General features: G+C 49.0%; 1 protein-coding gene across 2 annotated transcripts; it reads right to left on the minus strand.

The window, feature by feature from the left end:
* Positions 1 to 23528: 23528 nt before the first annotated feature.
* Positions 23529 to 100929, minus strand: SPSB4 (splA/ryanodine receptor domain and SOCS box containing 4). Of its 2 annotated transcripts, XM_087430472.1 has the most exons (4): positions 100289 to 100929; positions 93834 to 93934; positions 84326 to 85172; positions 23529 to 24929 (listed from the first exon to the last, which is right to left on the minus strand). In XM_087430472.1, the coding sequence occupies exons 3-4, from the start codon at positions 85017 to 85019 to the stop codon at positions 24802 to 24804; spliced, it is 822 nt and encodes a 273-aa protein (XP_087286598.1). In that variant the 5' UTR covers positions 85020 to 85172; positions 93834 to 93934; positions 100289 to 100929; the 3' UTR covers positions 23529 to 24801. The 2 variants fall into 2 exon arrangements, with proteins under 2 accessions (XP_087286598.1, XP_004419361.1); XM_004419304.3 differs by lacking the exon at positions 93834 to 93934.
* Positions 100930 to 144179: the final 43250 nt, after the last annotated feature.

Below are 144179 nucleotides of genomic sequence, written 5' to 3' on the forward strand. Positions count from 1 at the left end.
AGCTTCCTCCTCAGATCTGACCGTGGTCTTGGGAACACGGTACCCTCAGGGCTGCCACCTGCCCACATAGTGGTTTTGTGTCTCTTCCTCAGGGCAGACACAGCGCTGTGCCAGAGTTCATGGATAAGCAAGCTGAGTGCTGACTGGATTTCAGTCCCACTCGCCCCTCAGGTGGGGGCCTTTGTGTAGTGCTCAACCTCTACAACCACACATGGTGATCCTGACACTTGAATTCCTGCCCTCCTTTCTGCTCAGACTTGGGGCACCTTGAGGGCAAAGACTGTCATACTCATTTCTGATACTCCAGGGTCCAGGAACAGGACCTGGCACTCAGTGGGATGAATGGATGGCCTCATACCCATGTCCTCCAGCCCAACTGCCAAAGGAAGGGAAAGGGAATCCCGGGGCTACTCTCATGGCCCGCCTGAAGGTGCCAGGGCTAAACTGTTTCAGTCTCTAGCTCTCCCCTGCTGCAGCTCAGAGTGCCTCGACTACCCTACTTCCGCCCTCCCGTGGGACCAGTCTAGGCAAAGTACCTGAGGCTGGAGGTGGGAGTGGGGCCTTCCAGTCCTTCTACCCAAGGGAAGATCTGCTCCCACAGCACAGGAGGGATAAGGGACAGGGATGTGGGGCAGGTATATCCTGGGTGGGGAGATATGAGATATATGACAAGAACAAATAATGAATAATTCAAACCTGCAGATCATCTCAGGCCCAGACCCTGCCATTCAGGCTCCCCGACTTCAACCATGAGCATATCCACCGAGCTCCCGCCTGGGGCTCCTGGGAGTCTGAGCCTGGACTGCCTTCTACAGACTCAAAGCCTCTTAGAAATTACCGGTTTCATCTTAAAAATTCATGAGGATTTTGCACTCTACTTCTGGGCTTATTTTAATGTAATATTTGTGTTAAACTACTTAAAATGGGAGATGCAGAAAGATGCCCGAGTTTCCCTGTGTCTTCACATTCTGCTGGCACAGTCTTAGTGAGAAGACAGCCGTTCTGTTGTTTTCCTGCACTGCCTCCATCGCTTTCTGGCTCCAGTGGCTCAACTTCCCTTTGGGAGAACATCCCCCGCCCCCTGTCCACGGTCAGAATCTGCCCTCTGTCCAGGGGTGGACGTAAGTAACTCAGGTCACATTCCTCTGAGCACAGTGATTGCTCCAGGAGTGAACTTGTGGCCCAAGCTGAACCAATGAGCATTAGTCCTGGAACTTTTGCTGCTTCGATTGGGACAGAGAAGGCCTTTTCCTGCCAGGATGGCTAAACTGCTGGGAGGGAGCCTAGAAACTTCAGGGCCACCTAGTAGAGAAAAACTGCCTGAGAATGAACCAACCCAAAGGAAAGCAAAGTTGAAACATGGAAAGAGGCGAAGTCCCAATGGGCCATGTAAGTCCCTGGATCTAGCTATACCTGAAGCCATGTAATTTTTTGGTTAAACTGATTTGCATTAGGTTTCTTTCACTTGTAGCCAAAAGAGTTCTGACTAATTTAACTGGTGGACACGTGCCCCACTTGGCTTATTGGAAAGCCTTTCAGAGCTTTGGAATGGGAGCCAGAAGGCTGGAGTTGGGTCCTAGCTTTCCCGCAAACTTGCTCTGTGGTTTTAAGGGTTGGATTAGGTCATCTCCAGGGTTTCTTCCAATTCTAAGATCCTCTGCCTAAAAATCTTGTAGAAATTTAATGAAAGGCAAATTTACTATAGAATTGGGGTGGGATTCCCGGGCTGCAAATGTGGAGATTCTGACTGCACCTGAGCGGGGCTTAGAAATCTGTATTTTTAATGCAATATCCAGGTGGTTCTTATATGTAACCAGGTTTGGAAACCATTCAGCTTCTTAAATTCTTCTTCCTAAGGCAGCCACTTAGAGATTCATCCAACAAGAAGTTATCGAGCACCTACTGTGTGTCCGTGCACCTTCCTCTGACAACGGCCTTCTGTTGGGTGGGGGAGGGTAACTGTCATCCTCCCGCCGAACTTTCTGTAAAGTCCCAAAGCTGGCTCTGAGAAAGAATGTACATTACTGGCAGCACACTTCCTCCAGTCATTCAATTGCTTCATAAATGGCATTTAAAACTTTTATTGATGAATAAGCTATTCACTGCCCAGTTGGTTCATTTATAAGCGGCAGGGAGGTGAACGCGTGCCTTTATGTCGCCTTTGCTGTTGACGTCTCGTTTAAAACCTTAACAAGACCGTGCCATGGCAACCGTAACTCCCACACGGCTAGAACTCAAATGGCTTATTATCAAGATAAACATTTATTATATTAAGGTATGCAATATTAGTGTCATATTTTATACATGGTTACTTGTAGCATAGTTCAGCCCGGGGCCAACACCATATTGAATTATTTAAAGCCGTTTCTCCCTGGGTTATTAAAAAGTTCAGTAAAATATATATTAGAGTATAAAATTTTAATGCATAGTCCACATTGCAGTATTTGCAAGCTCTTGGCCTTCAGAAGAGGAAAGCCAGGAAACCAAGCTCCAAACAGACTGTGTCTTTGAGAAGGTGTGTACCGCGCACCCAAACGCAGCCTGCCCTTGGTCCCAGCAGTGACTTCAGATCCTTCAGGGCTCTCTCACGTGAGTTATAGGTGAGGAGGCCAGAATAAGGGGACAGCCACCACTCGTGGCTCTGGGAGGCCTTCTAGTCCCCAACCTCAGGGACTTGTAGCCCTGTTGACTTGAATACAGGGAAAGTGTCCACCAATTCTCTCTGCTCTGTATGACCCCATAACCACTGGGCCACTCGGGTGGGCAATGAATCAGGTGTTTCCTGCACTGCTGTGTACCCATTTCGTGAGTGTACATTCTATCCTCCCTGAACCACACCTTCCCTAGAAGGGCCAGGTGGGGCTGGAGTGCATGGTTTTAAAAATCTCAGCCGAGGCAGAGAAGCCCTGTCTCAGTCCTGACAAATGGGGAGCCCGTTACTGCCGCAGTCCCCTCTTAGCTGCCCAGAGAGCCCACATCAGGACAGTAGACCCTGCTGGCCAATGTCTGGTCACACCAAGGTTGGACGGGGTGACCTTCAGCTTGAGCAAGTTGCTGCATGCTTCTGAGCCCCAATTTCCCCAAAATACCTGAGGCTGTGATTATAAGACACAGGACCCCGACTGTGTGCTCCCCAACTGTTCCCTCCCCCTCCACGAATGCTGACTTCTCCTGAGATCTGGGTCATCAGCACCTTCTCCTTTTGCTTCTTTGTCCCCCTGACGGCCTTGGGTCAGGCTGCGTGTGTTGGAGGAGCCGTGAGGAATTGTCCTGTGGCAGGAGAATGTGTCGCCTATGTCCATGGCTCGTACCCTCTTTGCAGCAGGAGACCCTCAGAAGGAGGAAAAGGTAACTCTTCTCTCTTCTCGCTCCTCTCTTAGCAGGCGAGGGCAGACTAGGTCTGGACTCCTTTGCCTCTGGAGATGTTGATAGCTTTTGGGTTTCAGAGCCGAGAACAACAGCTACCAGGAGTCTTAGGTCAGGGTCCCCAGAAGAAGACTCTGAGAAAAGGATTTGGGGACAATCTGGGAAGTGATCCCAGAAGTCACAGGTAGGAAGTGGAGAAGTGAGACCAGGCAGGAGAGGGAGCCAGTGCAGGGGTGTTAACAAGTAGTACCTGCTCGGGGCACCCAGGGTCCAATCCATGTGGACTTCTGTGAGATTGCGGGAAACGCAGCTCTGCATTGCCCCACCCCGGAGGCCTGGAGCTGGCGTATTTATCTACCAAATGCTTTTGTCATTGGTTGAAATTGCTCCCAAGGCGTTAGCTTCTGGGAACTTCTGGCCTGCACCCTGGGCCAAGCACACTCCTGCAGCTGGAGAGGCCTCAGGCCGGCCCAGGGGCCTGCAGGAAGACGCCATTGGCTTCCCCAGCAAGGTGAGTTCTGGGGCTAGATGATTGCCACACCTGGCACCCAGAAGACAGCCCCTCCACAGTGAGGGGGAGGAGTGGAGGCTAGAGGTTGAGGCTTCTGGTGACTTCTGGGGATGCAGGGGAAGAAGGTGGTGGTGGGTCCGCGCAAGGTGAGAAAGACACCTCACATTCACGTCAAGGCCTCTGAGGAATGGCACACAGATGTTGAGGACTGGGCCCTAAGGGGTGTGACATTGGGGAACAGCAGTGAACAAACGCTGTGCCCAAGCTAGGCAGAAGGTAACACCATCCGTTCTAAATGGACAACATGGACGATGAGAATCTCAGTGGCGGCTGTGATGGACTGAAGACCAGAGACGCTTCCCCAAGTTTTCAGGACTGTGCAAATCCCACTGGCTTCTTGGGTGACCCTGGGGAAGAGAGAGTATCCCCAACAATGAATTATGTTGGGTATCTCATTGCCCTGGTAAGTGGGAGCTGAGAGCCAGATTGAACTTGAATTAGGAAAAAAAGAAAGTAATGAGATTCTTCTTGCTCTTAAGTCTTGTGATGCAAATGCAAACCTATTTCAGTGGTTGGAGTGAATAAAGTTTTGCAATCAGATGGGAGGGGAGCCTGAAATGTGGGGTCACAACCCCAAGGGTGAGCAGTTGTAGTCAAATCCTGTGCATTCAGCAGAGGCACAGAAAGGGAAGGATGTCCTCTGCACAAGTGACAACAGCAGCATGAGGCTGGAACACACAGTAGAGTGATTTTTAAGTGACAAAAAAAGTGCCTGTTCACCCTTAAAGACTCACCAAGCGTGTGAAGCCCTGGAGAAGATGAAGAGTAGGACTTGGATCTGATGATGAAGTCGAGACACTCAGGGAGCTTTAAACACAGAGCAGGACATCCTGTTTCCCCAAAGGCACCCTGTCGCTTGGAGAGACAGCACAGGCTGGAAATGGGGACAGGTTCAAGAAAGGCTGGGAGGAATTCACAATTGACAAAGGCACTTGTGTTACTTGGGGAATTAAAAGTTTGGGCAACCGTGGCTGATTGAAGGACACTCGTGACCTCTGCAAAACCACCACAGCCAGCAAAGCCACGTGGAAAGGCAGCCAGCGGGTCTGGGGGCCAGTCTGCAGAGACGTCACTCTACACCTGTGACTAAGGTGTTAGTGGAATAGATTGAAAACGCGGTACTGGTACCTCAGATGCCCACGCTTGACAAAATGTACTGCGGTCCTGCTTCTGTTGAGGCACACAGTACTCTGGAGGGGAAATTAAAAATACCTGTAGAGGGCATCCACCTACTACACACGGAACAAGTATCATTAAACTATCAAAGGGACCCCATGCTTATTAGCCTGTCAGAGACACCCACGTGTCTCAGGCCAGCCGTGAGATGATAATTCTAACCCTTGGATGAAGGAATGTGTTTATGAGAGAGGGGTCTGAAAGGCATCCATGCTTCCCCCAGAAGCACAGGGGAGTAGAGGACACCTCCAGGAGCAGGGGGAGGGGGTGAGAGACAGCAGAGTTGGCAGGGGAGGGTGGTGGCACAAGCAGTTCTGTGTGGCTGGAAGTGCAAGTTGGAAGTTTCAGGACGTAAAATTGGAGACGTAAGCAAAGGTCAGGTCCCAGTGGGTCCTATAAATATGGTGGCCATATATTATTCTTTAAATTGGGACACTTATTTTTTTTTGGTGAGGAAGACTGTCCCTGAGCTAACCTCTGTGCCACTCTTCCTCTATTTTTACGTGGAATGCCTGCCACAGCATGGCTTGACGAGAGGTGTGTAGGTCCTCGCCGGGGATGAGAACCTGCAAACCCCAGGCTGCTGAAGTGGAGCGTGCAAACCTAGCCACTACACCACCGAGATGACCCCCTAGGACACTTTTCTGTAAATAAACTTTTTATTTTGAGATAATTATAGATTCACATGCAGTTGTAAGAAATAATACAGAGAGGTCCCTTTTTTTTTTTTTGTGAGGAAGATCAGCCCTGAGCTAACATTCATGTCAATCCTCCTCTTTTTGCTGAGGAAGACCAGCCCTGAGCTAACATCTATTGCCAATCCTCCTCCTTTTTTCCCCCGAAAGCCCCAGTAGATAGTTGTATGTCATAGCTGCACATCCTTCTAGTTGCTGTATGTGGGACGCTGCCTCAGCACGGCCGACAAGCGGTGCGTTGGTGTGCGCCTGGATCCGAATCCAGGCTGCGCACTTAACCGCTAAGCCACAGGGCTGGCCCCCAGAGAGGTGCTCTGTACCCTTTACCCAGTTTCCCCTGATGGTAATGTTTTGCCAAACAACATCACAGACATGACATTGACACTGATACAGTGAGGATATAGAATACGCCGATCACCACAAGGATTCCTACTGCTGCCCTTTTTAGGTGCAGCTAATTCCCTTCTACCTACTGTCTCTTTAACCTCTGGCAACCATTGATCTGTTCTTTATTTCTATAATTTTGTCATTTCAAGAATGTTATATAAATAGAGGCACACAGTATGTAACCCTCAGAATTGCTTTTTTCACTCCGCATTGTTCTCTGAGATTCATGCAGGTTGTCACATGTATCAGTAGTTTTTCCCTTTTCATTGCAGAGTAGTATTCCAGGATACAGATGTGTCACAGATTGTTGAACCATCCATCTGGTGAAGGACACCTGGATTGTTTCCAGTTTTTGGCTGACACGACTACAGCTGCTATAAAAATTCAGGTACAGGTTGTTGTGTGAACATGAGTCTTTATTTTTCTGGAATAAATGCCCAGGAGTGCAATTATCAGGTCTTATGGAAGTTGCACGTTTAGTGTTTTTTTTTTTTCTGGGAAAGATTCGCCCTGACCTAACATCTTTTGCCAATCTTCCTCTCTCTCTCTTTTTTTTTTCTCCTCTCCAAAGCCCCAGTACATGATTGTATATGTTGTAGGTCCTTCTAGTTCTTCTGTGTGAGCCACTGCCACAGCATGGCCACTGACAGATGAGTGGTGTGGTTCTGTGCCCAGGAACTGAACCCAGGCTGCCAATATGGAGTATGCCAAACTTTAACCACTAGGCCATCAGGGCTGGCTCACATATTTAGTTTTTTGAGAAACTGCCTGACTGTTTTCCAGAGTTCAAAGAACTCTGTACCATTTTACATTCCCCTAACCGTGTGAATGGTCTAGTTCCTCTGCCTCCTCACCAGCATTTGGTGTTGTCCCTAATTTTTCTTTTTTTTGGTGAGGAAGATTGGCCCTGTGCTAACAGCCATGCCCATCTTCCTCCACTTTATATGGGACGCCTGCCACAGCATGGCCTGACAAGCAATGTGTCAGTGCGTGCCTGGGATCCGAACCGGCGAACCCTGGGCCGCCGCAGCGGAGCGCGTGCACCACTCCGGCCACCCCTAATTTTTTTTAATTGAGATATAATTGACGAATAACATTGTATAAGTCTAAGGTGTACAACACATCAATTTGATACATTTACATTGTAATATGATTGCCATTGTAGTGTTAGCCAACACCTCTATCACATCACATAATTATCATTTCTTCTCGGGGGGGAACAATTGAGATCTAGTCTCTTAGAAAATTTAATGTTTATAGTACAATTTTATTGTCTATAATCACTGTACTATGTATTAGATCTCCAGGACTTATTTATCTGCTAGTTGCAAGTATGTACCCTTAAACAACATCTCTCCCATTCCCCCACCCCCAGCCCCTGGTAAACACCATGCTACTCTCTGTTCTTTTGAGTTTGTTTTTTTTTAGCTTCCATATATAAGTGAGATCATACAGTATATGTCTTTCTCTGTCTGACTTATCTCACTTAGCATAATGTCCTCAAGGTCCATCCATGTTGTTGCAAATGGCAGGATTTCCCTTTTTCTCGTGGCTGAGACGCATTCTGATGTATATAGACCCTATCTTCTTTATCTATTCATCTGTTAATGGACACAGGTTGTTTCCATATCTTGGCTATTGTGAATAATGCTGCAATAAATATGGAGGGGCAGATGTCTCTTCAATAACCTGTTTTCATTTCTTTTGGATAAATACCTGCAAGTAGGATAGCTGGATCATATGGTAGCTCTATTTTTAATTTTTTGAGGAACGCTTGTAGAGGAGGAAGACTTTCCTCTACCCACTCTGGGTCCCTTATGGCTGGGCTACAAATTAAATTGACATGAGACAGAATAACAGGAGAAAATCAAACAAAGCTTTATAATGTGTATACATGGGAGAGACCCAGGAAAAACTGGGTAACTCGACAAAATGGCAGATGTTCTCATCTTAATACCATCTTCAGCACACAAAGGAGGATGTTGGGGGTGGGAGGAGTCAGCTATAGGAGATTACCAGAAAGCACAGTACACAAGAGTAAGGTTAATATGCAGATTTAAGTCCTCGCCTTCCACGCTGATAAGAGTTTCTAGAGATAAGGTCATCCCCCCTTCTTCCTGGTACAGAGAGGGAGATACTTTTACAAATGGAGATTTCCCTTATAAATGTAAATGTCTCTTATGAAGGATAACTTCTACTTTTACTTGGTTTCCAGAGTTTTGAGAAGAATGGGCTTAGCAAGGACCCTCCCAGTCTACCTATACCCAGAGTTACCTATGGTGATGGCCTGTTCTGGGGACAGGCCTTCTATCTTAAATCCTTTTAGGCAGTTAGTGGGAGGGGATGCCAAATTTTCTTTCAGAGAAAATAATCGAGGTAAAGAGACATATTTTGAGGTGGCCAATTCTGATCCCCCACACTCTCATGCTGTTCTATGTAGTGGCTACACCAATTAGCAATTCCATTCACAGTGCACAAAGGTTTCCTTTTCTCCACATCCTCACCAATGATGCTGTCTCTAATTTTTATTCTTGCCATTCTTGTAGGCGTGTAGTGATATTTTATGGTGGTTTTAATTTATACTTCCCTAATGCTAATGGTGCTGTATATCTTTTAATGTTCATCTGTATATCTGACTCAGTAAAATGTCAGTTCATGTCTTTTGCCCATTTTCTAACTGAATTGTTGTTTTTTTTAACTATTGAGTTTTGAGGGTTCTTTACATATTCTAGATTCTAGTCCTTTGTTGGATATGTGGTTTGCAAATATTTTTCTCACTCTGTAGCTTGCCTTTTTATTCTCTTTACACAGTCTTTCATGTAACAAAAGTTTTAAATTTTGCTTAAATCCAATTTGTCATTTCTTTCTTTTTATGGATCATGCTTTTGGTGTCAAGTCTAAGCACTCTGTCTAGCCTTAGATCCAAACAAGACACTTTGAGAGCAAATAGGAATTATAAGAATAAGCCACAACTGTAAAGGGCAAATCAGGATGTACGGTTACACTGTGTACAAGTCACACTAAATAGCTTGTACTTAATCCTGTAGGTAATGGGAAGTAACAAGATGAGATTTAGGTAGAAAATGGATTGGCGGAGCTGAAACTAGAAGAGTGAGTCCTTAAGGTGGGGCTTCTAAAATTCAAAGAACCACAGACTGTCAGGGTGGGAAGACGCCTCAGAAATAAAGTCCAGCCTTCTCCATTTATGGATGAAAACAGAGGCACAGGGCACAGAGATGTGTACTCCCATTGGCGGATTCTTAATCACAAGTGATGGGAACGTTCTATGGATAGTTGAGAAATCACTTAGTGCTTCATAACTTTAAGGCAAATTCAGGTAGCTGGGGATCTTGATAAAATGCACCTTCTGATTCAGTAGGTCTGGGGTGGGGCCCGAGAGTCTGCGTTTCTGATAAGCTCCCAGGTGATGCCTGTGCTGCTGGCCCATGGACCACACTGAGAGAAGCCAAGTTTAGAGAACATTAAATAGCTCACAGAATTTCCAGGTGAGCCAGAAACCAGGCCAGGTGGCTTCACTGTCAGGAATGGTGCTCAGAAAACACTGAGAAGCAGGCGTGGGCACTGCACGGCCCTGGCACTGGGCCATGTGCACTGCTGCCCACGTCCCCCGTTGCTGCTGCACTTGCTGAGTGGATCCCCCAGGGGCCTGTTTCTTCGCATCATGAGCTTCAGAGTCACAGTCCAGCATGGGGTGTCTGACTGGCAAACCAGGGTTCAGGCTGATTCCTCGCTACAAAGGAAGCTGGGAAAGAGAGCTCCCCTTAGCTCCTCTAGTTGGGGGGCCCCAATCCACACAATGGGGGATCCCCCAAACTCAGTTCAAAGGAGCTAGATAGCCAGGAAGAATGACGATTATTCACTACATCCCCTCTTGTGGACAAAGCCTACAATCTCCTACCAATCAATAAGGGTTAAAATCCTGAAACTTCTGGGAGGAAGAACACATTAACTTAAGATGTGTGAGGGCCAATAATAATTTTTTATTCCTCCATCTACTAAAGAAATGTGTGGATATTTATTGAGTGTCTACTATGAGCAAAGCACTGAAAACTAAGTATCCTGTGCTCAGCTTTCCATCTCGTCAGGAACTAGTTTCCAAATATCTCTGCAATTTTCTTCAGGCTTATGACTTTTCTCTGACTCTGCAGACATCATGGGAATGGTCTTTTTTCAGAAAGGAGAAGTTTCCCTGGCATCTATGATCCCTTTGAACCGTTCAGATGTCAACTCATTTACACCAAATTGTTCAACTCCATTTATTCATTTTATCAGCAGGCTCCTGGCACATTCTCCTTCATACAGAGGGGAGAACAGGCTGTCTTTCTGGAACATTCCAAAGCATACTTGAATAAAATTATGATCTTATAACAATCAGAGAAGGATATACCACACCACAGATGGAAGGAGCCTCAAGATGTTCAATGCTTACAAAGTAACAAACAATGGAAAGGAAGGAAGACAGAAATGGGATTTGCTAACAGGTGGTCAGTATGAAAATCTGAAATCCTAATTTAGAGATGCAGATATGTATCTTTATGAAAGAAAAACTGTAAATGGTAACTAAAAGGGTAAATATATAACTTTTTTTCTTCTTATTTAAATCTCATTGAAAAGATAATTGACTGTCTAAACAAAAACAACAATGAAAAGCCCCAATGGTGTGTGGAGTTTATAATATATGTATAAGTAAAATATATGGCAACAGAAGCAGAGGACTAGGATGGGTGAAATGAAAGCATATGATTGTAAGGTTCTTATACAGTATGAGTAGTGATAAAATATCACTTGAAGGTATAGCATGCTGAGTTAAAGATGTATAAACCTTAAAGCAACCACTAACATAACAAAACAAAGAGCTATAGCTTATAAGCCCAACAAAGGAGATAAAATGAAACATAAACAATATTCAGTTCATCCAAAAGAAGGCAGAAAAAGAAGAAAAAGGGAACAAAGAACAGATGGGTCATGAACTCCTTTTTTTAAAAAACAAACATATTTCTTGTAGGCAGTATAAAGTTGGGTCTTGTTTTTTTATCTACAAAGAAAAATCCAGGCACAGATGACTTCATTGAAGAATTCTATTAAACATTTAAGGAAGAAATAATACCAATTCTACACAAACTTTTCTAGAAAATTGAAAAGGAGGGAATCCTTTCCAACTCATTCTATGAGGTCAGCAGTATCCTGACACCAAAACCAGACACAGGACATTACAAGAAAAGAAAACTACAAACCATATTCCTCACAAAGTTGATGCAAAAATTCAAAACAAAATGTTAGTAAATCAAATCCAAAATGTGTAAAAAAGGATAATACGTAACTGGTGAGTTTATCCCAGGAATCCAAGGTTGGTTTAACATGTGTCAATTGATCAATTCAATTCACCATATTAATAAACTGAAAAAGAAAAACCACATATTATCTTAATACATGCAGGAAAACATTTGACAAAATACAACATCCACTCCAGATAAAAACTCACAGCAAATAGCAGTTCTTCTAAAGGGAATTTCCTTAACTTGTTAAAGGACATTATGAAAAACTTATAGCTAACATCTTTGTTAAAGGTGAAAGGCTGAATATTTATACACTTAAGATCAGGAACAAAGCAAGAATGTCTGCTCTCACTGCTTCTATTCAGCATGTACTGGAGTGTCCAGCCAATGCAATAAGGCAAGGAAAAGAAATAAAAGGCATTCAGATTGGTAATGAAGATGTCGAGCTGTTCTTATTTGCAGATAGCATGATCTATTACGTAAAAAAATCCGATGAAATCTACAAAAAGACACTGGAACTAATAAATGAGTGTAGCAATGTTGTAGGATACAAGATCTACATTTAAAAATCTATTGTAATTCTTGGGGCCGGCCCGGTGGCTTAGTGGTTAAGTGCGCGCGCTCCGCTACTGGCGGCCCGGGTTCGGATCCCGGGTGCGCACGGATGCGCACGGAGAGGCCGCATGCCTCTCCGGCCATGCTGGGGCCGTGTCCCACATACAGCAACTAGAAGGATGTGCAGCTATGACATACAACTATCAACTGGGGCTCTGGGGGAAAAAAAGGAGGAAGATTGGCAATAGATGTTAGCTCAGAGCCAGTCTTCCTCAGCAAAAAAAGAGGAGGATTAGCACGGATGTTAGCTCAGGGCTGGTCTTCCTCACACACACACACAAAATCTATTGTAATTCTAAATACTAGCAACCAATGATCCAAAGTAGAAAATTTTTTTTAAAAATTTACAACAGCATCAACAAACATTAAATATTTAGAAGTGAATCTCACAAAAGATGTTCAAGACTTGTCCACTAAAACTACTAAACATTTTTGAGGGAAATTAAAGAAGACAAATAAATGGAGAGAGAGATGTTTTTCATGAGTTGAAAGACTCAATATTGTTAAGATATCAATTCTTCCCAAATTGAACTATAGATTCAGTGCAATCTCTATTGAAATACAAGAAAATTTTCTTTTTGGGAGAAATTGACAAGCTGATTCTAAAATTTGGATCAAAATACAAAGGACCTAGGGTAGCCAAAATGAATTGCATAGAGAACAAAGTTGGAGGACTAATACTAACTGATTTCAAGACTTATTATAAAGCTACAGTAGTTAAGACTGTGTAGTATTGGCATGAAGATAGACAAACAGATCAATGGAACAGAATAAAGAGTCCAGAAAAAGACCATACATATATGGACAACTGAGTGTTTACAAAGATGCAAAGGCAATTGGGTGGAGAAAGGATAGTCTTTTTAAGAGACGGTGCTGGAGGGCCAGCCTGGTGGCATAGTGGTTAAGTTCGCGTGCTCCGCTTTGGCGGCCCAGGGTGCATGGGTTTGGATCGTTAGCGCGGACCTACACACCACTTATCAAGCAATGCTGTGGTGGCATCTCATATAAAGTAGAGGAAGATGGGCACGGATGTTAACCCAGGGCCAGTCTTCCTCAGCTAAAAGAGGAGGATTGGCAACAGATGTTAGCTCAGGGCTAATCTTCCTCACAAAAAAAAAAGAAAGAAAGAAAGAAAGAAAGAAAGAAAGAAAGAAATGGTGCTGGAATATTTGGATATTTGTGCTCAGTAGCATGACATTGATCAAAGTCTTACACAATATACAAAAATTAACTCAAAGTGGATCAAAGACCTAAATGTAAAACCTAAAGCTATAGAAATTCTAGAAGAAAATCTTTGTGATCGTGAGTAAAGCAAAGGTTTATTTAATAAGACACCAAAAGTACAGTCTATAAAAGAACAAATTAATAATTTGGACTCCAATGAAGTTAAAAACTTCTGCTCTTCAGAGAGCCTGCTCAGAGAATGAAAAGACAAGCCACGCACTGGGAAAAATAAAGCATACATCTGATAAAGGATGTGCATCCAGAAAATGTAAAGAACTCTAAAAATTTTATTAAAAAAATAAGCCAGTTAAAAATGGGAAAAAGATTTGAACAGATATTTCAGCATAGAAGATATATGGATGGTAAATAAGCATATGAAAAGATGCTCAACATCATTCGTCATCAAGGATCCGCAAATTAAAACCTCAGTGAAATAGCACTTCACACCTAAACTTACAAAGGCTGATCATATCAAATGTTGGCTAGGATGTGAAGGAAGAGGAACTCTTACACACTGGGAATATAAAATGACCCAACAACTTTGGAAAACAATTCAGCAGTTTCTTAAAAAGTTAAACATACACCTACATACATACACCAGCACTCCACTCCTAGGTATTTACCCAAGAGAAAAGAAAGCGTATGAGTATTCATAGCACCTTTATTTGTAATAGCCCAATCCAGAAGCAACCCAAATGTCCATCAATGGTGAATGGATAAACCAATTGTGGTGCATCTGTCCAGTGGAATGCTACTCAGCAGTAAAAAGGAGCTATTGCTGCACATTAAAAAGATGGCTGTATCTTAAAATAATTATTCCGAATAAAAGAACCTAGATAAAAGAGAGCACACAAGAACCAAATATGTTCATTAGTGGTCAAAAATGAAAATAACAAGCTATTACACTCTAAGTTTAGACTCCAGTCAGTGAAGAACACATTGATGATAGAAAATTATTAGTGACCTGGAGATCAAATCATGGAATTTTATTTTCATTTTCAAAGGTTGATGAGAAATAGCAAGTTGATTTCAACAGTCAGAATCCCCCGATTAACTCATGTGATCAGATGTAAATGTTCATCCTTCCAAATCAATTCACCTGCAGAGAATCTGTTCTTTTTATTATTATTATGGACAATTTTAAACAATAAGAGTAGAATGAACAGTGTAATAGACTGTCATGTTCCCGTCTCATCCATTTTTCCCCCACCCACTCCCTGTGCCTCCAGCCCTGACATCATAACATTTTGTATGGAAATATTTGTTTCTATTTCTACAAGAAAAGGATTACTTTCAGTCTCTGTTTCAAGCTTCTAATAATTCAGAACCAGTCCTGGGAACTTCATCTGAAAATCTTGGAGGGGTTTGGGAGGAGTGTGGGACTGCCACACACTGATAATGGAGAAGGGATTTACCTTTCAAGAGATTTTTCTAAAGAAAAGGCTTATCTTCTCTGTTTGCAAAAAAAAAAAGTTGATTTTTCTGTAGCTAGTGGGCAGTGATGTCCTCTTAGGCTCTAGGTGAAAATCCCAGGGGCTGTTGTGTAGTATGACCATTATCCAGGAAAGGGAGGTACATATATATATATATATATATATATTTTTTTTTTTTGGTGAGGAAGACCAGCCCTGAGCCCTGGCGTCTGATGCCAATCCTCCTTTTTTTTTTGCTGAGGAAGATTGGCCCTGAGCTAACATCTGTGCCCATCTTCCTCTACTTTATATGGGACGCTGCCACAGCATGGCTCGACAAGCAGTGCGTTGGTGCGCGCCAGGGATCCGAACTGGTGAAACCCAGGCCGCTGCAGCGGAGCGCGGACACTTAACCACTTGCGCCACCGGGCCGGCCCCAGGAATGTACATTTTTAGATGGAAATGTGAAATTCTAGAAACTATCCCCTGTGTGCAATTGGGCTGGTAAGGACATCCACACTTGCTTGACAGGAGCCACTTGATAGGGGCGATCACTGAACAGGTGTCGTGCTCCTGGGAGTGCTTCCAGGACACCAGCTCTTTGGAGACGTTTTCACGAGACAATGGGATTCTTTGTTCTTCAGAACCTTCCAATCTCTCAGCCTCCTTTTCTTTCTTTTTTTTTTTTTTTCCTGCTGTGGAACCACCTCTCTTCTCAGATGCAGTAACTGTCCTAGTTGCTGTCAATGGACATACTACATTGAACCCAAAGCATTTCTAGCGAGAAAGAAGTAACCTCATGAAAACAGGAATTTGGGGATCCTGCCCCTTCCCTCCTTTTTTATTCTTGAATTTAGGTATTCTATACATAAACAAAGTACACGAATCCTAAGGATATAGTTTGCTGGATTTTTACACATGTATGTGTTTGTGTAACCATCACCTAGATAAAAACGTGGAACTTTTCATGGACCCCAGTAAGCTCCCTCATGCTCACTATCAAGATCAATAACACACCCCCGGCCCCTCCAAAGTAACACTATTCTGACTTCTACCACCAGAGATCACTGTTGCCTGTTCTTGAACTCACCCAGCTGGAGTTGAGTATTCTTTGATGTCGAGCTTCTTTCATTGAACACTGTCATGAGAGCCATCCATGTCGTGTGTAGAGGTAGTCTGCTTCTTTTTTTGTTTATTATTTTTTTTTATTGTTTTTGCTGAGGAAGATCAGCCCTGAGCTAACATCTGTGCCAGTCTTCCTCTATTTTGTATGTGGGTCGCCACCATGACGTGGCCTGATGAGCGGTGTAGGTCCGCACCCGGGATCTGAACCCATGCACCCGGGCCACCAAAGTAGAGTGCACCAAACTTAACCATTATGCCACCAAGCCGGCCCCTGTTTCTTTAAAAAAATATTATATAGGGGCCAGCCTGATGGCATAGTGGTTAAGTTTGCAGGCTCTGCTGGGGCAGCCTGGGGTTCGCAGGTTCAGATCCCAGGAGCAGACATGCGCACAGCTCATAAAGTAGAGGAAGATGGGCACGGATGTTAGCCCAGGGCCAATTTTCCTCAGCAAAAAGAGGAGGATTGGCAACAGATGTCAGCTCAGGGCTAATTTCCCTCACACACACAAAATATATATACATTATATAGTATACCATTGTATGCATATGTCACAATTTGTTTTTTTCTTCTCCTGTTGATGGACGTTTGGGTTGTTTCCAGTTTGGGCTTGTTAGGAACAGTCGTGCTATCCCTGGTCAGTTAGTGTGTTGCAACTATTTTCTTCAGACTGTGCCCTGCCCTTTCTCTCTCTCAATATGTCCTTTGATGAAGAAGAGTTGTTCATTTTAATGAAGTTCAAAATATTTATCTTCTTCTTTATGGCCACTGCATTTTGTGCTGTAAGAAAGCCTTGCTCAACCCAACCCAAGGTTTCTTCCTGTTTTCTCCAGGAGCTTTGCTCGTTGTACTTTTCATGTTTAGGTCTATAATCACTTTCAATTTAACTTTTGTCTCTGATGTGAGATGGGGGTGAAGATTCATGTTTTTCCCGTGTGGACATCCAACTGACACAGGACCACTTATTGAAAAGACCATCTTCCCCCACTGGATTTCAGTAACGCAATTCATTGACCAGGTAAGCGTGGGTCTGTTTCTGGACTCTATTCTATCCATTCATCTATTCGTTTATCCTTATACCAATATCAAACTATCTTAACTATTATATCTTTGAAGTAAGTCTCAGTATCTGGTAACGTGTCTTCCTACTTTGTTTTTCTTGATTGTTACAGTTATTTTAGGTCCTTCACATTTCCAAATGAATTTAGAATCAACTTGTCAATTTCCGTAACAAAACTCAGAAAATTTTTATTGTTATTGCATTGACTCTGTAGATCATTTTGCGGAGAACTGACATCTTAACAATATTGAATCTTGTGACTGACATGGTGTATCTCCCTATTTATTTAGATTTTCTTCAATGTCTCTTGACAATGTCTTGTAGTTTTCAGTGCAGAGGTACTGCATATCTTTCATTAGATTTTTTTATTTTTATTACTATAAATGGCATTGTTTTAAATTTCATTTTCTAATTGTTGCTGATATGTAGACATACAATTTTCAAAATGTTGACCTTGTGTCTGATGACTTTTCTAAATTCTGTCTTATTAATTCTTTTTTTTTTTTGAGGAAGATAAGCCCTGAGCTAACATCCATCTTAATCCTCCTCTTTTTGCTGAGGAAGACTGGCTCTGAGCTAACATCTATTGCCAATCCTCCTTTTTTTCCCCCAAAGCCCCAGTAGATGGTTGTATGTCATAGTTGCACATCCTTCTAGTTGCTGTATGTGGGACGCGGCCTCAGCATGACCGGAGAAGTGGCGCGTCGGTGCGCGCCCGGGATCTGAACCCAGGTCACCAGTAGTGGAGCACGCGCACTTAACCGCTAAGCCACAGGGCCGGCCCCTGTCTTAATTCTCATAGTTTTCTATAGATTCATTTCTATGTATACAATGATGTTACCTGCAAATGATGGTTTTATTTCTTTCCTTCTAATTTTTATACATTTTCATTTCTTGTTTTTGTTTAATTGAACCACCTAGGATTTCCAACATAATGTTGCATAGAAGTGAGAGTGGCAACTTTTCTTGTTTGTCATTTCAAGAGGAAAGCATTCAATAATTTATCATTAAACATGATATTAGCTGTAGGTGTTTATGAGATTAAGTTCCTCTCTTCCTAGTTTTCTGAAAGTTTTTTAAAAAGTCATAAACAGGGGCCGGCCTTGTGGCTTAGCGGTTAAGTGCATGCGCTCCACTACTGGCGGCCCGGGTTCGGATCCGGGTGTGCACCGACGCACCGATGCACCGCTTGTCCGGCCATGCTGAGGCCGCGTCCCACATACAGCAACTAGAAGGATGTGCAGCTATGACATACAACTATCTACTGGGACTTTGGGGAGAAAAAGGGGGGGAAAAAAAAAAGGAAGAGGATTGGCATAAAAAAAAAAGAATTAATTGGGACTGTCTTAAAAAAAAAAAGAATCATACTGGGGGAATCTGATTCCAGCTGCCCGGTGGTATCCAGGAGCTGGCTCATACTGCCTGCAATGGTGAATGGTTAACATTTCAGGAATTTTGCAAGCTGGTTATTGATTACAGATATTATTAAAAATTAAACCATATAAACTTGCAGTTAAATAAGTTATATTAAAAACAAAGATAATACATACTCAAAACTCATCACTTTTTAATTATTTTACTATCCTCTTCGCCCTTCAGGTAATTTACATTTATTGTATCTATATGGTGGAAATACTGTATAATGGACGGCTACAGATCATCTTTTCCCAACTCTGCATTTAGTGACATCATGTTGGAGCTTGAAATTGACCATGGTGGGAGTATTTACACTATGGAAAACAGCAAACACTACAAATCAGGGCTTTTTGTTTTCCCTGGAGAGCTGGTTGTTAAACATTTACAAGCGCACCATGGCAGGGACCCCGCCATCTGCTCCCTACGTCTCTTCTCTCTTGAGCGCCATCCAGCTTTCTCTATATTTACCAGTTTACCTGCTTATGTACCTTTCCTACAGGAACATAAGTTCCATGAGGGTGGAGATTTTTGTTTGTTTTCTTCATGTTGGTATCCTTAGCACCACCAGCAGTGCCTGGCACACAGCAGGCCCTCAACAAATTTTTGTTGAATGAATGAGTGAATGAATGAATGGGAGTGTCCTCACATCTTCCCTTGCCTAACTCCTGCACGCGCTGCATCATAAAGCCCCAAGGACTTGGCCCGTTTCACCAGCTCTGTCTTCCCCAGCTCCCAATCCCGAGCCTTCATCCAGGCCTTCCTTCTCTCCCTGACACCAACAGCCTTTCCCTTCATTTCTCCACCTCTGCTCTTGCCTGCTTGCTAAGCCCCCCTCCACAGACCCTCCACGACATCGGGACCTCATCATTCCTGCTTCAGACTCGCTGTGGCTCCTGCAACGGCGTTTCTAAAAGTCTCGGTCCAGACCCTGGACATGCTGCTTCTTGTTCCACAGTTGGGTTGTACTTTGGGAAGAATATAATTTTGATGGCAGCCTAAGGCTCCCTTGAGAGCTTCAGGTGTTGAGCATCCGATGTTCAGGTGGGAGAGGTACAGGAGTGGGGTGCAAAAGCGCCCCAGCACAGACATTGGAACAAATTAGCTTTTATCTATTTATACGCTAAAGTTTTGGATCTTTGCAATTTTGTTTGAAAAAAGAATTTTCAGATCTATGGGATAAAGTTTACTGAATATTCTCCTCTTGATACGCGTAGATCCACCCTCCTTCCTTCTCCGCCCTGCTCTGTAGGACCTCGATGGACAACACCAGTCAGGTTCCCCTGCCCGCTATGCTCCCAGGGGTTTCAGCCAATGGGAGGTACTGATGGGAGACGGGAGGAGGGACAAGAGATGGTCAGGTTCTTATGGCCCGGCTCCCTCCCTGCCAGGCTGTGGTTGGCACTGGCTGTGGTTCTCCATCTAAGGCCGTAGCTCCTGCTGGGTGGCCCCTCTTACAGCTCCAGTTCCCCCTTTTCCAGTCACTGCTCCCTTCTCTTAGCCCTCTGAACCTAGGGACGGTAACTATTTTGCCTTCCCACTGCTGCCGGCCCAGGGTCCTTCACCCTCAGTTGTTAGTTTCCTGAGCCCTGCCCACACCTCTGTACACAGCCCCTTCATTAAACTCTCCTCGGCCTCCCTTTTGAATGTGCTGGCTATTTCCTCCTGAACTCTGACCCATACCAAGCCCTATTCTTGAGTGTGGCTTACAAGGCCCTCATCCTTCATCATTGCACCCTTCCCACATATAGCTTGTCCTCTGTCACCTGGGACCCGTCACCATGCCCTATCATACTCCAAGCTGTTTCCCACCTCCATGTATTGCTTCTGCTGTGCCTTCTCTCCTCTGGGCCTTTGCTCATACTGGCAGCAGGGACTTAACTCTGGCGTGTGCCCGTCGGTCTCCCTGCTGGGGTGTGTGGGTGCTCTAGGGCAGCAGGAGCAAGATCCCCCTTGGATCTGACACAAAGCCTGGTATAGACCCTTTTGTTGACTCAAAGTCATGACTGAAAGGCAATTGTTTCCTTCAAATGCCATCCCTGTGCAGCGAATCATTAGCATATTATCTCCATTGGATGGAAAAATCCCCGGGCACCAGGACAGTGTTACTGAGGCCTCTGTGCTGGTCAGAAGAATGGGACATAACTTGAAGAATTTGAGATAGTGAGACCCGGCTATAAGAATGGCTTGGTTCCTAGCATTTCCAAACCTTGCTTCCTTAAGCAAGATGACACATTAGGCCAGACTTCTGGGTGGGCTGGGGAGGCTTTTTTCTGGTCTATGAGAGACTTGCTCACTAAGGTCAACTGCATCTCCACTGAGATGACTTACTTAAGCACCTCATCCAGTGGGGCTCAAGCCTGGCCGCAGGCTAGAATCGCCTGGAGAGCTTTAAAAACTACCGAGGCCCAGGCCCACCCCCGGAGGTCCTGAGTTAATTGGTCTGGGCAAGGGCCTGGGCACTGGGACTTTTGACAAAGTTCCTCAAGGGATCCTACCGTGCAGCCAGGCTTGTCTAATCATGTCATCCAGCTCAGTAAAGGAAGACCCACGAATTCTTCTCCTCGTCCTTTAGGAGTCCACCGTCTGACCAGGGACACACACGTCATCTGTGGAGTCTGGGCAGAGATCTCGGTGTCTGTGGGTTCCGTGGGCATCAGTGGCCGAGGCTGTGAGACACTTCCAAGTCAAGTCCAGAACTAGCAGACTCCCTGCCCGAAGCCTCCCTTGGGGGGTGTGTGTGTGTGTGTGTGTGTGTACACTACCCACTGATGTGTGTTGCAGCAATAGTGCAGAGAGGCAAACTCAGAAGCCTTGACCTGGACCCAGACAGTTAAGGCCCGCGAGGGAGGTGGGCAGTGAGAGGTCCCGATGTGCCGCAGGAGGGGCGGACCCGGCGTGGATCACAGAACAGGGGCCCTTCTCAAGAGGATGTCACTACTCAGCTGCAGCCAACACCACCATAAAGGAATGTGGGCCTGCTCTTAACACATCTCCCTACTTTGCAAGAGAAGTCAGAAATCTGGCTTTTCTGTTAAATTACTTGATTTTTTTCTGAGTTGGGCTCAATTTTATTAAACACACACACGCACTAAATGGGACGACAGCACATGTGCAGAGGGAACGGCAGACCAACTCCTTGTGTTTGGGACTAATGGTGGAGATTTCCACTCCTTGTCAGGGACCTGAGGAGTAACGCCGCATGGTCCCCGTCCCTTTGCTGCGGTGTGGCCGTCCTCCTGTTGAGGTTGCAGCTGGAGGAGGTCTGAGGCGAGGGCACAGCTGTCCTGGCACCAGCTGGTCGCCATGTGTTCTTGCTACCTGCAGCCACTGTGGCTGTAACATCGCGAGGTGATGAAATCTTTGATTCTTAGTGAAAGATGGCCCCCAAAGAAGCCAGCTGCTGGCACGAGTGAGGAGAAGAAGAGCAAGGGAAAGAGGGATGGCTTTTATCTGGAAAGTCGGAATGTTAGACGGGGTGAACTGGGGAGCTCGGCAGGGTCAGAGCCGTGGGGACCGTGCCTACAGTGTGCTCTGAAACAACGGGACTGTTTCAGCAAGTGCCTCGTAAGAAACGGGTCAAGGAAAGAAGCCAAACCTCAGAGAACGTGCCAAGGATGGGAGGGGGCTGGGTTACCAAGGGCACTGGCCCTGGGGAGCGGCCAGGAGGCTCCCAGGATGTCTCCAGGGAGAGGCTTTCCTCGGGTGTGTGTGTGTGTGTGCGTGAGGGGGGCGGCCTAATACACAAGGAGCCCTGGAGACATGTCACATATTCGCAGCCAAACTGAGCTGGAGCCCGGGGCAGAGTGGCAGTGCCGTGGCTCCCGACCTCAGCTCAGCTCACTGGGACACAGAAGCTCGGCATGGAGAAGGATGGGACGGCAGGAAGTCACCCCACCCAGAAAGGACCCACCACTCACTCCCTTTCACGTGTTTGGCTCTCTCTCATTTTTCCAGAACTCAGTGTCTCCCTAGAGGCCTTCCTTGCTCACTCTCAGAAATGGGGTCCTCTGCTCCCCGCTCTCTAGCCCCTACCCAGCTCATCTCTTCCCTCCATGTGTCATTGGTCTCCCCCTAAGAATGTGAGCTCCAACAGAGCAGGGCCACAGCCCTTCCTTCCTGTCCCCAGGCAGTGCTGGGCACACACAAATGCCCAACAATACCTGCATCCAAGCTGGACACTGGTGCTGAAACTGGGAGCCCATAGTTGAGAGAGGCAGAGTCCTCATCCCCCGGTCCAGCCCCCACAGTGTGTAGAGGAGGAAGCGACTTACCCAAGGTCACAGCATATAAGTGACAAAGCTGAGACTCAAACCCACGCCTCCTGACCCCAAAGCCTGAGGCTGCACCTCTGCAGGAAGCTGCCTCCCACAATCAAAATGACAGAAACCTGCTGGAGGCTGGGCCCAGCCTCCAGCCCCGAGGTGAGAGCAGGAAGAACACTGCCCCCTAGGGGCAGGGGCAGTGAGTCTGGTTCCTTTGGTCTGTCCTCCCCAAGGTTGTCTTCTCTTAAAAAGCAGGTGTGGAGAGTGCCTCTTCCTCTAGGAAGCCTTCCCTTCAGGCCCTGTCTCCCCCGCCCCCTTCATGAGCCCCCTCTCATTTTATTAGGCTGCATTGTAAATGTCTCCCCTGGGGCTGGGACACACCTGCCTGGGCTCTCCGCGGAGGCTGGCACAGTGAGTGCTGGTGGCCCGTGCTGCTGGGTGAGTGTCGTGCAGTCCTGACCCAGACCAGCCTGAACTGCTCCTGACCTGCTCCCAGCTCCCAGCCTGGCTAAGACGCACACTCGCCCTTCAGGAATTCGCACTGCTCCTTGGTGACAACATGCACTTCCAAAGTCACAGCCAGCCCCACTTTGGGTCCACTTTGTGACTGTTGTCCCATAGGGTTGACCCTGTGCCCCGTGCAGAGCCACCCTTTGGACATCACGGGGTTAGGAATTGGACCTGGTTTTCCACCATCACGGCTGGCTTTGCACAGACCCAGGACTCAGGCACACTCGCTCTTCTGGGGCATTCGCTCTTCTTTGTAAATGACTAGAGTTTGGGCTCAAGCGGGGACAAGACAGAAGACACGAGAAGCACCTGGAGAAGGATTCACATTCCTGTGTACTGAGGTCTGGGGAGGCACCAGCCAGGTCATGGAAGAAGCCCACCCAGCCCCTCCCCAAAGAGCATTTAATACACAGCTGACGGACTGAACGACAAACTTTATTAGAAACGCTCCTCATTCATCAGTCAAATTCACATTAAAGTGGGGGGAGGCAGTGCCGTCTGGGGCTCTGGTATCCCACTGCTGTGACAATTTCCAGTTAACAACGAGTCTGGGCAGAGAGCGTCGGGAACACATGAGAGATGCCCAACAGTGGCAGCGGCGGCAGCAGCAGCAGCGTCTTCCACGAGAGGACCCGGCTCCCAGCGGGCGGAGAGGGTGCCTCCCACATCCCCCGTCCAGTTACAAGGCTGCCCCCAAGGCCCCAAGCTGATAAATTAACAGCACAGCACATCTGAAACAGAAACAAACTCGTACAGTCTCCTAAAGTGAAAAAATAATTCGCTCAAATAAAGCTTTGTGGCAGCCAGGCTGCCTCCTGAATGGATGGTTGCCTGGAGCCCCTCAGCACCCCAGGAAGGCTCCCCAGCCTGACGACATCACCCACTTGGGTGTCACAATGCCCCCAATTCCCCTCATAGCACCTTTGGACCAAGTACTGCCCTCACCACACTCCTCTTTTAAAATGCAACGCTGCTTAAAATAATAATACTAAAGGATATACTCCGACCCTGGGTGAATTAGTCAGACTCAGCTTCCCTGAATAGAGGTGCCTGGAGCATCTGGAGAATGTGGGGGCAGGCAGGGCGGCCCTTGGAAGGGAGGTAAAGGACGTTCACAGAGGTGAGCTCCCAGGGTCTAACACCACTTTGTCCACTTGCCAGTTCTGCAGCTGGGCATCCCTGGGTAAAGTCTTCCAAAGGGGCACAAAGTCCTAACGTGTCACCACAATCCCGCTGCCCTGGCAAGGGGTGGGGCCCGGAGGGGCACGGCCATCAGGCTGCTCTCCTCAGTCATTATTCAGAGGCAATCTTCTCCCCAAGCTGGCCGATCTTCCCGCAGCCCTGTCTGCACCGGGGCGCACGGCAGAAAGTCTCCCGCCCCAACGCCTGTTCACTGTCTTGAGGAAGGAAGCAGGCTCTCTGATCAATATCAGCGGCCGCAGTGTCCTGGGCGGCGGCAGGATCTCGGCGGGCGCAGACTCCAGACTCCTCGTGGCTTCCAAGGAGGTGTCTGACGTGAGGGCTGCGGCCCAGGCAGCAAATACTGTTGGCAACAGACGTATCGCGTCCAAGCTTGGGAGCACGTCCTGGCCTTTCACAGAGCTGCACGTCCCGGGGGGCGGGGTGCGGAGGACCCCTTCCTGGCCGTACTGCGTGACCGTGAAGGACAGCGCGGCCCTCGGCCCGCTCACTGGTACTGCAGGTAGTTTTTGAGAGACTGAGGCAGCGGCAGGGAGCCGATGTCCTGGAGGCGCGGGCGGCCCAGCGCCGAGCGGATGCATCTCCGGCACAGGTCCATCAGCGGCAGGGGCTCGGCTGCAAGGACAGGGAAGCGGGTTAGCGTCTCGCCCGTGCCTTCCTCCCACCTCCCCTCCCCCGCCCACCCGCTGCACACCACAGGCCCACCTGCTCCTCGCAGCGGACCTTCAGGGCCCCGGGCTCCTCCTCTGAGGAGGCTTCTCTGGTTACATTAGCTGCAGAAGGCTTAGAGCAGTGTTTTTCAAACTCTGGGATGCAAACCAATTAGACTAAAGAATCGTGGGGTCAATTCATCGGGTGGTGACCAGCAATTAAAAGAACAAAAAGAAGAAAGAGAAATGGAGAGCAATGCCCATAGCAAGGGCAAATATTGTTCCATGAAAGTTTTGTCTCCGATGTGGGTTTTTAGTGGGTCTCAGTGTAAGAAATACTTCTCTCTGCAGGTCGTGATAACAATGAGAGCCGCTGACCCAGGGTGGATCTACAAGGGCTTCCTCTTAAAAACAGGGTAGGTCAGGGGAGGCTGTTTGAAATGCCTTTGAACCCTCAAACTTATCCTATAGCCTCTTTTGATGGTCAGCAGAGGGATGCATTTTCTCCCAATATCCAGTTCTGGAAAAATTCATGAATTAAAATCCATAAGCCATGGAACCTCTGGACGTAGGACCGAGTTTAACTAGGTTTATTGCAGACATACTTATTAAGCTCTTATTCTCTTCCAGGCCCTTTGATTGGCCCCGGAGATAGAGAGACAAGTAAGCCAAGGCCAGAGGGAGCCCTGGAAGTGGAGGAAGGCTCGTGGTCTGGGAGTTTAAACAGGTGAATACCTGTAATAGAGTGTGACCTACGCAATAATTCCTAAATGCATAGGGCCAGAAGCTGGGCAGTTCCTGCATGGAAGAGTTGTTTCAAAACTTCAAAGAGAGGATACTTGAAGGGGGTTTTGAAGGGTGAATAGGAGTTTTATGTGATGTGAGGTTGGGGAGGGTGTTCTAGGCAGAGAGAACAGGCAAAGGCACAGAGGCATAAAACAGGACAGGCTGGGAGGTCTGGAGGAGAGGAATGGTGCCACTCAGCTGGATCAGCAATGAAGATGATGGTGGTCACACATTGTCTCGTACGGCTTGTACAGGCCTAGTTTCCCAGGCCTAGAGGAACGTGCTAGAGGCCTGAAGCTGCATCTTAACACTTTTTTGGGACCTAAACAAGTGATATTTTAAAAGCATTCTATAATGTGTTAAGATATAATGAAACCATACATGGTAAATACTGACACAAGAGTTGTGATGGGAATACTATCACAAGGGAGGGGAGCTGGTCAAGAGTGTTTCGTAGGGATTTCCACTGACTAGAGCTGCAGCGTTAACAAAGAGAGCCATTAGGATGAAGCGGGACTCGGCTGGGGCGTTATGCACAAGAGTGTATCCAGCTCCCCCTCATATGAGGCGAGGCCGCATGGGGCAAATCTGCATGGAGTGTTGGTGGCTTTAAACACTGTCACCTGCGTACCCTCTTTTGATCCTCACACAGACCCTCTCGGTTGGCCAGGGAGGCCTGGGCATCCCCTTTTCCAGGCCCAGAAGGCAGATCACTCACTCCAGTCACATGGTCTCACAGTCACCATGCCTAGGCCCACACTTGACACCCCCCGAGGCGTCCCCATTTCTCCCCTAGCAACACCCCTGCACCCAGCTCTCCTGCTCCCTTTCCATACCTGGTTCTGCTCCCAGCTTTGCATGCCCCCCAAATCATGCTTCTGTGAACCCCTGCCCTCCCCCTGACCCAAATCCTCCCGTCCTCCACATCTTGCTGGAAGCTGACCTCCCCCTGCAAGGTTCAGGGTCTCCGTTTAGTTCCCATAGCCCAGTGCTGCCTGTGCCACTGGATGCTGGGGAGAAAGAAAACCAACAGACCTTGTTAAATGAGCAGCTGCTACCTACCTACCAGGTAGTGTGAGGAACGCAAGGGACTTGTAGCTGCTCTTTACGGAAGGCTTGTCAGGGGGCCAGGTGCTGTGCTCAGCTCTGTATTTGTATCAGCTCACAGGCATGTATGTGAGCTCAAACTCAGACCACAACAACCTCTTGGGGTCGGAACTATTATTATCATCCTCATTTTAAGGAGGAGGAAACAGAAACACAGAGAGGGTAAGTCACTTGCACAAGGACATACAGCTGGCAAGTGGTAAAGCCTGAAGTCGAACCCAGGCAGCTGGAAGCTGGAACCTGTCTTATATCTTAACCACATTTATTGAGCATCTCTTCTGTCCCCTTTGCTACGCTAGGTTTATCTCATTTAGATGTGACCGTGCCTACTTTAGAGAAAGGAAACTGAGGCTCAGAGAGATGTCCAGAATCACACAGCCCCAAAGCCTGTATTTAGAGCTGCGTGCTGCCTCCCTGAAACACCGTGCTTTAGAGTGAGAAGTGAAGGAGAGGGTCTCCTGTCTCCCAGGCGCACTGCAGAATATGACACAGTCCACAGGCTCTTACTCCGGCTCCGACCCCTTCCCAGCTCACCCTCGCCCACCTCTCCTGCGGTGAGGTCTGCACCCACCTCAGCCGCTGCCCTGCAACCAAGATGCCTCTTCTGCTCCCACACCCATCCATTCCAGTGTGGACCCCGCCAGCCACATTCCCGTTCTCATGCTCTTCGGGGCCATGTTGGACCCCACCTCCTCCGCACATGCCCTCCTGGGGATCTCCAGGAATCTGGAGTCTCTGATTTTGAGCTCTGCCAACTACAAGTTTGTGCCTTTGGGAAGCGTACTCTGAGCCCTTGTTTCTTCATCTGCAAAGTGGAGCAACAATTCCCAGGTTACAGAGAGGATGGAAGGAGAGGGCAGGTGCACAGGGCCTCACCCGGGGCACCATGTGAATGGGAGCTCTGGAAGCGCTGGTCCCCACTCACGGCCGTTGGCGGCACACGCCTGGGCACCGTGCACCACCCTGACCGGACGTGCTCTCTTCCTCTACTCAGACAAAGGTGGCAAGGATTTTCAGTTTCATTCATTTATCAATGAATGGTCACAAGGAGACTCTGAACTTCTTAAAGGACATGACCCTGACCCATCTCTCTTAGGATCCCCACCCCCCAGCCTGGGCCTGTCACAAAGGGATGGCCCACAAATGTCTGCTAAATGAAGGTCTGACTTGCTGCTTTGGGCATGTCTTCCAGAGCTGTTTTAAGCTATTGAAAGGAATTGCTCTTACCTGGCGGCATTTCTGCCTTAGCTCCCCGCTCTCCTGTGAGCCCCCTGAGAACAGGGCAGGTGCTAACTGACCAGAGGCTCGTGGTGAGGGTCAAATGAGTTAGGAAGTGGAAAGCACTTGACACGGTGACCAGCACACAGTAGGTGCTCCACAGGTGCCCTCCTAGCTCTCTCCTCCCATCTGGGCATTTGGTTGGTGGCCCTTTGTGAGGATACGCTTGGGGAGGGCCGTTAACAAGGTCGGCTCTGGCTGGGGGCCAGAAGCTCCTTCTCCGAGTGAGGGGAGATGGGCTTGCATTTTGCGTCAGGAAATTTTGAGCTGTTAACGTTTGATCATCATTGCCAGAGCTTCAGAGCTTTCTGAATCCCTTCAAAATTCTCAGCACATACCGGCTCCTCAACGCCTTGCGCCTGAGCCTTGTCAGCACCCAATCCCTGTGTGTCCCCTGCCTGGTTAGGAGCTGAAGGGGAGGGAAGAGCCCCGTTTATCCTCATTCCTCTGCAGTCACTGCAGTCAATCCGGAGCCCAAACGCGAAAGGAAGCGAGACAGAGATGGAGTTCAGAGCACGTCTCAGCTCTAAATGTGAACTATATCTCATCCTCCCTCACTTCTGGGGGAACTTCACACTGACGACTGCACGGCGAGCCCCAGTGCACAGAGAAAGCTGGTGGTGCGGCTGTGGGGCTTCCAGAGCCCCGAGGATGCCCGGTGTCGGATGCCGACCTCCGACTCCTCTTTCTCACTCCCGCTGGCTTTGGAGCCCTTTGCAGAACTGCCAAATGTCGAGGCTTAGAAATGATCACCCCGGTGGGGAGAGAAACAGAATCTTTCAGCATGGGAGCCATTCTCAGAAATATTTTCTGACTAAAGATAAAATTAAGAAGGAATCATTGTTTGCAAAAGCAAATATCCAAATGGCCAATAAATATACGAAAAAGTGCTCAACTTCATGAATCATCAGAGAAGAGCAAATTAACACCATCATGTGACTCTGCTGTATCCAACCAGAATGGCTAAAACGAAAACCAGACAGCAAGTGCTGGTGAGGATGTGGAGCAACTGGAACTCTCGTAATGCTGCGGGGGAGGGGGGGGGCATGTAAAATGGCGCAACCACCTTGGAGAACTGGGAGCATCTCCTACAGCTGAACCTACGGCCTGCGGGTTTACTCTGGCGGACACGCTCACCAAAGTGCACGTGCACAAGCGCTCATAGAAGCAGTATTTGTATCCGCACGGAACCGGAAACAACAGCTCTACTGTCCATCAACAGTGGAATGTATACATAGACTGTGCGTCTTCACCAGTGGAATACTCACCAGCCCTGAGAAAGAAGGAACCACAATCACAGCAAAAACATGCGAATCACTCAAACATAATTTTGAGTGACCGAAAAGTACATTTTGTGTGACTTCATCTGTATAGAGTTCAAAAACATGATGACCAAGTTAGGGCAGGGGTGACATTGGGGGAGCAGTGATGGGGGAGGCAGGAGGGAGCTCCTCGTGGGGGGTGTTGTTCTGCTCCTTTATCTGAGTCCTGCTACACCAGTGTGTTCAGTTGGTAAAAATCATCAAGCTTCATCATCTGAGATTGGTACACTTTTGGCATATATGTTCTACTTCAAAAACAAGTTCACATTAAAAACAGTAAGTCACTGACCGAGTTAGGAGTGCCTCGGCTCCGCAGTGGTGGGTGTGGACACAACGCAAACCAGGCATCGTCCCACCTGCAGCAATGGGGCCAAGTGGGGAAGGCGCTGCCTTGGAATCCCAGCTCCCGTTCCCACAGGTGGGCCAGAGAGCCGGCTCACCTTCTCAGAGCCACGTTTTCCTCATCTGTGAAACAGGGATAGCGACACCTCCATCCACGCGTTGTGAGGATGGTACGACACAACACGCCCCTTACCTTAAAGGTGTTCTCTCTACAGTATGTCTTATTTCAGGCCATCAGCCCAAGAGGTACCTTTAAAACTAGTGATAATTTACTTACTGTGGTTCTAAAAATGCCTCAGCATCATCCTAATTGACAACAATGCTCTGCTCTTGATGAAGATTTACTGGAGCCAGGGCTGGGTGTCTGGTTCTGTGCTAAAAATATCACAAGGCAATCATTTCCACAGTTCTCCACTGACCCGAATTTTCCATAATTCTCCACCACTCCCCGCTGCACGACCCCGAGTAAGCTACACAACTGCCCAGGGACTCTGCTTTGCTGTTGATACAGTGGGGGCGTCAGCTCATCTGGTCACAACAGTCCATGTCTGTGATGGAAATGGTGGGGAGCTTGGCACAGGGATTGGGTGTCTGAGCTGCTCCCCTGGGCCCTTTGAAGTCCCCTCCGACTGTAGTGGGGAGATAGCAAGACGTGAGTCACCACCTACCCGCATGCCTGCATTTGTATTTTGAAAAAACATCAGCGTTTTAAGGTTAAGAGGTGAAATTCTTTTGCAACAGTTTCAGACAACGGTCAGCAGATGGGGAAGGCTTGAGTGACAGTCCTGAAATCTGAACTTAAGGAGACCTGGGCACCGTTTGTTTGTTTCCCGGAAAAGAAATGAGAAGACACACACATAGGCAAGCACACACACACTGTGCGTGTCAGACACTGTGCTAATCACTTGTCCACTGACACCTGTCCACTGTCCAAAGGCTCAGAGAATTTCCTGCATGCCTCTGGGCCTCCCCTCATGCTGCTCCTTCAGCTAGAACACCTTTCCCTGCACTGCCTGCCAGAAGCCTGCCTCCTCTTTCAGGACCCAAATCAAGAGTCACCTCCTCCCCAATGACTTGGTTCCTCTGCCCTCTGGGTCTGCACCTGTCAGGTGTCAATCCACTTAGTTAATTACACAAATGGACAAAGGTGTCATTACCCACTTACGTCTAAAATATGGCATTTCTGGACCTCCTTGCTCTGTTGTGGTCGACAGACCTCAGCTCACATCTCGAAAGCATTTGGAATCTGGAGCTTTTCCTTAGCAGTTTTCACTGTTTCCCCAGCGGAAAGGGCTGTGACCGCAGCCGGGACACAAGCAGCATCTTCAGATGAACTCTGAGCCCACAGGCGTCCTCGGCACAGAGGTGCCCACAGCCCCGGTGGGGCCCTCATTTTCCCCCGGGATAGAGGGTGATCAGGTCACCTCGTGTGCACAGAGGAGTGTCGCACAGCAAGTGTCCCAAACAATGCACAGCCTTCCCAAGCCATACCGCAGAGCGAGGGCGTGGGAAACCTCCGAGGGGAGAACGCAGAACAGGGGGTTCTGGCTAGAAAACGCCGCCTGAACCATATGGGGCTGTGCTCAAGGGGGCAGCCTGGGCCCACACGCTTGGACTCCTCCGCCCAGCATCCCCCTGAAACGACAGAAGAGGGGTGTGTGTGTGAAGGACCTGACAACAGTGCTGGAAAGCAGCAAAGGCAGTCAGCAGCCCGGACAGGAGGGCAAGTTCCAGGAAGACAGAAAGCAGTGGACAGGAGGGTGGAGAAATCAGGCAGAGAACCAGCAGCCCCACGCCAGGGGGCACGTGGCTCTCACCAAAGGAGCCCGGAGAAGCCCCGAGCTCCAGCAACGAAGGGCAGACTGGGCATGGAGCAAACGTCGGGGTCATCCCTTAAAGAACTCTAAGCCCAGCCTCTGGGGCAGCTGTGTGCCCCTCTCTGCCCCAGCTGAACCTGCGCCTGTGCTCTGAACGAGGTGCGCAGCCTCACGGAGGCTCCTGGTCAGCGTCGAGGTCCAACAGAGGACCGAATGGAGCATGAGTGAGCCCTTGTCCACAGCAGAAGCGGCCACGGCGGATGGTGGAAATGAGAAGACACTTCCACCTGGATGAAGTGCCCAAGGGTCTAGCCGGCCCACAAGCTCCCTGACCCAGTACCCAACAGGAAAGTATGTCCAGCAAAATATTCTCACCCAAAGACTCCACGGTACTCCCAGGCAGAGGGGAGCCACACTGCTGCAGAGTAAACAGCCGCTACATTTTCAGATGTGTCCAGTGGCTCTAAAAGAAGAGCCTCTACCCACCCAGTCTGAAAGTTACTCAAGGAGGTGCTCCAGCAAGATTAAAAAGGATTCCGAGAAACAGGATGGCACGAGCTTCCAGGAAAAGAGTAAATGAAATACAGAAGCAAAGAAAGGTAGAATGAATGATACGAAGATCCATTAGCTCATGATGCTGGGAAGAGCCTCCTTCCAGTGGCCATTGTTTCTCTAAAGTGCATCCCCCATAATGCTCTGTGCCTCCTTCCCTCTGACACCAGCCCTCAGCTTCCCCACCCAAATCTCCCATTGCGCCCTCTGGAACTGCTGCTCCACACACAGAAAACTGCACCCCCACCTTCTGAGCGCTCCCTCCACCTCCCGCCTTAACTGCACCGAGTATGCTCTCCCAGGACACCACTGCCCTTCAGCCTTCTCTGGGGGCTACTTGTGCTCCCAGGGCCAGGGGGTGGGGCAAGGCTCCTTGCTCCCTCTTGCCACACGTGAAGCTCTGCCGCCTCCATCTGCTTGGGAGAAGTCCCAGCTCCTCCGTGGCTCATGCCACTCGGCTGCGTCCTCTCCCAATTGATCCTTGCTGCTGTCATCTACTGACCTCTGGCGCCTCGTTTGTCAGGGCTCTGCCCTGGCCTCCCAGGTCCCCTCTCCACCCACACCTGCCATCCCCTGATGACAGAATCCTCCACAGGCACAACCCTCTCGTCACTCGGGCTCCTGGTTCTGGACCGCCTCATCCTCAGGGACGCTCTCCTCTACCCAGCTACCCCTCGCTGGGCCACACCATGGACCTCAGCCTCACCCCTAAATGCCCCTTCCAGTACCCCGGTCTCTGACCACTGGATCAGCCACTCTCACTGTGACCATTATTTCCCCTCACGGAGACCTCTAGGCCACAGAGCCCCCACTTTTTGCTCAATCCATCGACATTCCTTCTCTTCACCTCCCTCCTCACCCAGCTCAACACTTCCCTACTCCTGGGGACAAAGGGTCTGGGGGCAGACAGGCAGGATGGGATGGCTGGTAAGTGGGGGCGCAGGGGGGGTGCTGGGGAATGAACTGGGAGCAAGAAGCACCTTGAGTTCAGCTCATCTCTGCTCAGTTCCATTTCAGGGCCTCCCTCCCGACCTGCCACACAGCTGAGCGGAAAGTGGCTGCACAGCTGGCAGTCCTGGGCTCTGGCCGGCCTCGGCCACCAGCTGCCAGAGTGGCCTCGCCTTCCTCCTCAGGGCCCCAGCCTCTACCAGTGCTGCAAGTCACTTGGCAAGAAGGCCCAGGGTCCTTTCCACCAGCTGACACACTTGGCACAATAGAAACCACATTTCACCCTGGCAGTGGAAGGACTCTGACTGGGCCCAATCAAATTAGGCTTAAACGCACATGAAAAAGTGAATGGCAAGGGCTCTGATGCTGGGAAATAAATGTTACATGAGCCTTGGAGACCCAGGGCCGTGGCTCCCAAGCTGCTGGCACAGGCCAGGTGGGCTTCCTGGGGGAGGCGGTGCTGAGCCAGGCCCAGGGGGGCTGATTGGCTATAACCTGCTGTTATTTCTTAGGCAGGGCTGGCTGCTTAGAGGCTGCACTCTGCTTTACCAAGTGAGGCTCTTTATAGCCACAGGTTCACATTAGCATTGTCAAAGGAATGTGGGATCTGGTGACCAGAATCCCTCATCCGAGGGCCTTCTGTCCACAGGCACTCTCCACCACGCTGGCTGAGATCTCAGCAGGGCTGGGGCTGCCTGTCTGCTCACTGTGCTGCATGCTCTGGGTGAGCCGAAGCCAGGTCGGGGTTAGCTAGTGCCCTCTCCCAGCTGTGAGGAAGAATGAATGGCTCCAGGCAGGCGTCAGGGACTCAGGCCCTCCTGGGGGCTTTGTGGCCTCGGCCCCTGTTGGGCCTTCTCAGCCTGTAAGCAGATGCAGCCTGGAGAAACCTTTGTGTGTTTGGGCTGGGAAGGAGTGGGGGATGGAAGAAGGTCCCGTCACTTGCCGGCTGGGGAGGCTGGCTGGGGTGGGGAGCTGTACTGGGGAGGAATCCCAGCTCAGCCCCCACCCCAGGACAAAGCCAGAGACCCTCTCCTTCAGCAGCTTGAAATTTCTCTGAATAACATACGATGTCTTCATTGGCCTGTTCTGCAGAAGGAGAAATCAAGGCATGAAGAACATCACTGTTTTAATTAAAGCCTTCTCAAGAAGAGTTTGGAAGGATGCCCGAGTTCTAATGTCATTTTGTGGACTTGGAGGATAAAGTCTTATCCCACTGGTGCTCATCACACATGCATGTATTCACCAAGCTTCTACTTACAAACTTGCTTTGTAGGACCTGTGCAGGGAGCAGGGCACAGAGAACTTCACAGGGCTAGAGACAGGACAGGGAGACCTAAATAAATAGTGGCAGCCAGAGGGGTCTGTGCTTAAGAGAAGGAATTGTAGGGGAAGCTGCGAGAGCCAGGAAGAGGGGCACCTAACCCAGCCTGGGGGTATCCAGGACGGCTTCCTGGAGGAGGCTGCAGCAAAGAAGTTTTAGAGGATGAATAAGAGTAGCTCTACTGCAGGGTGAGAAGGATGTTTATTGGCTCCAAAGGCATATCTCTGAGACATAGTCAAAGAAATCTCTTTTATGTAACACTGGGAAAACTATTCCCAGATGACGCTTTGAGGAAACATTAATCAATTGTTGGAGAAAATCTCTTCTGTTAAAAAAAAAGTCACTGTCCTCACCTCATGGGAACAGAGGCTGTGCCCCAGATATCTTAGTCAAGAGCCCGTGCAGGCACCCAGGAGTGTCGGGGGATGAATCTGCCAGGGGACGTCCTGGGCATCACCTGATGTGTGTGCATCACTTTTCCAATGAAAACATTTCTAAAGAGGCACATCTCCCCTTCCGTTCTCCTATCGCTCAATTCTGACCAGAATGATCAATACGGGTATTCCTGAAGCCTGAGACACTTTTATTTTGGAGAGGAAACTAAAATGACTCCATAGACCGCAATTTAATGTGTACTTAGTGCCTACTATCACCCGAGTTAGGGATGCCGCCACACCAGCCTCCACCCTGGCTCGAGTCTGGGATGCCAGTGAGCTCGTCAGAGTGTGGCCCGTGGACCAGCAGCCTCGGCTTGGCCTGGCAGCCTCCTGGAAATCGACTGCATCAGAACCAGCGTTTTAACGAGATCCCCAGTGATTCCCACACACCCGTCTACAGACCTACTCCGTGGGGTTGCCCCACAGACGCCGCAACACCCTGCAGTGAAAGCAAGTACCTCCCGTTCCTCCTCACCACTGTGCTTCTCCCATGGGATCCCTGTCCTGGGGGCCACGTCCCAGGCTCCCAAGCCTGGACCGTCAGACACACTCATCACGCCCCTCCTCTGCCCTCCAAGTCCACCCCACCCCCAAGCCCTTCCATGTCCACCTTCTAAACATCTCTGTTCCATCCTGGCTTCCCATCTTCATGACCAGCCCTCTGGTCACTTCCTGACTCCACCAGAAAGAGCAGCCTCCCATTTTCTCCTGCCTCTGCGCCTCCCCATCCAGCACAGCTCATGCCCTCTGCTGGGAGCGCCTCCCTCGCCCTCAGCATCCCCCTCCCCTGTCATCACTATGGTGACTGACTGAGGAGTTTATGGGACAACCCCAGTTGGAAACAGCCTGTCGTGGTTGTCAGACATCATTGTCTAATTTTCGGTTCAGGAAATGTGGTCTCCCAGCCCCCGCCTGCGATAAATCCCTGACCCCCTGCCGTGCTCCAGGATGGTTCCCTGCTGGTGGTGTTATCTTCACCCCGTAGACCGTGGGCTCCCACAGGAGGGACTGGCTTTTGTCCTTGCTGCCCAGCCCTTACAGCTCTGCTTCGGCCATCCTGGGCGCTTGGTCAGTGGGAAGGAGGAGGCTGCTGTCCGGGAGAGGGGAGGCAGCAGCAATGAGCCTTCGTCTCTACAAAGGAAACTCCAGCCCAGCTCTTCTGGTGCAGGGAATGAATAAAAACAGTCGTCCTTTCATACTGTCCTAAGTTGGCTAAAGAACCCTCCAGCAAGGTTCCCGTAGGCAGACAGAATTAGTAACACGCTGTGCCAGTTCTCGGTCTGGAGGATGCTCCTGACTCAGCTGAAAAAGTTCCCAGAAAATCTGACTGTTCTGAATTTGGAGCCTGCTCCAGGGAGCTGCACGATGGCTGGACACCCCGGCCTCGGAGGAGGACAGCCCCTGGTCACGTGGGGAGAGCCTCGGGGGCGAGGGGGCCTCTGGCTGGCTTGCACCCTGCACCACGGATCATCCCAACTCTGCCACTGTGGGGGCAGCCGTGGGAACAACCTGGCTGCCCCCACAGATACCGAAAGAAGCACATCCAACATGGGGAGACTGGAGAGGGAAGCAGAACAGTCCTTCAGAGACAGTTGGTGCTCATCCCATCCAGGCCAGGGTGGGGACACTCAGGTGGGACCCCCATTCCTTGTGGCGTGTCCACTTCTAAAGGAGAATGAGGAGTGTAGGGAGGCAGAACTTGCCTACCAGATAGGAAGACTCACTCAAAGCCATAGCAATGAACAGAGTGTGGTACTGACACAGGAATAGACGAGCTAGAAAGTTCGAGAACAACTAAAAGTAAACAAGGCATTGTTTAGTCACACATCTATATGCAAAAATCTATAAAGAACAATAAACAAAATTCAGAGGAGTAGTTGCCTTGAGGCAGAGGGATGGGGGTTGGCAAGGATGGACCAGGGAGGGGCACAAAGATACCCGACTGTGAATGATCTAGTCCTTGGGTCGGGTGATGGATTCACGGTGGCATTCAATTATAAAGAAGTAAATACATGAATAAGCAAATTAGAATGAAAGAGGGCTAGAGGGCTATGCATGGGACCAATGATGACAACGTATTACAACTAAGGATTATGTTTAATCCAATTCTGTGTTTCAAATGTTCAGTTAAAAACAAAAAAAGAGAAAGAGAGCAAAAGTGCAGGAGAAAAGTTTTGAGTTGGCCTCAAGCTGGCTCAAACGAGAGCTTGGCCAGAAGATGAATTACAGTGAAATTCTAGTTAATGAGTAATAACAGAGTCACTCTCGCCTGCCAGAACTTAGCACTGCTCGGGGGATGGCATCGCTGGGAAGGAGAGGCGGCCAGGCCCGGAGTGAGAAGACCTAGAGCACGCTCTGGTCTTACATGGTCTTACACGGCAGGCCATCTCCTCTGTAGAACGGGGACCGCACCGGCCCTGTGGGGAGAGTAGGGAGGATGAGACGAGGGGCAGAGGAAAGGTAGCCAGCTGAGGCCCTGGCCTATGTGGGCCATCATCAAATGACAGCTACGATTGTTTCAGAGCAGTTACTCCTTTAGGACAAAGTGAAAAAAGGAGGCAGCTGGTGTGGAGAGCTGAGGACTGGACTCCCCGCTGAGGACTGGACTCCCCACGGAGGATGACACCCCCAAACAATTCCAGCCGGAGGTCTGAGCAGGCCAGAGTAGCCCGTGCGTCAGGGAGCCGGGGTCCCAGTCCAGCTCTATGGGACCCCAGAGTCCAGCCTGTCCATCAGCCTCTTCTATTTTGGGGATGTTCCTTCCAATCTTTTCATCAGAAGCAGAAGCATGAGGAAACCCACGAGTGTTGACATATTTTCAAAGTCCATCTTCTTCTCGTTGGGCTCTTTGACTAGATTTTTGGCAATAACAACAGTAATAATGTGACCAGACATAGGATTGACACAGCACCTCCTGCGTCATGAGACGTTCTAATCACTTGTACATCTTGCTGTACTTCCTCCTCTATGAGCCAACGAGGTAGCTACTGTTATGAATACCCATTTACAGACTGAGGAAATTGAGGTACAGACAGATTAAGCAACTTGCTTAAACCCACAGTTAAGTGGTGAAAATAGGATTGGAACTCAGGCAGTATGGTTTGGGACGCACTCTGTTTCCAAACTCTCCCGGGGAGGTAGGGTGACAGCCACTGCAAAGGACACCCAGCCCTACTGACTGTGTCACTCACTCTCAGTACCCCCACGCCCCTGCCCCCAGCCCCGCTCCATGTGGTGGTGCTGGCTTGTTTTCTGTGCATTAGAGACCCTGAATGGACGGGAGGTGGGCCCCTGACCCAACAAGCCCAGGCATGCACTGGCAGGTAAGCTGTGCAGTGGCCCGGATGAAGGACTCTGCCTAGTGGGGGACAGTTACCGATGGGTTGTCCAGTCCACCTGGTTCTGTCCGGGATTTGGCCTGAAGACTTTGGAGGGAAGAAGGAAGCCAATGCAGACTGCGTTAGGGGGTCTTCTCCCCTCCAGACCCAACCACAAGAACGCCCCCATCCCTCCTGCAGCAGCCCTGGGCTGTGCTCCTCGCACCCACTGGGGCCGACCGGCACAGCTGACCGCTGTTTTCCAGCAAACAGCCAAGGTCCGGCAAACTCCCTTCCACTTGGGAAACGTCATCACTTTAGCCTCTTGCTCAACAGCACAAGCCCCAGGGGCTGAATACGCAGGCCTTCTAACGGATTATCATGTTTACTTGACCTTTCCAAGTGTGAGCTCAGAAACTGGCCCAGAGGAGGACGGTGGAAGCTTGTTTTTCTTAAATTAAGCAAAACCGATGAGTAAAACGAATTCTTGGAGGGAGTCTGCCTAGTTTTCTCACCCAAGCTCCCCACTCCTTTAGTTAAAGGATCCAATTAGGCTCAAGAGGAACCCCATATTCACCCTGGGACAGCTCTGGAAGAAGACTGTCCACTAAGAAGTGGTCGATGATGAGGTCTGCAAATAAATGTTTTCAGTTGTAAAGAGCATGATACAGAACAAGAGCTGGCGAATATGGAAACTGCTGTTCTATTTCTACTTCAGTTTTCAAGGCGAATGGTTTCTTGTTTTAGGTAACTTTTCAAAAAGTTAACGATCAGCGCATGAATGAAAAGTACTTCTAGGATCACAAGTATGTTTGGATTTTAGCCCAGAGGCTGCAAACTCTCATGCCTAGGGGCCAGGCAGGTAACCTAAGTGAGTAGTGAGGAGCAGACGCGAGCAGTGGGCCTGGGGAGAGTGGGGGGCCCATGGGCACTGAGACACACACAAGGGGGCTGTCATTCACCTCCAGCCTCAGCTCCAAGCAGGAATGTGGGCCTGGTGTTATCAGATTTCCTGTTCGTTCCAAAAAAAAAAAACGGGAATCCAGATTTTTATGTGACATTTCTGTGTTATTTGAATTTAGTATGGCCAAGCAAAATACTTCTATGCCCAGACACAGCGCTGGGCTGACAGTGTCACCTCTGCTGTGGAGTGAAGCTTCTCCACCACCTCTCTGGGAAGTCGGTCCCTGCCACCAGACCTGGGTGCAGCCCATCCCTCATAAACTGCCAGAAGTTCTGATCCAACCACAGAGGCACAAACTCGATCCGATCCAGGAGTTGCTCACCGTTCTTCCATGCTGCGGATGACAGTAGCTCTAATATCCATAACTACGTGTCAGAAAACAGAACGTCATGAAACCCCACTTTCTCTCTCTGCAGTCTCTCAGCAGGGATTCTGAGGGTCCAGCTTGGGAAGGTCTCACTCATCTGGTCACCAAACCCAAGCACTCCTTCTTCCCGCCCAGTTTTCCTTGTGTGGGCACCAGGTTGGTAAAACGTACGATCCCCTGGTAAACCGTGCAGGGGTTAGAAGGCCTGGGAGTCGGGGCGATATAGGACGGCCACAGAGCAATAGTCGTGTCACCACCACTCCTCCACCAATAATAATAACGGCTACTGCAGAGTGCGCCCCATGCCAGGGGCTGTGCCACGCTCTTGCCCTTTGGGAGCTCATTCAGTCCTCACAGCACCCGATGAGACAGGGCCCATGCTGACCCCCGTTTTAGCATACTCAGGCACAGAGAGGTCTCCCGATTTCCAAGGTCACCCAGAAGTGCGTGGCAGAGCCGCCAGCTCCAGAGTCTGTGTTCCTTACAAGCCACTCCTCAACGCCCAGCACGTTGATGTATTTGGTGTAAAATGCCTATAATATCTATTTTTCCATAAAATCAGATACCTTCTTATTTCTTATTTTACTCCAGACAAGGGGTAGCAGATGGTAGAGGTTTATGGACAAAAATGTATTAGTAGAAGAAAATGACAGACAAAATTAACATTTTTGTGTGTGTGAGTTGGGAAAACAGAAAAATAACTTAGTTCAGGTTGTGGCAAAACCAGTTTCCTAAAGGAACATAGATTGGGAATCCCCTTGACCTTGCATAACAACAATAATAACCCAATCATACTGTATTATACACTTGCAAGTCACTAAGAGAGTAGATCTTAAATGTCCCCACCACAAATGAGAAACGGTAATTACGTGACATGATGGTGACATGCGGTGGTAATCATTTTGCCATACAGAAGTGTATCAAATCAACACCTTGTAAAGTTTAAACTTCCACAAGGTTATATGTCAACTGTAGCTCAATAAAGCTGGGGAAAAAAGACTTATTTCCCAATTTAAATCATAATGATAATGATAATAATAATCTAAGGCAAGCAGCAGCTGCCCTCTGCTGAGCCCTGCCTTTGGGCCCGGCACGGCATGGCCACACGGGGTTTAGATGCATCATCTCGCTGGGCCAGCACAGCGAGTCTAGGCACAGCACCACGGTCTGGGTTATTTCGCAGTGAGGGAAACCGGCACGAGGCTAAGCTGCTGGCCCAATACTGCAGAGCCGGCGAGGGCAGAGGCCATGTGCACTCACGGTGTTTCTGTCAATCACCCCCAGGAGTCCCATGTTTCTTGAGGATCCCCTGTGTGCCAGGCCAGGTGCTTCGGAGTCAGAAATGAGTCAGATGCCCTCAATTTGGGAAGGGTACAGCCTCCTGGGGGAATTTGGGGGGAGTGAGGGTGCTCCCCCAGTGCCATGCTCAGGGTGACTGAGTCCACCCCTTGCATATTTTCTGCATGAACACAATTGCCCTGTTGACTGAGGTCTGGTGACAACTTCCTTGCACTGTATTTTATTTTTTGATTGAGGTGAAGTTTACATAACATAAAATTAACGGTTTTAAAGTATATAATTCAGTGGCATTTTGTACATTCACAGTGTTGTGCAACCATCACCTCTATCAAGTTCCAGACCATTTTCATCACCCCCAAAGGAAACCCTGTGCCCATTATGCAGTCACTCCCCATTCCTCCTTCCTGCAGCCCCTGGCAACCACTAATCTGCTTTCTACCTCTACGAATTGATCTATTCTGAGTATTGCATATAAATGGAATCATACAATATCTGACTTCTTCACTTGGCACATCTTCGAGGTTCATCTATGTTGTAGCATGTATCAGAACTTCACTCCTTTTTATGGCTGAATAATATTCCAATGTATTGATACGTCACATTTCATTTATCCATTCATCCACTGATGGACATTTTGGGGTGTTTCCACCTTTTGGCTATTGTGAAAAGTGCTCCTATGAATATCCATGTATAAGTGTTTGTTTGAATACCTGTTTTCATTTTTCTTGGGTATATACCTGGAAGTAGAATTGCTGGGTCATAAGCAGATTCTATGTTCAACTTTTTGAGGAACTGCCAAACCATCTTCCACAGTGGCTGCATCACAGTACACTCCCACCAGCAATTTCTCCATATCCTCACCAAACTTGTTATTTCCAAATACATGAATTTAGTTGGACAAGATTCGTGGAGTAAGAGACAGAAGACACAGGTGCCGGCTCTGCCACAAACTCACTGTGAGATATATACATATATAAATATTAATAACAGCCAGCATCTCTAGTGTGTTTACTGCACCAGGCACTGTTTTAAGAACTTTCATAAGTTAACTTACTTAATCGTCACAACAACCATCAATATCTTCCTCTACAGATGAGGAAAGTGAGTCACAGGAAGGTCGTAACCTGCTCAAGGTCACACAGTTAGTGGGTTGGGACTCCAACCCAGGCAGTCTTAACCCCGGTTCTAAGGGCCACACCCCCGCCCCTTTGGGCTGCAGTTCTTAGCTGGTGTCATGGGAGAGGGCAGGTCTCTGCTAAAGCAGCAGAACCCTTGAGCCAAATGAAATTTGATGTAGAATGCCAGTCTGTTTAGCAGACAGAAGGAAGCTGCTCGGAGGACGGGGTCTCAGTTTCCACCCTTAAGGTGGGGCTTGAGGACTTTGGAGGAACAGGGTTCTCCCCTCTTTGCAAATTCCACGATTCTGAGAAGCGAATGATAAGACAACACCTCAGACTGTTGCCGGAAGGCTGGAAAGGGCACAATCTTTTAAATTCAAATTTAATGTGTGAGAACAAAGCATGTTATCTTTTCCGAGGATCTTCACAAACATCCTATTTACTGTTCGAGTGAATCATCCCACAAACACACTCAGGGATTTACGAGGCCCTAAAGGACCTCTGTTTACCAGGACAGAACGCTCAGGACCAGGGGGATCCGCTGATCTCAGTGCTGATCTCAGTCACGTGCAAACGGGAGCGTTCCCATTTCTTTCTGGCTTTGGCTTCAGCTCTGTGGCATCTCTCAGGAGCCCGCACCTCTTTCCTGCCTTGTCAGTCCAATCCAGGGCCCAGAGGAAACACCGATTATGGAGCACTTACTACGTGCTGGGCCCTGGGCTCAGAATTTTTGACACATCACCTCTCTTAATCCTCACAACCCCAGGAGGGAGGCGCTACAGATCTGAGGTCACTTATTCAAAACCCCGGGGCCAGACTGTTCCAGAATTCAGAGAGTTCCAGAGTTCAGTAATTAGACTGCACACACCATGTATCGCATAACATCCCAGCGATCTGGGGCAGAGCCTGCAACCAAACGCATTAATATTTCTACAGTGAAACCTATGAATATTCACACGGAGTGAAATGGGGAATGACTATACATAGCCTCACACTGGTTCAGGTTGAGTCTGGCTGCCAAATGAGTTTGTCTCAAACTTAAGAATAAAGTTGTGGTTTTCAGGACACAGTCCTGCACTAGTACCGTCAGTTTACGGAGAAAGGGGGTTCCGAGAGGTTAGGTGACTTGCCTAGCGAGCGTAACATAGCTGGTGGAGACTGGAGATAGGACTGAAGCCAGAAGTCTGATCTGAGAGCCCATATCTATAACCACTTTATTACACGGGGAAAGAACACAGATTTCTGGGGGAAACAGCTGAGTGTTCAAATCCCTGCTCTGCCACTTAGAAGCTGTGGGATCTGGGCAAATCGCTTCACCCCTGGGACCCTCAGCTTCTGGGGAGGACGTTAGGACTCTTCTCAAATATTCCAGCTCTCACCCACCCGGCACGGGATCAGCTTACCATTCCCCACTCACTTGAAGGTAGGTGTGGCCATAAGACTTGCTCTGGCTAATGAAGTGTCAGAGGAAGTGCTGTGTGTCCCTTCCACCGGAGGCTTTCGGGGCCAGTCTGTGCACTGCCACCTTCTCTTTTCCAGTGGTGACCATTCGGGGCTGCTCTCATCCTGGGCCTGAAGTGAGGACACACACCTTGTGGAGTGGAGCCTCCAGCTGACCAGCGATGGGCACGCGGCAAGAGCAAAAACTAACCTTGGTTGTGGAAGTCAGTGCGACTTGCGGCTCGGCTGCTACTGCAGCAAGATCAGGCCTATCCTGACTGATACGGGCTCCTTCTCTATAAAATGAGTCGTGTGAAGACTGAATAAGGGGGAGCGTGCAAAGCCCCAGGACAGCGCCTGGCGACCGACATTAGTTATTCGCTCTCCCATGCGCAGCCTCAATTTCCCAGCTGTAGGAAATGGGGTAATAGTTAAGATGCTTTGTGTGAATGAGCGAAACAGATTTGTCAACCCACGAGGTATTCATGGAAGGATTCTGTGGATGTTTACTCATGTATTCAGTCATAGGTGTCCCTCATCCCTGTCTGGCTTTGATGGAGAGGCTGGGGAGAGGTGGTGGGAGGTTGGGGACAGAATCCCAACCCTGAGACAAACGGCCACCTGAGGACTCCAGGTCCTGATGGAAGTGTGGACCAGCTGTGGACCAAACATCCCCAAAAGCGGAACCACAAAAGGCCCACTGGTGTCAGGAGGAGGTCAGGAGGGCCAGGCAGCCTGCTGACAGCTGCGGAGTGCAGAGGAGGCACCATTTCCCCCGGGGAGGGAATGCCAGGCGGAGCCTGCTTGGACGACAGATGGAGGGAGGGAGGCTGTGGGGAGGAGATGCTCCGTGATGAAAATGTGCAGTTGCCACGGGACTTGCATTAAGACCCCATTTAGCAATACCGATTAAGGAGCTATAAATAGCACCTGGGCTCTCTCACAGGCCATAAAACACACTTGCCTGCACCACTCCCAGCCTGCAGGCTGCCTGCCTTAATTGGGGCTCAAAATAAAATACCTGGAAGGCCACTTTTTGACGGAAGGCCCTCGTTGTCATAGTGATCAGTTGCTGGGACAGGGATGGGGGGAGGCTTGACCCAGGGCTGCTGAGGCAAAGGTGGGGAGGAGAGAGCTAAGGAGGGGCAGCAGGAGGAGAGAGGAAGCGGGAAGGGAGGGAGCAGTGATAAAGGTTACTGTGGAAGTCTGGAATCACACATCAAGAGGCCAGTGGACACAGCAGCCTACCGCCTGTAATGGCTCCAAACTGGCAGCCTCACCATTACCTTTTCCAACTGGTGGTCTGACAAATGAGGACCACCAAGGCAAGGAAGTGGGCCTGGCTGGCCTAGGCAGATATGAGAGGTAAAACACTGGAGTTTGAGTCCTGGCTCAGTCACTGAACAGCCGGGAGACCTTGGGTGGCTCCCCACCTTCCTGAGCCTTCAGTTTCTTCCCCTGTAAAGGAGGGGCGGGATGAGAAGGGCTCCAAGCTGTTGACGCACAGCTGGGGCTAGACAACTAACTCCCACCACTGTCGGGAGGAATGCAGAAGCCTCCTGCTGAGTCACCTCTACGATGCAGGAAGTGAAGATAGCAAGGTGCACGTCAGGGCCTGAGGGGAATGTCTGTGTTTTTGCAGAAAATATCTTAGAAGAAAACACAAGAATCTGACAGCATCGGGTGCCTCTGGGGAGGACGGCTGGGAACAGGGGTGGGCAGGAGACTCATCACTGTCACGTTTTAATTAAACTTTATGAATGTATTTCATATAAATAAAATCTAGATTTAGAAAAAGTACTAGACTTCAAAAGGCCTGGGTTTTAATGAATGACTAAATGACCGACTAGACTAGTGGATCTCCCTCTGAACTGGTCTCTTCGCTGACTACTCTCTGCCGCATATGCTCCTTGAACTTCCTGCAGTCTCCTGAACTCGGCTATGCGTCTTAAAGTCTCTGTGCCTTTGCACACGCTGTACCCACCCCTGAGATGCCTTTCTCAGCCTTTTCCATCTTGGAACATCTTTACATCTCCACTCCAGTGTCCCTCCTTTGTGAGCAATTCCCGGATCCCACAGCTGCCCCCAAACACCTGTTATTCTCTCGCCTACACTCCTCCCACACCCCTTGGAGCGCTCTACTGACGCTTATCTCACCCAACTATCCTTATTGTGCGGCTGCCCCAGTAAACCAGGAGCTCTCGGAGCCAAGGCCCGGGTGTGACCCTAGGGTGTGTGCCAGGCCCTAGCACAGAGTGCTGCTCAGGACAACGCTCTGCATCTCTGAGGGATCAAACACACACAGAGCATCTGCTCCAGATGACCCCCTTGTGGTTTATCTGCCGAAAATCACATCTCTGCTCTCACGACGCTTCCTCCCTTGGCCTCATTTGAATGTGCTGGGAAAGTTAATTTTTAACATTAGCCTGAGCAAAACACAATTAGGAAGGGATGCCCTGCAGCAAGAAGTAATTGCAGAAGATGCACCCAGCAACGCACACAGTGAGGGGCCCGCCCCACTGCTCTGCCAGACTGTGCATAACTGATTTTGTGGACTATTCACAGCAAAGGTGTCATCTGGGCTTTCACCTCGGCTGCCTTCCTGCCTGCCCACTTGGGAATCCCATGGTAATGAGGCACCCATGGGGGTGGCTGCCAGGCAGAGGGTCTTGCCTCTGCAATTTAACTGGCTGGGTGACCTCGGCAAGGTCCCCTGACCCTCGCTGGTCCCTGTCCACAGCATGAGGCACTTGGACCAGGGTCCCTAAGGCCCTGCCCATGTGGACACTCTACGTGGAATTTTAAACATCAGCCCAAGCAGGGCAGAACAGTGAGAGAAGCCCACTCTAGATAAACAAATGAAATCTCCAAGTGAACGTCAGAGCCCAGAGGAGTGGATGTAAGGATGTCCCAGGAATGACAGGATGATATTCACATGCAAGACACACTCCCTAGGTAAACCCAGAAACCTAAGGAAATAGATCCCCTCTTCCAGGTCTCTGAATTGAAGTCACCACTGAAATGTGTCTTCACCCGGCTTGTCCCCGTGGATGGCAATGCGAGGAGGACGGGTACAGGTGCTGCTGAATGACACTTTCCAGAGTGAATGAAGTGATGCTATCAGGATACCCTGTATTATTACCCTGATTTATCCGAAAGATCAGTCATTTATAAACTTTCGTTCTACTAACCCTTATGTTAGTTACTAATGGATTTCTGATGGCTTTGCCTCCAGCATCCTTTGCCTTCTCTTTTAGTGAAACATCTCTGGATTCCCTTGGGGAGTGTGTTCGCTGGGAGACTTTGCCGCATCCCAGCTCCAGGAGTGGAGCCTGTGACCAGGGCTGGGCCAATCAGCACATTCCAATTCAGTGGGCACAGTGATTGATTGAGGGGTGGGCATGTGACCGAGCACGGCCAATCAAAATGCATTCCAGGACTTGTGCCAGGACAAGGCAGGTATAAGCATGCAGGCTCCTGCTGGGTAAGGAGGGAACGGGTGGTCCCAGGGGCTCCCTGCAGTCATTTGGGGACTTGAGAAGGAAGACCCCAACCAGGGGGCCTCCAGAATGTGTGTGTGGGAGGGGCTTTGGGGTGGTGCTCTGTGGGAGATGTAGGGATCAGAGGGGAATCACTATCTTTGCTTAGATTGTGACTTTTCACGTAGGTCGAGTATGGGGACCTAAAGCCCCATGAGACACCCCTGAGGCACCAGTAGACACGGAGGAAGAAGAGCTGAGAAATGGGAGAGAGAAACCAGATCCCGGCAATGGTTTGAACCCTGGATACAGGTGAAGCTGAAGCCATTCTGTCTCAGGACTGTCAGTGAGGAAAGCACACACATTCCCTTTATTAACTTCAGGCAGTTTGGGTCGGGTTTCCTGTTCCTTACGAGAGAATACAACTAATACCACCCCCACTGTGCTAGGCCTTCTCTAGACCTTGGACTTGAGTTCTTGAACTGTGATCAGAGGTGGCTCCTGATGGAGACACTGGTGTGTGCAAGAGGATCTCTGCTCCAGGGAAGAAAGGCAGGGGCTGAGAACCGGCCCTAAGAGGCTTGAGTCAGAGACCGTCCCAGAGAGGTGAGAACCCCCGGTGGGGAGGAGGTGCTGCCTCCATGGAGTGGCCTGAGGGCTCTGGAAAGCCCTCCTTGCCCAACACCACTTCTCCCACTGGTGCCTCAAAATCCACCTGTGCGTTTTTTCTTCAATGTCAACATGAGAGACAACAAGAGTCAGGGAATGTCCAAGTTAGAAGGGGTCTTCAGGGACACCAGTCCCTGCAGGCCCTGCACACTTGAGGATCTGCTGCCCAGAGAGCTGAACTGGCTGACTCGATGCCAACACGGCCAGTCTGGGGCAGAGCACAGACCAGAGCCCCTGGATTCTCACTTCCAACATGGAGCCCCTTCTATCAGTCAACTGCTGTTGTCTAGATAAGTCTTTGCTCATCCTTTCTAACCCTCTCTCCCTTGCTATGCAAAAGCTCTGCCACCAGGTGGCGATGTGGAGTCACCACATGCAGTGTGGAACTGAGGGACGTGGCCATCATGGATTTGTTTTTAAGACACTGTATCTTTACTCATCTCCAAAGATAATTAGCATATAAAACTACGATTAATTTGAATACAACTTCAAAGACAAACCAAAGAATTATAATTGGGGTTATGTACACTGTTTCCACTAATTACTTGCCTCTTTCTAACCCTGCCAATAAGGGAGTGGAAAGAAGCCAGGCTTTGAAGTCAGACTGGCCTGGCTTTGAAATGCAGCTCTGCCTTGTATTAGCTGTATGTCGTTGGCAAGTCACCTCTCTACGAGCTCAACTTACGCATCTGTAACAATGGATTCACTGCTACTCTCTATAAGGCCATTGAGAAGGAGAATTTCATTGCTGCATCCTCGGGGGCTCGCACATACATAGTAGGTGTTCAGTAAATCTCAGCTGAAGGAATGAATGTGGAACCTAGTGAAGGGCTGGGCATAGCATAGCAAGTAGCCAGTAAATGACACATATTGCTAGAGGCAGAAGGGAAGCAGGCTCCCAGTGAAATTACAGGCCACGGGCAGTAAGAAAGGGGGTTTTGTAGGAGCTGTGGGAACTCACTGGAAGGCCAGAAATCACAGCTCGGCCGTGGCTGACCACTCACTCACTGATAAGACTGATGCTTTTCAACCTCAGTGTACAACATCCCCTCCCCACCACACGCCTCGGCTCTGAAACCTTTCTAGAATCCTCTCTGCCTGTGAGGGAGTTCTGCAGGAGAATTCCCACTCACCCTTCTCTGTGAGCTCCCTGGCCTCCCTGTGAACAAGAGGCTAACAGCTCCCTGGAAGCATAGTGCTAAAGAAGCTTCTTACGGACCTGGGTCTCCTCATCTAACACCCTCTCACGGGCTGACTTCCAGGCTCAGGGCCTCATGCACTCCGTCTGCAAAACCTGCCCCTGGCGTGGATGGTGCCCATGTCCCCTCCAGAGGTGGGACCCTGGGAACCCCTCCCCCAGGCTGACAAGCCTTCCCAGGGGCACAGAATTCTCTTAACTTCAAACCTCCTTAGCTCGAACGGAGCAAATTATGTGACACTTAATTTTTCCCAGCTTGAATGGGCAGAGCTAGCACCTCATAAAGTGACAGGGAAAATATTTGGCTGGTTTCGTAAACCGGGGCTACAAAGGCTCACTTGTGATGGCAGCCCTGCCCCGGTCTGGGCAGCGAGGTCGGCAGACACCACTGCCCGCCTGACACTGGCCACCTGCGTGCGGGCCGAGTGGCATGCCTCTCAGCCCCACACACTTCCACCGCCAGGCCATCTCCCCCCACACACTTCCAGAACCTCAGCTGCCAAAAACAACCCCGGCCATCAGCCCTGCAGAGGGGATCCTCGGGGGCAGGCCTGGGAGGCCCTCAAAGAAACTTCTGTGGACCGGTCAGCGCAGCCACCCAGGAGATGTCTGCAGCGTGTCCGGGTCACAGTCTGGCCCCAGCAGGCTCCCCTCAAGGAATCCACCCACAGACTTCCCTCGGCCCAGACTCAAGTGCCTTCCGGCCGCCATGCCTTTGCTCCTGGCATTGCCCCGCCTGGAACGCAGCTCCCGTCTCTCCATCGAGCCCGCTCCTCCCCCTTCCCGGCCCTGCACAGGGTCCCCCTCAGCCCAGTCCCTCCATAATTCCGCACCCACAGGGACTCTTCCCCTCCTCGAGCTGTCATCACTCACCGCCTGGGCCCCTCATCAGATAATTCATCACCCTTCTTGGGGTGCCTTTATTATTTAATGCTGGGATTAGTTCACTGACACCTCATTTATTCCAAACTTAGGAAAAGAGCTTTTTCAACATCAGTGAATTTTTCTGATAAATTATCCTTTTAAGTACCAACCTTCTTTTAGTTTGAACTTGTCGGGTGGGAACTTTTCTAAAATGCATTATGCCCTCATCTTTTTCTTAATAATTTTTTCCCTGTTTTATTGAGATATAATTGACACATAACACTGTGTAAGTTTAAGGTGTACGACATAACGATTTGATATACGCCCTCATCTTACACCCATCACCCTAAAATGTAATAGAAACTGTTTTTAAGGATTCAGAATTAGGAAAGAAAACGCCACTTTTGGTGCCGTGACCTTGCTCTGCTCGGCTCCTGAGCTGGGGCCCCTTTGCTGAGGGGCCCCAGGTGGTTGCGCCTGGCGAGCTCCTGCCTGCTGTCCCTGTCCTGTGTCCCTCCGTGGGGCGGGCCTGCGCTGCGGGCCGCGGTTGGTGCGCTTCCCTCTGGCCTCGCCTCCCCGCTCTCACTTGCCGTCTCTGTTCTGTGAAGGGAGTGGGAGGCCGATGACGACGGAACGAGGAACGACGGAGCGGGTGTAAATGCGAGTAGGGTGGAGGTGAACAGCAGATAGTATCTGAGAAGACTTTCCTAAACCTCAAAACAGAAATCGGGTTCCTTCCAAGGCCCAGAGTGAGTCTTCCGTTCATCCCCAGGGTTGGGTTGTAAGGAGGTGCGGGTGCCCCACAAGGGAGCTGTTCCTGTGTTCATGTCTCCTTGGGGTGAAGAGCGAGCTGGAGAGAAAGCTCTTTGTTCCCCTTCGTGGCCCCGCTGTGCCCACGCTGTGCCTGACCCGGAGGGCACAGTGATAGGTCCCAGCAGACTCTCTCTGGGCAATGTGTGACCCGCGTGCTCACCCAGGGCACTGCCCTCAGGCCTGCGTTAGAATTAACCGTGTCTCGACAGAGCAGGCTGGGCCTGGAGTGGAGCTGGCCCGGCCTCATCACCGCCCCAGAGGGGCTGTGGCACCAGGTTGGTGGCAGCTGCTGTCTCCAAAGGATGCGCCTCTGGGACAAGTGGGGATTTCTAAGGCCTTATTGCAAACTCGCTGCGTCTGATCTCTGGCTCCTGGGAAAACAGAGATGTCAAACAACTTGATGCGGCGTACAGGACAGGCCTGGCCACTGAGCGGCCATTTCCTTTCTTGTAAGTCACCACAGCTAGTTCCGGCGGCAGTAAATCCTCTTTGAAGGCCCGGGATTGGGGGGCTGAGCAAAGAGCAGGGCTGGGCACGGCGATGACAGAGCCAGTCAGGAGCCAGGGACAGCAGGCGAGACGGGGCCCAGGAGGCCCCTGGTGTGGAGGTGGGAGGTGGAAGCAGAGCTGTGGCCTCTTACCCACAGGCCGGGTAGCCTGCCTCCCTGAGCCTTGAAGAGCTCTGCCCAGCAGTCTTCCCGCCCCGGTGATGCTTCCCTGGGCGGCCACTTGGACCACGAGGCATCTCAAAGGTGCCACGTGGTCACCCGAGTTAGTGAGTTTGTAATCTCGCCCACACCCCAAATTATCCTCACTCAAAATTCTTACATACACAAAGCTGTACTTCCTGCTTGCTTCCTTGAACCTTCGTGAGACACTGCCTGCCTCCCAGCCTTGTTTCCTGCCATGCTCCATGCGTGCCACCTGCTATCTCAGTTCCTAAACTGTACCAGGTTCCTTCTCGCCTTACGGCCTTTGCACATGCTGCTCTTTCTGCCTGGAATACCTTTTTCTTCACTCCTGCTCCACAACAGACACCTTGCTGGTTCATTCCTCCTCTATGCTTAAAGGTCCCCTACCTCGGCCTTCTCTGAGCCCAGGACAGGCCAGGCTCCCCTCAGGCACTCTTCCAGCACTCTCTGCTTCCCTTCATGTGCCACCCAGCACAACAGTAACCACAGGATAATTTCTGTAATCAGTTGTGACATGTCTCCCTGTTATAAGTTCCATGGGCTGGGGTCCCTACTGCCTCGTTCACTGCCTTATCTTCAGCGCCCAGCACAGGGCCTGGCACAGAGTACCTGGTCAGTAAATACTGACTCCGTTAATCAACCACCACACCCTTCACTCCAACTCCAGCCACGCCAACTGCCCCAGACGCCAAGCCCTCTCATACCTCTGATTTTCTTGCTCTTTCTGTCTGGATACACCTTTCTTGCCTAACTAATTCCTCTCTTTGGTGAAGGAATGGATGAATCAACGAAAGCATGAACAAATGAACAAGCTATTAGAATTTCAGATGATTTATATGAGAATCGTGAGGCTCTGCACTGCATAATGGGAAGGGCCCTGAATGTGTGGCTGGCAAAGCGTCCACAGAGGAAAAGAGCTGTGAGTGGAAGTATTGTCTGCAACAGAGCTCGACGAACGCACAAGCGTCCCTCTAAAACGCTTTCAGGAAATCCTACAAAGTGTCTGGTGAGCAAGGGCTGGGGTGTGGCAATGAAGAGTGCAGAAACTATGATGATGAATTTAAGATGGGCGTATGGCATCCAGGCATCTCATATTTAGTGTGCTACCTGTTGTGCAGCTTAAGGGAAGGGAAAAAGATTCACAAGGTGGCAAGAACCTAGGTGTCCATGGTTTGGGGACTATTATGCACGTAACAGTAAGAGCTAGCTGGCGGTGACCACTTCTATGTGCCAGGACTGTGCTGGGCAGTTGAGACCCATTGTACTATTTAATCCTCGTTGACGGAACTTTGACAGGTGGGAGTTATTATCTCTATTTTACAGATAAGAAGATGGAGGCTTGGAGAGGTGAACTCGGCCAGGGTTAGGGAACTGGCTGTGGCAGAGCTGGCTCTACCCCTGGCTCTACGCCGAAGTCGCTGCCCCAGCAGAGTGAGGAGTTGGGCAGGGGCCCCCAGACACGCGTCCCCCAAGCTGAAGATGAAGTGCTGCCATGGAAACGAGGTCCCAGCCTCTGGTCCTGCCAGGTCTGTTTCCCTGAGTCTGTAGTCAGGCCTTCCCCAGCCTCCAGCCAGGGTGCCTGCAGTGGCGAGGGAGGAGGGGCAGGGTGGGCCCTCAGGCCACTCGGGCCAGGCCACATGCAGGGTCAGCCTGCTGGGGGCTGTGGCAGTCTCCAAGGGACAGCAGTTGGGCTCTAAGGTCCCCCACCCCTCTGCACAGGGACCTCCTCCACTGGCAGCCTTGGAAGGTCTGAGTGGCACGTTCTAGGGCCAGTGCCATCCACCTCGGACAACCCACACCTTGTCCTCCTGCAGAGTTGCAGGTCCCATGAGAAGCCAGTCCTCCGCCTCCTTGAGGTTACCTTCCCTGCGTGGTCACCAGGTATCGCCCCCACCAGAGGAGCAGCCTCCTGGCTTGGGCCCTGGAAAGGGGCCTCTGACCACTTCACAGGGACTCCTTGTCAGGTTTATGCAAGAAGCTTCCCCAGAGAGCGACCGCGGGGTACAAGGGCACCCTCACCTTCTCTCTAGGCTCCAGGCCCACACCCTGGACCCAGGGTGCCCACTCTGCAGGCTCTGCTCCCATCACACCCCTCCTCGCCCATTCAAGCCATCCTGCTATGTCCTTCCTGAGCACATGGAGGCCCTTGCTTCACACGGTTGAGTAGATGAGCCCTTACCCCGTGTCTTAGTTGCTAGGGCAGCTGTAACACAGTGCCACAAGACTGGGCGGCTTACACAACAGAAATTTACTGTTGCACGGTTCTGGAGGATCAAGGTGCTGGCAGGGTTGGTTCCTTCCGAGGCTGTGAGAGAGTCTGTTCCCTGTCTCCCCCTAGCCTTTGGTGGTTTGCTGACGATCTTTGGCGACCTTGGCTTGTAGACATGTCATGCTGATCTCTGCCTTCATGTTCACAGGGCATTCTCCCAGTGTCGTGTCTCTGTGGACAAATTTCCCCTTTTTATAAGGACACCAGTTATATTAGATGAGGGCCCACTCTAATGACCTCATCTTAACTCACTACATCTTATTTCCAAGTAAGCTCACATTCTGAGGTGCTGGGGGTTAAGACTTCAACATATCAATTTTAGGGGGACACAATTCAACCCTTAACACTCTGTTTACTTCATGCAAAGGAGATGAAGGCTACTAGGGAAGAAAAAGACACATCCCGGCAGCTGACTGCAGTGTGGCTGGGTTGAGAAGACCCCCAAAGACACCACTGGAGAGCAATGAAGGGAAGAGGGAGACACACGTGCAAAAGGCAGCACAGAGGCTCTGCAAAAGGCAGAGCCGTGGAGCCAGAGGGAGAGGCCACGTGGCTGCTGCGTGGCTCACAATGACCACTGCCACAGACTCGTGGCTCCTGGGGCCTGGGCAGGACCAGTCGAGGCAACATTGGGCACATGTCTGAGGGTGGTGCGGTTTACAACCGTCTCTCCGAAAGGATTCTCAGAAGAAGGTAAACGTAGGCTGGACTTCAGCTCAGGGTACCCCAAGAGGCCAGCCTCGGCCACATCTCTTGTTCTTAACTAAATCTGCATTCACAGTAAAATGCCTTCCCGACAAGACTGACAACCAAGCTCACTTAATACAAATCCCTCTAAGGAAGTGGTCTCCCAGTCCTGAGATTCTGCAAGGCACTAACCACCGTTTGAAGCTTTAAAATATACATGTTATTAGTTTAATTAATTTGAGAAGCCTTTTCTGGAAAATCAGTTGGCATTCAGTATCAGCAATCTCAAAAAACAGTTCATATTCCTTTACACATTATTTTTATTCCTAACAATCTACCAGGCTGATATACATGAAAAAGACAGCACTTGTAAGCAAAAGCACTCACCGCAGTGTTATTAATAAAAAGGAAAAATTAGGAACAACCTAAATGTACAGAATAGAGGATGGTTAATTAGATGATGATATAACCAAATGGAGACAAATTATTCAGTCATTAAAAATTTTATTATCCCACCAACACCAGCACTGCTTATCACTGTTCTGTAAGTTCTGGCCAAACGATGAGACAAGAAAAAGAAGGGAAAATTGTCATTATCTGCAGACGATGTGACTGTGTACCTAGAACACCCAAGGGAATCAAAAGAGAACCTACTAGAGAAATAAAAATTCAGTGAGGCAGAAAATTACTGGTAATCAAAAACCAACAGCCTCCCTCTAGACATGTAACAAGATAGGAAATATAATGGAAGATAGGATTCCTTCCATAATAACAACAAAAAAGATGAAATATCTAGGGATAAACATGACAAGAAATGTGTAAGGGTAAAAACTGAAATCCTGCTGAAGGATATTAACAGACAACTTGAATAAAAGGAAAGACATATTTCTATGCTTGGGTTGGAGCACTTAAGCACACAAAGGGGTCAGTTATCCCTTAAAATCATCTATGGATGCAGTATGATCTCAATTAAAATACCAACAGGATTTTTGGGGACCTTACCAAAGTGATTAAGTGAAGTTTATCTGGAAAAGTAAACACAAAAGAAGAAACAGGAAAATACTAAAATAAAGAGTAGTGAGGCGGGAGCAGTCCTACCAGCTTTAAAACAGATTTTTAATCATAGCATTAGAGTAATTAAAACCATTTGGTGAAGGTCTGGAAAGAGGGGTCAATGGAACGCTGCATTTCTCCAAGAATTGGCAAACACTGTAAGAAGATGGTCTGGTAGAGAAGAAAGGGCGAACCTTGAGAACCAGACGGACCTGGGCGTCCTCTCAGCCTGTGTGGCCTTGGACACTGTGCTGTCTGCTCTGAGCCTGTTTGTGTTTCGTGTGAGTATTGTGAGAATTAAATAAGGTAATGTATGTGAAGTGCTCAGAATAGGGTCTCAAATGTAGTGGATGCTCACCGAAAGGTCATTATTATTATCAATAATTTATTTTTTTTTATTTTAAAGTTACTTTAACGATTGAACATTATCACTTTGCCATCCCGGCAGAGGCCCACTGGCCTTCTGTCCTGTGGCACCAGCCACATCCCAGCTCCTCTCTGGCCCTCCCTCCCAAATACAGCTGCCTGCAGATCCCTGAGCCCATCCCTCTTCACTTAACAGAGAGGAGGCCAGTCCCTTCCATGGGAGACAAGCAGAAAGTCAAAGTGAAGAGGCCTTAGGAGATATTCCCGAGAAAGGCTCAAGACTATGGGGAATGTGGGTCTTTGGAGAGAAACGTAGGCAGCCTCAGAAGCACAGTCTCTGTTGTTTGAAAGCCTTTGTCATGGGCCCAGGATGGTTTTACGAAGCTCTTCCCACTCCCAGGCTGGATAAGAGCAGGGACAATGGTGGAGATGGAGAAATCAGCATGGTGGGTCCAAGGACCAAGAAAGCTGGCCTGACTTCAGGGATGGCCTATGTTAGGGCAGAGGGACACTGAGTCACACGGGAGCTGGATGCTGGTGATGGACAGCCCCCATGCAGGCTGAGTAGCCTGGCCTGGTTCTGACCACCAACAGAGACTGTCAAGAAAGGATGGAACAAAAAGAAACAGTATTTCAGGGTGATGAATCTAGAAGCCATGCACAAAACACACCAGGTTGAGGATGGGGGACCCAGACACAGGAAGGTCAGCCAGGATGCTGGTGCAGCTGACCAGAGAGAGGGGAGAAGACGATGGGCCTGCTTCAACCGTGGGGCACTCCAGGCACGTGGCTCTGGACTACAAATTTTCCAATGGCCTTAAAAAACGTTTGAGACCTGGGTGAATTTGTTGGTTCAAAAACTACTGAAAGTTGCTAAATTAAAATTAATACATTTTTAATTCAATATCTGCCACCAAGAAGAGAATTATATCAGAAAGTCAAGTGCAACTCAACACAACTCGACTCACTTACACCTTCATCATATTTAACGTAGGATGTGGTGTGTTTTAACATGTTTGTTACGATGTTACCAAATGTGTAGGCAGCACAAGCTGGAAAGATAGATAATACGGGGTATGGACTTAGAAACCCAAATGGTCTCCATACTCTAGGAAATTTGGCACAGTGCAATAAGATGGAACCCATCAGGGCTTCCTATGAAGTCCTGCTTTTAGCCTTGGAAATACATCCAGCTGGCAGGACAGGGAGAGCTGGCCTGGCAGGACATTCTATGAAAGAGGGTCACAAGCTCCCCGAGACTGGACAGGGAGAGCTGGCTGCTTAGTTAGCCAAGACTAACAGGCTGCATCAAAAGAAGTATGAGGTCCAGACGAAAGGAGGTGAGGTCCCACAATAACCGGGGTTGGAGAGGCCCCGACTGTCCATCACACCACCTCCTTCCTTTGGTCTCTAAACTCACTTGCTGTCTTATTAACCTATTTCGCTGCTTCCACCTGTGGCCCTGGGGGGACATCACAGCCCAGGTTTGGCTTCTCTTTGGAGGGAAGCATATAAGAGGCTTCTGGCTGAGGCAGAAGGTGCCTCCAGTTCTTCTGTCTTGGGTGCTATTTCTACCCCCTCCATGCTCTTCTTATGGCTCTTAAATCCGGACCTGGACTCTCAGCCCAGACTTGCTTGCAGGGGTCTCCTGGCTGCCCACCAGTTTGGACCCAAGATGTCCAGTAATGACACATCTGCTCCCTGGTCCTCCCAGCTCCACCCTGCTTGGCCCCTCGCCCAACCTCCTAAGCAGACAGCACGGGGCAGATTACCTAAAATGTCCCAGGGGGACAGGGCACAAAGGATCCCAAGCCACCCCTGCGTTCCGGGTCCCAGCTGCTTCCCAGGATGTTTGGCTGTGCACAGGCCTCCCCATCCATTCCCTTCACTTACAGGGAAAGGGACAGTTCCCTCCTTCCTCCTGATGTCTGGGGCCCTGCAGACAACAGAGCCACATGACACTAGGATTTACATGAGTTTTGACAACATCAGGTCCCAGCAAAGTCTCCAGGGAGCTGGGCAAGGAGCAGGTGGGGAAGCGAGGAATGAATAAGTCAGTTCTGAGCCCCAGGACAGCCTCTTCCATTGTGCATTTGTATTCCGCCCGTAGCCATGGCGCTCCAGGCAGCGGCCCAGACAATACAGAGGACACAGCTGTGGAGGCGCTTACAGTCTCAAATGTTCCGCCCGGAAATCCCTTCCTGAACGTGCCCTCCGCAGGCTCGGCTGTCCAGAGCGGTGCCCCCAACCCCCCGGGCCGCTGCAGGTGCTGTGGCATCACCGGCGCACCCAGCAGCAGGCCCCTGCCCCAGGCCGCTGCCTCCCCATCCCCCCCACCGCCAACTGGACGCTGGCCCAAGAGAGGGGCCACGGCGTTCTTCGAGTGGGGCCGGACTAGTGACGCCCTGTTGGGGAGCAGAATACAACGTAGATAGTCAAGACTTTAGTCACTGCTTTTCCTCATAAGACGCTTTCCTGGTGGCCAGTGAGGACCACCACGTTCTCTGAGACGAAAGTGCAGCCACAGAGAAACTGGAGGGGCGGGGACAAGGGAGCCGTGGGCAGTGGAAGGTGGGGAAGTGACGCTAGGAAGGGCATGTTCTTCAGCCAGTAACCCCTGGGGACCAGAAGGCGCACTCGGAGCGACCCCCTGAGGGGCGAGGGAGCTGGGGTGTTTACACAGCAGCCCTGCAGACAGTGCCTGGGGCTGCTCCCGGGGCGTCGTGCACAGGCAGCCCCACGGCGAGAGAAAGGCTTCAATCCAGTCTGCTCAGGCCCCCGAGAGTGAGCGGCCTCCTCAGGTAGGGTCTCAGCCCTGGCAGGTGACCAGCCTCCTCCTCAAGGTGCAATAAAGTGGTTTCTCCTTGAAAGCCTTTTGTTACAGGACTTTTGGGGTTGGTTAAAAAAAAAAAAAAGCCAGGAGCAAACATGAGATCCAGACCATGTTCTCTTCAGGCCCTGACTCAAAAACTGCCTCCTTCTTCGCTGAGCTCAGGCACGGAAATGTGTGGAAGGAACAGCTGTCCAGCTCCGATCCCTCGGAGGTGAGTGTGGGGACGAGGAGCCCGCACAGATCTGCATAGAGCCGGAGCACGAATTCCACGATTCACCGAGTCCCCCAGCACCTTCTCTGTGCCAGCCTCATGGTGGAGGGAGGAGGGCTAGGCGGTGCCCGGTCAGCGCGCCGAGAAGAACGGGGCTGCCGGGGGAGCCACAGGAGGGAGACGAAGGGGGACAGGAGCTGAGGCAGCTGCACAGGGTGACCACTGTACTCCCGCTGGCCCCAGGCAGCACGGCCGCTGCAGATAGTGTCAGAAATAGAGGAGCAAGCCCCACTACCAATAACTGAGGGGAACCGGGCCAGGCCAGGGGGGCATTTGTGAAACGTGGACTCTGTGCCAGGCACCTGGCTGGCTTTGTATAGACACCACCACACCAGAGGCCCCTGGCCATCCCAAGAGGGAGATGGAAAGAAGAGGAAGAGGAAACCGAGGCCCAGAACATGGCAGTGACTTGCCCAAGGTCACACGGGACACACAGGAGGTTTATGTGGTATTAGGGGAGGGGGCTGTTTGGCCAGAGTTCAGCAAGTCGTGCTCAGGCTCTGGATGGCCGAGGGAGTGGGCACACGGCTCTTCATCCCTGGCTGGTAAGGAGGCCCCTCGGCTTCTGGTTTGAGCCTCTTGCAGAGGTTGAGCTGCTCATAAAAACAAGTACATGTGTGATCAATATGCGTGTGGGAGGAGGGGGGAGGGGAGTGCACAGCCACGCCCTGGCAGCGGGCACACAGCCCTTCTCCAGGAGTGCAGGGGGGTAAGGTGGCTCTGGAGCTCCAGAAGCTTCTCCAGCTGTGACTAACCCACTGAGGGCCTGGTGCCCAGCTTGACCTCTCTGGGCCTCGTTTTTGTCACCTAAGATCGAATGTTCTGATGGATTAAATTACACTTCAGTTAGTGTCGCAGAATGAGCATGTTTTTGGAACGAGGCAGACTCGGGTTTGGATCCTGGCTCTGCCACTTAGCTGGGTGACCTTGCGTAAGTTAAGTGACCTCTCTGAGCCCCGATTACCCCATCTACAAACAAAAGAAAGTAATGTCTACTCTGCAGATTTGCTGGGAAGATTAACAATACGAAAAGTGCCTACCACAGGATACGGCATTACTACATATTTTATTATTGCTGCTGTTGTCATCACGTCCAGCTGGCATCTTTAGGTTTAAGTTCCAAGAAGCCTTGATTTCTCCCTATAGACTCTATTATGAAAGGGAACAGCTTCATCTCCCCACATGACCTCTGCAAATGTTCCCCCCTCACCAGGTCTGGCACCTTCTGCCTCCTCTTCCCCTCCCTGAGTGGGGATCCAGACACCTTTCATCTCCAGGCAGGTCAGGCTCAGCCCAGAGCCCATCACTGAAGGCTGCCCACAGACCCCTCTGAGCAGGGCCTATGGAGGGAGGGAGGCAGAGAAGAAAGGGCATGAGCCCAAGATCAGACTGGCCTGGAAATAGCTGTGTGATCTTGGGCAAGTTGCTTTACCTCTCTGAGCCTTTTAAAATGGGGAGAGTAGCCCCTCCCTGCAGTGGAGCAGGGGTGAAGGAGTCAGTAAGACAGAGTGTGTACTTTGGCACATAGGAGGGGATCCCTCTCTGTGGAGGGCAGCATTGCCTCCTCTCTCTCCCTGCCTTGGGACAGCGTCCAGGCTGCTCACCCTGACTCATCTTCCTGCCCTGCTCTCCCCGTCTCAGGGAGCCAAGGGCTGAAGGCCCAATCTGATGCAGTCAGCAAGCTTGGGAGGCCCTTGGAGATGCTGCAGACCCCACAGCAGGCGACTGAGTCCCCATGCCAGTCATTCCTCCAAGGCCAGCTCGTGGGCAGTACACCGGCACAGCCTGTGGCTGCCTGAGCAGGGCATGGCTGCCCTGAGTGGCTCCGGCAAAGCCTGGCTGCGTCCCAGCCACAAGCTTGCCCCTGGTGCACAGGGGATACCAAGATACTGGTTGTCCCAATGATGAAGGCCTTAACTGCAGTAGGTTCTAAGCAACACCTCCTGACTGACCATCTGTCGCTGGTCGGGAACGGCAGAATGTGGCTGTGGAGGAGAAGGGCTTTACTTGAATCTAGGCTGATTTCACCCTGGAAGTCTTCCTCTTGTTCGCTAACAATGCTAATCGTCATAATAACAGGATCATCTACTATTTATCAGGTCCTGTTTTGCGCCACTCACTCTCCAGGTTATTTCCAGTCCGTAAACGATGCTGAGGACCAAAGGTTACCCTCCCATCTTGCAAAAGAGAAAGCTGAACCTCCAAGAGGTGAAATAACTTGCCCCAGGTTCCCCAGCTGGGGATAAAGGAAGCTGAGATTTGAACCCAGCTCAGCTTGACTCAAAGCCAACCCAGGCCTTCCCTGACCCCAGGCCTCTAACTGGGTTCACAGCTTCCTCCAGACTTAGTTTACTGCTGTGCTGGGTGATACACTGACAGGTAAGAGAAGCAGCATCCGGGGCTCTGGCTAATTAATGCAGGTGTTGCTGAATGGAGCTTAGAATGTGAACGAGCCCTGTCTCCTCGTCTGCTTTACAAAGGAAGTTATCCGACGAAAGGAAGTCACCCTGTCCTGTCACCACCTCTGTAGGCTCCAGCCTGTGTCCCCTGGCCATTTAGCATGAACCTGGGGCCCATGGTACCACCTGCGGTGGGCACTGCCATTGGGGCTTGTCCCGAGCAGAGCTGGCGTCCACGTTCTCGCTGGCATGCCGCACCTGCTCTGCTTAGCTAGGTCATTTGTCAGCATGAACAGGCTGTGGCAGAAAGAGCAGAAAAGCAGGAGTCTGGGGTCTCCGCCACTAACATGTGCTGGAGAGCCGGGCACCTCTCTTAACCTCTCTGAACCCCAGGTTTCTCACTTGCCAGATGGGGATAAGGATGCCCTGTCTCATTGCTCAGGACAGTTTTAATGGTGGAAAAAAATAGAAAGTAGACTTAAATCTTGAAACATATTTGTAAGTAAGAGGCATTCTGCTTATTGAGACAATAATTTGTATCATTAATAACAACTCACGTTTACGCTCTTCTTACTCTATGGCCTTTGTTATTAAAGGCTTTACGTGCACTGTCTCACATAACCTCCGCGACAGCCTTAGTGATGGTTTCTGTCCCCATTTTACAGAAGGAGAAACTGAGGCTTAGTTTCTAAGCATTACACAGCCGGAGGGCTTGGTCCTGGGACTCTTCTCTTCAGTAGCCACACTCACTCCCCGGGGGATTTCACACTGTGTCACGGCTGTAAAACCACCTGTCTGCTGGACGCCCCCTGCACTCCATACCCAGCTGCCCACACAGCTCCTCCTCCTGGATGCCGGATGGTCATGTCAACCCTCCCACGTCCAAAGTCGAGCTCCTGGTCACCACCCCCAGCCTTCAGTCTTCCCCGTCTCGGTCCGTGGCACCTCCGTCCTTCCACTTGCTGAGGGGCGTCCTTGACGTCTTAACTCTTCTCTCTCTCTCCCCCCACAGCAAACCCTGTTGGCCCCACCTTCAGAATACATCCAGCAGCCAGCTACTTCTCCTCACCTCTCCTGCTGCCATCCTGATCCAGCCACCAGCCTCTCTCACTTGCATTGAAATAGCCTCCTAACTGGCTCCCTTGCTTCTACCCTGGCCTCCGTACAATTTACTCCCAAGACTACAGTTAAAGTGATCCAGCTAAAACCTAAGGCAAATCATGTCATCCTCTTCCCAAAAGTCTGGAGTGATTCCCCATCTCACCCAGAGAGAAAGCCAGACGCCATACTTGGTCTGCCTGCCCCATGCCCGGTCCTCTCTGGCCTCATCCCCTGCTCCTCTTCCCTTCACCCTTCAGTTCCAGCACGTGTGCCTCGGGGCCTTTGCACTTGCTGCTACTTCTGCCTGGATAGCCCTTCCCAGACATACCCACATGGCTCATTCCCTCTCCTCTTTTGAGCTCTTTGCTCAAATGTCACTTTCTCAATATGGCCTTCCTCAACCACCTGATTTAAAATTGCAAACTCCAGCTCCTCCAACATGTCTAGCCCCTTAGAGCATTTACACTAGCTAACAATTTACTATTCATTTATCAACTGATGGTCTAGCTCCACCCACTGAAATATAAGCTTCGTAAGGACAGGGATTTTTGTCTGTCTGTCCCCGCCGTCTTGTATCCCCAGTGCATGGAATCGGACTTGGTGCACGGTAGCTGCTCAGTGAGTATGTGCAGAATGAATGAATTTTAAAAAATCGCTTGCCCAGGGTCATACAGTGGTAGAGGGGGGGTTTAAATTCTAGGCTGACCCACATGTATATTCCCCATCAGGGAGGCAGGGGAAGAGGGAGGGAGAGAAACTGCTCTGCTGAGTATTTCCCTTAATTTATAAGCCGTCTGGAAGGGCGGGAGGAGCAGCAAAGAGGGGTGGGAGGGCAGCATCCCCCGAGACTAGTGTTCACCCACGTCCCCATCCCCCACAGCAGATACACCCAGATTTGTCAGCTGCTTTAAAGAAGCAAAAAGAGCAATTCCAACGCAGGCTCTAAAGTGACTTTCCTAGGGTCACCCAGCTGATTAGTGGCAGAGCTGTCGACACCCACAAATTCTGGAAAGGTTTCTGTGAAATCCCTGAAAATTGGTTTTCAAAGACAACCGGCTTTTGACAAATTTCCCAAAGAACAAGGTGAGGGCTTCTGTCCAAATGTGTCCACCATCTCACCTGGGCCCTGACCGTGAGGCTGCTGGCAGACGCAGGCCTGCTTGGGGAAGTCGGCGATAAAAGAATTCAGTGCAGTCAAGGAAAGAGACAGGCTGAGTCGCTGGAAACACCACGTCTGCTCGCCGCACCCTCCCCGCACCCTCCCCCCCACCCTCTTCACACCTCCACACCTCTGCTCAAGCTGTCCCAGTGGCAAGGCAGCCTCCTCCGGGCTCTACTCCACTTGGCAGAGGTCCCTTCCTCTGCAGAGCCCTCCTTTTCTGATATCGGTGTCCCCTGTGTGGCCTCTGTCCCCTTTCTGAGGTCCCTGGGAACCTGGGGACCTTACTGGACTGTTCTACTCCTGCCGGATGGATGGGCTGGACCATGTCAGTCCATCTTTGCAGCTGCAAACCCAGCTTAAAAAGCGATTAAAAAATCGCTTTTTTAATCTGGCCTGCAGGGGCAGGGGGAGAAGGCTCAGCCAGTGTTTGGACAGTGAATATTGACCCGCTAGACGAGGGCGAGGATTCGTCACCCGCTACCCCTCCTTGAGGACCAGAACCTCTAGCTGGGGTTGGTCCCATCCTTAGGGGTGTGGGTGTCCCCATAAGCAGGATTGAGGCCACCAGGAAGGGCTCCTAGGTGCACGACGGGCACCTGAAATTCCCCTGCAGTGCTTCATTCAGTCATGAAGGGGTCAGGTTGCAGAATGGTGAGTGTAGTGTGGTCCATTCGTGGATTCTGTTTTTACTTTACTCAGTAAACGCATTGAGTGGATGGAACAAGACAGGCATAAAGAGAACAAGATAGTAATCTAGACGTCAGTATTTAGACATGGACACAGATGCGCTGTGTATGCCTGCATGTCTCAGAGCTCTACAGGAAGCTGCTCAGAGTGGGCCTGTCTTGGTTGGGCGTTCCCTGAGACAAGGCTTGGGGTGGTGGTAGTTTGGGGGGCAGGCGATCTCAGGACATAAAAATGAGGGAGAGGGGACAGCATTCCTGAGTCGACACTGCTGGGGGCGAGCGGGCTCATTCGCTCAGGGCCCTCTGAGCAGCCGAGTAGAACACACCTCCGAACTGTCCCACTGGAGGCTGGGGAGCCGGGGCATGTATCCACTGACCCTGTGCCCTGGTGGTTGAGGGGGCCCCCAAAGGTATGTTCAGGTTGTGCCTGCATCCGGCTGAGGGGCTGCCTGCAGCTTAGGATGGATGCCACCGCAGAGCCGGGACAACAGGGCCTGGGACCGGCCGCTACAGCGGCTCTGAAGCCAGGTGGGCTGAGGGGACCAGGTGCGGGCCCCTCAAGAATCTGCCAGGAAGTGGAGATGGCTGGAGAGCACTTAGACTCCCCATGATTGTATCCTTTGGTGTGTGCTGATTTGGAAAGGACATTAAGCACAAAGAAGCAGGAAATTCACCTTTTCTCCTGCCACCTAGAAGGAACCTTTGATACCCTGCTTGGAGTAGAGCAAGCATTATTTTTTTTACAGTGGGGACTTCTGTAGCACATAGAACTTTGTGCCTTTTTGACACTGATGACACCTTCCCTTGAGGCTGGTGGGCCCATTTCCACGACAGGCTCAGGGAGGAGTCCTGGGTCCAGATGGAGCTCGGAGAGCAGGAGCCCCCAGTGGGCCGCCTCCCCCCGCCCCCACGGCGCAGAGTGGATTTATCAGTGACGCCGCGGTCCCAGCTATTAAACACGGGGCCGCCTGAACACGGGGCCAGCGCGGCTTTAAATCTCTGCTCCAGGGCGACTTCCATTTTCCTGCTCACTGAGCACAACCAAACTTTTGCTTCCTAAAGAACAGTCTATCCTTTAAGGCTGTAAGCAGGGAATGTCCCACCACCCGCACCCCTGCAGACAAGGCAGCAACTCCTCACTCGTCAGACACTCGCATCCCCCTCCCCCTCCGCCTGCCCCCACCCACGCCAGCCTTGGCCGCAGCTGGGGGGTGTGGGGCTCTGGGGCCCGGTCCAGCTCCCTGTCTGCACAACCTCCGGCAAGCCACCTCACCCTGGAGCCTCTGCTTCCTCACCTGGAGAATGGGTATATGTCACACCCGCTTCCCAGGACAGTGTGAAGATCAAACAAGATCACGGATGTGGAGCAGCTGCCACTGTGCCTGACGTCGTTGGGACTCAAAACTGGGGGCTCCCAGCACACCCTGGACCTTCCGCCTCCCTCTTCCCCAGTCTGTCTGCAGAAGCCCACGGTGCCCCCACCCGTCCGCTAATGGGAATCCTCGGAAACCCCGCTCTCCTTGGGTTCCTCCGGCCCCTCCCGCCCTCCCGCTCCTGCGGGCTGGAGTCCGAACCTGCCGCTGGGAGCCCGCCTCATCCCTGCCCGTCGACGCCACGCCTGTCGCCCTGCCACAGTCACACTGCTGTCCACACCGCCTGCCACGCGGGCCCGAGGACAGCCCTCCTTCAGGACAGGCCCCAAGGGCGCATCCTCTGAGCGAGGCTCAGGGCCCCGCGTGTGAACTGGACTACACGGGCTCCGGAGCCCTGGTCCTCTGTGCTGCACGGCCCCCAGGGGCCACCTCCACCCCAGCCCTGCCCCTCAACCCCAGGCCTGCTCCTCTTCAGAACCGACGTTCCCAAGTGGGACAGCACAGGCTCTGGGTCAGCTGACCGAGGAGGTCACATCTCAGCTTCGTTTGTCACCAGCTGTGTGACCTTGGTGAGTCCCCATGCCTCAGTTTCCCCAGGAGGAATGTTAATAGCACCTGCCTCCAGAGCATTCTTCTGAGGTAAAGGAGCTGATCACAGTGCCTGGGACACAGCATCATTATCAGAATCTTCACCATAGCTCCCACTCATTGGGTGTGACCTGTGTGTCACTTTACAGCTATTCTGTCACTAATCCCCACCCTGCAAGGCAGGTCACATTATCCTTATTTTACAAATGAGGAAACCAGGGCCCAGCGGAGCAATTTACCTGGAATCCTCACCCTGATCCCAAAGACTGTGCTCTTCAGAGGCGCTTCCTCTTACATGCACACCTGTGCCGGGTCCTGAGCTCTCTGTGTGTGTTACACGCAGCTGAGCCTCAAAACAGCCCTACGAGGTAGGTACTATTATCATCATCCCCATTTCATAGATCAGGAAACAAAGGAACAGAGAAGTTAAGTAACATACGTAAGGTCACACAGCAACCAGCAGCAGAGCCAGGAATGGCACCCAGGCAGTTTGAGGCCAGAGCTACCCTCTGTGTCTCTTCCCTGCCTTGCTCTCTCTTATTTCCTGTGATTCTCCCAACAACCCCTCAAGGCATGTAGTATTAGCCCCATTTCACAGGTAAGGAAACGGGCTCTGCCACACAGCAGGTGTGAAATTAAACCAGGAGACACTGCATTTCCAGCTGTGAAAATAAAATGGCTCAGAAGTTCCCTCCTATTCTTTTGTATCATTACATTCTGGAAAACCTCCCCCTGGAGATGAGGCTGCAGCTCCTTAGTAACATTGTATTTCTTTCTTGTCCTCCTAGTCCATGCTCTGACCGCACAGACCTTTCTGCAGACTCCAGGCTTGCCACAGGGCAGCAGATGCCTTAAGGGGGACGTAGATCAGGAACAAAATCCGACTGCACCAAGAAACCTTCACCTAGAACTCTGCTCAGCTTTGGGGCTTGGTGAGTGGCTGGCCATGTGCCCGGCTCTGTTTGCAGGAAGTGCACCTAACACCTTGGGAATCCCCGGGGGAGAGGACCTTCTGGCAGTAAACCAGCAAGACAAACACTGGGATGCATGCCTTTGGCTCCATGCCCACAAGGAAGGGAAGCATCATTAATTGAGCAGAGTCTTCTTTCCCCCAGAGGCAAGGTGGGGCCTCAGGATCCCTTGCAGGACAGTGTTCTAGGCAGCGATCAGAACTACATTTCCTACAGTTTTCTTGCAGCTGAGCGTGGTATGTGATAATGTTTTGACCACTGAGCTGTAAGCAGAAGCATAGTACGGTATTTCTGAGACATCTTTTTACACGGAGGCAGTGTGCCCTCCTTCAGCTCTTCTCCCATCCTACTGCTTGGAATATGGGTGCAAAGGCTGGAGCTCTGGCATCCATTGTGGAACATGAGGTACCTTTAGGAATGGAAGTCACAAGTTGGGAAGGAAGAGCAGCGGGCAGAAGGAGCCTGGAGCAGTGATCACCTCAGGTATAATATCCGCATAATATCCTTGGACTGCCTACTCTCAGATTTGTCTTAAATGAGGGAGAAACGAACTTCTATTCTTGTTCAAGCCTATATTATTAGGGATTTTTGATTGTACACAATCAGACCTAATTCATACTGATATACCTCTATCCCTGTTCCCTCCCCCAGGTGTGCTTCCAGCATGCTCTCTAATTCGCAGGCCCCTTAATCTATCAGGCTGCTTCACACCCTGACCCTGCACCTGCCACATGCTATTCCTCTGTCTGGAACACACTTTCCGCTCCTCTAGCTGGCAAATACCTACTCATCCTTCAAGACTCACTCCAGTGCTCCTCCCTGGGGAGCTGTCCTGGCTCCAAGGTTATAGTGCATCCGCCCTCTGAGCTCTCACAGTGCTCTGGGTCTCCCGCTCCACTGCAGCCCCATCACTCTGTCGTGCAATCATCTATGGCCACAGCTGTCCCGGGGGCTCCTGGTAGCAAGGCCAGTGTCCCCACAGGCCCAGGCAGAAGCAGCACAGTGAATGTGGGGAGAATGAACAATATACGAATGAGTGCCTGGAGGGGGCAGACATTCCATGTTATAGGAGCTCCAGCAGCTCCCTAGAGGAGGAGGGGTAGACAGTGGCACAGAGCATACCAGCTTGGGCCCTTGGACCAGGCTACGGCCTGTGGCGCAGAAAGTAGACACCGCAAACCCTCAAGAGATCTCTATGTGGCTTAATGGAATGTCTCCAAGACAGCCCCTGAGCGGCTCTGAGAGGTCGTGGCCCCCAGCGGCGGCCAGCGCCTGCATCACCAATCAGTGTGATTGACAGGGCAGCTGCCTCAAGGAGCTCCCAGGCCCTGGGTCGGCAGCGAGGGTCCAGCATTGTTGAGAGCTGAGCTTACGCTGCGCTGGCGACGTATAGCCATCTGGTTGGGGTCAGAGGTCTCCGGGACAGGTTTGATTTATAGGCGGGTGCAGCCGCCCAGGCGGCATGGGGGGAGGGCACCGAGAGGCCAGGGCAGGGGTGTGGGGAGGAGAGGGGAAGGCCAGGCAGGGCCCCCTCAGAGGCTGAGCAAGCACTGTGCTTCTGCTCTCTGCCTTGGAGCCCCTCAGGTTACTTTTTAATAGAGAAATGTTGCACAAGAATTGAAAAGCCAAGAAGTCTTTATTGTGCGCCCACTGTCTACCCGGAGCTGTATCACAGGCTATTAGCCGGGAGAGGAAACAATCCACGTGAGCTCCATCCGCTGAAGCCCCGCCTCGGGCGCTGTGCTGGGCTTGTCACGCTGATGGGCCCATTGACACCCCTGCCACCCTCCAGCACAGCCATCGTTAGCCGCATTTTACAGAGGATGACACCAAAGCGAAAGCACCGAGTCCCACAGGCGTGAACGGCAGAGCTAGGATTTACCGGGGCTTTCTGCCTGACTTCAGAGCCTTTCCTCTGCCCTGCAGGGCCCCCAGAGGGTTCTGGGGTTGGAGGAGGGAGAGGTAAGCAGGGGACAGAGTCCAGCAAGGAGGAGCCACAGAGAAAGATGTCCGAGCATTGGTCCCCACGGTGGCCATGCCTTCATCTTGTCTGGGTTATAAAGCCCTGCAGACCCCTCCATCGCCCAGATGTGCTGCAGCAGCACAGAGCAGAGTTGTCAGGATGGACCGAGATCATTACAGAGGACTTTAGAAACAAAGACGGCACCTCTCTGAGCCTTGAGGAGGACAGTTTCAGGCAGATGGAGAAGTGGGGCTGGCGTCCAGGCAGGGGGCACAGCAAGGCCGAAGCTTGGGGCTGGAATCTGCCTGGAGGGATGCGGTGCTGGCCTGAGCACCGGGGCCACGCCTCTGTGACGGAAGTGCTGAGAAGCCGGCTCTGGTGAGGGAGGCCACACACAGGGCACATGTCCCTGGGTCTGCCTAGAGAAAGGGGTGCAGCTAAGACCTCCCCTCCTCGGGCAGAGCCAGCTGTGGCCTCATTCCTGCAGGAGGCTGAGGACATGGGACCCCAGTGGGGCTGATGCCTTTCCCATGTCTCTGCTGGACATGTCCTGGGACCAAGAGGGCACCACCCAGGGTTCTACTGGGGTGGGGTGGTGGCAAGCATGGGGACACCAGTGACTGTCTCCTCTGAGAGAGCCCGGAGCACAGTTCCCACGGGCCCTCCAAACAAGCTGGGAGAAGCCGAGTACCTCGCACTCCCCTCTCTTGCTCCTTGGACATGTAGGTGCCCCCACTGTCTAGTGAGGGCACCTGGACTCCGGGGGTCCCGTGGCTGGCCCAGGTCACACTGCTCAGCAAAGCCTGGCCTTACACCCACGTCTAGAGGAGTTCAGACCGTCACGCTGAGGCTGAGCAAGGAACAGAGGGACGCCATGGAGCATTTTAGGAGTTTAAAAACCCTGCTGCAGCTCTGGTGATCAGAGGGAGGATACCAGGGGCAGGAGGGGAGACCCCTGGCACATCCTGAAAGGGAGCCTTTGAGCCTGGGAGTCAAACAGACTCGGGTCAAATTCCAGTTCTGGCCCTGAGACCTTCTAGCCTCTCTCAGCCTCAGTTTCCTCATCCATGAAATGGGGATGCTGACATGGCCCACACAGGTCAAAGGGATTTAATGGAATTGCACATATAAAAAGCACTTAGTTTGGGGTGGGGAGATGTTCGCCACCAGTTTTGTTGGGAAGCAGACCAATCCTGTGGCGGGAAAGGCGGCTCTGGGGGATTCAAGCTCCCCTCTCTGCTCTGCCTGTGTGCAGTGGGGACTTCATGAAGACCAGAGCCAGACCTGAGCGATGATCCATCCAGGGCTGGCGTGAAGCAGGCAGTCCATCATCAATAAGTCAGCCAGAAGTGGTACCTCCCGGCTCGGAATGCAGACGAAAGGCCCATTTCAGCCTGGGGAGGGGCTGCGTCATGAAAGTAGACACCAAGACACTTCAGGCCAAGCACACCCCAGCTCTGGCCTTTGACCTCTGCCCTTGATTTGTTTACACACGGCAGGGCTGGGGTCAGAGCTCAAACAGGCCAAGAGTTCAGAAAATGATAAGCAGACCCGGCCAGATGCACACATGTGTCAGGGACAAGGAGAAGGTTCAACAACTCTCAGAGCCTACGTGCTGGGGACAGGCTGGGGACAGGTCAGGGGGAAAAGAAGGAGCTGGCATGGCCCGGCACGGCGGGCGGCCACCAGGCTGCTCTGCTCAACTGCGGCTACACAGCGGGGACAGAAAGCCGCCTGCGTGCTCGGGGCTGTGGGGACATGGGGAGGACATGCTGGTCCCCTTCTCCAAAGACCTACTGCCCAGTTGGAGAGACAGAACGGTCCCCCAGAACCTTAAAATCACATCGGAGGGCAGTCTCTGATGACACGTCAAAACGAGTCATCCACGGTGCTGGTGACAGGATCCCCGCCGTACCACTCACAGGGCTTTCACCTCCATGTCAACCTCCTCCCACTCCTCCCCTCCCGCCCACGGGGACACGGGGCCTGCTCACGGGCGCAGACCCTGCCAGGACGCTGCTGCTCCCCACGCCTGGACTGGCCTCTTCTGGGCCGCCCGCCCCCACCGGGCCCGCGGTCCCCCCCACCCCCTCCACGGCATTCCTGGCACGCCTCCTGTCCCCGCGCCCCTCCTGGCTCTCCCCGCCCAGCACCTTTGACATTCCCTGAGATTTCCTGGCCGGGCCGCACTGCTCTCCTTGGACCGCATCTGCGCGGAATCTTCCTGCGTCCACCCCCGACGAGCTGGCCCTGGGGCCCTGGAGTGACTCAGGGGAGAGCCGAGCCTCCTCTGGCGCTGGCCCCAGAAATAGTCCCACGATGGTAAGAGGGGCCCGTGCGCTCTCCGTGAGGCTCCCCAGTCCTCCCCCGTGGCTCTCCAGCAGCACGGTCCCCTGGAACTTGTGCGATGACGGAAATGCTCTACGTCTGTGCTGTCCAATATGGCAGCCCCCAGCCACGTGTGGCTAGTGCAAGTGAGGAGCTGACTTTTTAATTTAATTGTAATTAATTTAAACTTAAATGTAGGTGGCCACGTGTGGCTAGTGGCTGCTGTGTTGGACAGCACAGCAGAGTAAAGTGTTTGTCATGCAGAAAGTCAGTTTCCCAACATTAGCCTCCACAGAACAACAGAGACCCTTCACGGTCATCTTGTCCCATCCCCTCCTTCCTGTGACGGAGAAACGGAGGCACAGAGCGGGGAGGTGACCTGCCCAAGGTCACACAGTGGTGGCCAAGCTGCAACAGGCTGAGCCAGGTGTCCTGGCTCCCAGTCCAGTGCTCTTTCCAGGACCTGTCCCCTCCTGCCTCTTTCGCACCCAACACCAGACTCTGGGTAAAGCAGGTTAGTTCAGACCGAGATGCTTTTTCAACTTTCACCCATCTGAATAATCCATTTTGGCAAAACACCTTAAAAAGCCAAGGGAGGCTGCCTGTGCCGGCCAGAAAGGAAACAAAAGCCCTCAGCCCACCACGTCCCTCCTGGGGGGCTTGCCCAGCCTAGAGGTGACAAGCACCCAGGCCAGCAGAGGCCTGTTGGAGCCTTGGGGCTCTGCCATACCAGGGGACAGAGAGGAAGGCACAGCCCACCCAAGCAGCACCCGCCCTGGTGTCCCCTTCCTGGGGTGCAGCCAAGAACATGGAGAAGCCACAGCACAGTGGACAGTGGAGGCCCAGGTCTCAGCTACAGGGGTGGGGTGGGCTCCAAGCCCTGGGTCACCTGCCCACTACCCAGCAGGCAAAGCTGTGAACCCCAAGGCCCGGCCATGGCGTAGCTCTCACCCAGCTGAGCAGCCTGAAAGAACAAAAGAACAGGCTCACCAAGGCCACACTGGGTACCCGCTCCACCGAGGCCCCTTCTCTCTGCTGGACGGCCAGATGGTTCTCAGTCGACCTGTGGAACTCTGTGCTTACACACACACACACACACACACACACACACACACACCTGGAATTCTGCTTCTGGAGCAGTGACAAGGTGGAAACATGACAGATGGGGTTCAAATGAGCTCTCCCACTCCCAGTGGGACCTGCACGAGGCTCCCAAACTTCCTGGGCCCCAGTCAACTCATCTGTACACCGGAGACGGCAATGTCCACCTCAATCGAAGGCCACCTCACCACAGTTCCAACAACACGTCATTTTGTAGAACCAAGAGACATGTCTCAGTGGAAAAGAAACTTTAAATATTGCTTCTTTAAAATGAGGCTGTTGATGACTTTTTTTACAACAGTGGAACGGCTGAGTCTGAGGGATGGAAGACAACGCCACAGCCCGCAGGCCCCGTGTCCAGCCCGGAGCCTCACGCCCTCGCTCCCCCTGCACCCACCGGCCTTGCTGGCCGCCCTGTTGGCCACAGACTCGCCGGCTGGACCCACCGACTCACTCTCCCCCAGATCCTCCCATGGCTGCCTCTGCCTCAGTGTGTAGCTCTCGCTCAGATGCCCCTCCCCAGGAAGGGGGCCAGGGCAGCAGCGTGGAGACACCCCTCCCCCATCACATCCTCCAGCTTGGCTCTCTTAATCACATTATTCTATATCTAGATTTACCGTATCATTTATTTGCGTTTTTTGCTGTTTCTGTCTCTCTCTCCCCCTAAACTGTCAGTATCACCAGTGCCTGGCATGTAGGAGATGTTCAAAAAATAGCCATTGTGTGACTGGCTGATTGATAAAAAGTCTCTCTTTCTGTGACTGTGGCTCCCCAGCAGACTACTGGGGGCTCCAGAGGGAGGAAACCTGCCTGCCTCGCTCACCACTGCAGCCCGGCTCCCGGCCCAGGTCAGCACAGGGCAGGCCCTTCACAAACACCAAGTGAAAGGACAAATGACCGGTGTCACTGCCCCTCCCCATGCCAGTGGGCACTGGCCTGCGCAGGACCGTGTGTGCTGGGGACAGAACGATGGCTTCTTCACACCCAGATCACATTAGTGGCTGTGGGCACGCTGTGACTAATTTCAGTGTACTATTCCTAGCTAACTGGAAACTTCTCAGGATTCCCTTCCCCAAAGTTTTGGTGAGAAGCTTGTAAACTCTTTCTGTTTTGTGCAGAAGCTGTGGGAAGAGGGCGCTCTTTCCCCGGGCCTCGCCCTCCACCCAAACGTGTGGACTCCAAGGTATCCGGCCATTCATTCAACAGACGCTTCTGAGGACCCAGCACGTGCCACGAGCTGGGACACATGGGCAAATGGACGGCCTGGCCCCTGCTGGTCGGGAGAAATGCAGCCACCTGGGAGGACTCTTGACTGTACCTGTGCCACCTCGAGGGGGCAGAAGTAGCCACACAAGAGCACTGGAGGACACCAGTGGAGGAGGGCAGCCTTTCCAGGCTCAGGCGCCCAGCACTGACACAGGCCACGTGGACTGACCGTCCACTTCCTCGGTGCTGGAGCTGAGAGAATAATCTTCAGGCCCCAGGCCTAACGTGACCCAGACCAGGAGCCCGGCCCCTGCTTCTGCCTTGGACCGCACTTCCCAGCAGCCAGTTCCTGTAAATCCAGGACGTCACTGCTTGCCCACCTGCACCCTTCCCTACGTGACCCTGCACCCCCACCCACCCAGCAGCCTCCCGCCAGCCAGGCAACACCCACCCAGCAGCCTCCCGCCAGCCAGGCCAGCTGGGTTGATGGCACCATCAACGGGGAAGCTTGTATAACACACACACACACAAACACACACACACACCAGGGCCCACTGATTCAATAGGTGACGGCCGAAATCTGTGTCTTTCACACTACCCCTGAGGGATGCTGATGTCTGGGCAAGTGTGCTAAGGGACCAGCTCCAGGACTCCCCACTGGGGAGCCCACGGGAACCTCTGCCCGCACCTGAGCAGCGCTGGGCCCATCCGAGGCTCTCAGGACTTTACACCAAGAAAATAACGCGCCAGCCAACCGTGAGGTGGAAGCTGGCAGGGAGCAGGGGCGGGGGCGGGGGCAGGCCAGGGTGAGCCAACACCAAGGGGCGCCCGGGGCCGGGGCGGGCGTGCAGTTGAGGCAGCAGTGCGTGCCTCAGCACAGACCTGTTCCCCCGCGCCCAATCCTCACGCAACCTTCCGCGCACCCCTTTCCCGAGGCAGCTGGGGTCTTCTAGACTGCACAGGAGCCCCCACAAGACGTCCCATGCCCACTCTGGGCACCCGGGCTCCCTGGGGAAGCGACGTGAGTGCCATGCGCTGACGCGGACCCCCCCCCACCCCCCCACCTCCCCCCACCCCCGACAGGCAGCCGGCTCAGGGAGAACAGGACCCCACACGCCCCTCCCAGCGGGCCCGGACGTCAGGCAGAGAGCTGTCGCCCACCTCACTAAACACCAGAAGCAAACCCGCCCTCACCCTGGGACACCCTCGTGAAATGCACTTTGAGGGAGAAACATCAACAAATAGGGTAAGATCTGGAATGCAGCCGTGGCTCCAAACGGATCAGCTCAAATGCTTCTACTTAAATGACTCCAGAACCGGGACGACGATGTCTTTGCGGGCAGCTCTGGCCCCTCGCTGCTCCCAGCCGGGTCACCGGCCTTGAAGGTGGGAGAGATGGGGGGCACCACGTGCCCTGTCAAGTGTGGTCCCAGGGCCCATGATGGGGCAGCCTGTGCCCATCGGGGCTCCCAGCAGGCGGGTCTGAAGCTGGCTTGCGGCTCTGTTTATAGAAAGCGGCCGCTGCAGAGGATGAAGAACGGGAGAACCGGCAGGCAGTATTTTCCAAGCTCACGCTGTCTCGGCTTAATTTCATCCCCAGCAAATAAATCATTAAGGAGGCACCAAGCCCTGGAAGATCTGATGAAGAAGGGCCATTAAACCGCACAGCCTGAACTTGAATTATGGAGGGGCTCAGACAAGCAGCCTTATTAGTGTCTGGACCAGGCCGTAACTCACTCTAACCGCCCCCTTGCCTCAACCAAGGGACAGGACTGGGACAATCAGCTGGCTCCTGAGCGTGGGCAAACAAAGGCTGCTGCCAGCCCAGCAGGCCGTGTGCTCTGCCTGGTCATTTAAACACCCTTCTAAACTTGCTTACTGTATTCTTGCTTTCCCGCAGCACCCACTCAGAGTCAGCCCCGATTCCAGCAGCAGAGGCGAGGATGAATGCAGTCTGGCTGGACTGTGTTAAGGGGGTTTAAATACTGTGGCAGAGGGGTCTGGTGACGCCAGCTTCGGTAAACCCTTCTGCTAAACACACTCAAGCCAAGGCCTGGGACCACCCGCAAAGCCACGGAGGACTCACTGGGACCCCATGTGGTGTGGAGGGTAGAGGTGTGGGCACGGGATTGGGCCTGGATTCAAGCCTGCAGATGGTGGCCTCCCCAGCATGTGCACGAGCGGGCTCTTCGTCTCCCTCGGCCTCAGTGTCCCTGCGTGTGAGGTGGGTGACAGCACCCTCTCCCCTTCCGTGGAGACTGAATAGCTAATGTGCATAGGGTGCTTGCTAGTGTTTGTAGGGGCTGTGGAGGTTTAAAGAAGATGCACGAGCTGTGCGGAGCAGTGTCTGCCTTTCGTAAGTGCTCAATCAATGACTGTTTAACAAAGAGCTATTTCTAGTTGCAGTAATCCCTTCCCAAACAAAGTCGCCCTCACGGGACATTCATGGGTAATAGTGTGGATTTACTTGTGTATGCCTCGCTGGCAACTGTGAGAATCTGGGTTCCAGGACATGTAAACTGAGTCACGCGGTGGTTGGGAAGAATGAAAACGAGGGAAGTGGGGCTGGATGGGAAAGAGAGGGGGTGCAGAAGGCACAGCTGGACTGGAGGTGAGGCGCAGGCACAGGAACCGCTCAAGCATCAGCCAGGCAGGAGGGGCGGTGGGCAGAGCCAGGCGGGGCAACGGGGCCTTGCTGGGGCCAGGAAGTGGGCCATTTCCCACAAAGGTCAGCACAGACCAAGGCCCGGAGGAATAAGCAGGTTAGCTTGGCTGCAGCATCAGAGCAGTGTTGGGCGGGTGGACGGTGGGGAGGAGGGGACAAGCCGTGCATGCGGAGGCCTTGCCTTATGCCCGCCCTCAACAGGCAGCATCACCAGCATCAGCCAGGAGCCTGTCAGAAATGCAGAACCTGGGGACCCACCCAGTAGGACCCACCTACTAAGTCAGAACTGCTTGTAACAAGATCCCCCGCTGACCTGAATGCACATTAAGGTTTGAGAAGCACTACTGACAACAAGGCTATGGGCTAAGTCCCATCATCACACCCACTTTACAGGTAATGAGAAGGTAGGAGACTCATGCCCAGGGCATCCAGATAGTAAACGGAAAGACCAGTTATCTCTGCTCTCTGACTGTGCTGAACCCCCTTGTCATGTGGTCTGAATGAGGCTAGGGACAGGGTGTCTGTCATGTGCGGGCACTGAGAAGCTGTGAAGGGTCTACATGTGTGTGTATGTGGGGGTGGACGAGCACCCACCTAAACTCAGCCCAAGCTCCTAAGGCCGTTCCCCAGAAAGGCCTCCAGGCCCTGCCAGCGTCATTCTCCTCCTAAACTCCTTTGTCCTCCATCACCTATGTGGGGTTTTTTTCAATACAGACTCATAAACCACATTGACTCCTCACTCTCTTGTTTCTAGCAAGGTGCATTTTCAAGGGGGATTGGAGGCCTGGGTTTTAGTTCTGGTTCTGCTGCTAATTAGTAGGTGACCTTGGGCAAGTCCTCCCAGCTCTCTGGTCCACTCAGCTCCCACCGTAAAACGTGAGTCTTGCACTGGCTGCCAGATGGCATCTGTTCCAGCCCTAACGCCTGGGGCCCGCCTTCACCCACCCACCAGCCCCAAAAGTGGAGACCGGCCGCCTCTTCCCTGTTCCCTTTCCTCCCGAGGTCCGGTAGCGGCCAGCCCAGAGCCACGCTGAGTAACCGTCTGTGCAGGGCAGATGCTGCCCCTCAGGCCCGCCACCCCAACAGCTCGTCCCCGCTGAATATCCCTGTGGGCTCAGCTGTCGAGGACGCCGCATGTTTGGACATGACCATGCCCACCATGCAAGCCAGCACAGGGAGCTACACAACACCTGAACCAGACACTTAGCTGGAAACCTTCAAAACTGCTCACAGGGAAGGCTGGAGCCTCCCAGCTCATTTGTGACAAACTCCAGTGGCCTCTGAACCTCAGGTGGCATTTCCATCAAGCTCTTAAAAAGAGTCAAAAACCTCCTTAAACCAGTGTATTCCCTTGTGTGAAGGCCCTTAGATTTCACAATGTGGACCCAAATTTAATAACAGTAATTATTTCCACATTTAGTAACACTAAGTAATTTCACTAATCTATGGGAGCTGTAATGGTCATAATTGGCGACTTTTAAACCTACCTTTTGCAGCACCTACTATGTGCCAGGCAGCAGCCCAGGCACTTGCTATAGAAATCCACGGTCCCGATGCCCTGTGGCAAAGTACATTTCTATTCCTATTACCGATGGAAACTGAGGCTCAGGGTGAAGGGACTCACTCAGGGTGACGGCTAACTAGCAGCCAATCAGGAGTGAGTCCAAGGCTGGGAGACCCTGAACCCCAGTTCTCCCCACGACACCAAGACCTTCTGAGAGGACGACGACAGCAGCATATCGTTCCCAGTGCCCTCTACACACAACTCCACTGTAGCCCAGCGCAGTACTCGTCCTGACCCGGCCTGCGTTTCAAAGCCCCCTTCCTGCAGACAGGACTTCCTGGATTGAACCTACTCATGACTGTGTTAACTTTGAAAAAACCCCTCAAAGCAGGGCCCCAGTGTCTGAGCGACACCTTTTTTCAGCTGAAAGTCTGTTCCTTTTTCTGGAAAACAAAGGGCAGAGGCCAGTTTCTCAATGTCATGATCCTGAACTGAAGTGCCGGGCCCATCATGCAGCCTCCGCTTGGCCTGGGTGTGGGGACAGATGTGCTGTGCACAGCACACAATGAGAGATGGGAACGGGTCACTCAGGGGTCAGGCTTCCAGGGGGTGGCAGCTAACAGCCAGCCCCTCTCTGTTCCAGCCAACTGTGACTCAGGTCCCATTGCGGTGCAGAAAAGAAAAGCTATGCAGGTGGTGGGAGGCCAGTACATTAATATGCATTTATGCAGCACCTACTGTATACACTATTCCAACATGCTATGGGGTTGCCTGAGAAGGCGAAGATGCAGTCCTCATCTCAAAGAATTACCACTTCCAGCAGTAGCAGCAGCAGCAGCAATAACAGAACAGCAAAACACACTTATTATGGACCTGCTCTGTACAAGTAAGGGGCCCAGGGGTCTTCTGGTGCTGACAAACACCGTACATAAGGATTGACGGGATTACACAACTCAAGTGATTTCAGTCCAACCTTGTGTTTGAAGCCTCCTTAATAGCAAATCAATGTGACTCTTCTGTATTTTAAACTAGAAACCGAATCATTCACAAGCACTCATCAGGTACCCAGGACGAGCTAGGCACCAGGCACGGTACAGTCAGTGATGCAGGATAAGCATCCAGCACGCACCCTCTGTGAGCAGCACACTGGACCACGCTTCACTTCTGCACCAATTCTACTATGCACAGCAGCTCTGCAAGGTACATACGATTATTCCCACTGCACAGGTGGAGAAACTCGAGGATGTTAATTAGCCAGAGGGGCAGAAATAGAATTCAAACCGGGATCAAAAGTTTATTCTTAAAGATTGGAAACTGCCTAAATGTCCAAAAACAGGGGTCTGAATAATTAAATTATGATACAACCATACCATGGAAACCCAGGCAGCTGTTAATAAAGAATGAGGTGGCTCTGGATTAATCATAGTGAACAATCCCAAGATCTATTAAGGGAAAACAAGATGCAGAGCAACGTTTACAGTATGATCACATTTGTGTAAAACTTTTCTGTCGTCAAATTCTGGAAGGACACGTGAGAGACTGTTAACGGTGGGTGCCAGCAGGGAGAGGAGCCAGGGAGCTAGGGGTGGGGGTTTCACTGGACATCCTTTGGATTGTTTCAATTTGCTGCCACGTGCACAGTTTACCTTTCAAAAGTAAACGCATACATAATTTTAAGTCCCTACTCTGTCCACTTCCCACGCATGCCTCCTGGGTCACCATCATGCCCTGAGGAACTCCATGTCCACCTGGGGAAAGAAGACATTCCCATGTGGAAAAGTAAGTGAATGGGCGGACGGGGGGAGACCTCAGCACTGAATTGAGGGTACAGGGACAGAGCCCTGGGCTGAGGGCTGGGGGCTGGCGTCAGGGCAGAATGACAGGGCAGGGGGGGAAGGGGAGACCGGGCCTGGGCCCAGGTCAGGAGGGAAGGGGAGCTGAGTCCAGATGTCAGGGAGGCTGGGAGGATCACGCCCCCTGGGAGACAGGGGAGCTGAGCAGGAAGGTCGCGAGTTCAGCACAGGCTAGGAGAACAGCTCTGGCAAGGGGACGGTGTCCTTGCAGTCATCCTGGAAGAAAACACTCTCTGGCCTTCATCAATACCAGAAGCCTTGGCTGGCTGCCAGCCTCCCCTGCTGAGCCGTTGTGCCAATAAATACTTGCTGGCAGATCAATTAACCATCTAGGAACACCGTGGCTCGAGGCGGGTGGGTGAGCCCTCTCTGCTCAGGTCCTCCATCCCAGGGTTCCCACTCTCCACACACAGAAGGTCGGCCCAGGGCACCGAGGCCTGCTCTGTGGCATCGGCCCTGCCTGGTGGGCGGAGCGGGGCTGGCCCAGGCAGCGGGAGGCAGGGCCCAGGGCTGGTGACAACCTGGGCTTAGGTACAGCTCTACTGCTTGCCAGCTGTGTGGCCTTGGGCAAATTCTTCCCCTTTCCAAGATTCCGCTTCCTCATCTATAAAGTGGGGATAATAACAGTAACAGTGCCTCAAGGTTTATTGTGTGGACCAAAAAAATGAGTAAAACACTTGGCCCAGGACATAGAACATGGGTGGCATCCAAGAAAAGTCTAATTATTATGACCCGCAAATCAAAGCTGCTTAGGACTCCCAGCCCGCCTGTCCCCGTCTGGGGCTCCTCGCCACTTCCCGTGTCACTTACGCACCACTCACCACCCCAGAACTCCGAGACACGAGACAAAGCCGTGCTGTCAGCCCTCCTGGCCGCCGGCATGGGGAAGGAGGAGCTGGGAGCTGAGGAGCAATTCCAGAAACCAGCCCGGCGCAGATTCCAAAGCCCTGGCCCACCCCAGGGGCCGACCCTCACAGCAGTTGGGACATTTTCAGTGACGTTCCCGTTAGCAACCAAAGCCTGCCCGAGTCACAGCCACTGCTGGGCTGTCTTTATGCAACTAGCTCTTCAGAACACCCCGCGGAGCGCCGTGCTGAGCCGAGAGCTTTGAGGGCTGGAGATGAAGCGGTGGGAGGAGGGACAGCCTCTCAGGGCCTCACCGCTGAAGGCAAGGGTCCCGTCCTTTGCTGCCCGGCCACCTGGCCCGGTGGAGCAGTCTCTCCTATTCGTTCCCTTCCTGCCTTGTCTGCAAACGTCCCCACAAGGGCCCACTGGGCCAGCCTGCCTCAGTGTGAGTCCTGGTTCCCCCAGTCACTTGCTGTGTGACCTTGAACACCTTACTCAAGCTCCCTGTGCCTTAGTTTCTTCATCATGAAATGAATATAATAATACAGGTGTTCAGTCAAAGAGTTGTTACAAGTATTGAATGAGTTAAAATTTATAAAGTTCTCAGAATAGATCCCAGCACAGACTAAGCATTATGTAAGTGCTGGTTATTGGTGGTGTCATTGCTGTAGCTATTATTTGGGCCCTGAACCCAGTCCTCTGTAGACAGCTTGCCCATTTGCCCGGCCTCGGTTCCACGCTTCTCAGCTCACTCAGACGGCAGAGCCCCTGGGCGTCCTGCAGCTCTTTGCAGTAAACCCCGAGATGCCGAGCTGTTTCACTCCATGGTGTAGCTGAGGAAGACGTCTGCAAGAGGAAAATGCGCTTCCAGGGGCTCTTGCTCTCAATTAACACGAAGTCAGAGTTCAACATGGTTAGCCCTTTCTAAGTCTTGCTTGTACAGTCTTGAGAAAATTTGAGAAATTGAGAACATGACATCCATGAGGTTACTTCCAACACATTAGAGAAGGCTCTATTAAGGCCACTTTTGTTTTAATCCATAGGTGAACCCCAGGACCTGGCCCAGTTCAGCTAGTTAATCAAAGCAGTGAGCACCAACTGCTGTGTGTCTGCTCTGTGCCGGCAAGCTGTATCATGCCCATTTTTCAGAGGGAACACTGAGGTTCAGAGCAAGGACGTAATCATTGTGCACGGCCTCCTGAGTGCTGGGGCCAGAGTCTAACCCGGCCTGAGAGGGGTCTCGGGCAGAGTTCTCTCCCCCACAATCTTGTGGGGGGGCAACCCCAGAGAGCAGCCTTGCCTTTGGCCTCCGAAGCCTGTCTCTGACTGCGGTCCCCCACACTCCTGTCGGGTCTGAGTTTGGAGACCTGCCATCGTGTCACAACCAATGTTGGTTCAGAATTCTTCTCAAGTACAGAACCCCACCTTGGGCCACCTTCCCTCCCCAGGGACTCCCTAGGGCCAAACCCTTCCTGGTGCCCAGAGACCCACTGGTGGACTTCAGCCCAGGTCACCAGCTACATGCATCACACAGTCCCTTCTCAAGCAGCCCCTGTCAGACTCCACTGCAGCCTGTCCTGTGGCCCAGCCTGTAGTCAGGGCTTGTCCCGGGCTGACCATGAGCCTTTCAAAGCCCAGAAAAGCTGAGTTCCCCCTTTCTGCAATCACCCCCTGCCCAAGACAGAGAACATTACTCCTAACTGGAGAACAGGCCAACGCCATCGCAGACAAGCCAATCCTCACTGAACGAGATGCCACAGGCTGGCATCACATGACATCCTGGGCCCCCTTGCCTCCTGGAGGGCATTCCAGCTTCAGCCAACCTGAAAATCACAGTGGGGAGGAGGACGGAACACTCCAAGTCTTGGTCTCACCAAGTTTCTCCAGCCACCTGAAGGATCCAAGAGCTCGAAATGCCCCAAACATGAGCGTCATTTCCCACCCAGCTCCCACGAGCATGGCACCAAGGAGGACACCTCGTCTTCACTGCTCCTGATCTGACCACGCGTGGGGGAGCCACCTGCTACAACCTCGATAGCACCTTAACCTTGTACCTGAAAACCAAGAACAGATGCTACCCGAGTGTGGGTCAATAACCAAAAGGAATCCCACCGTGTCGCCCAACTGTGGGTCAGGTAGCTCCTGCTAGGTATCAATATCAGCCTTTAATCCCAGTACCATATTATTGGTGCCACCACCGAAGATCTCACAGCTATGAAAGGGACCTGACACTGTCCCATTGTACAGATGGGCAAAGTGAGTCATAAGGCATTAGAGTGATTCGCCAAAGACACAAAAACACTGAGCACTGGGGACGCAGGTGGAAATAAGGTGCGTCAGACTCCAGAGCTGTGGTCCACCAGGTCCACCCTTCCAGTCCAGCGATCAATTCCGGCAAAGAAATTTTCCAGTTCCACTTACGAAGAGTGTCTGTAGTTGCTGTTGGTTTTCTCAGCACGGGGGTTTGCCTTGTCACCGTGTCTACGAGGGTTCCAGACATTCTCCATAGGGCACTGGGATGACTAAACCAGCCCTCCTCAGAACACACTCGTCTGCTCCTGGATTTACCCAGTTAATCAAAGAAAGCAGAACAGCACTTGCCCTTCAACAGCAATCTTAGTCCAACAACCGTTGAGAATGAAATATGATCAAGAATGTCGCCCATCATACCAGAGAGCTAAGCACCAGCCACTTTCTGCTGGCCTGCCACCCTTGAAAATGGTCAACCAACCCTACACTCCAGTAAATGTAAATTTTACTTGAGTAAAATCCTGTTCTTGACTTCTTTTCTGGAGTGTTTCTCTCAGTCCCTCAACAAAGTGGGAAGCATCGGGAAAGAGTGGGCTTCGGAGGATGACAGACCTGGGTCGGGCCCTGTTCTGGCTCCCTGTAGCTCTGCTCGTCAGTTTTCTCATCTCTGAAATTGGGGCAATCATATCTCTCATTCAAAATGAATAAACTGGAATTCTGGCTCTAAGCGCCTGCCTCCGTGAGCTTCGTCAGGGGTGTGCGGAAGTCTGTGTGGACGAGGACTGTGTGAGCCCACAAGGCTCGCTCGGCTGGGAGTCAAGGTGGGATGGGGGAGGCCCCACCTCCCCGAGGGACTCCCTCCTGAGGCCCACAACCATCTGTTACTGGGATTTTAAGCTGCCTCACAGGATGATTGTGCACGGACACGAGGGGAGGCAGAAAGCTGTCAGGGGTCAAAACCGGCAGCCTGTGGGCTCCACTGCAGCCTGCAAGCATGTTTTGTTTGCCCACATGGTGTTTTCAGCAGCTGCCAACTTTAGAAACTGGGAGAGTTCACACAAATTCTGGATTTCTGGGCCCTTTTGGAAAAATCAGAAGATTCTACAACTTGTGGCTGCCATTCCCCTGCAACAGTAATCAGCTAGAGATGAGAGGCAGCTGAGAGGCAGCCGCCCCCTTGAACAGTTCACCAGGTAGAGCCGGAATCTGGGTGTTCAGCCCCTGCATACAATAGGTGGTCAATAAATGACAGTTGTTATGATCATCACTTATTATCTATCAGTAACTCGAGTGCATGGCATTCAAGTGCAGGGACTCTCGTCACTCTCCTCCCACTGTGAGCTCGAGGCTGGGCACACAGGAGACACCATTTTGCATGCCCCTTATACAGACTGAAAGATTCATAATTAGCATCAACACTCAAAGCCATTGTTAGGTGCTGGTCACTGTTCTAAGCCCTTCACATACATTAGTATTTTTACTCGATCCTCATAACAACCCTGACCAAGATTACTATCATTGTGCCACTTTTGCAGATAGGGAAACCGAGGCATAGCGCAAGATCACCAAGCCAGCAAAGGGGTGAGTCAAGGTTCAAACCCAGGAGCCTGGCCCCAGAGTCCATATCCAAACCACAACTCTACCCTGTGGGATTATCCCAAGTGATGCTGGAGGGCGGGGCCTCCCTCCCCAACTCTCCTAGGGACAGGCAGCCTCTGAAAGCCCCCTGCTCTCACCACTCGGCAGGCCACACTTACGGTCAAGGCCATTGATGTAGCGCATGGTGACTTCGCAGTGGCCCCACACGGCACTCACCACCGGGTACAGCTTCTTGCCCTTGAGGCCACGGAAGGCCACGCCCAGGTACTGGCCGTCCACGACGAAGCTGAGCGTGCCCTCGTCCATGTCCAGCACCACGAGCAGCGAGTCGGGCAGCGCGAAGGCCTCCTCGGGCCCCAGGAAGGCGGGGTAGGCCACCCCGGGCCGGTTCTTGCCGTCGTGGTAGAGGCGGCTGCGGCCCAGGTCCCAGCCCCACGACTCGGCGTCGCTGCCCACCAGCGCCGTGTAGCCCACCGAGTGCAGGGGCGCCCGGGCCGTGGCCACGCCCACGACGGCGTGGGTGCCGCGCTGCCGGGCCGGCCAGTGGATCTGCCAGGCGTGCAGGCCGCGGGCGTGGCCCACCTTGCCGCGGATGCCGTCCGTGCTCTGCGCCACCGGGTGCCGGTGGAAGGTGAGCCGGTCGTCGTCCTTGACGAAGACGTTGAGCGAGCGGTCCTCGGGGTTCCACGCGTGCCGCAGCTGCACGGCCGGCCCCGCGGCCGGCATGTCCAGCAGCTGGTCCAGGCGCGCCGGCCGCCCCGGCTCCGCGTCCCGCAGCTCCCGCTTGGCCGGCCGCAGCGCGGGCTCTCGCACCTCCACCGACTTGAGGCTGCCCGAGAGCTTCTGGCCCATGGTTCCCTGGCGGGAGGGGGCCGCTGCGGGCCGCCGCTACCTCCTGGGAGCCTGCACTCCCCGCAGCCAGGGATGGGCCGCGGGGCTGCGAACCAGGTGTGCGGAGCGTACACCTCCACAGCCTCTGCCGGGCTGGGGCAGGGGTCCAAGCTCCTGGAAGGAAGCAAAGGACACGGGTTATAACAGCAGCATCAGCAGCCAGTTATGCCCAAGCCTTGGCTGAGCCCTTTGCATGCATTAATAATAATAATAAATCAATATCATGATATACGGCACTTATCTACTACTTGCCATACGCTGGACACTGTTCTAAACGATTTCCGTTTAGTAGCTCATTTAATCCTTAAGACCTCCCTACAAGACATACACGTTATGATGCCCATTTTATAGATGAGAAAAGAGCAGAGAGGGGATAAGTAATTAACCAGAATCCCACAGCTAATAAGGGGCTAAGCCAAGATTCACACTGAGGCCATCTGGCTTCAGAGTGGTGTTCTGCTCTTAAAGCACTCACAGGCAATTTTATTTTAGATATAAGGACTGAGCCCAGAGAAGTTAAGTGATTTGCTCAAGATCACAGAGCCTGGAAAAGGACCCAGGTGCATTTGGTCCCTGGGGACAAGCCCTGCGTCAAGGCTCGGGGGACACAGTGCCCAAGACACAGGGGCAGAAGACGTGCAGGGTGTGGCCGGTTGGTTCCTATCCCTGGCTGCCCTGGGGAGCTTAAATAGCATCCAAAGTGCACCCAGGCTTGAGGAGCAGGACACAGAGCGAGGAACCACAAGGTCACCCAGGGATGTGGATGTGGACACAAGGTAACCATCTGAGGATGGGGTGGGGTCTCCATGGGAAGGGGCACAGGGGGCAGGGGAGTAAGGGAGCTGGTGTCCAGGCTCTGGAGCTGACAGACCTGCATCCAAATCCCTCTGCTCATCTTTTAGCTGTGTGTCCACAGGAAGGTCTCAGCCTTTCTGAGACTCCAGTTTCCTCATCTGTAAAATGGGGATAAAATGCTCCCTCAGGGTGGTGTGGAAATCTGAGAGACAATAATATAAAGGGCTGGGCCTGAGACTCTGCGGGCAGGTTTTCCTTTCTGGCTCTATCCTCTGGGCATCCCGCATGGACCCCTTCCCTTAGAATGGGGAAGCCCTTTCTTTGGGCATTTAAACAGCAGTAACAGCATTGACCTTTGACAAACTCCTCTGAGGCAGGATCCTCGTTTTCAGGGAGGAGGACTTGGCCACCATCACTAGGAGACCAGCCAGAACCCAGGGTGATGGGTTGCTTGGGTGGGCGTTGGGTGTGGGGAGAGATGGAAGGCTGAGCCCTGCAGCCCATCCAGAGCAGAGGCCTGTGCCCTCCCCTCCCTGGCCTGAGAGCTGCTAGGCTTAGAACAACGTCCCCTGAGACGGACCAGGAGACGGGCGTTTTTCATGCCCTGTTCTGCCCGGCCACGACCTCCCACCCACACGGGGGCACACTCCCAGCCAAAGTGCAGGTGAAGAAGGAAGGAACCCCCTGCCACAGAGCACAGGCGGCTAGACTGGATTTCTTTTCTAACCCTCCTGTTGTATTCTTCTTCCCGTTTTCTTTCCTTTCTCTTGTCAGAGCCCAGCTTCGGCTTAGGCAGCCCTATCCAGAGAGCTCTGGCCGGTGTCTAATCTGGGGGAACACCAGAACACACAGAAGTTTGCAGCACTAGACAGTTCTAAGATAGCAGAATAAAGTTACTCCTGTCCATATCCAAAATCACCCAAAATAAAGGAGAAAGAACAACAGAAATGTAAATTCCGTCTTCCTCACAGCTAGAACACATCTGTAACCCGGACCACAGCTCATAAGGAAAGGTTGCCAGAAACGGTGAAGGGCTGTCTGAAGCAGCCGAGACCCGACGTGGTGGAGGGGAACACCTGCAGCAGACACCTGTGGCAGAGTTCTTTTAGCTGGCACTTCCTTGAGGAAAAAAGCAGTGATTCCTAATTAGGAACAATGGGGACAGGCTATGTGGTCTGGCAGTGGGAGCTGCCTCTGCGCCCTGAGGACGGAGGAAGGCAGGGCTAACAGAGAAGACCACAGGCCTGCCATCTTCACAGGAAGCAGCCTGTTGGTGAGGCAGAGCGGGAGAAGGGCCTGAGCTAGGGGGAGCCCATAGCTGCAGATCTCTGCTGTCTGGGTAGAAGCTAAAAGAAACCGCTGCCGCAGTCCTGTGAACAATGTTATCGCGAACCAGGGAGCAATCCTGCTCTCCTAAAACACTTCCTGGCACCTCCTCCAGATGCATCCCCTGCAAAATGAGGATCCTAAAAGATGTGCCTCTCTCAAAGAGGAACCAGCACATGATAGAGTCAAAGATGCTCGAGGAGAAATAAAGAACAGGAAAAAAGTCAGCAAACCAAGAAAATTCACCAGAAAAAAAGCTGTCACAAAGCAGATGAAAATTGTGACCAAATTTGTAAACTAATTTTGGGCTCACTTATTTCAGAAGGGAGACAACAATCTTATTAAAAAAAAGATTACATACATTTCTACATAGTTATAAAGGCAACCTTCAGAAGACTAAAAGTAAAATGAAAACCTTCCAAATTGTCAGAAAGAATACAACACAAAATAAAACAGACCATATACTGAAAGATTTTGCTGTTAGAAGCAAAGAAGCAAAGACACAAAGACGTAGAATATGATAGTAAAACTAGGCCAAAATACTCGCTACGTCAATGAATGGCCATAATAAACTACTAGAAAGAAAAGATTCTAAGGGGGAATAAGACAAAACCCACGACCTTTGCTACATGGAAGAGACATCCCCAAAGTAAAGGATGGGACAATGTTGGAAACGAAGGAAAGACACATACATTTGAGGTAAGTGCTACCTCAACTAAGCAGACGCTGGAACCTTAATATCAGCAAGTAAGGCTGAATTCAGGGCAAAAGATTTTAAATGAGACAAAGATGAACATTTTATAATAATAAAGAATACAATCCGCAATTGAAGATCTAACACACCAAATAGCACCAAAATTCAGAGCAAAAGCTACAGGAAATACAAGGAAAGACAGACAGATCCACAGTAGAGGGAGGTGATTCTAATTCACCTCTTTTAGCTCATGACAGATCAATGGGCCAAATTAGCTAAATACACAGAAAAACCAAAATTGCAAAATTAATAAGACATTTAATTGATGTATATTTCAAAAAATTTCCCATAGGCCACAAATAAAACCTCACCAAAAATAATACAGAATCTGATAACACAGAAGAAAAACTAGAAATTAATCACAAAACTATAGATACAAAACCCTACCACTTGGACATTTTTTAAAACTCGCTTTTAAACAACTCAGATCACAAAAGAGATCTATATAGACATTGCAGAATATCTAGAAAATAAGAACAATCAAAAACATTCCATATACTAGAACTCGTGGGATCCCACTAAAGTGGTGCTCAGAGGAAATCATGGCTGGTGTACTTATATTAGCAAATAAAAAATAATGAAAATACACAAATTAAGCATAATAAAATAGAAAATAGAACTAATCAAGAAATCTGTGAGCTTGTTCTTTGGGAAAAAAATAACACAAAAACAAAACCAATAAAACATATCAACCATTTAATTCAATCATTTAATCTATCATATTATGTTATCTCTTATATTGTTATTAATTATATTATCTATTATATTAATCTATCATTTTGATAGTATGTATCTTTGATAGGAAGTAATGAAAGAACGCTTTACCTCTACAGTCTTCCTCCCCCAAACCCATAACCCCACTCTAATCATGAGAAAAACGTAAGACAAGCTCTAGTTGAGGAGCATCCAACAAAATACCTGACCAGTACTGCTCAAAATGGTTAAGGCATCAAAGAAGGAAAGTCTGAGAAACTGTGACAGCCAAGAAGAGCCTAAGGAGACATGACAACTACATGTACTGTGGTGTCCTAGATGGAATCCTGGAACAGAAAAAGGATTTTGATAAAAACTAAGGAAACCTGAATAAAGTATGGCCTTTAGTTAATAACATTGTATTAATATTGTCTCATTAGTGTGATTAATGCCCCATACTAATGTTAGATGTCAGTAATAGGGGAAACTGGGTGTGAGTATGTGGGAACTCTCCGTACTGTCTGCTTAGTTTGTCTATAAATCTAAAACTATTCTAAAAATTAAAGTCTATTAATTAAAAAACATTAAATCAATTTCTAAATTTTGGAAAATTGAAAAAATGTACAGAAACTAAAACCTCCCATCTCATTAACCAGATATAAACATTGTTAGCATTTGGATTATTTCATTTTATTCTTTCTTTGTCTACAAAATATTTGTGAATTTTCTTTTTAAAAATTGGCATCATGGGGTGGGCCCAGTGGCATAGTAGTTAAATTCTCGCACTCCGCTTTGGTGGCCTGGGGTTTGCAGGTTTGGATCCAGGGTGCGGACCTATGCACCGTGTATCAAGCCATGCTGTGGCAGGCGTGTCACATATAAAGAGGAGGAAGATGGGCACGGATGTTAGCCCAGGGCCAATCTTCCTCAGCAAAAAGAGGAGGATTGGCAACAGCTGTTAGCTCAGAGTGACTCTTCCTCACCAAAAAAATAATAAAAATAAATTAAAAAATAAATAAAAATTGGCATCATGGGCCTTTATTCAGGTTATTTCACCTAAAATTAAATAATTAATATTTTCACATGTTACTAAATATTTTTAAATGCATGACTTCAATGACTAAATAAAAAAACAATGAAACATAAACAATATAATTTAATATTTAATTATTACCAATTTAATCTAATCATTTAAAAGGGTGGGGAGGAGAAGACACAGAAACGTGAAACAAGAAATGAAAATGGGAAATAACCAAATGGTCTAGCAAAAAGCACTCGTCAAAGAAGCTTGATTTGTTTGTTGTTTTAATATGCAGAAATATATGTGACACAAATCACAGACAATTATATGACAAACTCCTACAAATGAGTAAGAGAAGACCAACCCAAATGCAGGATGTGGAAAGATATGACAAATAGTTCACACAAGATAAACAAATGGCTCTTTTGTAAAGATGTTCGACAAAATGCCTGATAAAAGAGAAACAAGTTAGAACCACAGTGAAACGCCGTTTTTGTCTATCAGATTAGAGGAGATCAGAGAGCTGGATAACATCTTCCTGGAGAAGCAGACAGGCTCACACATTGCTGAACTGAAGGTAAAATGGTGTCACCTCAGTGGATGGCAAATGAGCACCATCTCTCAGGATTGCAAATGCACATACCTTTGACCTAGCAATTCCACGTCCAGTATTTATTCAGTATTAAATGTGCAAAACTACATATATACGTATAACACACAATACATATATAATATGTATTATGTATAATACCTAAAACATGTGTATATAAAATGTTATATGTATTACATATATATATATATGCAGCATTGTTTGTAATAGCAAAATATTGGGAAAAACTCCAACTAAAGACAGGCTAAATAAATGATGGTAACCATGTGATGGAAGACTATGCAGCTAGAGAAAAGAATGTACAGGTATGGAAGATCTAACAGATAACTGAAGTCAGACAAACGGGTGCAGAACTGTGTGTGGTGTGCTGCCATGACCGTGGACGGAGAGGGAGGGGAGGGGGAGGGGGTGGGGCATTTACCCTGAAGGGCCCAAACAGAGCTGAGGACCAGTTGTGTCTATAAGAAAACTGGACACTCCAGTTCAGGTTTACAAGACAACTTGCTTTTCTCTACTCACTGCAGAGCTTCATACTGACCTCCACCTGGCCCTGAGCCTCAGACAGGTTATGAGAAATAAGCACGATAACCTGTGAGAGATACAGGGCGTGTAGCGGGGATTCGGTCAACAGAACCGACCCTCACCAGGGGCCGTCTCTGTAGGTGTGTACATACTGCCCAAGGGCGGCTGACTGGGAGGAGAGCGGGTGGGGAATCTGCCACTTTTTTTTTTTTTTATAATTTTATTTATTAATTTTTCCCCCAAAGCACCAGTAGATAGTTGTATGTCGTAGCTGCACATCCTTCTAGTTGCTGTATGTGGGACGCGGCCTCAGCATGGCCTGAGAAGCGGTGCGTCGGTCCGCGCCTGGGATCCAAACCGGGCCGCCAGTAGCGGAGCGCGCACACTTAACCGCTAAGCCACCGGGCCGGCCCGGGAATCTGCCACTTTTGTCATTCACTTAAAGGCACCTTATGCTCTCATTCTACCAGACAGGAAACTGAGGCTCCGAGGGGAAATAGCCTGACCAAAGTCACAGGGCTAAAGATGGTAGAGCTGGTTCCACCCTGGGTAGCCTGAACCCCAAGTCCCTGCTGCCTCCACTCCCCTGTGCTCTCTCCATCACTAACCTTAAATATCCACACTGACTGTGCCAGGCGGCATGACAGCCGCCTCACGGGCACCACGAGGCATTTGCCCCTTTACTCAAGAGGAAGCTGGCTCAGAGAGGTTCCCTGGGGTCACGCAGGCAGTAGTGGCAGGGCTGGGATGGACGCCAGGGCTACGGTTGGACAAGCCTGTGCTTGCCCATCTTCCTCCACACTGTTTAGAACAGGGCCTCTCCACGGCACCGGCTGTAATCAGCTCTGTGTGGCCCACCCAGGACATTTCTAAGGGAAACTGCTTTATCCTTGTGCACAACCATCCCAACTTTGGAGTTGTTGTTGTTGATGAGATACATTTAACATGTCTGAAAGCAACAGCCAAGCAGCAGCCCCAGAGGAGACCCACGCCAGGTCGCTGAGGCCAAGGTCCCTCTTGGCTGCAGTCTCGGGCCTAAGGCCTCTGCGCCATCAGTGGCAGGCGGGGATCTCAAAGGCTGCCCAGACTGGGGGTGTGGCAAGGTGGACGTATAACAGACAGCCCCTCTGCCGGTCGCCCCAAGACAAGGCCCACAGTGGAGTGCTCACGTCCGCTAATGGCCATCACCAAGGAAAACTAGTGACGGTGTAGTATAAGGCAGTGCAGGGGTTGAATCCCTGCCTGTCCGTTGGGCTCTGGGCAAGGACTTCACCCTCTGAGCCTCATCTGAAGAGTGCTGCTAACTATGTGCCAACCTTGCCTGCCTTGGCAAGGATCAGGGGAGACGTCTGGAAGGGCACAGGGCACCCAGGAGGCACCCAGTAAATGGTGTGTGTCCCCCGACATTGCCAGTTCAACCCCTGAATGCACCCTGAAGAAACGGCCATGGGCATGCACAAGGATTCAGCTACAGAAGCGAAGGGCAGAGCGGGTCATAGCAGCAAAGGATGGCGATCGGTGCACGTGCTCAACAGCAGGGGACTACGTCTGATTTGCTGGGTCCCCAGCTTCTAGCCCCGATCCTGGCCTGCAGCGAGGGCTCTATTCTGCCCTCGCCTCCCCTGCGCCCAACCGGGACTCGCTGCCTCTGCAGTCCTCGCCCCAGAGAAGGTCCAGCTCCTATGGTCTCCTGCAACGGGTGGCTGAGCTAACACAAGAAAAAAGAGGAGCTAAGTGACTTGGTTTTAGTCCTGTGGAAGCTGTCAAGGGCACGGTCAGGATCAGGATCGAGGGACAGAATGACCAGCTGAAGACAAGGCCAAGGCGGGAGCTGGGAGACAGGAAGCTACTAATGCAGAGTCTCAAGTCCTAAACCAGGGTCACAGGTTGGACTTTGTGTCTTTGTTCAGGTGAGCAGGGTCCTAGTCCTTCCTTCCTCACCTCCCCAATCCTGCCTGAGAGCCTCACCTCCCCCAGGAAGCCTGCCCTGATCCACTGGGCCTCTAGGTGCCTAACCCACACCTCTGTCCACCCTGAGCCAGCCAGGACTTTTTGGTCTTGCTGATCTGCTTTTTTCTACCTCGAGGGACATTCCTCTGAGGACAGGTGGCTTTCCGCTGGGCTCCTTTGCTTCCCGCATACACAGACACAGGCATAGTGCTTTGAAGACAGGGCGGAGTACACGCCTGGGTGTGGAGAGGAGACGCTGGGCTTCCGGGAGGTTTCACTTTCTGCTGGCTTTAGAGGATGGGGCAGGGAAAGGGCCAGAGCTGGAGTCAGGGATGGGGACACAGGGCCTAGTTCTGCCACTACCATGGTCACAGCCTCTCAGCAGCTGACTCTTGGCTGTACCCAGTCTGCTCCTTTGTTAGATGCTGCTGTGCACCCTCCCTGCTTCCATTCCTCATTTATTCATTCAACAAACACAGTGGATGCCTGCCATGTGCCATGCTCCGTGCTGCTGAGAGCTAGGGACACAGCAGTGGCCAAGTCAGGCTCAGTCCCTGCCCTTTCTCTCCAGAGGGAGTAAGTGCTTATCACATTTCTCTTCTTGTCTCCACCATAGCACATGGCACTGGGCCAGGCACACAGGAGATACAGCAGTCTCTTCCTGGTAGGAATAACACCGTCTCTCACTCCAGTAAGCAGAGGGCATACTGAACAAGGCCTGTGGGTGCCTCCATCACATTGCCCCCCAAACCAAATTTAATTTCTTAGGCCATGCTTGGATGGGGATGCTTAATGACATTATCCAGAAGGATCCACCCAGGGGCTTCAATGATGGCTGAGCAAGAAAACAAAAACTCCAATTGCCAATTGCCCTCCCCAGGACCCTGGTGGGTGTTACGACCTGACAGGGAAATGAGGAGACATGAAGCATTGATGTCACATCGCTTAAGGAGCCTCGGTGGTTTGCAAAATGTGATACTCAGTCTTCAGAGGCCCAGGATCCCATTCTCAGCAGCCTGTCTGGCTGGGCTCACCCAGGCACGGGGTCTGCCAGGGGACATGGCTGCCGCAGGAATTGGTAATGACTGGGTGAAGTGTCCTCACCTCAGTGTGGCCTCTGGCTTCAGTCTTGGGGAGTAGGGGTGGGGGCAGACTTCATTTCTTCTTTTAACCAGCAGTAATGATGTCTCCCTGGGGATCTGGGGCTGCAGGAAAGTATAAGACCGGATCACATCCCTCTACGGAGAGCTCACACCAAAGAGGTCAGTGACAGGTCTGGTAAAAAGCAGAGCGGTTTGGGGGCCGGCCGGGTGGCGCAAGCGGTCACTGCGTGCACTCCACTGCAGCAGCCCAGGGCTCGCCAGTTCGGATCCCAGGCGCGCACTGACGCACCGCTTGGCAAGCCATGCTGTGGCGGTGTCCCATATAAAGTGGAGGAAGATGGGCACGGATGTTAGCCCAGGGCCAGTCTTCCTCAGCAAAAAAAAGAGGAGGATTGGCAGATGCTAGCACAGGGCTGATCTTCCTCACCAAAAAAAAAAAAAAAAAAAGCAGAGCGGTTTGATACCCTTTGAATTCCTTTAATAGAAGGCACATTGCTTTCAAACATGTTCCACAGCACCTGTAAAATGCAAAACTCATCGACTCATGCTCCCTGCTTAAAATCCTCCACAGGCTCTCCACGGCTTTCAGGATAAAGAGCAGATTCCTACCCCTAACCCTCCCAAAACCCTCCACGATGCTTCCCGGGCCCATCTCCCTCTGCATCGCCTTCACCGCATCCCCACCAACCTCCTGAATTTCCCCACAGGCACTGGTAGGCCCACACATCCGGGTCCTGACATGCTGCTGCCTTCCTCCCTTCCCTCTCCCTGCACACCCCCCACCCGCACACATCTGGGTAATTCATTCAGCTCGGGTACCAACGCCTCTGGGGAGCTCCCCACCCCCCTGCTCTCAGAGCCGCTGTACCTGCCTCCACCACAGACTTATCGTAAGGGGCCAGGATGTCTCCTCAGCTGCCTCCCTCCCACCAGACGGGGGACACCTCAAGAGCAGGGCTGGGTCTCCTCACTGGAGACCCCAGGACTTTGTGTGGCTCTGGCCCAGACAAAGTGGTGGGTGAACATCTACGCAATGCACAGGTGTGAGCAGAGGAATGACAGCAACCTGCTGCCTTAGAAAGAACCTCCACCGAGCATGAGCCGGAGTGCAGAGCTCTGTGGGCATGGGCAATTCATTTACGTCTCCATTCCTCAGTTCTCGTCTCTGGACTACGGTGCCAAAGATATCTGCCTGGACCTGGCTCCACTGGGATGTTTTTAAGATTTTCTTACTACAAATACTAAGAAGAGGGGCTGTTTTATTAAAAGATGCTAATTCAGAATAAACCTACCAATGGTGAATGAACTGAAGAACTCCCAAGCTTTTATTCACAGACATCCATTAGCTTTTCCCCTCTATATACATGCACGGAGCTCATGCTAGAACTGCTGGCCAAGCCCTTTCTTCCCGAGAGCTCACAAAGAGAGCCATCTGTCCAGTCCCAGGTGGAACCGTCCACCGCCTGTCTTCCTGGAGCGTGAATCAATGAGGCTTTCCCGAGCCTCTCCTTCTTCTGGGGTTTCCATGGGAATCCTCCCATGCGTGACGGAGCCAGAAGCCCCCAAGGCGGAGGCTCAGGCTGTCAGCCAGCGAGGAGAGCAGCGGACAGGATGAAGGAGGTTTGCTGGGCGGTGACCAGGCCAGCATGCTCTGCAAGGTCATTTGAAAGAGACACACCTTTGAGGCAGCGAGCCCAGAGGCCCTACGTGCACATGCAGCCCTGGCAAGCCTGGTCACCCCAGGCACAGGTGGGTGGTCTGCAGGACGGCTGGCCTCTGTGAGGCCCAGCATGGCTCGGGCCGGAGCAGAGCTGGAAGAGAGGGCATGAGGGAGGATGCTGCATAATGGGATCTTCTTGGGAAAACTTCTATGAAGAAAACACAAGAATCTTCATGTCCAGCCCTTCATTTATCTCCCAAGCTGAACTTGGCCCACTTAATATAACTGGTTATCTGAAAACTCAGGATGCTTAAAGAAAAGCAAAACTATTCATGCCTCAGGCTGGATCTAGATCATAATAGGGCCCTGCTGGGATTTCTGAAGGTCCTTCTCTCAAGCCTGAGGTGTCTCTGGGAGCGTTTTTGAGATACCAAGGGAGAAACTAGAGAGAAAGAGGGGATGGTGAGGAAACCCAGAGAGAGAGAGAAGAGAGGGAGCCCCAGGTGGGAGGGAGTCCTTCGGCCCCAGGAACCTGTGGGACTCGCGTGTCTCATAGTACATGGCTGACAAGTGGCCTGGCTAACTGGACCAAGCCCTGCTCCTTTCTGGAGAAGGCAGAGCTCCAGGTTCACCATAAATGGCATTTCACAGCACTCAAATCCAGGGGGGTGACTTTGGAGCTACTCTGGGCCTCTCCCTCTGGGCACACCAGCCATGGAGGTGTAGAGCTCACGGCAGCTTCCTGCCGCCTTCCGGCTCCAGGGTCCACCTTGCCTGCCCCATAAATGGGGCGCCCCCTGGGTCACATCTTCAGTTTCTGCTCCTCTCTCTCTCCTTGCATCTTCTCTGATAACCAGCATTTTCAGTCCTCTGCAGATTCTCCCCAACTGGGTCTCCAGCCCTGCCTTCTCTCCTCAGAACCAGACCCACCGACCTGGAAGCCTCTGACCACCCCAAACTAGGAGCTCCTTCAAACCACCTTGTAAAGCCAGCTGGCCTCTTCCCACCATAAGCCTTCCCCCGTGGGCACGTCCACCCTTTCCAGATGTCAGATATCTGGTGGCCCACCAGCACCTCGGAATCCACACATCCTGGGCTGCCGTGGATCCCCCTGTCTTTCTGTCTCCCTCACTCAATGCTTTCAGCTCGCCCTTAGCTCAGACCTTGCCTGGATTACTGCAACACTCTCCTAACAGGGCTCCCTGACTCCAGGCTGTGCCCCACAACCCACCCTTCATGCTGCCAAGGGATAAATCTGACCAAGCTCCCCCTCTCCCTGTCTTCTCGTTCAACCCTCTAGGTGGCTTCTCCAGGAAGAAGCTGCACCCCTTAGCTTAGCACACAAGAGTCCTTCAGATCTCTCTCCAGGCCAGTCTCCCAGCACTGCCCACTGTAGACCAGCCATGCTAGACTCCCCCAGGCACCACATCCCTTCCACACCTTGGGGTCCTTGGAGCCTTCCCACCTTCCCCTACCTGGCTGATAGCCTTTCACTCTTCCCCACCCCTAAGCGGGCTGGGCAGTCTCTGTAGCAGTCCTCCATCCCATTGCCTCCTCGTCCTTGCTGTCTTCTGCACCACGTGCTGCATTTCTTGCTGGTGAAGCCCTCGCCCAACTAGCCTCTACCTCCCACAACACTCAGCCAGTCTGGTAGTATTCAAAAGCATTTGTTGGAGTGAAGAAGGACTATCCGCTCCTCATCTCCTGTAAAGTTTGCATTTCTAACAACAAACTTCTTATAATAATTATGGTACCCATTTTAAGTGGGGATTAAGTTCTAAACTCAATATGTGAAGCAAAAATCGCATGCAATCAACACTGCCCTGGAAAGTCCTTCTGAAGGTCCACAGGTTCGTGATACCTGATTTGGGTTTGCCACCCTCTTCCCCAAAGAGCTCAGCACACACAACTGTTTCTCCTACAGCCTCGGAACAGATCCCTATTTTCTGAGCTGAGCGGCAGCAGATAAACCAGTTGACTTATTTAGGGACCAGGTTATATTAAAAATGGGTTGCTGTTTTATTTATTTTTTACTGTTGATCGTTTTTACCAAGTGTGTATGGTTATGTTCACATAAGTTAAGTGCACACATTTATGTATTTATTTTTAAAGATGACTATGAGGCAAAGACTTCTAGTAACTTCGCTCCAGGTACCTCCCACTGATTTTCCACTTGGAGTGGTCTCTTCTAGTGGGGGGCTGCCTGAGAGCTTTCATTCCTGTGCCAACAAAGAAGTGACCTATTGGTCACTATTTGACAAGAGGTCAGGCAAGTTGGAGAAAATTAAGTGCCCCTGTGTGGTGAGTTGTACTGGGTCTTTTCCCAAAGAAGCGAGCAGCTGTGCACTGGCCCAGGCCTTGGCCACTTCCTGGGGTAGGAGTGCAGTACCCCAAGGACAGGCCTGCCTAAATGAGTAGAAGGAGCCAGTCTTAAGAAAAGCTAAGGGGAAAAGTAGCCTATGCAGGAGGAACAGAAAACGAAAAACTCCTTAGAGTGTTGGAGCAAACCCAAAAAGTCCAGGGGTGAAGATAATGAGAGGGGAAAATGGTGAGAAAGGAGGGGAGGGGACAGTCATCAGACCTGGAGGGCCTGGGGGCATCTAGACTATACTGAGGAGGTTCTAAGGTAGGGAGGGATTTGGTCTAGTTACATTTTTAAAAGATGTTTCTGATACATGGTTATTACTATTTGTTAATCTGATACTCGAAAAAACTGTATCTTACTGTAGTTTTAACTTGCATTTTTATTGAGTGAGGTAGAGCACCTTGCCACATGTTTAAGTATAATTTTGATTTCATTTTGTGTATGTGAACTGTTTATGGTCTTTGTCCGTTTTTGGTCTTCTGCTTGTTGACTTGAGGAACATTTTACACATTAAAGAGATGAGCTCTTTGTGACAGGAGTGGCAATTCTCTCCCCAGATTGTCATATGTCTTTTAACTGTTTATGGTGATTTCTTTTCTCTGCAGATTTATAAATATATAATTGAATTTATCAGTCTTTCAAATAAAATAGAAATACAAACTGGAGAAATATTTGAGTGGAATGGCCAGAGAGTTGAATTTTGTTTGCTGTTTGTCAAAGGTGGCTTAAATTCATTTCATTACTACTTTTTAAGGAAGTTAAAAAAAATGGAATCAATCAGAGGGTATGTGTCTCAGAGGAATATGCCCCATGTAAGGTGCACTTATGCCATGCTGTTGACACTTTGTCTTTCTACAAACTCCATTCATTAGCAGCGCTCTTAAAAAAAAAAAAAAGAAAAATGAAGGTTTTGGGGATTGAGGAGGGATCTCCCAACAGCTGGAGTGACAGAAGCTGCAGGATTTGGTTGGAGGATAGAGGGGCCAAGGTGAGCAAACAGAGCCTGGGAGAGTCTAGTGCACTGATCTCTTCCCACAGGGCAGTGACAGGACGGTGGGCAGATCCTGAATTCTCCTGTTCGTAGCGTTTCCCTGAGGCTCTGGCATAACATTTCACGTCTTGCTGATTTAGGCGCATCAGATTGCCGGGGGCGGGGTGGGGTGGGGGGTGCGCGCGGGGAGTGTGGAAGGATGGGGCTCAGATTCCTAGAGAGGAGAGAACTCCTGCCTTGACCCCCAAGCTCCCCAGGAGGAGGATGGGGGCAGAAGAGGAAACTCAGCTGGGAGAGATTAGAGTACTTGCCCAAGGTCACACCGCGGGCTCGTGGTGAGGGCGCAATTCGAACTCAGGCCCGACTCCAGAGCCGAGAGCTCGCCACCTCCTCACGACAGCGGTACAAGAAGTGCCCTCCTCTCGCTTCCAGTCCGCCACAGCCCACGCTCGGCCATCCGGAGGCGGGAGCCGTCACTCCCCCCGCTTCTCCCGCCAGGGAGAGGTCCTGGGCTTGGCGTCCCCTCCTGGCTCGGAGCCCGCGGTGCATCCTGCGCTAACCGGGCGGGCGGACACATTTGCCGCGCTCCAGGCTCTGGCCTCCTCCCTCCTTCCCAGACCCCACCCCCCGCCCGCGACTTGCGGAGCCCGCGACCCCCTCCCTTCCTGAGCATCGCCAAGTTTGTCACCAAGCACGGCCAGGAACCGGCCCAGAGCAGCGCGCGGGCCGGGCGACCAGCCTCACCACCCAGCGTCAAGAATAAACGGTAACGACAGCCACCACTTCGCCAGCGCCTACTGCGTGCCAGGCGCTTGACTTCCACCGCTCGGAATACCCCCAGCCCCGACGAACAGACCCCCAGAATTTATTGTCCGCATTACATAGACCAGGGAGCTGCTGCAGCTCAGGAAAGTTGGATGACACGCTGGGGCTCACACAGCCAACAATAATGCTCGCTAACATTTGATTGAGTGCTTCCTACGAGCCCGACACAGGTCTACGTATGTTACAAGCACCACCTCACAGATCCTACCAATACTCCTGTACAACAGGTACCATTATCATCCCCATCCTACGGATGAGGTAACCGAGGTTTGGCACCTTGCCCAAGGTCACCCAGCCAGCGAATGACGGACCTTGCCTCCAGGCAGGGTAACTCGGGGGCTGTTTTTTGCGCTGTCTCCATTACGCAGAGAAGCAGCAGGCTTCGAACCCGCGGCACCAGGCGCCGGCCCCAAGACCCCCAAGGCTGCACGCGAACCGACCAGCTTGGACTGCCACAGCCGGCAGAGAGGAATTCCCGGGGACTCGGACGGAACTCACGCCGGGAGCGCCGGCAGTGGCTAGTGCCGGCCCGCACGAGGTCCGCGCGGTCAGATCTTGGCTACTGGCTCTCGCGCGCCCCAGGGCGCCCCTCACCAGAAGCTGGAGAATACTTACCATAAAAGAGAGGGCGAGTGCCTGCCCTAAAGGAGTAGCCAGCGCGGGCAGGTCCTGGACTCCGGGGAGAGGCGTCTGCCACTGCCGCCCACTCAGGGGCGCCCGAGCGACCCCGAAGATGCCGGCTCGTTCCCCGCGGCCAGGGGCGCGTCCTCACGGCTGGTGCCCAGCAGCAGCTCCCCCTCTGCCCGGCAGGGTGGCCTGGAGTTGGAGCGTTCTTGGGGAAGTTGGCGCTCGGCGCGGCGGGAGGGGGCGGGAGAGCGGGTGGGAGTAGGGAAGCGCCCTCCTGCTCGGATCCCGGGGGCACGCCAAGGCCCGCGCTTTAGCCGTTCCGAAGCTCCGCGCTGAAGCCGGAGGGCGGCGAGGACCGAGCTCAGGGCGCACGGGCCGCGCCTCGGCCGCCGGCCCCTGGCGCGCCCTGCGTCTTCCCCCGCGCCCGGGGCGCACGCAGCGGTGGCTGGAGCTGGGGCCCGGGCCCGGGCTGCGGTGCGCTCATCGCCCTCCCCAGGGGCTGGGCGCCTTTGTGCGCGGGGCGCGCCGGCCGCCGCGACCAGCTCTGGATGCTGCAGCTGCCGCCGCCTCCCCCTCCTCCGCCGCCGCCGCCCGCTCCCCGCCTTCCCGGCCGGCCCGGAGGCTGCAGCTGAAAGCCGATCCGGCTGAGCTCATCCCTGAAGGCCACTAATCCAATAGCCGCGGAAGGCGCGGCCGCCGGGAACGCCCCTTCCCCCACCATCCCGCGCCCCGGCCCGTCCCAGCTCGGGCCGCTGCCGGCGCCGCCACCTTCCCGAGGCCACCAGCTGGCGGGAGAGGGAAATGGAGCCCGCGCCCGCGCCGGTGTCGAGTCGGCGCGGTCGCCATTCACCCGCCCGCCGGCCCGCGCACTCCCTCACTCACGCACTCATTCACGCGCGCGGGTCCTCCCCCATTCATTCAAGCCGGGAGCGCCTGGGTGGGTGCCCCTGAGGGGGAGGAGACACCCACAGTCACTCGGCAGCTTTGGCGTCTTTACCCAACGCACGTGGGAAATAGCAGCCAGGGAAAGAGGATGTTTAATAGCCTCTTCTTCAGACACGTGTCCACACTTTATTTTTTAAGATCAGGCTCCAACTCGTCTCTTCTTTTAAAGTCCAATTTCATACCGCACCTGCCTCACAGAGTCTTCCCTGCCCACCTGAGGCGCAGGGAGGTGGGTCTCTGTTCTGCGGGCTACCGGCGCTGAGGGTGGGCTGCTTCGTGGCGAAGAATGCGAGCTGAGAGATGAGGAAGAGGGCGTGGCCAGAGCGGAGGCCGGTAGGGTGCTTCTAGCATCTGTGCTTCCTTGAGGAAACTGAAAGTTCCTGGTCTGGGTGCCCTCGTCTGTGCTCCCAGAATTGACTTCAGTTCCATTCCACAATCATTTGGTTTGACACTAGCCCCCTCTGTGCAAGGCACCAAAGAGCCGAGATGCAGAGCGCCCATTTCATCAGGACACAGACGAGTAAAGACAGTTTGCCAGGGAAGGAAATTTTTAGTGGAGGCTCTGGGGCTCCTTCCCCGGACTGGGAAGGGCAATCTGGGAATGCTTCCTAGTGGAGGTGGCTACACGAATTAGCTCCTGGAGGCAGGGGAAAAGGATGGTCACCTGGCTAGGTACTACCACAGCACAGAGCCTATTGTATGAGAGCAGAAAGTGGTAAGACGAAACTGGAGGGATAGACAGTGGCTAGGGTCTTGGGGGCCATCCAAAGACATTGGCCTTTCCCCAAGGTCAGCTGGAGAGGCCTTTAGCCAGGATAGTGACTGTCAGATTTGCATTCCAGAAAGATCTCACAGCAGCAGAGTGGGTGGATGGAGGAAACCAGCTTGGAAGCTACTGAAACGGTCCAAGCAAAAGAGGATGCTTCATGAACCAGGGCAGCGTGGCGGGGTGGCAAAAAGGTGTGTTGATCAAGTATTTATTGCACTTATTCTACTGTTTTGTCATTGCCAGTTTACAAGTCTGTCTCCCTCCTAAGACTGTGAACCCCCCGGAGGGCAAGGATCTGTATTTGACACATCTCTGGATCCCCTGTGCCTAGCGCAGAACAGCTATTGAGTAAATGTGATGTGAACTGACCCGGATGGCAGTTCTGACCTAGCTTCATGCTCACTGCATTGTCAGGAATCGGCACAGCAGCCCTTCCTGTGCCCCATCAGGAAGCTCCTGGAACACCTACTGGGCAAGCTGCTGTGGGGGCCTTGGACACGACTGTGGAGCAAGAAAAGAAAATCTGAGGAGAGAAGATCAGAAGCAAAGGGGAGTTTAAAGAAGACTTTCAAAGCTCACGGTTTCTCCACCTGGACCCCGACCCAATCTGGCTGACAGGGTGGGGCAGGGGGACTCCCACTGCTTCCCCTCCTTGCTGGGAAACACCACAGCAGCTTCAAGCACAAGATGCAGAGGGAGCAATGCCACAGTTTGCAAAACGAACTCCTCCCTCCCTTGGAGGCTCCAGATAGGTTCACCACACTGGCCCCTCCAAATAAGACTATGCCTCAGGCACAAAGGAGTGGCCACAATAGCACCCCATGTGTCCCTGTAGGCCCCAAAATACTCCAGCCCCTGGATATCAGGGGAAATAACCTGCCATTTTGGAAGAAGCCAGGAGAGCCAGGCTATTAAAACTCTTCGGATTGAGATGAGCAGCCTCTAAGATGGCCCCCAGTGATCCCTGCCTCTTGGTTTCACACCCTTGTAACCCCTCCCCTTAGGCGCAGGTTGGCCTCGCTGACCCACTTCTCACAAACAGGATACAGTAGAATTGACGGATGTCCCTCCCAAGATTAGGTAGTAAAAAGACAGTGGCTTTTGTTTTGAGCGTGCGCTCTCTCCCTCTTACTCTCTTTTGGGATCACCTCCCTGGGAGAAGCCAGCTGCCAGGTCCTGAGGCAGCCTTGTGGAAAGGCCCATGTGGTGGGGCCAACAACCATGTGAGTGAACTTAGAAGCAGATACCCCGCAGTTGAGCCTTCATATGAGACTGCAGCCCTGTCTGACACCTTGACTGCAATTTCACGAGAGACCTTGAATCAGGGACACTCAACTACACAGTGCCCAGATTCCTGACCCACAGAAGCTATAAGAGAATAGATGTTTGTTGTCTTAAGCTGCTAAATTTGGGGGTAATTTGTTGTGCAGCAATAGACAACTAATACAAGATGTTCTTAACTGTCCAAGGGTGATTTGAAAAATAAACTCTTGAAGAACTAGCCAGTCTCACCCCAAAGAAAGCACAATGTTTCGTGGGCATAGTTAGGCGGCCCTGGGCTTACATTTCAATTCAGACTTTTTGGGCCTGTGCTTTCTCATTGTAAAATGGGGACAGAAGAATTTCCTGAGTATGGTTACGCGTTACAGCATGTTACATAGTAGGGTTTCTTCTACTTCTCAGCAATAGATCAAGATCTGCAGCATTCTTGGAATTCTTGGGCTAAGGCAAAGTCACGCCTGGAGCAGAAGCCCGTTGGGGGGCTGCCACAGTCGGGGTCAGATCCACCACGTAAAATGCAAAGCTGTGCATCCCCCACTTGCTTGCCTCTTCTCCCAATGGGGCTTGGTTTCGAATCTCCTCACTGGGTTTCAGCAACCTTGGTCTCCTTCTCTGTCTTCCAAATGTATCAACTGTGGTCTAACAGAAGTTGAAGAAAACTCCTCAGTTCTGAGAAATTCTGGAGCTTGAGGCTTGCTCCGAGGAGGTGCATGCCAGGCAGGAGAACGGTGGTGAGTGAGAGCTGCATGTCTTCTGCCCTCCCTCAGAAGAAGCCCCGTTGGAGCCCAGCCTACAGTGGGGGGCCGCCGATGAGGTGCTCCTCTCCGATCTTGTTCCTCCCTACAGCTCAGGATCCACCACCTCTTTCCCCAACAGTCGCAGCAGCCTCCCCGCCTCTGCCCCACTGCCAGAGCTGTCTTCACGAAGTAAAGCTCACCCCTGCATTCCCTTCAGAGGTACCCCAGGGCCCACAGAGTGGTTTTCCTACTACTTAGCTGAATCTGGCTCCTGCACACTAGTCTCCCCACCCTGCATCTGTGCTCTGGGCCAGGCAACCCCTGTGAGCCAAGCTCTTTCTCCCTGACACAGACCTTTGCACACACTGACCCTTCTCCCTGGTACAGACTTTCCCCAGGTAACTCAATTCCCCCTTCAGCTTTCTGCCTGCATGCATGTCGTCTGCTCCAGGAAGCCTTCCCGACACCCTAGGCTCAGTGTGGTGCCTCCTGGGTGTGCCCTCAGGCCCATGCTTCCCTCTCTCAGGGCCCCAATCCCACTGTGGCTGCTGCCTCTGTTCTTGCCACCCTCCCCCACCCCAAGAGGCACTCACTTCTAGGACAGAGCTGTCTTTTTCATCTTTATAGCTTTTGCACTCCCACCTATATTGCATCTTACTAATTTCCCAAAGCACAGAGCTCCACAGTCTTCCCAAGGAGCCCCAGTGGGTTAGCGGCCCCTTCTCTAGCCCTACAGCACTTTGTTGTCTCACCTCTGTCAGAGCGCTTTGCAAACCCTTTGGGAATTGTCAGGCCCTCGCAGCAGACAGTGACTCTGCTAGAGCAGGACTGTGTCTGTTTCACCCAGTGCTCCTGGCACCCAGCTAGGGCCAGGTACACAGTAGACATCCAACAAATGTTTATGGAATAAACGATTGAAGGTGAGGCAGAAGGAAGGAAAGACAAAGGTTGGAAGGAAGAAAGGCTGACTCCATTGGCCTCTATTCTTTCCTTCCTTCCTTCCTTCCTTCCCTCCCTACCTGCCTCCTTCTTTCTTTCTCTCCCTCTCTTTCTTTCTTTCTTTTTCTCTCTCTCTCTCTCCCTCTCTCCCTCTCTCTCTCTCTCTTTCTTTCTTTCTTTTAAAACATCGAATGCTGAGAATTGGATTAACCATCATCCTTGGTTCATGACACACTGTCACCATTAATCCATGTGGGGCCCTTATTTATTTATGTATTTATTCATTATATAATAAACACCCAGGAGCCCACCATGCAACCCGAGGCACCTACATCTCCTGATGTGCTTCTTTCCTAGACCATCTTTTTCTCTCCCCTTCCCATGAAACCACTATCTTGATTGTTAAGGTTTATCATTTCCTTGGATTATTTTTTTCAAATATATATATATAAACAATTGAAAAAATTTAGGCATATACATGTATATGCCTAAAAGTTATTTTATTTAGTTTTACTTGTTTTTTGAACTTTATTAAAAGATGCTACACTGTATATTGTTTTCTAGGACTTGCTATTTGGACTCAACAAGATTCATCCATATTGATGCATCAACTGTAGCTCATTCGTTTTCATGGCTTATAATAGTTCATTGGGTGAACAAACACAATGTTAAAAAAATTGTGCACGACATTTGTTAAAGATGGTAAGGAAGACTCTGTTCAAGGGGGACTGCTACAATGGGGTTTTGTAGTGGGGGACAGAGATCGGACTCAACTCTGAATACAACAAGGACAAGTGGGGACTTATAGCAAAGAATGTGGGAGGGGGCCCGTGGATGGAAAATGACTAAGAGCAAACGTCAAGTGTAGGAGGATTCTTGCTAGACCGACTCAACAGGGATCTTGCTGCAGGCAGGCCAGAGTGAGGGATGAGGAATTTGATCAGCTATCGGGGGTGGTCAGATACCAAAGGGTGGGAGATATTCGCTAAACTGACTCAGCAGGATTTTTGCTAAATTGGATTCTACAAGGACAGAGAGGGAGGCCCAAAGTCAGGCCTAGTTGAGCAAAGGTTCCTGATTCTGTAATCAGGTCAAAGGAAAGAGTCTGTCAGCAATTTAATTTTCCATGCTCCTTCAAGGGGCGTTTGGATTGATTCTAGTTTGGGGCTGTTATGAACACGCTGCTACAAACTTTCTTGAACAGGTTCCCTCGAGCATCTGTGTTAATGTTTTCTTGGGGCTATTCTTAGGAGTGGAATTGTTGATTCACTGTCTACATGAAAATAAAGCGCTAAAAACTGTTTCAAGCCTTCACATCATATGTCACCAGGGAAACGCAAATTAGAACAACAATGAGATACCACTACATACCTATTAGAATGGCCCAAATCCAGAACACAGACAGCACCAAATGCTGATGAGGATCTGGAACAGCAGGAATCCTCATTTGTTGCTGGTGGGGATGCAACACGGTACAGCTATTTTGGAAGACAGGTTGGTAGTTTCTTATAAAACTAAACATCCTCCTACCATCTGATTAAGCAATCATGCTCCTTGGTATTTACCAAAATGAGTTGAAAACATGTCCACATAAAAACCTGCACACATATGTTTATAGCAGTTTTATTCATAATTGCCAAATCTTGGAAGTAACCAAGATGACCCTCAGTAGGTGAATGGATAGAGAAACTGTGGTACATCCATACAATGGAATATTATTCAGCACTAAAAAGAAATGAGCTATCAAGCCATGAAAAGAAGTGGAGGAATGTTAAATGCATATTACTAAGTGAAAGAAGCCAATGTGAAAAGGCTACATACTGTATGATTCCAACTACATGACATTCTGGAAAAGGCAAAACTACGGAGACAAGAAAAAAATCAGTGGTTTCCAGGGGCTAGTGGGGAGGGAGGGATGAATAGGCAAAGCACAGAGGACTTTTAGAGCAGTGAAACTACTCTGTATGATACTATAACGGGGCATACAGGTCATTATACATTTGTCAAAACCCATAGAATATGCAACACCAAGAATGAACCCTCAGGTAAGCTATGGACTTTGGGTGATAATGATTTGTCAAGGTAGGTTCATCAGTTGTAACAAATGTACCACTCTGGTGGATGATGTTGATAAGGGGGGAAGCTGTGCATGTGTGGGAGCAGGGGGTATGTGGGAAATCTCTTTACTTTCATCTCAGTTTTGCTGTGTCTCTACAGCTGCTTTAAAAAAATAAGTATATTACTTGGAACATCAGAGTCACTATGCAGACTAATAAACATGAACTAGAGAGAGAAAAAAAGTCTATTTAAAAAAATCCCAAAACTGTTTCAATCAAGCCACAAAACAGGGAGGATCATTGTTCCAAAAGTAATTTGCATCATTCACAAGAGACAAAAATGATTGACCCAGGCATCCCCAACACCGTTTCCTTAGAATCGTTGACATACAAATAAATGATTTACATCCTAACAGGACTGCAGATCCCAGGCCACTCCATTCCCCATCCCACTGCTCTTTACCTCTTAGCTGATTAGGGCTGGTGGGGCCCAGAAGGACTCTGGAATACACCTGAGTTCATCTGTAGTAAGAAAGAAGACAGGTGACACCTCTGTCAGTGACAGACACACCCACATTCATCCAGTGAACACTGAACTTGGTGCGGGACAAGATATTAAGGACACACACACACACATGCACACGCACACCGACACCCAGAGGCCCGGAGAGTTCAGTCGTCATAAACGTCTTGGCATTCTGGGTTGAGGTGGCAGGATGGGAGGGGCAGATCATGGAAGGGTCACATCACAGGATTTTTAGCTTTTTAATTAATTTCTATAATCCTCATTTTTCTCTTACATATAATGGGGGCAGTAATATCTACCACAGAGAGCTGTGAGATTAGGGAAAGTGATCTCTGTAAGGGCTTGGGAAATGTTTCTTCTTCAAACTGTGATCTTGAACAAGTTACCAAACTTCTGGGAAGCTCAGTATCCAATCTGTAAAATGGAACTAATGAGAGTACCCTTCTCTAGTGACATTGGTCAACTTCTGGACGTCTAGCTGCTGAACCACCTTCCTAAGCTTGAGACACCACCCTCTGCATGAGTCTGGGCGGGAAGCAGAGTCACTTCCCACTGATGGACAGTAAGCCTGGGGCTCAGTCACAGCTCTCGAATCTCTTCCAAACCCCTTTCACGGTTTACCGTTGGTAAAAATGAAACAAAACCTCTTCGTCTCCTGGCCTCCCTTGCCACTGGAAGTGGATGTAATCTGGATCCTGCCAAACAGACACACCAGTCTGATTCAGAAGTGAGCCACGTGGGGAAACCCCCTAGGCCTAGGGTGTCCATTCCGGCTGGTACTTCTGGGCAAGTGGAGGCAGCTCCTGATCTCAGTTGTGGCAGAAGCTCCCTTACCAGGCCAGTTCTGTGGTGTGGTCACAGGTATTTTCCTGAAAGCGCAGTCCAGAACCTAGTTTTCAACAATCCCAGCGATTCTGTGAGCTATTTAATCCGTTTTACTAAGTCCCCAGCTGCATGAAGCAGGTGGAATAGATTCTATTGCTGGCATCTAAGAACCCCTTCTGTTACCTTTCCTTTTCCAGTCTTTCTGACAGCCTGGCCAATCAGAACCTCCCTCCTGGGTGTTCAAAGCTGAACCAGCCATTCAAAAAAGCAAAGATGGAGGAGAATTCATTCTGATGTGGGCAGAGTTGGCAGCAGCAACATCCAGACCCCAGGGACAGCATTGGCAGTGGTGCACACCTTCAGTCCATGATCAGTGCTGGGGGGGCAGCAGTGTTTCCACAGCCTGGGTTTTGGTGTGATTCCAGCTGCAGTTCTGCTGCCCTGCGTTTGTTGTTGATTTTATTGTTGTTGTTGGGTTGTTCCTGCCTGTTTTTTTCTGGATCTGGTTCTCCAGCTTCCCAGGCATTCTGCAATTTCCCAATTTCCTTTTTTTTTTTTTTTTTTGAGGCTGGTCATACAGTGAATTACATTGATTAAGATTTGAATGTGGAACTAGCTCTGCATTCCTGGGATAAATTCCACTTGCCACGATATGTTATCCTTTTAATACTTTGTTGGATTCCGTGTGCATCCATGTTCATGAGGGATATTGGTCTGTGCTTTTCTTTTCTTGTAATGTCTTTACTTGACTTTGGCACCAAACTAATGCCGGCCTTCAAGGATGACTTAAGAGGTGTTCTTTTTTCTGCTGTTTTCTGGAAGAGTTTGTGTAGAATTGGTGTTTTATCCTCCTTAAATCTTTCATGGAATTCACCAGTGAAGTAATCTGGCCCTGGAATTTTCTGTGTGGGGAGGTTTTAAAATAGAAATTCAATTTATTTAATAGATCTAGAGCTATTCTGGTTGTTTCTTTTTTAGTAAACTATGGTAATTTATATCTTTCAAGAAATTTATCCATTTTACCTAATTGTTGAATATATCAGCGTTAAGTTGTCCATAATATTTCCTTATTATCTTTCTAATCTCTGTGACTTCTGTAGTGACGTCACCTCTCTTGTTTCTGATACTGGTAATTTGGGTCTTTTCTCTCTTTTTTTGCTTGTTCAGTCTGGCTAGCAGTTTATCAATTTTATTGATCATCTCAAAGAATCAGCTTTTGGTTCCATTTATTTTTCTCTATGTTTTTCTGGTTTCTATTTCATTGAGCTTTGCTCTGATCTTTATTATTTCCTCTCTTCTGCCTACTTTGGCATCCATTTGCTCTTCTTTTTCTAGTTTCTTAAGGTGGAAGCTGAGATCATTGATTTGAGACCATTTTTCTTGTCTAATGTAGGCATTAGTGCTATAAATTTTTTCTAAGTACTGTTTTAGCTGCATCCCACAAATCTTTGCTACGTTGCATTTTCATTTTCATTCAGATCAAAATACTTTGTAACTTAAAAACAATTTCTTCTTTGACTCATAGGTTACTCAGAATTGTGTTATTTTGTTTCCAAATATTTGGAGATTTTCCAGACATCATTCTGGTATTGACTTCTAGTTTAATTCTATTGTGGTCAGAGAACATTCTTTGTATAACTTGAATAGTTTTAAAGTTACTGAAACATTTTATGACTCAGAATATGGTTGATCTTCATAAATTTCTTGGGTGCACTTACAAAGAACGTGTATTCTGCTGTTGTTGGGTGGACTGTTTGGAAATACCAATGAGGTCAACTTGGTTGTGTTATTCAAGTCTTCTATATTCTTGCCGATTTTCTGCCTACCTGTTCTGTCAATTATTAAGAGAAAGATGTTGAAATCTATGACTATACTTGTGGATTTGTCTGCTCCTTCTTGCAGCTCTTTCAGTTTTTGTCATGTATATCAAAGCTTTGTCTTCAGTGCATACAACTTTGGGTTGTTATGTCCCTTTGTGAAATGACCCTCTTTGTGCCAGCTAATACTCACTGCTCTGAAATCTATTTTGTGGGCTATTTCTATATCCACTCTAGCTTCTTGTTAAAATTAGCATCAGCATGGTGTATCTTTCCCCATCCTTTTATTAACCTCTGTGTGTCTTTCTGTTTAAAATGGGTTTCTTGTAGGTAACATATAGTTGTGATTTGATTCTATTATCTGATAGATAGGTAATCTCTGCCTTTTGACTGGGATATTTAGACTATTACATTTAATGTAATTATTGATATGGTTGGGTTTAAATCTAGCATCTTGGGGCTGGCCTGGTGGCATAGCAGTTAAGTGCGTGCACTCCTCTTCGGCTGCCTGCGGTTCGCAGGTTCGGATCCCAGGCACACACCGACACACCACTTGTCAAGCCATGTTGTGGCGGTGTCCCATATAAAGTAGAAGAAGATGAGCACGGATGTTAGCCCAGGGCCAATCTTCCCCAGCTAAAAGAGGAGGATTGGCATCGGATGTTATCTCAGGGCTGATCTTCCTCACAAAAAAAAAAAAAATCTATTATCTTGCTGTTTGTTTTATATTTGTTCCGTTTGTTCTTTTTCTCTTTTTTCCTCTTTTTCTGCTTTCTTTTTGATTATTTTTTATAAGTCCATTTTATTTCCTTTGTTGATTTATTGGCTGTTAAGTCACTGTTCTGTTATTTTAGTTGTGTTTAGTTATTTTAGTCATTGTTGTGTTTAGTTATTTTAGGTGCTTTAGGGGTTATACTATACATCTTTAACTTGTCACAGTCTACCTTCAAGAAATATTATACCATTTTGTGTATGTATAAGAACCTCAGAACAGTGTATTTCCATGTCTTCCCTCTTGGCCTTTGTGTATAGCTGTCATATATTTTACTCCTACATATGTTATAAACCCTTTAATACACTGTTATTTTTGCTTTAAACAGTTAATTATCTTTTAAAGAGATTTAAATAATAATTTAAAAGTCATTATATTTACCCATATAGTTTCCATTTCAAATACTCTTCATTCCTTTATCTAGATCATATTTCCATGTGGTATAATTTCCCTTTGGCCTGAAGGGTTTCCTTGTAACATTTCTTATAGTGCAGGTCTGATGGTAATGAGTTCTTTCAGCTTTTGTATGTCTGAAAAAGTCTTATTTGCCTTCATTTTTGAAAGATATTTTCTCTTGGTAAAGAATTGTAGGTTGCTGGATTTTTTTTCTTTCAGCACTTTAAAGATGTTGCTTTGTGGTCTTTTAGCTTAAATTGTTTCTGACCAGAAATCCACTGTCGTTCTCACCTTTGTTCCTCTGTATCTAATGTGTTCCCTCCTCTCCCAGGCTACTTTTTAACGTTTTTTTGCTTTATCAGTAGTTTTAATCAATTTGATTATGGTGTGCCTTGGGGTAGTTTTCTTTATGTTTCGTTGAGCTTTTTACATCTGTGGGTTTATAGTTTTCATCATACTGGGAAATTTTTTATTTCTTCAAATACTTTTTCTGCCCCCTCCATTTCCTTCAAGGACTCCAATGACACATACAGAGGCCGCCTGAAGTTGTTGACAGCTCTCTATTATTCTGTTCATTTTTTCCTTTTGTTTTCTCTCTGTTTCGTTTTCAAGTTTCTATTTTTATGTCTTTAAGTTTACTAATCCTTCCTTCTGCCCTGTCTAACCTGCAATTAACCCCATCCAGTGTATCTTCATCTCAGACGTTGTAGCTTCTGTCTCTGGAAATTCAACTTGGGCCTTTTTTATATCTCCCAAGTCTTTATTTAACACGTTCAATCTGTCCTCTAGTATCTTGAACATATGGAATACACTCATACATACTTTTTAAAATGTCCTTGTCTACTAAATCTATCATCAATGTCATTTCTGGGTTAGTTTCAATGGATTGATTTTTCTCCTCACTTTGGGTCGTATGTGCCTGCTTCTTTGCCTGCCTCGAAGTTTTTTCCCCACTGTAGAGCAAACCCTTCTGAGTATTCTATGTCCACTCCAGCTGGCGGGAATAGGTACTATTTCTAGTCCTGTGTGAGCTCCAGAGGTTGTTCCCTCTAGTCTTTTTGGTGGTCATTTTCCATGCCTTCAATAGTTTCCTCTTATGCACCCTGCATGCATGTACTCAGCCTAATCCTCGAGGGGGACTCTTTGCAAATCTCCATGGTCCTCTCTCTGTGTAGCTTTCTTCTTTCCAGTAACCTGCCCTGCAAATTTTTGTCACCTTGGCCTCCCTGCTCCCAGCTCCATATTCCCAAATCAAAGAGATCACCAAGCTCTCTGCTCGACTTCCCCTTTTTTACATCATGGCCCAGAAACTCTCTCCAGGCAGTCAGCCGGGTCAGTTGTAGGTTCATCTTGGTTGTTTCCCGTCTCTCAGAGATCACCACCTTTCACTGCCTATTGTCCAACATCTTGAGAACCTTGCTTCGTGTATGTTGTCTGTCTTTTCAGTTCTTCCAGGCAGGAGGGCACATCCAGGTGCTGTTGTTCCATCTTGGCTGGAAGCAGAAGCCTTCCTTTTGTACACAGCGGGCACAATTTTCTGATGTTTATAACGGAAAACCTTGGCTGAAACACTACTTTACATGATTAATGTGAGGACTACGTGAGAGAACATATGTAAATGCTCAGAAAAGTGCCAACGCAGAGCAAGCATTCAATGAATGTTGGTGTATTAGTCAGCTTTTCCTGGGGCAACAAACCTCCTCCACATCTCAGGGGCTTACAACAACAGACGTTTCTAGCTGGTGGTTCTGCTGGTCTATCGGTCTGCTTAACTCTGTCATGACTCAGCTGTGCTTGGCTCATCTTGAGCACCCGGTTTTCTCATTCTGGAACCCAGGTTAACAGTAGCATCATCTGCGAAGATAAGAGCATGAAGCCAAATAAGCCATTGAAGTGCACTCAATACTTCTGTTCTGATATGGTGCCTATTGCATCCTCTCATATTCCTCTTGCCAAAGCAGGTCACATGGCCATCCTGAAAATCAATGCGACACCGCTGTACTCTGCCCACAGCGATTCCTGGCAGAGAAGGGATGTATGATTTTTTTTACAGAAGAGGGAGATGATAATTGGGAACAATAACACAACTTACCATAGCTGGCGATTGTTATTAACATCCTCTTCTGCAAGTAAATTTCCCTGTACATTTATGCTCAAAGCAACACTTTGTTAGGAATATTGGGGTGAACACATCTCTGTCCATTAACAGTTTTTTTATCCTAAGTATATATCCATCTTCCACTTGGTTTGTCATTGCCCGGTGGACTCATTATTTCAGGGAGGGACGATTCATTCATAGTAGGCTGAAGGCCATTGAGACAGGTGGATGGTGAGAACTGGCAGCTTGAGGGCAAACAGCATCATTGACCTGGGCAGTGGGTGGATAACGGAATGACTTTCTTTATTCTCCAACGTGCCACTTCTATCTTAGGTGCTCAAGCCCTTATTCCTTAACATTGGTGCAGGAGACAAGGCTCCCATGATGCATCTGAGAAAATCAGCCCATCCTTGGAGGATGCCAGTCACTTCCCTTTTTCATCCACCTACCTCAGCCTGAACGATTCTGCCCTCAACTGAACTCCAAGAGCCTTTATTTCAGGGCATTTTGCTTGGCGGTGAATTATAGGCTATCTTGTCATAGATCTTCTGTTATATTCTTTAACTATCAAGTGGTTTAAGGATGAAGGCACTCAGATTTTTTTCCACTCTGTGTCAGGTCCCTTACATGTAATGGCTACTTTAAACCTCACAATGACCTGATGATGTAGGTACTGATAGCTCTGTTTTACAGGTGAGCAAATAGAGCTGCAGAGAGGTTAAGTGACTGTTCAAGGTCACATAGCTAGTTAGTGGTAGAGCTGGGTTTTCAACCCAGGTCTGTCTGCTTTGCATTGTGCTTAGTGTCCGTTAGTGGGATTTTATGTTCCTGGAAAGCAGGGCCTACATCTTATTCTTCTTTGTAGCACCCACAAAATCCAACATAGAGACGAGCACAGGATAGGTGTGTTAAAACATTTATTAATTTTTCTTTATAAAGAGAGAAGCAGGTGACTTAGTGCTCCTTGAGTCCTGAAAGAAATCCTGGGTGTGGTGTTGGAAAAAGCATTGTTCCCCTTGGCTCTGGTTCCTCAGGTGGTCTGATCCTCATAGCTGGCTGATGGTACAATAGGCTGAGGCCACTGTGGGGCTGAGAGGATATGCAGATGCATAGGGCTTTGTCAGGGTGCAGAAGCAAATCCACGGAAGTTGCAGAGGGAGAAGGGAACTCACACTGTGTGTCTGTGTGCTTGGCTTTCATCACTCACTATCTCACCAAAGGCACATAATATTTTATGGGGTCAGGATTTCTTATCCCCATTTAACAGCCCAGCATCATACGGCAATAGATAACAGAGCTGGAATTTGAACACGGGTCTGGCTGACACCAAAGCTCCGAGTGCTGCCACTACACCCCACTACCAATATGGATAGCACCCTTTCTGTTGAGAGGAAGCCGGGTCAAGCCATCACTGGGGACGGCTGGCCTCGAGCACATGGGAATTAATAACTCAGCCTATATTCCACCCACACAACTGAAAGTTACCTGCTCCACTCTACCTATCTATTGCCACTTGAGACATTTTTGTTAGCTATTACCTGGGTGGTAGTCCAGCATTTCATCTTTTTCATTGAATTATCTCATTACATCCTTGACATCATCTCTCATTCCCTCTGAAAATAAAGTGGTTTAAGATGAAAACTGCAATTACAATGCCATCCAGTAAAAGGATCTGGGATTCCTGTAGCATTAAAAGGAATATGTAATTGCCAATTAAAGAAAAGCATGTTATTGGCCAAAGCCATTGATTAGAAGTAAATTTGGAAAAGTTCTCTGAGCAACACCATGGACAGGCTCACACCCTTTCTCCTGGAGCCAAAGCGACCTGTGTGAGGCTCAGAGAGGTTAATGACTGGTCCAAGGTCACACAGCTAGTATTCTCCTGACACTGGAGAATGCACACTTGAAATGTATTATCCAGGGAGCTGGTACAGACAAGAGTGTGCAAGATTCTAGAAGGCTCAGTTGATTTCATGGGCAATATGTTCGTAGTAGGCCTCCCTGATTCAGGCCTTTACTATCTCTCCTGGGCCTTAGCAGTCTGATCTCCTCTCTCTCACCTCACTCGCTTCCCCCAGTGTTCTCCAAATAACACCCAGAATGATGGTGGCAGTTATCATTGGTCACCCACCGAAAAGCCTCCCCCGTCCCTTTTACATGAACAGAACAATAGTTTTAGTCCAGTAGCCGTATACCCAGCCTCAGGGACAAATCCTGACAGATTTCAGCCTTTCCTGACAACTGCATAGATGAATAAACAAGTCTTGTGTTTTACTTAATAGATTTGGATTTTCTGTAGTAGCATGAGTACAAGAATTCTGAAACTATTTTCTATGTTTTTAAGTCTGAACAAATAAGTGGATATACTAATGTTGTCGGAATCAGAGTTCTCACTGTGGAAGAAAGGAGATGTAACTGTGAAATTGGACAGAGCAAGCATAACTCTGCAGAGCTGGACGGGAATTAGAGATATCAGTATTTCTAGCTCTGTCCAGTGAAAGGGCCTAGAAGCACTGACACCATGGGCAGTGAGAACACAAGATGAGTCTGGAACACCGTACTGTGACAGAAAGTAAGAAATAACACGAAGATATAAAAAGTACACAGGAGACATCTGAAGGCAGTAAGCATATAAATCAATGACAGTACTGGATTCTAATCAATTGAATAGAATAAGAATCCATAAGTCCATACAAATAACACATATCTACCTAAAGGACAGCTCTTCCTTATTGTAGAACGCCAGCTAATAAACGCAGAAGAAATGGCAATATTAGAAAATCACCATTCTGCTACCATCCTAGTAACAGAGCCAGGCAAGAATCATCAAGGGATGCTAAAACATGTGAGTGAAAGTCTATTGAGGAACAAGATATTTATAGTCTCAACAAATCTCTTCATAAAAATAATTATTAATTAGAAAAGGAAAAATAGAAACTTGGCAGGCACCATTTTAACAAAATGATTGAAGTTAACTTCACCAGTAATGGGACAAATCAACATCAAGTGCTTCCGGATATGTTGCACTGAGAAGCACACAACATCACTTCTGTGGTCTTCTGGCCAAAAGCACACAACCTAAAACTAATAGTGAGGAAATATCAGACACAGTGAAATTGAGGGACATTCCACAGAACAACTGACATGACTATACTCTTTGAAATGTCAAAGTCATGAAAGAAAAAGAAAGAATGAGGAATCATTCCAGATTAAAGGAGACTAAAGAGACCTGATAACTATGATCCTGAACCAGGAAAAAATTGCTATAAATGATATTATTGGACGATTGGAATATGGACTATAGACTAGATAATAGCAGTTGTCAATGTTCAAATTCCTGCTGTACTGTGGACGTGTAAAAGAATTCTTTGTTCTTAGCAAATATATCAGGAAGTATTTGGGGTAAAGGAGCGTGATATATGCAACTTACTTTCAACTAGTTCAGAGAGAAGAATGATAAAGCCAATGTGGCAAAGTGTGAACAACTGGTGAACCACAGTACAATAAAGAATAAAGATGGCCACAAATTTTTTGCTACTCCTCTGATTGGGAGGTGGGAACTAATGCCCATCTTTAAATTTGAGCTGGACTTAGTGATTTGTTAGACTACCAGAACGTGGGGGAAGTGATGCTCTGGCTACGTGAGGCTACATCATGAGAAGCTTTGCACCTTTGACCTGGGCCTCTTGGAAAGATTTCTCTGGGGGCCTTGAACTGCTACCACGCTGCAGAGGCCCTGTATGGGTGCTCCTGTCAACACTTCCAGCTGAGCTCAGTCTTTTGCCATCCTCACCGTGGTGCCAGACGTGAGAAATGAAGCTATCTTGGATTCTCCAGATCAGTTCACCCACCAGCTGAATACCTTTCCATGACCTCTGTCAACACCCCATGGAACAGAAATGACCCAGCTGAGCTCTGCCTGAATTCTTGACACAGAAAATCATGATACATAACATAACGGTTGTTGTTTTAAGCCATTAAGTTTTGGGGTAGTTTTTTATGCAAAAATAAATAACTAGCACTAGGTGATTATAAAAAGGGCATTCTTTGTAGTGTTCTCGCAACTTTTCTGTAAGTTTGGTATTATTTTTAAGTTAAAAGAAAAAGATTTAGGGCCATAAATTAATGGTTGGAATGAGTGTATACTTCTGCTTAAACCAAAAGCTCCTTTTCTCAACAGGAAAATCATTTAGCAATTCCTTAAATGTGTGCCAACCTCTGGACCCAAGTTAAGCTTTTTGAGTGAAACTTTGCGAGTCAAGACCATGAGGGGGTTTGTTGAGCTTTGATCCTCAGTGTGGAAACCAAGACTCAGAAAGTGGAAACGCACTTGTCAAAATGCCTTGCCTCTGTGCTCCATTGCCATGGATCCAACTACTTCTACTGCTCTACTCGGTATCTGAGAAGTGCTTCAACTCAACATGTCCTAACCTAACTCACATTCTCACCAACTTGAGCCCCAATCCCCACCCAAACAAACAAACAGTAAGTAGATAAATAACCTCGCCCTCCGTTAGTATTTGCTATATCAGAGAGTGGCTGCCCCGTTCCATTGCGTTACCAGAACTAGAAATCTGGGAGTCACCTTGATGACCCCTCTCCTTATGTTACTGGATAGACTCCCAGGTCCAGTTTACAGATAGAAAACAAAAACCTCAAAGACAATTAACAGAACCAGAATCCAACATTCATTAATATGTATTATAGTTTCTGTTGAAACATAATTTTTCTCTCTAAAATCACCCTCCTTTTTACCAAAGATAGCCAAATTAAGACTCATTGTTTCATAAAATAAGTCTAGTTTTAATAAACTTGGCCCAATTATTTACATAAGTACAGGAAGAATAGCAACTGATCATATAGGCTCTTTTAAATCTGCTTTGCTGGAACTTTTTTTTTTTTTTTGTGAGGAAGATCAGTCCTGAGCTAACATCCATGCCAATCCTCCTCTTTTTGCTGAGGAAGACTGGCCCTGAGCTAACATCTATTGCCAATCCTCCTCCTTTTTTTTTCCCCCTTTTTCTCCCCAAAGCCCCAGTAGATAGTTGTATGTCATAGTTGCACATCCCTCTAGTTGTTGTATGTGGGACGCTGCCTCAGCATGGCCAGACAAGTGGTGTGCTGGTGCGCGCCCAGGATCTGAACCTCGGGCTGCCAGCAGCGGAGTGCAAGCACTTAACCGCTAAGCCATGGGGCTGGCCCCCTGCTGGAACTTTTTATTGGGAATCTCAGATCGAACTTTAAAGGCCTCTTGAGGCCAGGAAAGCCAAGCCAACAACTTGTGTTCAGATTTGCCTGTAATACCTACAGATTTGGGTGAATTCCTCTCTTCTTTTGAGGTGCCCCAAAATAGTGAGGTTCCAGATAAGTGACTTTCTTTACTTATCTGTAAGGTTGCTGTTTGGGAATGCTATAAATAAGACACCAGGCCAATACTTCCAAGTGGCTTTATTCCATAAAGTCCAATCTTCATTCCTCAAAAGCTGTCTGGTCATATCTGAGCCTGCATATATTTTTTAAATATGATGTTCCAGTCAAGGCTTTGATAACATAACCATTGTTTTTAATTGTGTCCTGTTATAAGAAGAACAGATTCTTATTGAACTTATGCAAACAACAATATTGCCAAGAAATAAGAACATTCACTTACTAAGACTTTTCAAATTCTGGAGGGATCAAGTAGGGAGAAAAAATAAATGCTTTAATTCTGCTTACAAATGTAAAGGTCATAGTTCCTTAAGAGAAAGAGAAAAAGTTTTCCTTAAACCTGAAAAAAACAAAACATTAAAAAAATAAGTAATATTTCAAACAAAAAGCCATAAAAATTATAATCATTTTTAACAGTTTACTTAGTTTCATGTAATCAAGTCTTGATCTTCTATTAGCAGTTTCACGAGGCCATCAGTTTTTCAGTTAGAATTCTGTAATTTCTTACCTGGTTTAGTTTTATAATCTGAAAGTTTATCAGAAACCTGTATTTTAGAGCAAGTGTGAGAGTCTTTTCCATGAATCTCTCTAAAGATGAAACACATCTGCAAAAACATCAGAGTAAAGCAACAACCTTCTGCAAATGACAAAACATTTAAAAATGGCAGTTGATAAAGACACTTGGCTATTTCTGTAACATACAACACTTTGAGATAATAACCAGAATTATGACTGACAACCAGGACAGATCAGAACTTTTGGGATGTTATATATTTTTTTAAACAGTCAAAGGCAAACAGAGAATTAAAACAGTCAAAAAACAAAAACAAAAACCTTAATAGAGAGACCTCAGTCCTTTTGAACATAGGAAATGATTTTAACAAAACATAGGTGTTCTGTCTTTTATATAGACTTACTCAAAGGAACACCTTTTTAACCTCTATATAAAAAGCAGTCCAAAAGTTCAAGAAAATTACCTTTATAAGAGACAAAGCCAAATCCTAATTTTCCACCAGCTTACTTTAGCCAACTTGACCATGTACAAAACTCCTCAGGGTTTTACTCCCACAAACCTTCTGTCAGTTACTTTTTACATTTAGAATTTGTCCCATGCCTTCTTTTCTTTTTGCTTTCCCAGTACTTTAGGAGAAATTTATCTTTCTTAACAAAACAAACAAAAATATCTCTATTCTTCATACCTTATTTATGGACAACATACATTTTGCTTTTCTTCTATACAGACTTTCCAGAAATATGTACTTTCTCATAGAAAATTTCTCAACATGTACAGAACATGTTTATCAATAAACCCAAGCATCTTTCAGTTTCTCTGAGATAAGAAACCAAAGGCAGACAAATCTATACTTAGTAACCAATTTTTAATGTTTTATCTTATGTGGAAATGACCTAGAGACTTAATAAATTTTTATTAACTTAATTTAGCAAAACTCTAAAGTTTTAAGTTACTAAAAAGATTTTGGAAGCAAAATACCACATAACATAATTATTGTTAAAAAGGCTCCCCCAAAACTTTTATCCTTTTCATATCTATTTTGTTTGTTCCCAATAATTATATTTAGATTGCCTATAGAAACCTTACGAGACATCATACAGAAACAGTTATTATTCTGTTATTACTTTTGCTGACTAATTTTGCAACAGAGATAACATGTTTGCATCATATCCAATGTTGATAACTCTGAAAACATATTTATTTCAATGAAACCAATGAACTTAAACAAGCTTTTCATTTATTAAAGATCATTTTATATCATGTTAATTTGAAAGACACCTGGGCTAGCTCTATTAACGTTTAGAAATAACTTGTAGAAGTGTTTACTCACAGCCAATTAAACAGAGCTCCTTTAGAAACCGTGCCGTCCAGAGGCAGACAAATACACACAGAGGCAGATAAACACAAACAGAGATCCTCAAAATTTTAGCCAAGTCTCAGGTATAAAACTCAGAAGAACAGTTAGATTCAAATTATTTTTCTAGCAGGTGGATCTGCTCAGATAGCCAAAAAGGCTGTAAGGCCTTTTCACAGCTGTTTTTTTGTTTTTTAAAGATTTTATTTATTTATTTATTTTCCCCCAAAAGCCCCAGTAGATAGTTGTATGTCGTAGTTGCACAGCCTTCTAGTTGCTGTATGTGGGACGCCGCCTCAGCATGGCCGGAGAAGCAGTGTGTTGGTATGCACCCAGGATCCGAACCTGGGCCGCCAGCAGCAGAGCGCACGCACTCAACCGCTAAGCCACGGGGCCGGCCCTTTACAGCTGTTTTTGAAATAACTTTGTCTTTTAGGAGTTTCTGTATATTAATTAAAGATTGCATCCCATCGTGAGAGGTTTTGAATCCTCTATTTTAAGGGTGACCCTTAAGGTGGACTCATCTGAAACAGGTTCTCTAGAATGGCCATTACAATTCCAAATTATCTTAAAAGTTTACTTGTTTTCACTTGCTGAATTTTAGATCAGGAATTTCGGGGGAGTTGAAGTGGGGAAGCTCAGCCAGAGGAGAGAGCAGTAGCAGATTTAGCTTCAGCTGCTGGCATGTTTAATTATTTTCTTTTAAAGAGGCAGTAAAGTATACCTGATTTCATTTAGAAGCCTCAACAGATTAAAATAGGTTTCCCATTGGTTGTTTAACTTTATAGCTGGCTTTTTCCAATTGCATAAGCAAATACACCAGTTTGAGTAAACTGAAATTGCCCCATTTTGGCCATTTTCTCTCTGGAGTCTATGGAATATTGTGGCCATGTGGTGTTATAAGGAAAAATTATCTTCTTCCTGGACATGGGCTCATAGCTGAGTCAGCCCATTTAGCCAAGAGGTGGCCCAGAGGGCTTTTCTTGGGGTCAGATGGAGTTCCCCCCCTTTCAGAATTATAAGCACACAGAACAGATAGCCAGACAGGATCCCAAACAGAACAGACAGGTGCATCCAACAGATTCTGGGTGAAAGCCCTACAACTAGTCCCACTCCAGTAGGGCGCCTTATTAACCAGATGGCCCTGCCTCTCAAAGAGATAGGACCCCAGATGGAGGTGAAGTGAGTTCTTGGTGTACATCCGAGGCAACTTACCCTGCTCCAGATTGAGTCTGACTCACCAGAAGCAAAAACAAACAAACAAACAATTCTAGAGCCTGTTTCCTTGCCGTAAGAAAATGTGCCTAGGGTCAGCGCTGCTGGGTCAGACGGAAAGTACTGGGGGCAGTCCCTAGGGCAAATCACCGAGGCAGCTGCTGGACTGCTTCCCAGGACATCCCACCCGGCCCAGGGCTATGGAGCCACAGGCAAAAGGCCTCCTGGCTGGCTCGCCAAATTGTTACCAGATACATACCCACACAAGAGGGGCCAAATAAAACTAGAATGCCAGGCTTATGGCAAGGAAAGAGTTTTTATTTCGGGTGACGTCAGCCGGGAGACGAGAGCTCTCAGATTTGTCCCATCTCCTGGAAAGATGAGAGGCAAGGGGTTTTAAAGGTTGTGAGGGAGAGCATGTGCTGGGGGTTTAGGTAGGGGAGGGGGAGCACGCGGACGTGCTGGCTGGCACCTTCCCACAAGCTTGTGTTTGGCCTTGAAGACTGAATTTCTTTCCCTTGACTGTCTGGACTTTTCTGGTTAGTTATCATCTTCAGCCTGCGTTTGGCCTTGTGAGGCTGAATCTTGATGGCTGGACCTTGATTTCCTGGGAAAGACAGCTCACTCATATACTAAGGAAGGACAGAAAGACCTGGTTAGTTTTAAACAACAGTTGATTATGCTGAATATGCACAGCGGCAGTTAGCAAAGCTTATCCCAAAGTTTTTGCTAACTTCTTCTAGCCCAGGGAAGATTTTTTAACCTCTTCGTGCTTGGTTTCACTTACTCTCCATCAACTGATATACTGGTTTTGCCTCCTGATATCTCTCCCACTTGTCCCCTTCAAGCTAAGTTACCATCACCTCCCACCTTCTAACCATTCTCCCTGTGTTTAATCTCGTCCTCCTGAGGTTTGGTCTCCGGTTCTCTGCGCAGCAGCCACATTTAAAATGCAAATCAGATCATATCACTTCCATGGTTAAAACCATTTAAGGCTTCCATTTGTTCTTAGACTTCCTTCAGGAAGCCATAAAGGAAAATTTTAAATTTAATTGAGAAAATATACAAAACTCCCAGAGGCAAAAAAGAATACATATATATTATCATAAGAAGGCCAAAAACAAATAAAAAATTGGAGGGAGGGCCAGCCCCATGGCTTAGCGGTTAAGTGCATGTGCTCCGCTGCTGGTGGCCCGGGTACGGATCCCAGGCACGCACCAACGCACCGCTTCTCCGGTCATGCTGAGGCTGCGTCCCACATACAGCAACTGGAAGGATGTGCAACTGTGACATACAACTATCTACTGGGGCTTTGGGGGAAAAATAAATAAATAAATAAAATTATTTTTTAAAAAATTGGAGGGAAATATTTGCAACACCACATGACTAACAAAGAGCTATGTTCCTCATTATGTAAAAAGACCTAACAAATCAACAAGAAAATGATCAACATCCAATAGCAAAATGGATCTAGAACACAAACATTCAGTTCACAATAAAAGAGAAAATGGCATAAAGTACACAAAAAAGATACTCAACTTCTCTCATAATTAAATAAATATGAAACTAATAAACATGCAAAAAAATTGCCTATCATGTTGGCATAGCTTTAAAGTTTTGAAAATACACAACGTTGATGAAGATATAAGGATACAGGCAATTTCCTACAGGGTTTGTACAATCAAGGCCATTTTAAGGCCTTTACAGATCTCAGGCACTCTTACTTTTGGAAGCCAGACCCTACATAATATAAGATATATTAAAATATATATACATCCTATGCTAAGTATAATTTTTGCTGATATTGATATATTGAAAGAGTTTTATAATTTTCCTTTGAAATTACTTGGTGATAAGTAATTCTTATGAGAGGCTAGTTACTTTGTGATAGTCTATTTCTCAACAGTCATACATACAAAATGAGCAAAATATATAACCTACAAATTGTTTGCAAATATTATGAACTTTTTACAAATAATATTACAAGTAATGCATTGTAGAGATATTTAATTAAATATTTATTGATCTCAAATTTGCAGTTTCCCTTTGTGTCAGGATGCTGATACATACTGTTCAGCGCCCAGACGTTTCCTAGGCCCCTGATAATAAGCTATGCCGATAGAACGTTTTAATGGTGAAGGCACCCTGGACAAACATCTCTGCAGGACAATTAGGCAATGCCTCTCGAAATTATAAATGTGCACACTTTTTCACCAAGAAATTCCACTGAAGTGAATTTATCCTACACGTGTACTCACACATGTGCCCAAATATGTCTTTACAAGAGGGTTCCTGGCCACACTGTTTGTAATAATAAGGAATAGAAGGAACTTAAAATATCCATGCCTCAGAGACTGAGTAAATGCACAGTGGCACACCACGCGCTGGACTACACGCAGCCCTTGAAAAACTGATGTGTACTCGACTGTGCCGATGTGGAAAAGTCTCTACATGTTTTGTCAAGTGAAACAAATGAAGGCACAAAATACCATGTATAGAACCCCTGCCTCCGAAACCCACACACCAGTCTTTTTGAGAAGAAGCTGTATATTCTTACGCGTGTGTGTGAAATAGTCCTAGAAGCACAAATGGGAAACCTTGACAGTGGGTATTTCCATGGAGTGGAACAGGATGGGGGAGGAGGACATTGAGTCGTCTTTGAATACAATCCATGAGTTATTTTCATAACAATTTAGCAAAAGGATGAGAGGAGAAGGAGGATGGACAATGGGAGGGGAAGGAAAAGCAAATTCCTCAACTGGACTACAAGGTTTGCCTCTTTGGATGCAAAGGATCTGCCCTCTCAGGCTTTATCTTGTGCTACTTGCCCTCACTGTTCTCCGTGCTCTAGTTCACTGGTCTGCTGCCAGTTCTTCAAAATTTTGATCCTCTCTCTCATCTCTGGGTCTTTACACATGCAGTTCCTCTGCCTGGAATTACCCCCACTAGCACATGCGCTTAGTTAACTTTTCCTCTTCTTACCAATGATTTCTCGCTCCTAAAGGAGGCTTTCTCTGACTTCTCAGGCTGGGCCAAGCTCCCCCTTAGGCACTCTATACTTTTAACACACAGCACTAATCACAGTTTAAATTCTATACCTGTGGGTTGTTGTTTCCTGTCTGGCTCCCTCAGTCAATTGCTGATCATCACATCCCCGTCACCCGGCACCTCATCTGGCACATACTAGGTGCTCCGTACATAGTTAAGAGTAAATGAATCACCGGGGGAGCATGCAGGGGGACACTCTCCCGCCATGGAGGGGTGGGGCATTGGTCCTCTAGCACAGCCCCTTTCAAGTTCTTCCCACCCAAGTTCTTGTTAGCTCGTAGCAGGAGCTAACAACTTTGCCTTCCTCACAGAAAAGTGTTCTGCAAAGAGCTTCCCCTCCACACTGTTAGAACACACAAGAAGGAACACTTTCTTGTGGAGAATTGGGAGGGGCGTCAATAGGCTTCATGTTAGTAACCGTGGATTTTTGTTGACGTCACGATTGTTAGAACTCAGCAAAATAAAAATCCATTTTATAGCGGACAATATCTTGTCACACATACGTCACACAGGCCTAAAGTAAATTTAAAAGGAGCAACTATATAGACAAAACAAAGGTAAAAGGAGATTTCCACTGCCAGTAGGGCCAATGGACCTGACCCTCCCAGAGAAAACAATGTAAACTTTGGATAAACTTACAAAAAAAAAAAAAAAAAATGACCTGATGACACTGAAGAATGAACAAAAGCAAGCAGATTCTGGAGAGGAGTCAACACTTGGGAAAAATGAAGGGCCCAGGATGAGTTACTCATATTTATGGCTTTATTCCTAGGCTAAGCCTAAGCCAGCACCACAGGAGGCAGCTAAGCCTTGGCTAGAACACCTGCACTCTTTGGCCTGAAACGGGAGAGGTCAGAGTTCAGGCCTCCTGTAGGCACTGAAAAGCGAAGGGGGTCCTGTAAAGGAGGATCCTCTCTGAGAAAGTCCCACATTCTGTGCAAAATCTCTCCTCAAATCTCTGTGACCACTCATCCATGCGTGCCTGGGGCAGACTGTGAGCAGCCCAGTTAAGCAAAAAAGAAGTGAACTGAGATTAGAGCTGCTGCTCAAGGGACAGAATTTGCAGTTGGAATCCAACAAAGGTAATTGCCTACTAAGAAAAACAAACATACAAACCAGAATCTTGAGTCTCTACAACATAATATTCACAATGTTGGGGATACAGTCCAAAATTATTTGACATATGAAGATCAGGAAAATGACCCATCATCAAGAAAAAAGAAAATCAACGAAGACCAACCTTGAGATAACTCAGATGTTCAAAGGAGCGTATAAGGATTTTAAAGCAGCTATTATAATTCTGTATAATTCTACACAAACTCTTCCAGAAAATAGAAGAGAACACTTCCCAACTCATTCTACAAGGCCAACATTGTGCCAAAGCTGAAGACACGGCAAGAAAGAAAACCACAGACCAATATGAACTTAGTGCAAACATTCCTTTGAAAATTTAGCAAATTTAATTCAACAGCATATTGAAGAAGAGAATACATCATGACCAAGTGGGGTTTATCCCAGGAATGCAAGATTGGCTCAGCATTCGAAGGTCAATGTAATTCACAATATCAACAGACTAAAAAAGAAAACTGTGATCATCTTAAAAGATGCAAAAAATGCATTTGATAAAATTCAATTCTCGTTTATGATAAAAACTCTCAGCAAACTAGGAATAGAAGGGGATAAGGGGAATTTCTCAACCTGATAAAGCATATCTACTAAAAATCTACAGCTAAACTCATGCTCATTGGTGAAAGACTGCAGGCTTTTCCCCAAGAATGGGAACAAGAATGTCCACACTCATCACTCCTAACCAACATCATACTGGAGATCCTCGCAGAAGCAATGAGGCAAGAAACAGAAAGGAAAGGCATTAAATCAGAAATAAAGAAACAAAACTGTCTTTGTCCCTCAACGACATGATCACCTGGGTAAAAAATTCCAAAGAATTGACAAAAAAGCTTTCAAGACTATTAAGCTAGTTTAGCGATATCAGAGGACACAAAGTCAATATACAAAAGTCAATCAGGGGCCTGCCCTGTGGCTTACCAGTTAAGTGCACACCATCCGCTACTGGCGGCCCGGGTTCGGATCCCGGGCACGCACCCACGCACCACTTGTCCGGCCATGCTGAGGCTGCCTCTCACATACAGCAGCTAGAAGGATGTGCAACTATGAGATACAACTATCTATTGGGGCTTTGGGGAGAAAAGACAAGCCACAGTGGGAGAAAATATGTGCAAACACACAGCTGATAAGGGACTTGTATCCAGGATTTGTGAAGAACTCGCACAGCTCAACAAGGGAAAGAAAAAAAAAAGAAGGAGGAGGATTGGCAATAGATGTTAGCTCAGGGCCGGTCTTCCTCAGCAAAAACAGGAGGATTGGCATGGATGGAAGCTCGGGGCTGATCTTCCTCACACACACACAAAAAAGTCAATCGTATTTTTATATACTTTCAATGAACAATTGTAAATTGAAATTTACAAAACAGTGCCATTTATAAAAGAATAAAAAACATAAAATATATAGGAATAAATTTTTAAAAGCAAGTGCAAGATTTGTACGAGAGAAATCGAAGAAGACTTTAAACAGATATACTATGTTCATAAATCAGAAGACTCATTATTAAGATGTCAATTCCCCCAAATTGATGTATAGACTCAACACAATCCCAATCAACATTCCAGGAGGCTTTCAAAATTGACAAGCTGGTTCTAAAATTCACATGGAAAACAAAGAATCTATAATAGTCAAACAATTTGAGAAGAAAGAACAAGTTAAAAGACTCACATTGCCTGGTTTCGTGGCTTTCTATAAAGCCAGAATAATCAAGACAGCGTGGTATTGGCAGAAGAGTAGACACAGAGATCAATGGAACAGAATAGAGCCCAGAAATAGATCCCCTCATACACAGCTAATTATTTTTAAAGAAAGGTGCTAAGATAATTCAATGGAGAAAACATAGTTTTTTCAAAAAAAGAACCTTGCAGGTCATTTTTTTAAAACTTGCACCACATACAAAAATTAATTTGAAACGGATCATAGAGTTCATGTAAAATCTTTCTGATCTTAGATTTAGGCAAAGATTTCTTAGAGAGGACACCAAAAACAGAAACTTGAGGAGAAAAATTGGTAAATTGGACTTCCTCGAAGTGAAAAGTTTCTGTTCTTTGAAAGACTTTGTTAAGAGTATGAAAAGACAAGCCACAGTGGGAGAAAATAGGTGCAAAACACACAGCTGATAAGGGACTTGTATCCAGGATTTGTGAAGAACTCGCACAGCTCAACAATAAGAAAACAAATAAGTCAGTAAAAAAAATGGGCAATAAAATTTGTATATGTACAAAAATATAGAATGTTAATAGAAGCATACATTACCCTTTTTTATACGTAAGGAAAAACAAAGTGGGGTCTTGGAGACCCTCGCTGTTTGGGGTGTGGGCTGGGAAAAGCATTGGGTCATAGGAAGCATGGGGGCCCAAGTGTGTGCTGTGGGCATGCAGAGTCGCTGAAGGTCAGGGTGCTGAGATGGCTTCTTTCTGTCACTTGTGTCTGTATTTTCCCCTTCTGCTGCCAGGCCTCCTCCCTGGCTCTGCCTCTAGGACGCCCCTCATCCCTCCTGCCCTTGCCCGTGGCCGCCTCAGCCTTTCCATCGTCATCCCTCCTCTTCGGAGCCATCACAGTCAGCCACCTGCTCTCTGCCCAGAGGGGCCGCGGTTCTCCCCTTCTCTATCCAGGGGATCCCTGAGCCACAGTGGAGCATGCCTGGACTGCGAATGCAGCCAGTTCAAAGAAACCACAGGGCTCACAGTCTCGGGATACAAAGCAGCACCCTTATAGAGAACAGCTGCTCTTTATACTTTGAAGGGGTCCTCCATCTCTATGATCTCACTGAAGCCTCAGGACCGCCTTGTGCAGTGGATGAGTAATATCCCCACTTTACGAGGAAGAGGACTCAGGCCCGCAGGGCCTTCCCCACTGCCATCAAAATGAGTGAGCGAGGAAAACACCTTGCTCACAGGTTGCTCTATGTCTCACAGGACACTGGTGAGTGCTGAAATGAGCGCAGGCTTTGGAACCAGAGAAACTCAGGTCTGAGTTGGCCTCCCACTTGCCAGCTGTGTGACTTTAGGCAAATCACTTACCTTCTCTGAGCTTTCATTTCCTGTGCTCTGCTGTGATAATAGTACCTGCTTCCCAGGGTTATTGATGATGATCAAATGCACAAGGAAGGTAAAATTCTTCTACAAGGAACTATTTGTTTATTTGTGATTTTTCTTTGTGAGTGTCTTTCCTCACCTACTTTATTTTGAAATATTAAAACCTAAACATTTGAAGCCTCATTTTTGTATATAAATAAAAATGGACCTATTTCCCCCCCAATTATTTGAAACTATTCTCTTCCTTCTCTGTTTTTCCTTCTTCCCTCCCTCTATTCCCTCCCCCCGGTCCCCTGCACACGACCACCCACTCTCAGTCCTTGAGTCCTCCCTGTGCTTGAGTCCAGCTCAGAAAAAATCCACAGAGGACAAGGGAGCCCTGGAGCACTGCCGATGGGAAGGTAAATTGGTGCAGCCACTGTGGAAACAGTATGGAGGGTCCTCCAAATATAAAAAATAGAACCACCATATGATCCAGCAATCCTACTTCTGGGAATATATCTGAAGGAAATGAAATTATTATCTTGAAGAGATATCTGCATCCCCATATTCATTGCAGTATTATTCACAATAGCCAAGACGTGGACACCACCTGAAGGTCCATCAACAGATGAATGGGTAAAGAAAATGTGTATATATACAATGGAACATTATTCAGCCATAAAAAAGAAGGAAATCTTGCCATTTGCAACAACATGGATGGACCTTGAGTGCATTATGCTAAGTGAAATAAGTCAGAGAGAGAAAGACAAATACTCAATGTTCTCATATATGGAATAAAAAAAAAGCTGAACATACAGAAATAGAGAGTAGAATGGTGGTTACGAGGGGCTGGAGGGCAGGGGAAATGGGGAAATGTTGGTCAAAGGGTATAAACTCCCCATTCTAAGATGAATAAGTTCTGGGGATCTGATGTCCAGTATGGTGACTATAATTAACAATACCGTACCGTATAATTGATAGTTGTTAAGAGAGTAGATCTTAAATGTTACCCCTACACACACAAAAAAAGGTAACTATGTGAGATGATGGAGGTGTGAACTAACTTTATTGTGGTAATCCTTTTGCAACATATCAAATCATCACATTGTACACCTTAAACTTACATATGTTATATGTCAATATCTTAATAACGCTGGAAAAGGAAAAATTCAGAGAGTCATTCTAAGAAAATTAAATGAGAGAGAGAACTTCCGTAATGAATGGTCACCTAAACACATTGTATGGGTTGATAGCCAAGAGGGAGGAAGAAGGGGAACAGCCCACAGGAGAAAGAATTAACTGTGCATAAAGTTCTCATAAATGCAGACTCACTCGTGCCTCTAGGCCTGGTCCGTCCCCACACAGACTCAGAACTATCCCTTCTGCGGAAACCAAGGCCTGGGGTGAATAGCGGGGGAGTCTGGGAGGCTGCGTTTGCCTGTGGCCATCCCTGTCCTCTGTCCCCCACATTCCTGTCCACAAAGCCCCCCTTCAACGTCCTTCGCAAGGGTCTCGGCCACGGGCCCATCTGGGCTTGGCTGTGAGGGAGAGAGGCCGCCAGGAGGACACAAAAGCCGAGGCCTGACCCAGCCCCAGAAGGCGGCCCTGCATTGTTCTAAAGGAGGCCCAGGGCAGCCCCGGGGCTGGGGGAGGGGACCAGGCGGCGCTCAGACAGCGGGCGGCACCCCAGCCAGACAGATGGCCAACAAAGGGGCACACAAAGGAGGCAGAGACACCGGGCAGTCCCCACCGAGGGCCCTGACCGCTGCCTCACTCGCACGCTGCCCCTCAGGCCAGGGGGACACAGAGGGAGAAAGGGAGCAGCCATTGGTGCTTTCCTGCCTGAGCTGGGCCTGATAAGTTTCCTCATTTAAATTTCACAGCCAAATTCTAACTCCCAATTTATAGACGAGGAAACTGGTCTGAGAAATGCTTGACCAAGGTCACAGCTCAGGATTGAAACCAATCTGTTTCCAAAGCCTGTGTTCTTGATCCACTCCACTGAGTCTTTCTGTGCCGTAAATACTGAGCTCTGGGCCTCTTGCACACGACTTCCAGTCACGGTCAGACAGACTCTCTAAGTTCCTCAACCTGGGTTATCCAAAGCCAGGAAGCGTCAGAATTCTCAGGGGACAGATGAATCAAGACGCCAAATTGCTTGACTGGAGATATTTATATTGCAATAAAATATGTCTTCAGATGTTTAAAATAATTGTCTTTAAACAGAGAGAGTGTTTGGCCACACGCGGTTGTGCTGAAGCACCACGATCTGGACAGCGGCTGGGTCCACTGGACACGTCCTGCCAGCGCCCAGGGGCGGCCTGACCAGTGCTGTGCAGCACTCCTCCCCGGGGGTCGGCCAATGCCACGGCTCCCTGGCACCCCTGGGAGGAAGGATGGCGACGGAGGTGGCTGTCCCCCAGCACGCACGTGCTGACTCAGGCGTGCCTGGAGCACGAGCTCTGTCTCCACGGAAAGCAACAGAGACGGAACGGGTAGCGAGAGTGGAGGGCAAAACAGCCACGTTGTCAGATCGCCGAGTGCAGGATTTTGCAGATCCCACTGACTCCTCTAGCAGGCAGCACCATCTCCATTTCACAGATGGGCAAATGGAGGCTGGAGATGCTGAAGTGAAAAAGGGATATCTGTGTGTCTTCTCTGCCAAGGGTCGGGTCCCCCTTCTTCTGGCAATAGCAACGCCATTCTCCCTTGCCAACCCACAGTCTACTGTGACTCCAGTGAGGCTCCTGGAACCCAGCTGGGCCCCTCACCACATTCAATCCCTAAGACACGGGGATTGGCTCCGGGTGTGCTCAGGTGACCCAAGTCAGCCAAAGAGATTCAGTGTTGTGGCTCCTGCTGGCCTCTTGGGAAAGGGGAGACCTCTTTCCACTGAAATGGCAGGAATGATAGGTGGGTAGTTGGCCTCAAGAGGCTAGGGACTTCCTGTGGAGTAACAGCCGTCCTGAGACTGACCCATACAGAGTAGGACCAGGAGATGAGTGAGACCCAACCCTAGGGTCCTCTGAGTCCTGAATTGCTTGAAGCCTCTCAGATATGCCAGCAAAGCAACACCCAATTCTGATTAAGTCCATTGTTTTTCTTTTTCCACTGATTTCCCTTACTTCCCCGGTGCGTCTGGTGGGGCTAACATATTCCTCAGTCACGATTGTCCTCCTTAGTCACTGGAAGGCTCAGGGGGCAGAGGATGGGCACATGGGAAGACAGACTAGGGTCTGTCCTTCAGCTAGCGGGGCATGCGACTGTGTTCCAGCCCTTCTTCCTTCAGTTATTCTGTCTAGTCTCCACTCACCTTTTTTTTCCCCTGGATCATTCTAAAGTAAATTCTAGACTCTTATCACTTTACCCCAAGAGAAGGACTTTTAAAAAACATTGGCACAATACCATTATCACACCCAATAAAATTATGGTAATTTCTTAAAATCATCTAATACTCACTCCATGTTTGTGTTTCCCCAATTGTCTTAAAATGCATTTCCTGTAGTCAGTTTGGCCAAATCAGAATCCAATTATGCTTCTTTTGTATGTGGCTTATGTATCTTAATGTCTTCCAAGTTTATTTTAATCTATAATAATAGCCTCGTTCATTCTTTACCCCACATCATTTATTTATTGGAGAAACAGTCATTTATCCTGTAGAATTCCAACATTCTGGCCTTGGTGAATTGTATCCTCACAGGGTTTCTTAACACGTTCCTCAATCTCTTGTATTTTCTGTAAAGTGGTGGGGCGATCTAGAGGCGTGGTTTGATTCAGGTTCAATTTTTTTTTGGCAAGAACACTTCCTAGTGGTGCTGTGTGTTTCCTACAGCGTCACAGCTGGAAGCGCATCACTTGGAGCGATGTTCAAATTGCTCAGGGGCTCAGGTATCAACCCGATTGTCCATCATAAAGCACCTTCACTGTTCACCTCATGCTGTTGGCAGCATTGACGATTGCGGCTTAGATCCACTATTTCAATAGGGGTTGCAAAATGGTGGTTTTCTAATTCAGACGTGTCTCTTGCTTTTTTTAGCCGTGATTCTTCTATAAAGATAAACTTTTCCCTATCAAGGATTTGATTACTCTGAAATATAGTCCATCTAGGAAGATGGGATAAGTGCTTATTTCTTTCCTTATATTTACTTGTTTTCAGAACGAGTTATTCCCTACCAAACTTAAGCAAACAAAAAACCCACAGTAAGTTTTTAATGAATATCATTTAAAGAGGATGTAAAGTACACATGATATTTCAATAAATTGTAATCAATAATCTTTTTGACGCTCAAACTGTCTCATCTTTGGCCACTGAAAGCCCCTTCAAGTTGGACTCTATGTCCTTCTATCCTTTCCACAGGACCCGGGAGTCCTGATGTCTTCCTTGCTTTCTGGCACGAGATGTCCCAGGCTTATCTTGTCCATATCCTGCCCCAGCCCTGGAGCCACTCATTTCTCCAAGGAGCCCTGGCTCCTTTTGGTGGTAAATGGTGCTTAAAATAACATGATCATTTTAAAAGCCCTCCCCTGTGGAAGCGAAGCAGACAAGCTGTTCCCAAAATCACCAGTCAGATCTTTTCTCGTGCAGCCAGGGGAGACAGATGCTGCAAAGCAACCCCACTGCATTCAAGATTTTGGCCTCTGGCTGGCCCTGCCGGAAAGGACCATGGAGAAAAGCCCAGAAAAACCAAGCCCAGCTGTCTTCGCATCCTTCCCTCAGAGCAACTGGCCAAGAGCTGACAGGTGTGAGGCTGTATGTTCCTGGAGACCTGCTTCCTCTTCTCACCAAGCTGATATCTCAAACAAAGTGTGCCGGGCTTCCTCACAGAGGACCCAGTGGTGCCGTCGCTAAGGGTGTAATTGTGTATGCATTTGGGGAGGAGAGTGAATGTTCCTGAGGGCTATTGGTAAGGACTTTACAAACAATGTACACCTCACAATCACCCGAGGAGCTAAGTACCATTTCTATCCCCGTTGTACAGATGAGGAAAATGAGGCTCAAAGAGGTTAAGTCACATGGTTAAGGTCACTACATAACAAGAAAGTGGATGCACTGCAGTGTGACACGGGTCTCTTGGAACTTCATAATAATGAAGCTCCATAAGCCTGGGGAGGGAGGTGCTTCCACAATATCACAAACACTAGCAGCAGCAGCAGCAGCAACTGAAACTGCTAGGTGCCACCTCAATATCCATTCTCCCTTTCTTTCTTATTATCAGAATTCTGCTTTTATTCTGCAGAATGATGTGCACAGCTGAAAGACTACATTTCCCAGCCTCCCTTGCAGTTCAGGGCAGCCAATGAGATGTAAGCAGGAGTTGTTGGATGGGACTTCTGGGTAAGCTCCTTATGAGGGGACAGACAGCTACAGGATACCCCATTGCCCTCCTATCATGCCTAGCTTCCTGCTTACATACTGACCAAGATGACTGGAGCTCCAGTGTCATCTTGGATCATAAAACGGCTTTTTTTTTTTTTCGGTGAGGAAGATTAGCCCTGAGCTAACATCTGTTGCCAATCTTCCTCTACTTTATACGTGGGTCGCCACCACAGCGTGGCTGATGAGCAGTGTAGGTCTGCGCCTGGGATCCGAAACTGCAATCCCTAGCTGCCGAAGTGGAACGTGCCAAACTTAACCGCTATGCCACAAGGCTAGCCCCCATAAAACAGCTTTGCAAATGGAAGTCTGGCGTCAAGGATAAGGCAACAGAGAGATAGAAGGAGGCTGGGTCCCTAATGACCGAGGAATTGCCATGTCAGCTGGAGTGTCTGTGACCAAGATTCTCTCCTCAATCAAACTCTCAGCTGGCTCTGACTATTGAGCTTCTGCGTTCATCTCTGCACTGTCCAATTTTAGCAAGAATCCTGCTAAGTCAGCTTAGCCAGAACCCTCTCGTTCTCAATATCTGATCACCTTTGATAACTGATCATCTTCCCCATCCTCCACCATCCTCCAGGTGAGGTCTGATCACCCTGGTCTGCCTTCAGCAGGAATCCTGTTAGGTCAGTTAAGCCGGAATCCTCCTTACCCTTGACGTTCGCTCTTAGTCATTTTCCATCCCCTGGCCCTCACCCTGCTCCTTGGCTATAAGTCCCCACTTGTCTTTGTTGTATTCGGAGTTGAGCCTGATCTCTGTCCCCTACTGCAAAACCCCATTATAGTAGCCCCCCTTGAATAGAGTCTTCCTTACCATCTTTGACAAGTGTCACGCATAATTTTTTCTTTGACACCTATCTTTGGACTTCATTCATCGGAGAAAGAAACAGATCTCTGCCTTTTTAAGCCATTATTTGGGTATTTTGTTCAGGGCAGATGAGCTTAACCCAAATAGATATAAACAACAACATCAAAAGCAGAAGTAGTGTAGAATTCTGGATCTTCAGTGATGCCCTAGTTCAGAAGCTATCTGCCTTCCTGATAAAACTTTCCTTTGGTATGTCAAATATTTTGCAAGGACCCCTTTATCATCTTGAAATAAAATTCGCATGTAATATACCCAAATCAATATAGTGTCCCAATTCTAATATAAAGGAGAAATAAAAAGAAAGTAATTTGTAAAAACACGTATTTCAGTGTACAAATGCTTGGGCACAATTACACCAGCAGACACAATGACGTACGTAGTCAGATGCCAAGACCTATGCATGAGCTCTCCTGGGCATGTGGCAGCTTCTCATGCAGACTGACAGGGGTCTTTTATTAGTGGCTCAAACACAGCAGGGAGATTGTCATTGGTGTTGTGCCTTGCTGAAATGGCAAACAACTCTTGGTGAAGTTTCAATCATAATGAAACAAAGCATAGTCTTACCTTGATTTACAGAGTTAGATGCATTTCTAGAAAACACAATATTAAAACCACACACAAATACTTTGTGTTTATCTATAAAACAGAGAGTTCTAGGATGAGCTAATTGTGAACAGGTTTCTCATCTACGTGAATTTCTGGTAGGACACTGAGAATTCATGTGGGGTGCAGGACAGCTTTGTTGTATGGGACTGTCCCACAGATTGCAGGGGACAAGGCACCATCAGCCACACCTACTGTACCGTCTCCTCTCCAGTCAACCTGGCCTTGAGAGCCCCTCTCAAACTTCCTCAGCGCCCCCTAGTGTGTGGTACCGTCCTCGCTGCAAGTTGCCGGCAGAGTGCCGCTCTCTGAAATGCACACGCCAGCCCTGCATCTTCAGAATGACAGCAGAATCGCCACAATGAGAGTAGTGCCTTCAGCTTCATGCTCCCCCTGGACCCCAGGGGCGACTCTGGGGAGTGGGTATCACTGTCGCCATTTGCCAGATGAAGAAGCAGAAGACGCTGGGAAATTGCTGATGCTAAAAGCGCCATGCCTTCAGCCCCTTAACGACTGCAATTCCAAATCTCTAAGAGCTGTAACAAAGAAGGAAGGATAACAAGCAACACAACTCCCTCTGTTTTATGGACAAACACCCAGCTCACGCTGCACATTTTTCTTGTAAGACATTTGCCAATTAAGTTGGGTTGGGTAATTAACCCTCGGATGCTATGAAATTATACTCTAATGATGCTTTGCTTGCGTCGTAAGAAGAGAGAGGAAAGGGCTCCGTGGCGGATTTCCGCGAACAGCCGCTCAACCTGCAAAGCAAGGTGAAAGTGCGGGAGCGCCCTGTCGACTCCCATCCCACAGCTGCCCCCGGCTGACGGCCAGCTGCAAGGAGGACCTCACTAGGAGTGCCCAAGAGCAGTGACGCGAGGGGAAGCCACGCGAGGTACACAAACCTTCATCTTTCTTCCACAGAAAAGCTGACCAGCCTCTCGCCGTCCACCCCAGCGGGGCTTGGCGGCGCCCTGGGCATGGTGAACGGACTCGTGGTCTCTCCTTCCCTCCGGGGGCCCTGGGTGAACACCCAGCTGACTGACATGTCCCTCCCGTTGTTTCCAGATACACTCTTCATTTTAAAATATAGAAAAATGCTTTCTTTACCAAATTCTTCCCTTCCCAGCACAAGTCTTTGCGTTTTTTCTTGAAACAGCAAAGATTGAGGCTGGCAGAAGTTTCCCCAAGTCTAGTCAGGCAGATACAGGGTTCAGCGGAGGTGCTGTTGACTGCTTTGCTGTGACTGAGCAGAAGGGAGGCCCAAAGGACAGCGCACGGGTTGGTCTTCCACTGTGTGGCAGAGTGTCTCACACGCGCTTATCACACTTAATTCTCAAAGTGGCCCTGGGGGGTGGGTATCAGAATCTTCATTTTATAGATGGGAAAAATAGGAGAAGACTTGCTCAAGTTCCCAGAGTGGGTGCCAGACTCAGGATGTGAACCCAGATCTGTCTGGACCAGGAACATGGTGATTCTATCCCGCCCTTTGATAATCACCTGTCTGAACAACTCTGCCCTCCTCCACCGCCTCACACGGGCAGGGCGCTCACTGGCCATCAGGCATGATTCTCAGTGTGGCGCAATGCGCTGGACTCTCTGCCCTTGGAATCTGTCTCAGTCCCCAGATCTGCAACTCCAGGAGCCCAATTGTAAATGCAAATTCTGTCTACAAAATCCTTTGGAAAGCAGCTGTCTCTCCTAGTTCTGTCTCTCTCCCAAATATAACCGGGTACAATTATATTGGTCTTTCACTATAAACAATAAAAACTGTTGAGGAGGTTCTAAATTCCAGCGAGCTATGCCAGGATTTCTCTGTAACTCCGTAAACATTTGCTGAGTATTAATAAACAAATAAACAGAAAGTGATGAATATATTCTGTGCTTCTGTAGACTGAGAGTCATTCTCAGTGATGGGGACCGAGGGAGCAGTGGGAACAGGCCTCCTGTAGTCATTGGCTCTTCTCCTTGTCCCACCTGCTTTAAAGTGAAACCCTCCAGGAACACAGAGGAAATTGCACCAATAAACACAATACGACTTTAAATCCTTGATTTCCTGTATGACACAGCAAAGTATTTACTCTAACAGCCGCTCAAGTCTGCTTGAAATCCCATCCCCCAAAAGGAGAGGGGCCAGAAGGAGATAAAAAGAGGGCGTTTATCACAACTGCAACTAGAATCAGGATCCCATTGTTTTAAAGATATAATGTCAATATTTTGCAGACTATTCCCCTACGAATTGGAGAATCTGGGAGTACCAGCTTCTGTTTTCAACTTCATAATCTCATTCTGGCTAAATTATACCATTAAATCATAAAATTATTAATATGCAGCCCACATTTGGACATATACAACAGTACCAAATAGTATCTTAGAGGACAAGTACCTAACGGTGAATATATTTATTCAAGTTACATTTAATTTGCCCTCTATCATCACAGAAGACTATAAAGCCATTCTTTATTTTTCTCCATGTTTCAACGTTTGTAATGTACCAGGCCCTTAGGCATCTCCCAGATTTTCCTAAAATGTTAATGTGACGAACTTTTAGGGGTGCTCCTCCGTGGGTGGGTGCTGCTTCCAGGTTCTGACGGTTCTGGGTGCCAGCTCCTGGGCTCAGAGCAGAAGAGCCTGCTGCGGGACCCGGAAGAAAGGTGAGGCTGCAGGCTCCACAGCAGCTGCCGGGCGCCCCCTAGGGCTTCTGCAGGGGCGGGACAGCTTATTTCTGTGTAAGTCTTCCACTGATTCGGTTCCTAAAGCCTTTCAATTAGGAACATGTTTAGATTGAGAGAAACATTGCGGTGTTTTTTTTTCTAACTATTTTTCATGTAAATTAAAAACATGGTTGCATTGGTAATCGTTTTCCAGTTGTTTCAGGAATAGAATGAGCTCTTTAAACACCTGGCAACAATACAGGATCATTTCCGTGGGTTTCCTTCCCAAAGAGCATAACCTCAATCTAATCATGAGGATAAAATAAGACAAACTCAATAGTTATGGGTCATTCTACAAAAGAATTGGTCTATACTTTGAAAAATATTAGTTTCTTGAGAGTGAAAAGCTGAGAACTGCTCCAGAGTGCAGGAGACTAAAGAGACACAACAACTAAATGCAGTGTGTGGTTCTGAACTGGATCTTTTTGCTATAAAGGGCGTTACTGGGACAACCAACAATATTGGAATATGCACTGTAATTAGACATTAGTATTGTGTAAATGTTACTTTTCCTGAATTTGGTAATTGCACTATTGTTGTCACCCACTAGGGGCCTCCAGAAACTCAAAGGTGCGTTTGGAAGCAATTAACTGTTTTTCTGGGAAAGTTGTTTCTTTTCCTTTTGTATGTATGTTAAGGAGATGTAACCACCAGCCATCCTGAAACTGAAATTTTTGTGCAAAGATCTCTCCAGGAGGAGCTTAGGCCTCATTATGTGGAAGCCTGTTCTCCACCAGAGCCTGTGCAAGGTACTACCCGCCTCTCCCTTTTGAATATTCATTCCCCAACCGAAATAAAAGTTCCTGCTTCCCTTCGTTCGGGGCGCCATGACTTTGGAAATGATGCCTCACGGCCTCCTATATGCTGCAAATACACTTTACTTTGTGAGACAACTTCCACTGGTGTAGAGTCTTATTTAACTCACCAGGAGGCGAGCCCACTTGGTTCGGTAACATTGTTATATGAGAGAATGATCTTGATCTGGGAAACTTACTCTTAACTGAAAAAAACTAAACTAAAAAAAAAAAACTTGAACAAGAATGTGTATATAATATGTACAGTGTATTAGTTTCCTATTCTTACTTTAACAAATTACCACAAACTCTGTAGCTTTAAATAACACATATTTATTATCTTACAGTTCTGGAAGCCAGAAGTCTGAAATGGGTCTTACTGGGCTAAAATCAAGGTATCTGCAGGACTGCATTCCTTTCTGGAGGGTTTAGGGGAGAATGTGTTTTCTGGCCTTTTCTGGCCTTCCAGAGGTTGCCTGCATTCCTTGGCTCATGGCCCCTTCCATCTTCAAAGCCCGCAGTGGCCGATCAAGTCTTGTCAGGATGCTAGCTCTTTGTTTCTGGCTGTTACCTCCCTTTTCCCCATTTATAAGGACTCTTGTGACTACGTTGGACCAACCTGGATAATCCAGGATAATCTCTTTATCTCTAAAAGTCGGCTGATTTGCAACCTTAATTTCATCTGCAACTTTAATTTCCCTTTGCCATGCAATATAATATATGCATAGACTCCAGGGATTAGGATGTGGACATCTTTGGGGGCCATTATTCTGCCTAACATACACACACCCACACACACACCCACATACGCACACACAATGAGAGAAAGAAAGAGAGAAAAAGCAAATATGTTAAGATGTTAACCAGTTAACAATAAATGAAGAGATATGGAAGTTAATTGTAATATTCTTGTGACTTTTTGTGAGTTTGAAATTTTTTCAAAATAAAAAATGTAATAAAAAAAAAACCGTCCTTACAATAGTGCTGGATATTTGAAGCAACACAAATCCACAATCCCTTAATATGAAATTTAAATACTCTGAAAACTGACCGTTTTTTCATAACTTCTTTGGCTTCAAAGCCCCCCCGGATTTCACGAGGCTCTTCACAGCCTCTGTTGACTCCCTTGCTGTGACCGTTCATGAGCTCCCCTTCCTTGCTTCTCTAACGTTTCACCCGGGGTGGCTCATGGGCTGGGCTTTGGGCTAGGTCCTGGGAGGCAAAACATGGGGTGGGTCCCCCAACTGCCCAGAGTTGAATGGAACAAATGCCCAAGCTACTGTGAGGTCAGCGGAACCCAACCTGGGCCTGAGGGTGGGGAGCTGAGGAGCGGGGACATAGATGGCTTTGGGGGGAGGTGAGGCATGTTAGTAAAAGAAAGGAGAAGATCAACGGGGAGAAGACAGCCTGCATGGGAGAACAGTGTGGAATGTGCTAGAGGCTTGAGTGCACAGGGCCTGTTTGAGAAAATCAAGTCAATGAGTTTGATGGGAGAGACAGTGGAGGTTGGAGGGCAGACAAGGCCAGGCGATGGAAGAGGGCTTCTTAGTGCAGGATTACCATGGTAAGGAAACTACTTTGATCCTGAAGTTCCTGGGGAGCTGCCATAAGGATTTTTATTATGGAATATTTAATAGAGGACACACACATACTCAAATATATGTGTCACGCAGCTTGTTAAATGGCTGTCAGTGGTTCCTGCTGCTGCTGCTTTTTTTTTTGTGAGGAAGATCAGCCCTGAGCTAACATCTATTGCCAGTCCTCCTCCTTTTTTCCCTTTTTCTCCCCACAGCCCCAGTAGATAGTTGTATGTCACAGCTGCACATCCTTCTAGTTGCTGTATGTGGGACGCGGCCCCAGCATGGCCGGACAAGCAGTGCATCGGTGCGCGCCCGGGATCTGAACCCGGGCCGCCAGTAGCGGAGAGCGCACACTTAACCGCTAAGCCACGGGGCCAGCCCCTGGTTCCTGCTTCTTGGTGTTCACATTCTTATGTAATTCCCTCCTCTTGAGTGTGGGCTGGACCTGTGACTTGCTTCTAATGAATAGAATATGGCAAAAGTAATGGGCCGTCACTTCTGAGATTAGTTTATGAAGACTCTGACTTCCTTCTCCCTCACCTCTTTTGCTTCCACTCACTCTAATGAAGCCAGCCACCACGTCTGAACTGCTCTATGGAGAGGTCCACGTGGCGAGGAACTGAGAGTGGCCTTTGGCCAAGAGCTATCAAGGATCTGGGCCCTCAGTCCAATGACTCGTGAGGAACTGAATCCTGCCGACAATCACATGAGTGAGCGTGGAAACAGATCCTTCCCCAGTCGAACCTTGAGTTGATTGCAGCCCCAGCTGACACTTCCAGCCTCTGAGAGTCCCTGAGATGGAAGACTCAGATCCACAGAAACTGTGAGATAGTAAGTATTTGTTGCTTTAAGTTACTAAGTTTTGGGGTAACTTGTTATGCAGTGATAGATAAGAAACGTTTTAGAAATCACCTGACCCACCAGCTGCTTGAAGACCTAGAGCATCATTCCTTCAAGGCCTCCTGCGTGCCTTTTCTCCATCCCACCCTACCCCTGCCTTCTCCTGCCAGAGGGAGGTAATCACCATCCAGAATTTTTCTTTATCATTCTCTTGCTTTTCTTTATCATTTCAACACATTCACAGTTGCTTAAACAAATTTGAGTTTTGCAGGTTTTTGAACTTGATATAAACGGAATCTCACTATACACATGCTTCTGTGATTTGCTTTTCTTATTCAAAATTATGTTCCTAAGATTGAGCCACATTGGTCCTCCGGTTCATCCATTTCCACTGATGTGCATTTCTCTGTTCTCCTGTCCTTGGACACTTAGAATGTTTTCAGTATTTTGTTTTTACAACCAGGCTGCTATGAACATTCTTGGGCATGACTCCAGGAACATAGGATCCAGGGTTTCTCTGGGTATAGACCTAGGAGTGGAAGTGCCAGCTTATATGGTATAAGCATCTTCAACTTTAGAATATAATGCAAAACTTTTCCAAAGTGATGGTACCACTTTACACTCCCAACTGGAGTGCATAGGGATTCCTTTACTGTACATCCATTTGAAGCTGTCTGATTTATTCATTCTCACCTTTGTAATGGTTGTAAAATGACATCTTGTGATTTTCATTTGCAGTTCCCTAATTACTACTAAGATGAACTTTTTTTTCACGTGCTTATTGCATATTAGGTTTTATTCTCCTGTGAAATGTTTCTTTATGATTTTGTCTAGGTTTTTATTGGGTTGTCTTTAATTGATTGATTCACAGGAGTTCTTTACATATTCTGATTCTGTACTTTGTCAGTTATATGTGTTGCAAATATATTCTTCTAGTTTTTGGATTATCTTTTCATTCTTTTTGCAGTATTTTGAGGAAAAGAAGTTATAAAGTTTAATGTAGTCTAATTTATTCATCTTTTCCTGTATGATGTACACTTTTTACATTTTGCCTAAGAAAACCTTTTTCTCCCACTAATTTATAAAGATTTTCTCCTATATTTTCTTCTTAAAGTTGTAAAAGTTTGGCCTCTCACATTTAAGTCTAATCCCTTTGAAATGGATTCTTTTAGTATGGTATAAGGTATCCAACTTATATGAATATCCAATTTCATATTTTTTTGTATGGATAACCTTGAACCAGCACCATTGTTGAACAGTCCATCCAGTTCTCACTGGTTTGCAGTGCTATCTAGAACACAATCAAGCTTCTGTGTAGCTTCTGTGTGTCCGTGTCTGGGCTCTGTCTTCTGTTCCAATGCTCTAATTGTATATCTCTGTACCAACCCCATATATCTTAATTACTCCAACTTTATAATAATAATGTCACCTTATCCTTCTTCTTTGGAAATGTCTAGGTTATTCTGACCCTTTGTTTTACTATGTACTTTTTGCAATTATTTTAATTAAATTCTAAGAAAAATGCTGTTAAGATTAAATTGTATAGAATCCATAGGTCTACTGGAGGCAATTGGTATTGTTCTAATACTAAGTTTTCCTGCCCAGGACATGTTGTCTCTCTCCAATTATTTGGGACTTCTTTAATAGTTTTCCAAAAGAGTTTTATCATTTTCTCCACATTTTCTTCATATATGTTCTGAGCTTTATGTCCATGTAGGTTATTTTTCACTGTTGCTATTGTAAATGGTATTATTTAAAATTTACATTTTGTTTGTTACTGCTATAAAACACAATTATTTGTATATATCTAGCAACACTGTTTAACACACATAGTAGCTCTAATAATTTACCTATAGATGCTTTTGAGTTTTCCATATAGATAATCATAATAGCTTAGTTTCTTCCTTTCTAACCATTTCAGGCTAGGATCTTAAATACAGTGTTGAATAAAAGTGGTAATACCAGGCATTCTTGACTTGTTCTTGATTTTAAAGGAACTACTGTAATATTTCACTTATAAGTATTATGTCCACTATAGGTTTATTGAGGATATTTTTTATCAAGTTAAAAAAGTCTATATCCTTGTGACAAGTTTTATCATGACCGAATATTAAATTTCACTGGATATTTTTTCCACATCTGTGATGATCATATGGTTTTTCTTCACTAATTTCCTGATGTGATACATTTACATTAATAAATTATTTAATGTTAAACTAACCTTCTATTGTTGGGATTAACCCA

This window comes from Ceratotherium simum, chromosome 5 (assembly GCF_057802395.1).
Source record: "Ceratotherium simum simum isolate JZ-2026a chromosome 5, ASM5780239v1, whole genome shotgun sequence".
In the NCBI taxonomy this organism is placed as follows: domain Eukaryota; kingdom Metazoa; phylum Chordata; class Mammalia; order Perissodactyla; family Rhinocerotidae; genus Ceratotherium; species Ceratotherium simum.

What these genes read in the sequence shown, in the direction of transcription:
- SPSB4 (XM_004419304.3), bottom strand. Translation starts at nt 85,019, where the DNA reads ATGGGCCAGAAGCTCTCGGGCAGCCTCAAGTCGGTGGAGGTGCGAGAG. An exon ending in CTACATCAATGGCCTTGACC is followed by an intron (nt 24,930 to 84,325) that starts GTAAGTGTGGCC and finishes CTGTCCTTGCAG; the next exon opens with CCGAGCCCCTGCCGCTGATG.